The sequence below is a fragment of the Podarcis gaigeae genome (genome assembly GCF_964106915.1).
Source record: "Podarcis gaigeae genome assembly, chromosome: 1".
In the NCBI taxonomy this organism is placed as follows: domain Eukaryota; kingdom Metazoa; phylum Chordata; class Lepidosauria; order Squamata; family Lacertidae; genus Podarcis; species Podarcis gaigeae.
In genome coordinates this window covers 1-141,391 of record NC_139678.1, presented here as the reverse complement: position 1 = coordinate 141,391, position 141,391 = coordinate 1, and the positions used below count along the sequence as shown (strand labels likewise).

Genomic DNA, 141,391 nt, shown 5'->3' with positions numbered 1-141,391 from the left:
TGATGAATTCTGCATATAAGTTAAATAAGCAGGGAGACAATATACAGCCTTGTCGTACTCCTTTCCCAATTTTGAACCAATCAGTTGTTCCATATCCAGTTCTAACTGTAGCTTCTTGTCCCGCATAGAGATTTCTCAGGAGACAGATGAGGTGATCAGGCACTCCCATTTCTTTCAAAGGCTTTTGCATAGTCAATGAAGCAGAAGTTTTATTGTTCTTTGGGTGGCGGGTACTTAAGGTGTCTGGGACTAAATCTGATAAGTGGAGCAAGTTGATGAACTTGGGTAACCTCAAGATCCCTCTCCCTCTTTATGACATGTTGATGGTGTATCAGTGATGTATCAATGATGCTTCTGGAAAGGTATTATGGGAAGTGGGGGAAGGTCTTAAATGAGCGTGTAATCTATGTTGGGGTTCTTACTCCATGTGGGAACCTCCTGTGCAGCAATAAAGATCGTGGTCTACTGATCACTGTTTTGCTCCAAATTACTTGGCTGGAACTTTTTTCTTTTACTGACCACATAGAACCGCGGGGGACTTGCACCCTGGCAAGCTGGGCTGTTGAGTAGTCTCTCACCCTGTATTTTTTCCTTAACAGAGGGGAGAGAGCAGTGGCAGTTCTGAAGCAGGTTGGTTAGATTAGTACTATAGGAATAGCATTATACTACCCATTGCTCCTGCTGTAATAAAGTAACAAAAATGAACATTTTTACACAGTTATCTTGAAACCCTTGTTTATTTTTCAATAAATCCTTTGTATTCCACCACACCCCCCTCATTCTTTGCTACCTTAGGAGAGAAGTGTTCAAAGAAGAGCTCTCAGCAGGAAATAAGATGGGAGTTTGGTGCAGGACCCAGTCCAGACCCATCTCATAGCTGTGCCGTTTGAATGAAGGGGGAGGGTGGTGCAGGGGTGTTTGGGCAGTGCCAGAGCCACGCCAAGGAAAGCCGGGGTGGCAGAACATTGGGAGATAAACCAGACCTCTGCAGAGTATATTCCCAAGTGTTCGAAGTGTTTCCTTAAGAACAAACCCCGTCCTTCTTACAACAGGCCTGTAAGGTAGACCGGGAAGTTCCCCCCGATATTGCAGGAAGTTGAAGAGCAGGGCTGGGGGCTGGAGGGGGGGGGGTGAACCAGAGACGTGTCTCTTCCTTGTCCCCTGAACAAACATCTGCTGGCAGCACTGGCTGCACAGTCCCGAAGAAAGGACACGTTCACTCTCTCTCCTTTCCCGCCATTCAAATTAGTCCAAAGACAAGGTCCCTCGGAGAACCTTCCTTTTCCGGTACAGGAAACCCCTGAGCTCCGCAAAGCCCTGGCTGAGATGTTAATAAGGGTCTTAAACAAACGAAGGAAAGTTTCGAACAAGAACCGCTCAGCCCCCGAGCAAGGGAATCCCCCAAAGAGAACAAGGCAGGAACTCCCTCCCGGGCCAGGGGGCGGCCGAGCTTGGCGCGCTAGGCTTGCCAAGGGTTAAAAGGCACGGCGCCGGATTCCTAGAGCGGACAGGAAAAGAAGGCATCCCGAGCCCAAGCGAAGGGTTAAAAGGCACGGCGCCGGATTCCTAGAGCGGACAGGAAAAGAAGGCATCCCGAGCCCAAGCGAAGGGTTAAAAGGCACGGCGCCGGATTCCTAGAGAGGACAAGAGAGGAGGGCAGGCGCAGGTTCCTCGCTGGTCTCTTCCGGCTCGGGTCTCTCTCCTCCTGGGAGCCTCGGAAGGTGAGTCTTTCTTCCGCCGGCGGAGGGGGAGCCAGTCCCGGGGCCGCAGCCGGGGTGCGCGGGGGCCCCCAGGGCAGGAGGGAGGCGAGCATCTCGGCTCTTCCTCGGGGGGAAGCGGGCGTGCAAAGAACGAGAGACAAAGCACATTGAGTATTAACAGGCGGGGTAGCCAGACAGAACCATTTGGACATAAATATCTATGCAAAAAATAAAAATGAAAAGCCATGCAATCCGTAGAGAAAGACGGTCGGAAGATCGAAGGAAGGACGGATTGTTAACCCCCGGGGGTGGGACGGGGGAATCTCGCCTGGCAGCTCTCCGCCCTCACAAGACTCCCAACAATCAGTGCCGGAATGTAAATGCAGACATGTGCTATAACAGTCCCACACATCTGCAGCACGGAGGATTGAAATTCCCAACATTCCGAACTAACCACGTTCCCCAGGATTCTTTGGAAGCCATGGCTCTTTCGAGGGGTCTGATTCTGCTTTGAAGGTACATTGCAGGTGTGGCCTGGGCATGCTTTTTCCTTTCTTCTTTGAATAACTTTTTATTGAACTTTATAAACAAGGATAATAGAAGTAATGAATGATACTGTCAGAGCTGCGTCTAGGTCCCAGCTCACAGAGGACCAACGCCCGGTTGATGTAATGTACAAAAGTCTTTATGGAAGTTTAGTTTCCATTTCAAACCCCAGAGCGTGCAGCCCTACGTCTTGACTCTAGATCGGCGAAGTCCCCTCTGAATCACTACCCCTTCCGCACCAGTTTAAGATCCTAGCCCGGCTCCACCTCCTGCGCTGTTCTTTCCTCCTCTGGGTCCTTCTGCCCCCTGGGGTTTCCTCCTTCCTGGACTCTTCTGACGCTGACCCCCCTGAGTCTTGCCCTTCCTTCCGGCGGGCTTTAGGACCTGGCTCCCTATCCGGGCTACCTGCTGTGCCGCTCGCCTGTACATTTGAACTTGGCGCGCGCGCCCAGCCGGTAACCTTCCTCCTGACCGGTAACCTTCCTCCTGACCGTTTCCCCGCTCTCCGATGTGGGCGTGGTCAATCCTGACTCATCTCCTCTCGCTGGTGGTGAGAACACTGGTCCCGATTCCTGGGACTCCTCCCCCCTACTGCGCTCTGGTGGGGAAGCTGGTCCTGATTTCCAACTGCTGCTCAGGGAGTCCCCGCTGGCCCCTTCCTTCTGGGGTTTCCCCCTTGGCACCCCCCTTGCCCTGGCCATCGGCGCTCCCTTCTGTGAATCTTCCGATTCGCTGGAGAGACTCGTGGAATCCCTCTGACCACTGTCACTGCCTACACCCCCCTCGGATTCCTCCTCCTCGCTCTCCATTTGCTCCCTCTCCTGTGTCTCTGCTCCTGAACCCCTGACAGATACCAATAATTAGACCGAGTCTTCTCATGTCATTTTTATATCACAAAAATAGCAAAATACATCTGCAGGAATATCTGCAATATATGTTTCATTATGAGTGTTCAACGTAGGATTCCTTGGTTCGATTCCTTGGTTCCTGAATTGGTTTAAACAGAAGCAACATAGCATAGCCAAACTCCTAGAGAGGCAAGCTTGTGGTTGCTCTTAAGTTAACTCTCCCCCCCCCCCTTTCAGGAGGAGGTGGTTCTTTAGCTAATGTGAGCACCTTGAATGGGGCTCAGAAATGAACTCACAACCAATGCAGCAGTTTTAAAAAAGCAAGTAAATGTTTTCTCAGGTCATTGTGGGGATTAAATGAGGAGGGGTGTATGCCAAGTAGAGCTTTTTGGAGAAAAAGGTGGGATATAAATACAGTTAATAAAGAGCCCACCAGCTAGCCAACAATCTGGTCACTGCATTTTGGACCATCTTCCAAGTCCTCCTACAGCGTGGTGTAGTGGTTAAGAGTGGTGGACTCATAATCTGGTGAACTGGGTTCGCGTCTCCGCTCCTCCGAGTGAAAGGTGGGATATCAAGTCCAAACTTCTTCCTCGCGTCTCCGCTCCTCCGAGTGAAAGGTGGGATATCAAGTCCAAACTTCTTCTTCCTCCTCCTCCTCCTCCTCCTCTCCTCCTCCTCCTCCTCCTTCTTCTCCTCTTCAAGGACAGTTTCACACAGAGGGCATTGCAGTAATTCAATCTGATTCAGAGCATGGATTACAAGGGACACCTCGTCACAGTCCCAAAGGGACAGAGATGGCAAACTAGCCCAGAGCTGGAAATAGGCACTGCTAGTCCCTGAGGCCACCTGAGCCTCAAGTGACCATGCTGGATTCAGGAGTACCCCCAGACATATATGGCTGTGTGTGGGTTAAGCTTTGTCACACCAACATCATCATCATCTTCATCATCATCATTATTAATCCACCCTTCACCTTCAGTTCCCAGGGCAGATTACAACATTAAAAACCACATTAAAACCGTTTAAAACAACTTACGATCTCAGAAATAAGACGAGTCTTTCTTTACTTGCTTTTTAGCGCTGTCCCTTGGCTTCACCCCCACGTGCTTTGAACTTACCCACGTCATCCTCAGGGGATTGGCCAGGTAAGTATCTGGCCCTCAGAACAAAAAAGGGGAGACCCCACACCAGTAGTATGTTTTGAGAACATTGGAGATTCCAAGTGCTAGAAAATGAGACAGAAACAGGAAAGAAATGTGTGTTTAGCGGGGGAGGACAGGACGGGGAGCAGCTTTTGAGGGCCCCAGGTTTAGGGGACCCCCCACAGCCTAGTGTCCACAATGCACTTGGTACTCACTCGTCAGTCGCAGTTCTGACTTCATGCATTGACTGAAAGGCAGGAACCAGAAATGCCCTCAGTTGTCTGCACATTTTGTATGGCAACATTACTTCTAGGAGGGCTAAAGTTTTCCTTTTTCTTTTAGAGAAAGCTCAGAGACTGTGCTGTGGTGCAGTCCAACCCTGGTTCCTAGTAAGACTCATCCACCCTTACTCAGGGAACATTTTTCTTCTCCTGACAGTGTACCAATTTTATAACAGAACAATGCACTTGTTTTGTAGGACTTGCTAGTGCTTCTAATTGGGACAGACAGAACTTGGCAGAAGAAAAGGGATCTCCGCGAGGCTTCATGAGAGCACAAATGGATGAGCAAGACTCAGCTGACCCTGAAGCAGGAAGAGGCCATGCTATCAAAACTGGGAGCAGCGGGAGTTTTTGGGGAAACTCTATGCAGAAGGTCCTGGGTGAGGAGGACACCCTCTGCTCAGAGGTGCAGAGCCAGCAGTTCAGGCAGCTCTGTTCCCTGGAGACTGAAGGACCCCGAGAAGTTTGCAACCAATTTTACCGTCTTGATGGTCAGTGGCTGAAGCCAGAAAGGCATACAAAAGTTCAGATGCTGGACCTGGTGATCTTGGAGCAGTTCCTGGCTGTCCTTCCACTAGAGATGGAGTGCTGGGTGAGGGAATGTGGAGCAGAGACCAGTTCCCAGGCAGTGGCCCTGGCTGAAGGTTTTCTCCTGAGTCAGGCAGAGGAGAGAAAGCAGGCAGAGCAGCAGGTGAGAGAGACTTTCCTCTGGATGCTCCTAAGGGGCTCCAAACGTGAGGGAGAACATCCCTAAATCCCATCCTTTTTTGGAAAGCATCCAAGGAATGCCTCTGCCATTCCTTTTCCAGTACTTCTCCAATTTCTCTGTTTTAAATCCTTGTTGCTCTTTCAGGGAAAGGAACTGTTTGCAGAAAAGGGCTTGGATTCCTCAGAGAGGACTCTGTTGGAAACCAGAGAGAGGCTGTTGGGTAAGGATTGATGAGTTCTTTCTACATTTTGGCACATGCTATTGATTTTGAAACTAATATAATGGGTTCTTTGAATTCTTTTGAGGAAGACATTTGGGCCCAACATGGAGTCTACACATACATAAAAACTGTTCTGAAAATGCTTTTTAAAAAATACATTGAATTTTCCATAAAGCTCACCACCGTCATTTAGTGTCACATTGTATATTGCACTGAAAACACACTTAAAGCCTTTTATTTGTGGCTGTGTAGCTGAGTCCCAAGAACCCCAAGGAGAGGAGATCCATTTTTGTAGCATGAAAATGTGAAATGAGTACAAACATCCAAATGCACTCAGCAGGCAAGACTTTATGTAAGGCCCATCTGAAGTTAGAGCCGTGCTGCTTAACCTCTGAGAGAAGCATGCACCTGTGTCTTCCTACTTGCCTTCTTACTTACAGGTGACCAAATGATGCCATCAAGACATGCTCCTCCATCTTTTCATGGTGCTGGAGGGGAAGCAGCGGCTGTGGAACCAGATCAAGTAGGAGGAAGAAGCCTTGTGGGGAAAGAGGCTGAGGGGTGGGGCTGCCTGGGTGCCTCCGGGCCCAAATGAATCTCTCCCCCTCCTCTTGCTGCTGTGAAACTGCCCTTAACAAAGTCTGAACATGCCATTCCAGAAGATTTGTGTGCTGTGAATAATCAACAGCCACCTCTCCTTAACTAGGTTTCTGAGTGTTGGTAGTATTATTTACCGTATTTTTCACTCCATAGGGCGCACTGGACCATAAGGTGCACCTAGTTTTTAGGGGGGGGGAATCTTATTCCCCACCCCAGCCCCAAAGAGCAGCGGACAGGCTTCTGGAGCTGTCAGGTGAAGCCCGGGTTCTCTGTCTTGGCTTCGTTTTTAGCCGTGCACAACCTCTCCCGGCTGGAGAGGTTGCGCGCTATCTTTGCTTCGTTTTTAGTTGCGGGGCTGGGGTGGGGGAAGCCCGAGCTTCCCCCAACCCCAGCCCCCAGAACAGGTCGGGGAGCGGTGGCAAGGTTGTGCGCAGCCTTGCCTCCGCTCCCAGAGCTTGCGGGGCTAGTAGGGGAAGCCTGGGTTCCCCCCAACCCCAGGAACCACACATTCGCCCCATAAGACACACAGACATTTCCCCTTAGTTTTTAAGAGGAAAAAAGTGTGTCTTATGGAGTGAAAAATACGGTATGTTGTTGCACTTTTATTTATATATTTATTGTTGAATGCTAAGACAGGCTTCTAAGCAGTGGCCAGGAGTCCTCTAGCCAGCCACATCAGTTGCACAATGGGGCTCAGCTCCTTGTGCCCCCATGCACCCCTTGCAGTTGGCTTTAGCCCCCCCCCCCGCCAAGAACAGCGCATTGGGGAGTGGAGTGGGGATCTTTCCATATGGCAAGCTGGAATGCTTGCACAGACAGAAGGATTTGAAGTTCCACCCTATTACACAAAATTAATACCCATCATTAAAATACACAACAAAAATTCCATTAAAATGTTAAAACAAGCTCACATAATTGAAATGTGCAGCAAACCCATCCAATTAAAACAACACAGCAATTCACAGGCAGAAAATAGCAGAGCAGTGTACAGTTTATATTCTTCATGCTGTCTAAGAGGACAACCTTTTTCTTTTAGGGTCCAGTGTGCTTTGAAGATGTTGCTGTTCATTTCACAGATGAGGAATGGGTGTTGCTGAATCCTGACCAGAGAACTCTGCATAAGGAAGTCATGGAGGAGAATCGTGAGGTCATGGACTCTCTCAGTAAGACTCCCTCTTGCTTCATAATTTCTGTTTTGAAACTGAGTATTGTGACAAACCTCCAGTAATTGGATGGAGCTCAACAGCACCATCTACAGCATCAAGGATTCTAACTCCCCAATGGAGGACTATCAACTGTTTTGTCTGTGCATATTCTCCCTCCAGTTAGGCTTCGGAGCTGTTAGGAAAGTTGAAACAGCTTCTGTCAGGGTTTTTGGTTGACTCAAGAGAAAACTAACATTGGAGATGGAGAAGAGTCCATGATTGGGCCAAGCAAAATCCATCCCAGAAAAGAGTCAGGCTTTATTGACCTCAGGTTCCTATAAATATGTCAGTTAATACAAAGACACTGAACCTTGTAGTAAGACCTGGGTGTTCATCAGTATGCATATAATATCCAGCTCTACCTCTCTTTCAAATCAGAACCTTGGTCCAGTATACCTGAAGGAGTGTCTCCACCCCCATCATTCTGCCTGGACACTGTGGTCCAGTGCAGAGGGCCTTCTGGCGGTTCCTTCACTGGGAGAAGCCAAGTTACAGAGAACCAGGCGGAGGGCCTTCTCGGTAGCGGCACCTGCTCTGTGGAACACCCTCCCACCAGTTGTCAAGAGAAAAACAAGTACCAGACTTTTAGAAGACATCTGAAGGCACCCCTGTTTAGGAAAGCTTTTAATGTTGGACAGATTATTGTATTTTAATATTTTGTTGGAAGCTGTCCAGGGTGGCTGGTGAAACCCAGCCAGATGGGCAGGGTATTATTATTATTATTATTATTATTATTATTATTATTAATTATTATCAATAAATGAATAAATAAATAATTGTCTAACTCCCTTCTCTTTTCTCTCTCTCACAAGCATTGATTATCATTGTTCAATAATCTGGGGCTCAGTTTTTCCTAAGGCTCTAATCCATTTCTCTTATTGTCGCAGGTGCTGATGAATTGGAAATTAAGAATAAGAGAGATCACTGCAAAATCCACACAGTGGAGAAGCCATATAACTATATGGTGTGTGGAGAAAGCTTCAGTCAGAGCTTCCATTCCTCTTCCCATCAAAAAAATCCCATTGAGAAGAAACTCTGTCAGTGCTTGAAATGTGGAAAGAGCTTCAATTCCAAGAGGAGTCTCACTTCCCATCAAAAAACTCATAGCAGGAAAAAATCATATCAGTGCTTGGAATGTGGAAAAAGCTTCAGTCAAAGCTCCTATCTCATTTCCCATCAAAGAACTCACAGCGGGGAGAGACCATATCATTGCTTGGAATGTGGAAAGAGCTTCACCTGGAAGGCAAGTCTCACTTCCCATCAAATAATTCATACAGGGGAGAAACCATATCAGTGCTTGGAATGTGGAAAGCGCTTTAGTCGGAACTTCCATCTCACTTCCCATCAAAGAACTCACAGTGGTGAGAAACCGTATCGGTGCATTGAATGTGGAAAGAGCTTCAGTCAGAAGGGCCCACTCACTTCCCATCAAAGAACTCACAGTGGGGAGAATCCCTATCAGTGCTTTGAATGTGGAAAGAGTTTCACCTGCAAGGAAAGCCTCATTTCCCATCAAAGAATTCATACAGGGGAGAAACCATATCAATGCTTAGAATGTGGAAAGAGCTTCACTTGGAAGGTAAATCTTACTTCCCATCAAAGAATTCATACAGGGGAGAAACCGTATCAGTGTTTGGAATGTGGAAAGAGATTCACCCAGAAGGAAGGTCTCACTTCCCATCAAAGAATTCATACAGGCAAGAAACCATATCAGTGCTTAGAATGTGGCGAGAGCTTCGCCTGGAAAGTAAGTCTCACTTCCCATCAAATAATTCATACAGGGGAAAAACCATATCAATGTTTGGAATGTGGAAAGAGCTTCAGTCGGAACTCCCATCTCACATCACATGAAAGAATTCACAGAGGGGAAGAGCCATATCAGTGCTTGGAATGTGGAAAGAGCTTCATTCGGAAGGATAATCTCATTTCCCATCAAAGAATTCACAGCGGAGAGAAACCCTATCAGTGCTTGGTATGTGGAAAGAGCTTTAGTCGGAAAGAAAGTGTCACTTCCCATCAAAGAATTCATACAGGGGAGAAACCATATCAGTGTTTGGAATGTGAAAAGAGCTTCAATCAGAACACCCATCTCATTTCCCATCAAAGAATTCATACAGGGGAGAAACCATATCAGTGCTTGGAATGTGGAAAGAGCTTCAGTAAGAGGGCCCATCTCACGGCCCATCAAAGAATTCACACTGGGGAGAAACCATATCAGTGTGTTGAATGTGGAAACAGCTTCAATTCCAAGGGGACTCTCACTTCCCATCAAAGAATTCATACAGGAGAGAAACCATATCAGTGCTTGGAATGTGGAAAGAGATTCAACCAAAAGGAAAATCTCACTTCCCATCAAAGAATTCATACAGGGGAAAAACCATATCAGTGCTTGGAATGTGGAAAGAGATTCAGTCGAAATTCCCATCGCACTTCCCATCAAAAAACTCACAGCAGGGAGAAACCATATCAGTGCTTGGAATGTGGAAAGAGATTCACCTGGAAAGGAAGTCTCACTTCACATGAAAGAATTCATACAGGGGTGAAACCATTAAAATGCTTGTGATGTGGAAACAACTTCAATTCCAAGGGGAATCTCGTGGTCCATCAAAGAATTCATACAGGGGAGAAACCATATCAGTGCTTGGAATGTGGAAAGAACTTCAGTAAGAGCACCAAGCTCACGTCCCATTAAATAATTCACCGTGGGGAGAATCATAGAATTGTAGCATTGGAAGGGACCCTAAGGTTAATCTCTTGTCTTTGTCCATGGGAGTTTTCTTGGCAGGGATACTGGAGTGGCTTGCCGGTTCCTGCTCCAGGTGGATCACGTTTGGTCAAAACTCTCCACTATGACCTGTCCATCTTGGGTGGCCCTGCACGGCATAGCTCATAGCTTCTCCGAGTTATTCAAGCCCCTTCGCCACGGCAAGGCAGTGATCCATGAAGTGAGTGAGGAGGAATTAAAGAACCTTTTAAGGAGGGTGAAAGAGGAGAGCGCAAAATATGGTCTGAAGCTCAACATCAAAAAAACGAAGATCATGGCCACTGCTCCCATCACCTCCTGGCAAATAGAAGGGGAAGAAATGGAGGCAGTGAGAGATTTTACTTTCTTGGGCTCCATGATCACTGCAGATGGTGGCAGCAGTCATGAATTAAAAGACGCCTGCTCCTTGGGAGAAAGGCGATGGCAAACCTAGACAGCATCTTAAAAAGCAGAGACATCACCTTGCCAACAAAGGTCCGTATAGTTAAAGCCATGGTTTTCCCAGTAGTGATATATGGAAGTGAGAGCTGGACCATCAAGAAGGCTGATCGCCGAAGAATTGATGCTTTTGAATTCTGGTGCTGGAGGAGACTCTTGAGAGTCCCATGGACTGCAAGAAGATCAAACGCATCCATTCTTAAGGAAATTAGCCCTGAGTGCTCACTGGAAGGACAGATCGTGAAGCTTAGGCTCCAATACTTTGGCCACCTCAGGAGAAGAGAAGACTCCCTGGAAAAGACCCTGATGTTGGGAAAGATTGAGGGCACAAGGAGAAGGGGACGACAGAGGACGAGAAGGTGGGACAGTGTTCTCGAAGCAACCAACATGAGTTTGACCAAACTGCGGGAGGCAGTGGAAGACAGGAGGGCCTGGCGTGCTCTGGTCCAGGGGGTCACGAAGAGTCGGACACGACTAAACAGCAACAAGGTTAATCTAGTTCAACCTCCTGCAATGTAAGAATCTCGGCTGAAGCATCCATGACATGACCATCCAGCCTCTGCTTAAAATCCTCCAATGAAGGAGCACCCCCCACCCTCTGAGGGAGTTCATTTCACTGTTTAACAGCTTCCACCACCAGAAAGCTCTTCCTTGAGCTCTTCCTTGAGCTATTTCCACCATCTCAGCCTCCTCTTTTCGAGGCTAAACACAGCCAGTTCCCTAAACCATTCCTCACAAGGCTTGTTTTCCAGACCCTTGATCATCTTAACCACCCTCCTCTGCACATAACTGGACACAGTATTCCAGGTGTAGTTTGTCCAAGGACTAGTCTGACCTTGAACTGGACACTATACTTCAGTTGATGCAGACATTAGCCTTTTTGACTGCAGCATCACACTGCTGACTCGTGTCAAGCCAAGGATTACCCATTGTATATATGTGCAGCTGATTATTCCTGTGTTAGTGCAGAACCTTACATTTGTCCTTATTAAAATTCATTTATTGCCTTTTTATACCACCTTTTCCTCCAAGGAGTATTAAAGGTCACAGTCCATCACACTTTTGCTGCATAAGTATACTCATGTGTAGGCACCTTGTTAGCAGCTTTCAGTCCTTCAGAGTTTCTGGAAGCAGTCGTCAGCAGTTGAAGCTACACTTTGAGAAGAAACATTCACAGACACCGTAAAACTCAGTCAAGTGTTTTATTGCTTGACTGGTCATAAATGCTTCACAGTAACACTATTTACAATCATTATAGCAAGAGCTGTAACGTCATACTTAAGTCTCACTCTTTCTTTTTAGCAGTGAGATGCAGGCGGACACAGTCTATAGGCAGTCATGACACTACAGTTTGTAGGCAGCATTTGTTGGTCAGTTGTTTGCAAAAGGAAAAAAACAAAAGTTCTACTTTTATCAGCACTTCCAGCTGAAGCTGTGCATGCTCAAGAGTGCCAATCCCACTTATATACGACTGTTCTGGAATCTTTTCACTGTTTCTGGATGAATGACCCCCCCCCCAGTCATATATAAATAGAAGATATAATGGCTCGGGCTCAGGTTCAGGCACGAGTGGGTGTGGCGCAGTGGCGGCAGACAGAGGGGGTGGAGGCGAGCTTGCAATCACCTAAAAAAAGCTCACTGCCGGTGATGTTTAAATATACAATACTAAAAATACCAGTGTTTTGAATATTTAGGAAAATATCAAAGTTCTGTTTGATGTTTAAAATTTTGATTTCTTAATTTGGGGTTCACCATCCGTGTATAAGACCAACCTCAATTTTTGAGTAAGTTTTTTAAAGCAAAAAACATTGACTAACACATGGAAAAAGATGGTAACTACAAATGATGGTTTCCTTTGCAAAGTGAACAGTTGCAATTATATCTTTTTGCACTGTCAACAGTTCACATTTGAAAGCAAGACCAGAATAGAGCGTAGTTCAATCGCGGACTGTGGGTTGGCGGGAGGGGTGTCGTCGTTAATCCAGGAGAATTGCTCTTTCAGGATTCTGCCAGAGCCACAGATCTCCGGCATTGAATGTGTTGGCCTGGTGTGGGGCACCAAGGAAAGCCTGGCTGTCTGGCGGGTGTATCGACCACCTAGAGCACTGGCAGCCACCCAGTCAGGCCTGCTGGAGGTGGTGGCAGGCTGGGCCTTGGAGTTCCCTAACCTATTGGTTTTGGGGACTTCAACACCCATGCTGACACTGCCCCCTCCTCATGGGCTCTGAACTTGGTGTCTTCCACGGTGTCACTAGGTGTCAGCTTTGTTCTGGAGCTGACAGAGGCTGGGAATCAAAGCAGGAAAAGAGAAATAAGGACACTGGAATGTGAGAAGGAGGAGGGGCAGCCCAGTGGCATAGCTTCAGAAAGCAGAGAGCAGGCAGCAGCTAGCAAAGATCCAAATACCAATCTTAGCTCAGAGAGAGAAGGGGAGAGGCTGGGAATAGATAGCCCAAAAACTCAAAGGTACGAAGAGGTCAGTGAGAGGAGGGGAAAAGAGCGGAAGCGAGAGGGTTTTTCCCCCTGTTGGAAGAAGAGGAAGGGCGGAGTTTAGATTCGGCAACTGCAAACTTGGAGTCAGACACAGAGTGAAGGAGCTCCGGAGTGATTTATGTGTTTGAGCAATAAACCTGAGATAATTACTGCCGGTGTCTCGCTTCTGTGGGAGGGCCAAGCCATTACACTAGGGCTCTCCCAGTTTGTTTTGGGCCACACATGTCAAGCAGGCCACACACTGGATTTGATTTTTGGCACAGGTATAGATTAGGGTTAGGGGCAGGGTTAGAGTTATGGATAGGGGGTTAGGGTTTAGGGTGAGGGTAGGAGTTAGGGTTAAGGGTTAGGTTAGGTTAGAGGTTAGGGTAAGGGTGGGGTTAGGGTAGGGGGTTAAGGGTTTAGGGTTAGAGCAGGGTTAGGATTGGGTTAGGGTTAGAGCAGCGGGTTAAGGGTTAGGGTGCCCACCACCAGAGGGGTCATGGCTGAGGCAAGGTAGCAGAATCGTATGATTTGCTGCCTCACTCAGATTCTGGCACACCTCTCCCTTCTGTTAACCCGTTTATTATAGAAACAGGCCACCGACTGGAAAGTATGGCTAAAACATAGTTTACTCACAGTCAAGCACCTGTCCTTACCAACAACAGCAGTAAAAATAAATGCAGGTAAAATACTTGTATTTACAGTGAAAGCAGCCCCAGGCATAAGCCTGATGCTGGAGCAAGCAGATACAAGTCTTCTCCCATTGGCTGGTTGAAGAGAGAGAGAGAGAGAGAGAGAGAGAGAGAGGGAGAGAAGGAACAGAAAATACTTCTTTTCTTCTTCCCTCCCAAGAGAGGAGGTGAAATGAAATAACACAGAGCCTTCTCTACCAATTGCATTGGTCTGAGTCCACCTAACAGCAATACTGCTCTGTGATTTTAATCCCCACATTTGCTTACTGGTAAGAATATGCATTTTTAGATTTGATTTCTAAACTCCCACAATATTTACTCCATGGAGCAGTTTCGTTAGCATCCCAGCCTTCCATGGCCTAACACAGTCAAAGCTCCATGAAAGAACCTACCACACCAGCACCCACTTGGAGCTGGCTCTGAAGTCTGCCTGTTTGTGAATTGAGGCACTTGGGGTGCTCAGAGGCCTGACCCCTCCAACGGATGTAAGTTGCAGAGCTGCTGGTTTCCATTCCCCCTAAGGTACCCATCTCACACACCCCTCTGCGACGTCACTGTTTCTGCCAAGAAAGTGCCTGGTAGGTTGAGGCACAACCTCTTCAGTTCTTTGCTCTTCATCCAAACTGGCTATCAGTTGTACTTAAGGAGGCCACCCAACAGTCCCTTGCCTGAGCTAAGCCAAGCCCCCTTGCCCACCTCACCAGCTTCTTACACACATCTCAGTTCTGTTTTCCCATCATTGCCAACCGCTATGTCACTGCACTGAATGGTGCCCAAAGCAGCCTGAAACAAACACCAACTGATTATCAAAACACAGCATCCTTGGAGGTTGCTACTGCTGTTGAAAGCTCTTAACTCTGTCCCTTGATAAAAACAGGGTTATGACAGGAGGGATGCATTCCATTGTCTCTGCAGGCAGGGGCAGAGGAAGGGGGTGTGGTGGGTGGGTGTCACCCTGGGCGTCACCACTGAGGAGGGTGACAAAATGCTGGGTGGCACTCACCACGAGGCCTGCAGCATGCCCAAACCACCAGTGGTCAGGACCTCATTAGCAGGACCAGTGGTCAGGGATGATGGGCCTTGTATTCCCACAACATTGGGTGACCCAAGGTGGAGAAAGGTTGCTCTGCACTGACTGGCAACCACTCTCTATCTCACACCTGGGTTCGCTGATGTGTTTGGTGCAGAAGTTTCCCCTACGCAGGTCGCTCTCTCTTTTTTTTGGTTTTCACATTGTTCTTTTTTTTTTAAATAAATTTTTATTGAAGTTTCCACAAATTTTTAACACATCAACCAAGCACAATAACAAACAAAAAAGAAAAAAGACATTATAAAAGATATAAACAATAAACACGTATAAATTCAATTTACACTTTCTTGTGGCTTACTTTCCCGACTTCCTCATACCTTCCCTTTCTGTATTCTAATTTCTGATAAAGTTATCAGCAAATCCTTCCCTTACTTTTACCTTAATTTCAATATTATTATTTTTAAAAAATTATCCCATACCGCTATTAACCTCTTATTTTATAATCCAGCGTCATTCTAACATTCCTTAATTTTACAGTATTTCTTTAAATAGTCCTTTAATTTTCTCCAATCTTCTTCCGCCGTTTCTCTTCCCTGGTTTCGGATTCTGCTCGTCATCTCTGCCAGTCCCATATAGTCTATCACCTTCATTTGCCATTCTTCCACGGTGGGTAGGTCTTGCGTCTTCCAGTACTTTGCGATGAGTATTCTTGCTGCTGTTGTAGCATACATAAAGAATGTTCTGTCCTTCTTTAACACCAATTGGCCAACTATGCCCAGGAGGAAGGCCTCTGGTTTCTTAGGGAAAGTGTACTTAAGTACCTTCTTCAATTCATTATAGATCATTTCCCAGAAAGCCTTAATCCTTGGGCACGTCCACCAGAGGTGAAAGAATGTTCCTTCAGTTTCTTTACATTTCCAGCATTTATTATCGGGCAAATGGTAAATTTTTGCAAGCTTGACTGGGGTCATGTACCACCTATAAATCATTTTCATAATGTTCTCTCTCAGGTCATTACAGGCCGTGAATTTCATACCGGTGGTCCATAGCCTTTCCCAGTCAGCAAACAAAATATTATGACCAATGTCCTGTGCCCACTTAATCATTGCAGATTTAACAATTTCGTCTTGTGTATTCCATTCCAACAGCAAGCTATACGTTCTTGCCAAATTCTTAGTACTGGGTTCTAACAGTTCAGTCTCTAATTTTGATTTTTCCACCTGGAAGCCAATTTTCCTGTCCATTTTAAAAACTTCCGTTATTTGATAGTAATGAAGCCAGTCTCTCACTTTCCCTTTTAATTTCTCAAAACTTTGCAATTTCAATCTGTCCCCTTCTTGTTCCAAAATTTCTCCATATCTCGGCCATTTGGCCTCCATGTTAAGTTTTTTTGAGGCCTTTGCCTCCATTGGCGACAACCACCTTGGAGTTTTACTTTCCAGTAAATCTTTGTATCTAGTCCAGACATTATATAATGCTTTCCTGACAATATGATTTTTAAAACCTTTATGAGCTTTTACCTTGTCGTACCATAAATATGCATGCCACCCAAAAATATTGTTGAATCCTTCTAAGTCCAAAATGTCAGTGTTCTCAAGAAGTAGCCAATCTTTCAACCAGCAGAAAGCTGCTGATTCATAATAAAGTTTAAAGTCTGGCAGGGTAAATCCGCCCCTTTCTTTTGTATCAGTTAATATCTTAAATTTTATTCTCGGCTTCTTGCCCTGCCAGACAAATTTAGAAATATCCTTCTGCCACTTCTTGAAACAATCCATCTTGTCCAATATTTGCAATGTTTGAAACAAAAACAACATTCTAGGCAACACATTCATGTTTATAACAGCAATTCGACCCAACAAGGAAAGCTTCATATTTGACCAAATTTCTAAATCTTTTTTGACTTTAACCCAAGATTTCTCATAATTATCTTTAAATAAATTCACATTTTTTGATGTCATATTTATCCCCAAATATTTCACTTTCTTAACCACAGTTAACCCTGTCTCATTCTGAAACCTTTCTTTTTCAAATGTTGTTAAATTTTTCTCCAATACTTTCGTTTTTGATTTATTCAATTTAAATCCTGCTACCTGACCAAACTCTTGAATTAATTCTAAAACTCTTTTTGTACTAGATTCAGGCTCTTGTAATGTAAGTACCAAGTCATCTGCAAATGCTCTCAGTTTATACTGTTTCGCTCCGACCTGCACTCCTTTGACCAACTGGTCCTTCCTAATCGTATTTAACAGAACCTCCAGGACCGATATAAAAAGTAGTAGAGAGATTGGGCTCCCCTGACGTGTCCCTTTTTCTATCTTAAATTCTTCTGTAACCACGTTATTCACAATAAGTTCTGCTTTTCGTTCAGAATATTTCGCACCTATACCATTTTCAAACCCTTGGCCTACCCCCATCCCCCGGAGATTCTTCATCATAAAACTCCAATAAATATTGTCAAAGGCTTTCTCGGCGTCCACAAATATCAAGACTGCTTTAGTGTTAATGTTCACATCCAGCATTTCCAAGATATCTACTATGTTCCTTACGTTGTCTGATAAATGTCTTCTCGGGAGAAAGCCTGCCTGATCCCTATGAATCTCCTCCATCAAAACTATTTTCAGCCTTTTTGCTAAAATGTCAGCAAAAATTTTGTAATCCACATTCAATAAGGAAATAGGACGGTAGTTTTTAAGTTGAGTCTTTTCCGTCTCTGTCTTTGGTATAAGTGTGATGAATGCCTCTTTCCACGTGTCAGGTGCCTTTTTCCCCTTCATAATTTCATTGCAGACTTCCTTCAAAGGTTGTATTAACCACTCCTTCAAGACCTTGTAATATCTGGAAGTTAGTCCATCCGGTTCTGGGGATTTGCCCAATGTCATATTTTGAATGGCACCTTCTATTTCTTGCTCTGTTATTCTCTGATTCAGAATTCTTTTACTTTCCTGTGAGATCTTTCTCAGTCCATTTTTTTTCCAGAAACAGTTCCATCTCTGTATCTTTCTGAGGGCCTTGTGTATACAGTTGTCTAAAATATTTCTGGAAGCAATCCCTAATTTCTGTTGGTTTATAGATGTTCTTTCCTTCCATTTCTAAATGTGTAACCGTGTTCAATTTTTGTCTCTTCTTTATTTGCCAAGCCAGCAATTTTCCACATTTATCTGCCGATTCAAAGGTCTTTTGTCTCATTTGCTTAATTTTCCATTCTATTTCTTGGTTCGTCAACTCCATATATTGTGTCTGATATAATTTAATTTCTTTCAGAATGTCCTGTGATTTTGGTTTTGATCTTAATTTCCTTTCTCCCTCTTTTATTTTCTCCAAAATTTTTTCTTTCTTTTCATTCTGGCTTCTCTTTTTAATTGCATTCTGTTGTATCAAGAATCCTCTCATAACTGCTTTGCTTGCGTCCCAGATTATTCTTTTTTCAACACTGGTCCTCATGTTAATTTCAAAATAGTCTTTTAAAGTTTTCTGGGCCTTTTTACAGAATTCTTCATCCCTAAATAAGATGTCATTCATCCTCCATCTGAAGGTGCCAGTTGTTGTTAGATTCATCCCCATCTCTACTGCGTTATGGTCGGAACAAGTTTTTGGGCAGATTTCCACTTTTTTTTATCCTTGGTGCCATTCCTCTAGTAATCCAAATTTGGTCAATTCTAGTCCATGTCATTTTGGCTTCAGAAAAGAAGGTTCCCTCTCTTTCAAGCGCGTGTTTTATCCTCCAAATGTCAACCAAGTCCATATTGTCAGTCAATTCAAAAAATGTTTTTGGTAGTCTTCCATCTTTAGTAACTGTCTGTCTTTGAGATTTATCCATATTTGTTGATACAACTCCATTCATGTCTCCCATCAGAATTAAATTTATATCCATATGGTCCATCAAAGTCTCATGTAACTTCTTGAAAAATTCTGCTTTCCCCTCATTAGGTGCATAAATTCCCACAATCAAAAATTTCTCTCCTTGAACTTAAATTTCAATTGCCAAATATCTTCCTTGGTCGTCTTTAAAAACTAATTTTGGTTGCAATTTTTCCTTTGCATAAATCACCACTCCTCTTTTCTTTACTCTGTCTGAGGAAATAAATTCTTGACCCAGTCTTTTGTTAATAAGTAATTTCCTATGTGACCTTGTCACATGTGTCTCTTGTAAACAAATCAAGTCCAATTGCTCTTTTTTTAATATGTGAAAAACACTTTTTCTTTTTCGGGGAATGTTCAAACCGTTACAATTCCAACTTAATAGTTGCAGAGCCATGATGGGATTATTTATCTTCTCCTCCTACCGCTCCGAGTAGCTCTTCTTCTCCCGTCAGTGGTGTCCTTTTGTATAGTAGCTTGTCTTTGTCCAAACTTCCTCCTCCTGGCTGGTCTTGTCCTGATTCCGCCCCTTTGTACAGGTCCTCTTCGTGTTGCTCTAGAAACTTATCTTTCTCCTCCACAGTCTTTATTTTCCTTTTTTCCTCTTTGTACTTAAAAGATAGGCCTTGAGGGTATTCCCACCTGAAAGGTACACTGTTCTTCTTCAGTAGTACCACTAGATCTTTGTACTGACTTCTTGCATCCAAGATATGTTTCGGGATATCTTTAAAAATTTCCACGAAGGAATCTTCAATTCGTAAAGTTCTTTGGTAGTGCAAATTCAAAATTTTATCTCTCTCTTCTCTTGATCTTAATGTTACTAAACAGTCTCTTACCTTATTTTTTCTTTGTCTTGCACCCAATCTAAATGCACTCTCTATCTTGAATTCTTCCTGCTCCAACTCCTGTTTCCAAAAATCCGAAAACTCTTTTGTTAGAAAGTCCACCAGGTTGTCTCCTTCACTCTCAGGTATTGCCCGGATCCTAAGATTCCTCTCCTTCCTCTGCATTTCAATCATAGACAATGCCAAATCATGTTCTCCCAATTTCCTAATAACTGGTGGGAATTTTTCGTCAGTAGCAATTGCAATTTCCTTCGCCTCCTCAGCAATCTTTCGAGTAGTAGATGTTTCCTCTAATAGTTTTCCAATAGATTCTGTGTTAGAGTTTACTTTATTTCCTAAATCAATTATACTTTTGGTATTTAAGTCAATTTTCCCTGAGATCTCTGCAACTGTCTTCTTTGTTTCAGCAACTTGTTTACTTGTTTCTGCACCTTGCTTTTTTAACTGGTCCAAAGATTCATTAATTTTACCCAAGAGTTTCGAAAGTGCCTCTTCAGACATGACTTTTGTCTTTTCCTGTGGAGTAGCACCTGCTCCAGAAGGTCCAGATGTAGAGGCCCTTCTTTTCATAAAGGAGTCAATTTTATATTGTCTGCCAGATCTCAAGGTTTTTTCCTGTGGCTCTCCTTTGTCTTGGTCATTTGCCATAACACTATCTTATAGTCAAGGTCATTCCCACACTCCAAGTTCTCTTTTCCCAGTCATTCAGTAAGCTAAACTTGTTGCTGAAACCAACCAAGTCTCCTCCAGGGGGCGAAATATCTGTTATTGTCTATGCAGTTTTAATATGGAGGTATTCTTATTTTTAAAAGTAGTCCCACAAGCTTCTAGGTATTGCAAAAGGTCACAATATTAATCTCCACAAGATTGAAACAGAATCCACACAATTCCAGGGAAAGTGTATCTTTCCAGTCTTAAAAAAGAAAGTCTATCGTTACTTTGTTACTTCAACACTTTGCCAGTCTGCAGCCAGCTTCCCTTCTCTGGCAGCCCATTCCAGAGTCAAGATACAGCGGTATGATTTTAGTCCCTTTAGTAAAGGCAGGCAATTTAGTTCACAGTTTCTTTCTTTCCCCCCGCTCCTGCCTGCGGGGGGAAGGTCTCAGTCTCTTAAACAGTGGATCGCTTATTCAAAAAAGGAAGCTTCAAAGTTACAGCTTACCAGTCCTTTGCTTTGATCTTACTGCAGAGCGGAAAGGTAGACTTCCTTTTGATCCCTTCCCGTCTCGGTGTCCAAATTCACAAAATTTTTGTCCCGATTGGTTCTTAGATCTTTTTCCTACTCACGGGTAGTAGTTTCTTTTAATCCCAAATTAAGGGAAGAAGTCAGCGCTCTCCGTCAATGGCGACGCGGCTTCACTTCGCAGGCTGGGTACAAGCGACTCTCAGCACCGCGCCACACACCCGCTGCCGTTCCGTAGCCTTTAAAAAGGCTCCTTCGCAGCTTCGGGGGGGTGCGAAGGTGCCCACCGAGTCTCCGGCTCACAAGCTTCGTGCCTGTGATTTTTAGGGGTCCCCGCTTTGCTGTAGCTGTGGGACCCAAACCTACGAAGCAGATCTCCCTCAGGAGCTCCGAGGGAAATCTGCCATTCCACGATGGCGCTGACCGGAAGTCCGCAGGTCGCTCTCTCTGTGGTCTTTGTGGTCTTTAAGAACAGGCGACAAAGTCCATGGCCAGTCCCTTGGCAAACACACAGGGCAGAAGTGAAACCAATCATCTGAAGCAAACTTAACAATAATACAAGGCTATGGCTCTATGCACACTAACTTGAAATGAATTATGTTGAGATCAATGTGACATGGGTGAAACTATCCTGAAAAGGGCAAGTCAGCATAGAAGTCTTTTTTTTTGTTTTGTCTTTTGATGGAATGGCTGCAGGTCTGTCCTGCACATTTTTCTGGAAGCAAGTCCCAAATTTATGGATTCAGGGAAAGGCCCAAAGAAAAAATCTATGCCAATCCGGGCTATTTGCCACAGAAAGGCCTTCATTTGGCACCAGCACCCAAGCTAAACACTCTGTCAGTTTGCCTCAGATTCTAGAGAATTGTAGGCTTCAGAGATCCCCAAGGGTCATCCAGCCCACCCCCTGCAGTGAAGGAAGTACACTTTGATTGCAACTGACACTCACTCACTTGCTCATGAGCACCAGAAGCAGGTGTTGTCCCATTCCAACAAAAACCCAATCTGTTTTTGGAGATCTGCCCACACCTCCTCAGGTTGGGCAGGTGGCCATGTTTCCATTTCACTATTTCATGAAAAGTATGTGTTGCTTGATTGTAGAACAAAAAAACTCAAAGCAAAAGCACAGGCAAGTGCAGCAAAATCCTTGGCAGTGAGCATGGGTGGGGGGGGGCAGTGGGTACAGTGATATTTTCACTTGAGTTAATGCAGGACAGGATTCCAGTATGGCCAAGAAGCATAGCTCTTGCAGGGGGACCTAGCAGGGAATGGGCTAGGCTGGGGAGGGGGGCGAGCGAAGACCAGAAGCTTAACGCTGTGATGCAGCAGCGGCAAAAAAGGCGAATGCTCTTCTTGGCTGCCTCCACAGAAGTCTAGTGTGCAGATCCAGGGCCCAAATCCTGGAGAGTCAGTGTTCCAGTTCAGAGGCAAGAGCATTTATGTTGCAGGCAATTCCTCACTGGTATCTGCAAGGGGGGCTGGAGAGACCCCCACCATGCCACCTGAAGCCCTGGAGAGCAGCAGCCAGTCAGTGTAGAGGTGGTGTGGCATAGTGGTAAGAGCAGTGTTTCTCAACCTTGGGTCCAGACAACAGCTGGGAAGAAACAGTGGATCAGAATGTCGGTCTAGGGCCCGGGAGGCCGGGGTTCAAATTCCTGTCTGGCCATGAAGCTCACTGGGTGACATCTGGCCAGTCACTCACTCTCAGCCTGACCTCCCTTGCAGGGCTTTTGTGAAGACGAATGAGCAGGAGTGGCAGAGCCTAGGAAAAGGGACGGGCCGCCTGTCGTTCTCTCACTTTAGTCTGGGGGCTGATGCCGTAGCTGGTGAAGGCATACTGCCAATGCAGCAGCCCCAGGTGGGTGATCAGGAGCCGGCAGTAAGAGGTGAAGGTTGTGGTGAGGAAATGCCAGTAGAGAGCTCGGTCCAGAAACCAGATCTCAGAATGTGGGTGACAACTGGAAGAGAGAAGAGAGTCCGCACGATGAGAAGAACAGACCACCCCACCTTTCAAGGGGGCCTAGGGATGGCGAACTGGGCCTCGGTGCTTTCTACAAAGGATAAAGGCTTTTCCAAAGGAAATTCATCCTCTGAGGCCCTTCTTCGGGTGCCTCCTCCCCGAGAGGAGGGTGGCTACACAAGAACAGGCCTTTTCTGCAGTGGCTCCCTGTTTGTGGAAGGCTCTCTCCAGGGAGGCTCACCTGGCACCTTTGCGACCTATTTGTAGGCGTCAGGCGAAAATGTTCCTCTTCAACCCAGCCTTTGGCTGATTGACACCTGATATCTTTCTAAATATGTTGGGGGGGGGTGCTTGTTTTTCTTCTTATTTTTATTATGCATTTTGTGTTTTTTATATTGCAGTTTTAGGTGGTAAACCGCCCTGAGATAATAATAATAATGGGGAAAGATGAAAGCCAGGCATAGCTTGCTTCAGGAAGACTTCATCACAGGCCATGATAGAGAACAGCCTTTGTCAACCTGGTGCCCTCCAGATGTTTTGGACTATCCATCCAAAGCCCATCAGTCTCAGCCAGCACAACTGTATGGTGCGAGGAACACTAGTCCTGCCCTATTCCATGACGGGGACTCAGAGAAATAAAAGGGGCTGAAGACCTATAGGGAGTGGGGAATGGGGCAATCCGTCATCCAGGAATGGCCCTACTGCAGCTAGCGAACCTGACAAAGCTGGTAAAAGGCACTGCTAGCTCCCTGACACTTCCCATTAGCTATTGCTAACATCAGATGAATTTGCAAGTCACAAGAAATAGTTGATGCAAATGAGCCGCAGTTTCTCTCTGGCGCACATTCTTCCCCCACCTCCTTTCCTCCCCAGACTTTTCCTTCTGGTTTTCCCTTGGCAACCCTTTCCTGTTTTGTGGGGGCAGTGGGGCCTCTTGCAGTAGGACCCCCTCCTAAAGTGGCTCTCTGCTATCAGCCTAGCTTCCTTTCGGGCATGAGAATCTCCGCAGACAGTTATTTCCTCCCAGCCTAACCTGCCTGCAGGGTCGTTGTGATGACAAAATGTGGAAGAAGTTAATGACGTGCCCCATCTTGGGCTCCTCAGAGCAAAGGTGGGATATCAAGGTAATGGACAAAAATGCTCCAGGGCTACTTTTTTATTGCATTTTTATCCCACCTATTCCTTCAAGGTGGTTCTCTCCCTCTTAATTCAATCTCCACAACAGCCCTGTGAGGTAGACCAGGCTGACAGGCACTGACTGACCCCCCAGCCCATGGCCAAGTGGGGATTCGAACTCTGGTCTCCCAAGGGGCAAATTGTACAGGGAATGCATACAATGGAATTTTATGAAAGCAAAACAGTACAGTTTAATGATTTTAAAAGGTGATCAAAATCCATATAAGAGACTGTCTGTCCTCAAAGAGTACTATTTACATGGACACCCTAAAAGCTGAGTAGAGAGTCTCTCTGAACAGAAGGCTCTTGTGTACCCCAATATTATCTATAAATATAGAAAAGTCTTGGAAAACAGCTTATAATGAGTACTATTTTAGGAAGACTAAGGACAGATCGTGAAGTTGAGGCTCCAATACTTTGGCCACCTCCTGAGAAGAGACCCTGGAAAACACCCGGACGTTGGGAAAGATGGAAGGCACAAGGAGAAGAGGACGACAGAGGACGAGATGGTGGGATGGTGTTCTGGAAGCTACCAGCATGAGGGAGGCAGTGGAAGACAGGAGTGCCTGGCGTGCTCTGGTCCAGGGGGTCACAAAGAGGCGGACACGACTAAACAACAACAACAGCAAACTAGCAGCTGGAACCTTGTCAGGAGATAGTGAGGCATCTGATCAAGGCCTGTATTTTAAAATGAGCTTAAAGATTTGCAAATGTTTCATGCCAGGCAGAAAAGCAGCTGGCTAAGTACTTTGGCAGTTGTTTATCCTCCTGGACAAGGGCCACCCTGATTTATAGCAGAAGCAGGAGACAAGTTTCTCAAAGTTGTAAAAAGGGAAATACAGGCTGGGAGCAAAGGTTACACTGACCCTACATATTACAGAATACAATCAAGCTGTAAAAACACTAATTAAGAGTTGGTAAATAGTAAGATCTCTGTTTAGATAGAACTTAATACCACGAGCCATCTGTTTTAGCCATTTGTTTTGGAATGCAGGGGCAACAGGGGCAAAAGGTGATCTGGTAATTAAGGTGCCTTGTCGAGGCAAATGTAAGATATATGGCTACTTGTCTGCCATTTATGGATAGAAGGAAATATAGCTCTTTGTCTCCCATAAAAGGTAATAGGAAATGGGTGTATCTTTTATGATTGGTTCTAGCAAACAGCCAATAGGAATTTCAACCAGGCTGATTGGACAGAGGCAGCCAAAGGAGGAGCAAGGGGGCTGGGCTGAGGAAATATAAGTGCTGGCCAGAATGGCAGGAGGGCAGGCAGAGCTTTGGTAACCATATACCACTGTGCCTATCATTTATTTGTCTGACAAATAAATTATTATTTTAATTTCTCTATTGCTGTGTTCCAGCTAAGCGTTAACCACAAGCAGGGTGCTACAATAGGAGGCAGATATTACCTTGGAAGGCAAGAGCTTGCTAAGTTCAATTCCGTCTTCCCCCAGACCTCTGGGAGATTGGCAGCCGATGGAAGTTGTCGTGCAGTGGTTGTCATGCAGCGGTGAATTAATCAAGGCAGAGTCTTCTTTAGAAACAGAATGAGACTTGACTTAAGAAAATAAACTTGCTCCTAAACAGCACAGCCAAAGGGCATACACAGAGTGCTCAGAGCGGCTCCTTACAGATTAACTGCGGTCCTGGAGCCACTCTGCCTTAGTTTACACAGCAGCAGCAGCCCAATTCCACAGACTTCTCCTGCCTGAGATACCCTCAGGCCCACAGAGCACTTGGTGACTATTTCGAGGGATGTTTAAAACAGAAATTTGAATGTTGTTTTTCTCCTGTCCTTGTTTATCTCCTGTCTGGCAGGTTACTTGATTGGATTGCCTGGGGAGCCTGGCCAGTCTTTCGTAATGATAAATACTTAGTTCCTGGGATGGTCACAGGCTCACCCTATTCAAACACAGACATACCCTTAAGACAGGATTTGTGAAGGAAAAGACAATGGGGAGGCTTTTCCATTTTCCTTTGACCTTGCAGAGAAAACATTTGGTCAGTTTGGGACAGTTTGGGAATCAAAATGTTTCCGGGTCGGTCTTCCTGTGCTGATCTATGTACGTGCTTGGTTGGTGCACTTATGAACATTTAACATATATCTAAGACCTCAAAATTCCTATCACAGGGAGGAGTCCCAGCATTTGACTGCTAACAGTTAGGCTGGAGAGATTTGTGCAGGCCTTGCCAGGCCTTCTAGGCCTTCCTGCTTCTGCTGACCAGAAGCTTGGTCTCAGGACAGGGGTGTCATGGACTGTCTGGATGCAGAGAATTGGGGGGAGGCCCAAGCTGGGGAAGAAGGCTCTTTGAAGCAAAGAAAAGCCCTCAACGACTAGGACCCAAATGATTCCACCTCCCTCACGAAGAATATCTGGTGGTTCCCAGCACCCCTGAGTTTCATCTAGTCTTCACTAGGGATGTACCCTTTAGTGTGACAAGCCAAGCCCTGTGGAACTCCCTGCTACTAGACGTTTGCGGGCACACGCGCTAAACCCTGTCTGTGGTGCCTACCCCTTTCCCCAAATGATAACACAGGAGATCAGAGTATGGGTTCAAATTGGCCACAACTTGATTGAGCTTCAGAAGTGGGGAGCTTGGCACAGGCCTTGGCAGGCAACCCTCTCAGCCCGCCTGGCTGAGGATATGCAGGCAGTTGAGGCCCAGTGAGAGGGGACTGCAAAGCGCAAACTTACACAGCATGCCCTTCCACTGACCTTGTCTGGGGAGTTTGACCTACATGCCGCCGCTCTAGGGCCAGGGACTCCCGGTTTTGCCCTTCAATGGGCCCTCAAGCATGACTGCAGCCCCCCCCCCCAACTTGATGTTAGACTAAAGGCTACCTTGCCAAGGCCTAGAACCGCCACTTGAGGGCCTAAGGGGCCTCGCCGCCAAGTCCCACAACCGAGGACCAATCAAACCCCGCAATCTATCCAGCCCCAAGGGCTCATCGCAAGTCGTGGAGCCAGAAGTCATTGCCCAGTGGGGTCAGGTGCGCCCCGTCCCCCCGGAATAGGTCAACTCTATCTGCTGTGATGGTGGGATGTGGGGTAGAGAACCCACCAATTTGGCGCATGGTGATGCGCATGGCCCTGCTAATTTTACTCACTGCATAACTGAGGCGAGAGGGATTGGAAGCCCCTCTCCAGCGAAGACGGGGTAGGAGATTGGACCAGCCGATGGTCATTGATGGGTACAAGGCATGCGGGCTTTTTAGATCTGCCCTTGCAGCAAGGACAAGGGCAATGCCTTTTTGCTCCACTAGATCGTTCTCCCCCGCATGTATAATCAAGACCCTTGGAGGGCCATGGGCCACTGCGGCACTACGCAGCATGGGCATCAAGCTCCGCCAATGCATGTCCCGCTGGGCCATCCAACAAAAGCGTACCTTGGGGTGGATGTTAAGGTTATGGCCACGATTTTGAGACTGTGCATAATCCGCTGCCCAATGGACGATGCTGTGGCCTATAACCCAGATCTTCATGGTGGCCAAACCTGTAAGACAATTAAATTGCAAGTGATAAGGAGGATGAGCCGGGACGAATGTGACTTTTGTAGGCTGTTGAGCGCCAACGCCCCAGTGTCTTGATGTGTGCGGGGTCCCAACCCTGTATCGCCGCTGAAGTGGCAGCCCCGATACGAAACGAGTGCCCGGAATATTCCTGGGGACTAACACAGCAAGCAGATAAGGCTTTGCGTAAGAACAGCAAAAGAGACTTGAGCCCAGGAGTCAGCCTCTTTTCTTTTGGCCTTAGGCCCGCCGTCCATTGTTCTCCCTGGCCAAGGGCGGGTCAAAGGCCAGCTCAAGCAGGTGGGTGGCACGCGCCCAGGTGAGCCTCGCTCGGTGCCGCAAACCCTGCCCACCTGTGGTGAAGGGAGAGCAGATATTGTCAAGGAGCAGCCCTCCCTTCCTTCACAGATATTTGGAAAGCTTTGTTGGTTTGCTGAAACAGGCATCATGATTTTAACCAATGAGTATTGCTTGATATTCATTGACATTTTCATGGATCTTTTGTTGATTCTCCCTTCTTCATTTTCCCACTTGCTATATTGCTACAAAGGGACGCGGGTGGCGCTGTGGGTTAAACCACAGAGCCTAGGACTTGCCGATCAGAAGGTCAGCTTCACCTGGAAACCCTGATTCCCCTCCTCTGCTACCGTTCTACATTAAGAACACAAGAAGAGGCTGCTGGATCAGGCCCATGGCCCATGGAAGATGCCCTCAGAATACTGCTGCCCTGCGATAGAGGGGATTTGGGTTTCCAGGTGAAGCTTGGCAGAACTGAATGGAGCATTTTCCAAAACCTTGCCCCAGCCTTTTGCCTCGCAGCCATGCTCAGCTCCATGCCCCTCTGTCTATGGAGCGCAACCTTCTTCCACTTCAATCAGGCCTTATGGTTGCTTAAGAACAGAAGAAAAGGCTGTGCTGGGTCAGGCCAATGGCCCATCTAGTCCAGCCTCCTGTTCTCACAGTGACCAACCGGATGGCCATGGGAAACCAGCAAGCAGCATCCGAGCGCATGAGCCCTCCCTGCTCCTGAGGTTTCCAGCAACTGGGATTCAGAAGCAAATAGGCAGAGCAAAGCATTTCGCATGCGCAGAGGTATTTGTCTGCTTTCGCATGTGAGGAAACGCTTGTATCAGGTGGTCTGCCAGAAACAAAAGGGTTTCCTTGTGCTCAGGTCAGGAGCAAATGCAAGGAGCAGGTGTGGCAACAAGAGAGCACTCAACAAAATACCCCCCCCCCAAAAAACCCCCAGGGGTAGACTTTGGTGATATGGTGCCCTGAGCTAGGAAACAGCAGGGCTTGAGCTGACCTCTTTGAATTCCGAGGTGCCGGAAGAGAGCCCAGCTTCCATCTGCCGTAAGGTCTATTATGGGCTGGCATTGAAGTCACAGTGGCCTCTGCCAAAGCTGGCTTCTTCAAAGAACATTTACAAGCCATTCTGAGGCTACCTACCCAGAAGCTCAAAAGTGGTTACAACTTCTTCTTTTTTTACAATTATATTTTATTGTTTCAATATTTTAAAAATCATATACAGTCAAAACACAATTTTGACTTTTCTCTTAATTTTCGTCAACTTCCCACCCTGTTTTCCATGGAGTTGTTGTTTCTCTCCTGCTGCACCCCATCTTCTGTTTGTCAAATCATAACCCCAGTATTATAATCCAATTACTTACGTTGCTCATAGCTCAAATCCTCCTTACGAGTTCAGCGTACTATAATCCGAAAAAGGCCTATTTGTCCACAAAACTGCTAATTTTGCTAGTTCTGCATAGTCCATTATGTTACTTATCCCTTCTTTGGAACTTCTTTTTCCTTCCATTTCGGCGCATATAGAATCCTAGCTACTGTTGTTACATATAGAAACAACTTTAACTAATTATAACGAATAGCAGGTCACCACAACAAAAAACTGCAGTATCTAGCTCACCATTGCAATGACAAACTCTAAAAATATAACAAAAAAAATTCCTTCCAGTAGCACCTTAAAGACCAACTAAGTCAGTTCTTGGTATGAGCTTTCGTGTGCATATACACTTCTTCAGATACACTGAAACAGAAGTCACCAGGCCCTTATATATAGTGAGAAGGTGGGGAGGGGTATTACTCAGAAGGGCTATCTGCCAATCACCCATTCCCACCACCCTTCTGAGAAAAACCCCTCCCCACCTTCTCACTATATATAAGGGCCTGGTGACTTCTGTTTCAGTGTATCTGAAGAAGTGTGCATGCACACAAAAGCTCATACCAAGAACTGACTTAGTTGGTCTTTAAGGTGCTACTGGAAGGAATTTTTTTTGTTTTGACTATGGCAGACCAACACGGCTATCTATCTGTATCTAAAAATATAATTGAGACAAGACAATTTAAGAAACAGAATTATGAAATTGGGGGAAAACTTAAAGAATTTTTTTAAAAAAAACTCTTCCAAAAATCCCTTTAAAAGAATCAAGTCTTTTTTTTAAAAAAGTCCTTAAAAGTCCTTAAAAAGTATTTAAAAGAATCCTATTCAAAAAATTAAAAAATTGTACAGTAGCCCCTTAGAGGTAGGTAGTTGGTCTACCTAGCTGAATCTGGGGGGAAACAAGAGAGAAGAACGCAGGAACAAGTGAAAGAAGCTTTCTCCCGACAGCCAGAACATGGAAAGGCCTCCCCAAAATCTTTAGTTTGGAATGTATAATTGGCTTTATTGTTTGTATTATGATGTGGCAAGATTTGATTTGATTTGTTATCATTGGAATGTTACTACTGGAGAATTAATTTTTAAAATATTCAATCCATTAAGAAGTTCTTAGTTCATCTTCAGTGAAGGTTTGCCGGATCATAAATCAGCAAATAGAATGTAAATAGAAAAAGAGAGGAGCAAGAGGTCTCCTTTCCACTGACATCATCATTCCATCATGTTGTCATAGTGCTGTGACCTCATGTCTCCAGGGGCTTGGGGGCCCTTAGCAACGCTGGTACACAGCGACCTCCATAGAGAGTGAGTGTGTTTTCTTTTCCTCCCCCAAGTCAGTGTGGTATGTTTAGTTTTAATTTGGCATTTGTGTTCCCCTTTAATAAGAATAAGAATAAGAATGAGATTTTTTTATTTGTATCCTGCCCTCCCCGGCTGAGGCCGGGCTCAGAGCGCCTAACATTATAAAAAAAAACCCAGGAAGGACCTTTTAGGCATTATTTTGTTCCAAAGCCAGAACCATTCAGCTCTTTCAGGGGCTGGCCAGGGTAAAATGTAGAAATTGGAGACAGAGGCCTGTTCAGAGCTATTTGTGGTGGTATCATTACAACCCATGGAATTCCTTACTAATTAAACGTCTCCCTGATTTCACAAGAGGAATAACCATGCTCTATATAGCTCATGTCTGGGAAAAGGTGGCATTTTCCCAAGGTCTTACCATGAGGGTGCAATAAATGAGAATTGGCCCCTAACAGCTTGCTTGGTTCCCTCCCCTGTACGTTTTAGGCTCACGTTCCCTTTTTCTCTGGGATGCGGTGCAGGCTGTGATTTGGGCTGACTTCCCAGAGAGCCATCACTGTTGAATGGTTTCTTTAAATGTCAAGTTTCATTATTGTTTCACAAGTTGTGTATGTCTTTAAGGGCCAGGGCAAATAACGAGACCCAGTCTTAATTAAGCTGTGTCAGCAATTGGGCATAGTATATAAAGAGCAGCACCTAGCTCTCTCATCACCCGGGGGATGGGTTGGTGGTTGGGTCATGTTTGTTGTTATCTTTAGTGTAAAAGGTGTTTTTGTTTTTGTTATTAAAACCTTGTTAAAGTTATTTTGAGTTCCTTGTTATGCATGGTCTCCCCAGCAAGTTCTCTGCTGTGCTACTAAACTGCAAATAGCCAACGATCACATGAGCGGTGTGAGTTGTTCAACCGCATTCTAAATGACACACAGCATTACCAAACCAATAAACAGAATATCCAGTCAATCTTCAGTACCTAGAAAAGAACTTCAGGGATAGGACCAGAAGCATTAGCCTCATCCTTAGGATCAGAAGCTGAGGCTCCCACAGATGAGTTGTTGTTTTCAACACAACCAAAGGTATGGCGTTTCACTCCTGCATCTGCTGGAGAACTGTCGTCGTCCCCCCCCTTTTCCAACTAACTGAAAGTACCACCTGGGAATATACACAGAAGCCCAAATGATGATTTGGAGGTGGAACAGGTACTGCTCGCAGTGAAGGAGGTGAGGAGAGGTGACCCCATCTAGGCCCAAATCACCCCAGGCCTCAATAATCAGCCCAGGCCTCAAAACTGTCCAAAATTCCCTTTCTCTCTTTTAAAAATCCAAAACAGCTTTTCTCTGCTCTTCTCTGCTTTCTCACAAGATGCTGTTGCATAGGCAAAATGTTATTCTTTTATCAGTACCAGAAGGCTTCAAAAAGGTAATGAATAGGCTCTGTCAGAGCAAGCCTGGGAACTGACTCTTATCTCATTCGGTTGCAACACATCTTGGACACGCTGAACGCAAGGCTTCTCAACCCCCTTGGCTTCTCAGCCCCTTTCCTGGGAAGGGCGCCAAGAGTCCAAAAGAGTCCCGAGACAGGAGCTTTCTGTTCATGCTCAGGAAAACTCATGAGGCAGGACTCCTGAGGAGGGGGACAAGGGGGAGGGAACTGAAGGGGAATATATGCTCTGTGCAAATGGCTGTGAACTTGTGCTTGTTTGTGAATCTATCACACTAGCTCCTTCTACCAGCCCAGATGGTAGAAATAAAGCTTTTTCTCTGAAATTATCCCTTGAGTGCCTGTTTGACTCCCCTTTCCCTCTCCCGGTTGCAATGCTCTTCCCACCCGAGGGCAAAGCCTGAAAAGGCTACAGGAGTTGTGGCGTCCTCAGGCACAGAGGTTTTCCAGGTAGCTAGTCCCAGGGTCCACTTCTGCAGGCAGCGCGCCTCCACCCGCACACAAGACAAGCCGCCTGCAAAGTGGCACAGCAATGGGAGATCCTTCCAGCAAGGTTTCAGGGCAGACCTTCAGCCAGACCTAGTCTGTCCTGGGATCCACCCATAAGAAGAAAACTAAAACAAAACAAAACTGTTCACACAAAAGGCAGGCCTTACATCCAGGCTTTTACTGACCGTACATTAAAAGACCTTTTCACAAGAGACATTGAAGATAATAAAACACAGCACCCAGAATTAGGAAAAGATAACCAGGCTGGAATAGTAGATCATGTCAGATCATTTTCCTCCACAAATTTTACAATATTCCTCCGCGGAATCCACTTCCTCCCCCCTTGGATCTACATGAGCTTGCTATTTCCAGGTCTGTCAAATATTTGGTCATCCTTCTCACTCTGAGTAAAAAGACTTCCTCATTTCAGTGTTTACAAATAAAAATACAACACCAAATATTTTGAATCATGACGGAAACCAGCCGTCACAAATGGTGCACAGCATAGAAAAAAGACACAGAGAGACAGCAGTATTTTCAGGGTGGAGGGCAGCTCATCCGAACTTCTCTCCTGTCCGGTTATTTTATTATCCTTTGTCTCTCAGCCTGCATGGCCGTCTGCCAATGTCTCACGTTACATCGCCCGGTCATGGCTTTACAACACCCATCACCATATAAGGTAATTAACTCCATATAAGGTCAATACATTCAATACACTGCAAGGCACAGACATGCCGGTCACCGAGGTCAGCAGGCACCATGCAGCATTTACAAGCCTCTGCCATGGCTTTATGACTCCCACAGAATCATTCCCAAATTCTGCCAGTATCCAGGATAATATTTCCCAGTTGCCAAATTTCCAGCAATCAAAACTGGAATATTTCTTATCCAGAGATTCTATTTATTTAAAAAAAATATTTTTATTGATTTTTCTGTGTATACTACTTCTAACAATATATCTTTAACAATTTTTCATATTTCGACCCTCCTCCCCTGGACTTCCCTCGTACTCACATTTTGTTTTATTTCCCTATTGTTCACCTTGCGTATTTGATGTTTCCCCAAAATTTCCTCAATACATATAGTCTTATTTTTTGTTGTATACAGTTGTGATTGTTCACTCAAACCTTGCCAATGAGTCCATTTCTTTATGTTGCCTCTTCACATATGTTGTAAATGGTTCCCATTCTCTTTTAAAGTCTTTGTTGTCCTTTTCATGTAATTTTTCTGTTAGTTTTGCCAGTTCTGCATATTCCATAAGTTTCCCTTGCCATTGTTCTTTCGTTAGTATTTCTTCTGTCTTCCACGTTTGTGCTAATAAAATTCTTGCCACTGTTGTTGCATACATAAATAATTTCCAATTTTCTTTTTTTACATCTTGGTCTAAAATTCCTAGAAGGAATACTTCTGGTTTCTTAACAAAAGTCTTTTTAAACAGTTTTTTCAATTCATTATATATCATTCCCCAATAATTCCTTTTTTTTTCCATCTTGCAGGATGGCTTTTTTTCTAAAACGAAGGAAGAAAAACAGAATCTACCCCTCATATGAGGACGAGGCCCCTGCCCTACTGCCGGCATTGGCAAAGCCTACACCATCAGCGGCAGAGGGCAGGAGGAAAAATCAAGTTGCACCCAAAAACAAGATCTACCCCTCATATGAGGACGAGGCCCCTGCCCTACTGCCGGCATTGGCAAAGCCTACACCATCAGCGGCAGAGGGCAGGAGGAAAAATCAAGTTGCACCCAAAAACAAGATCTACCCCTCATATGAGGACGAGGCCCCTGCCCTACTGCCGGCATTGGCAAAGCCTACACCATCAGCGGCAGAGGCCAGACCAGCAGAAGCCAGACCCCTAGTCTTGCCAGGGCTGGTGAAGCCCCAGACCAGCAAGCAAGACCCAAGCCAGCAGCATCCCTCAAAAAAGAAGAGCCTCGAGGACTCTGGGCCAGCGTTCCCAGGTGAGTAGGCAGAACCAGATCCCTCTTGGGTTCCCCTTGGCCTTAGACTTGGTGTTTACCTCTACGGATGTTGGTGATCTGACACTAACTAAAAGCGAAACAAAAGAAGTGCCATGGTCAGATCACTTCCTGGTGCAACTGGACTTCTCTGCGACCCTTCCCCTCTGCAGGGAGGTGGGACCGATTCAGATGGTCCGCCTCCGCTACTTAATGGATCCAACTGGTTTCCAGAGAGTGGTAGGGGATGTTTTATCGCAAGTTGATGGCCTTTCAGCTGATTCCCTGGTGGCCCGTTGGAATGCGGAGTTAACCAGGGCTATTGACTGTCTGGCTCCAAAGCGCCCTCTCCGATTGCATGGAGCCTGGACAGCCCCGTGGTTTTCCCTGGAGCTGAGGGCGAATTGTTGAGATGGCTAGAGCGCCGGTGGCGGAAAACTCACTCTGAATCAGACCAGACACGGGTTAGAGCTCAACGTTGAGCCTACCAAGTGGCGATGGCAACGGCGAAGAGGGCCTTCTTCGCCGCCTCCATTGCATCTGCAGAAAACAGCAGCAGGAGACTTTTTCAGGTGGTTCGCAATCTATCGGAGCCACCTGCACCACCGGGGCCTGGTAGGGACCCCAAGATCTTCTGCAATGCTTTTGCAAAGTTTTTTGCAGATAAAGTCGCTCAGATTCAGAAGGAGGTAGACTCCACTGTGGGAGCAGGGCCAGGGCGGGAGAGTGCTAGAGTTCTGTCTAGTCCTATTACATGGGATCAATTCCAATCTGTTACCTCTGAGGATGCGGACAGGCTGCTTGGACAAGTGAAACCAACCACCTGTCTCCTTGATCCTTGCCCATCCTGGCTGATAAAAGCGAGACGGGAAGGGCTGGGCTATGGGCTCTGCGGGGTGGTGAATGCTTCTCTCTGTGAGGGAGCCTTCCCAGACCTGCTGAAAGAGGCGGTCATTAAACCGCTACTTAAAAAAACATCTTTAGACCCAGCCAATTTGGCCAACTATCGCCCAGTCTCAAATTTACCATTCTTGGGCAAGGTGATTGAGCGCGTGGTTGCTGAACAACTCCAAGCACTCCTGGAGGATGCAGACCATTTGGATCCCTTCCAATCGGGATTCAGGCCTCACCATGGGACTGAAACTGCCTTGGTCGCGCTGGTTGATGATCTCCGGCGGGCTAGGGACTAAGGTGAGAGCTGTTTCCTAGTTCTGCTGGATCTCTCAGCGGCCTTTGACACCATCAACCATAACATCCTTCTGGACCGTCTAGAGGGGCTGGAAGCTGGGGGCACTGTTATACAGTGGTTCCACTCCTTTCTCCTGGGCCGTGTCCAGAAAGTGGTGTTGGGGGGTGAGTGTTCAGACCCCTGGGCTCTCACTTGTGGGATGCCTCAGGGTTCCGTACTCTTCCCCATGCTTTTTAATATCTATATGAAGCTGCTGGGAGAGATTATCAGGGGGTTTGGGCTGGGTGTTCATCAGTATACAGATGCCAGGAAAAAATGGTCCTCTTCAATCAGGCCATTGGCTGATTAACCTCCTACACCCTTTCAACTCAAAAAAAATTCCTTCCAGTAGCACCTTAGTTGGTCTTTAAGGTGCTACTGGAAGGATTTTTTTTTTTTTTTTGACTATGGCAGACCAACACGGCTACCTATCTGTAACTGGAACCCTTTCAACTGTGTTTGTTGGAAGGAGAGGAGTTATTGGTTTGCTTTGGTTCTTGTTTTTATTCTGTATTTTGTGCTTTTTAACTTGCATTTTTATGTTGTGAACTGCCCTGAGATCTACACGTGAAGGGCAGTATACAAATTTTTAAAATATAATATTCTTAATTCCTTCACTTGACTCAGGACCGCTGTGCAGGCCCTGAAACTACCGTATTTTTCACCCTATTGGACGCACCGGCCCATAGGACGCACCTAGTTTTTTGGGGGGGAAATCAAGGGGAAAAAATTTATTTCCCCCCCAGGTTTACGCAGCCATCCCCAAGATAGAAGAGGGAGACGGAGCGCTCTGTTTCCCTCTTCTGCCTTCAGGGACAGCCTCTCTAGCCTCCACCCCACTGTCCCCCGAGCTTGTGGGGCTGGCGATGGGGAGAAGCAAGCTTGCTTTTCCCCACCGCCAGCCTCCAGACCAGGTCGAGGAATAGCGGGATGGCGGCGCTTCGCCTCCCCGCTGTCCCCCAAGCTTGTGTGGCTGCCCGATATCTGCACGAATCGGGATGCAGGCTGCTATCCACAAGCCTGGAGAGCGAGAGGGGTCCGTACGCACCGACCCCTCTCGCTCTCCAGGCTTCAGCGGAAGCCTGCATTCGCCCCATAGGACGCACACACATTTCCCCTCCATTTTTGGAGGGGGAAAAGTGCGTCCTATAGGGCGAAAAATATGGTACCGATTGGGCGTGTTGGATACCTCGGCGATTTTGAGGTTTTGGGGTTGCAAAGCTGCTGGGATATGCTGTCAAGTCCAGAAAGCTTTTTCAAAGACATTCGTCTTCTGGCAAGGTAAGAAGGTGAAAAGGACTGGCAGGTGAGGCATGAAGAGCAAGGCCTGCTTTCTGGGGAAATGGGGATAAACTTCTTATTTATTTCAGAAAATGTACCATATTGTTCACTCTATAAGACGCACTTTCCCCCTCCTAAAAAGTAAGGGGAAATGTGTGTGCGTCTTATGGAGCGAATGCAGGCGGGAGGCTCTGCTCAGCGTTCAAGTAACCTGGTGGTGGTTGTTGTTGTGCAGGAACGCTGAGCCAGCTTCAGGCTTGTGAATCCTTTGTCTCTTACTCTTATGTTTCAGGACCTTGTTCACCTCCTCGACAGAACAGTACAAGAGGATTGCCCGATTGGCACGGGAATATATGTGCTGTCAAAACAATAAGAAGAGAGACCTAGCGCGCAAGTTACTGCAGACTGCAATCATACAGGTATTCTGTTAATGGATGGACAAGTCTTCACCTTTGGAAGGCTAAGATTTTTCTTAAAATTACATTTTTATATGTACTATTGGAAACACCTTAAAGCTGGTATAATTAAAACCATGACATTATATGCTTATGAAATGCGTGATATTTGTTGTCTGATAAGGGGGGGGGGGGCAGCTCTATGCCTTCCATGGGTCACATCAAGCCTGGGGCTCAAAACAAGGCACCAGCTTAAATCTTCTCAGGTGAATATCAGGCTTGAGTCCATGAATGTTGCTCGACTTTATCTGGTGTCACTTAGGCTCTGCTGCCTGAGACCACCTGCGCTGCTGCCGCTGTAAGCCTCTACGACCTGCTCTAGTACTATAGTACCTGCTCTATAGTACCCAGAGTCAAGAAGTGTGGGATTATACTCCCCCCACCCTTTTTTGCTTCCAGGCTGCCAACAAGTGATGGCAGGGCATCAAAAAGAAAAGAGCAAACAAACCTGTGCACATTTAGAAGCGCTCTTTTGCAAGAACTGTCTCAATGGTGAATATCTGTCAAGTGTGTTGCATTCCAACAGGGTCATCCTAGTTTGTTCATCTAAAATTGGTTAATAGAGTGTAGGCTAAAGCAGATTTTAAATTAATGCTGCTTGCAACATGCCGTGCGTGCACAAAAACGTTGTGTCCAATGCAATGGTTAATGTCATCCTGAATTAGTGAGGTTATTTATCCATCAGGATCCTTCATCATCTGTTGTCTGAGTCAGACACTCGGGTATCCTGTTAGAATGCTTCATTTGCTCCCACTAATTGAGCATTCTAATGGGTGGGTGGGTGGATTTTGAATTTCTTCTGCCTTTCCTGGGACCTCTCCTGCCAGCAAGTGTTATTTCTACTGGTGGGTGTGTAGAGATTCTCCTGCTTCATTGTTAGTAGTTTGCTGAGGACACTGGCACTGGGCAAGGAATAGGGCTGGAAATCTCTTTTATCTGAAGGTTGTTGGGGATTCTTTTGGGGTTTGGTCACCTTGCTTCTTCCACAACTTGTCTTGAAACGGGAGTGTTTTGAATCGCTATTGAGCATTCGTCATTGGAGCAGGACAACGTTAGTGTTGGGAGTAGAGGAGCTTCAAGGCTTGAAAGGGTTCTGTAGAGGCGGCTGTTGCCCAGGAGGGGCGCAAGGCACATGGTTTCTCTGCCAGGCAAGGTGCAAAGCCCTTCTTTCCCACCCTGTGAAACATAAATGTGCAGAGTTTTTAAAAAACTGGGCAATACCCGCCCGCCCATAACTCCTGAGCCTCCCCCGATCCATCAAAACAAAGGGGGAAGGGGGCAGGAGATTTGTACCACCGGACGTCCCCGGTTCCCCTTTGGCAGTGGCGATGGCAGAGGCATTCAGCAGCCCGGAGCCAGCCTGGTAGCACAGTTGGCTCTGGCTGGCTTCAGGAGCTGCTCGCTGCTGTGGTACCCGCCATTTTTCCTCTCCAGAAGTAACTGCCCTACAGGCAGAGGGGTCCGGACAACAGGAATAATAATAATAATAATAATAATAATAATAATAATAATAATAATTATTATTATTATTATTATTATTATTATTATTATTATTATGGCCCGCCCATCTGGCTGGGCTTCCCCAGCCACTCTGGGTGGCTTCCAACAAAATATTAAAATACAGTAATGCATCAAACATTAAAAGCTACCCTAAACAGGGCTGCCTTCAGATCTTCTAAAAGTCCAGTAGTTGTTCATCTCTTTGACATCTGATGAGAGAGCATTCCACAGGACAGGTGCCACCACCGAGAAGGCCCTCTGCCTGGTTCCCTGTAACTTGGCTTCTCGCAGTGAGGGAACCGCCAGAAGGCCCTCGGAGCTGGACCTCAGTGTCTGGGCTGAACGATGGGGGTAGAGACACTGGTTTACTGGGCCTTTGAGACCATTTACCGGTAGGACTTGAAAGGTCAGCACCAACACTTCGAATTGTACTTGGAAACGTACTGGGAGCCAATGTAGATCTTTCAAGACTGGTGTTATGTAGTCTCGGTGGCTGCCCCCAGTCACCAGTCTAGCTGCCGCATTCTGGATTAGTTGTAGTTTCTGGGTCACCTTCAAAAGTAGCCCACATAGAGCGCATTTCAGCAGTCCAAGCAGGAGATAACCAGAGCATGCACCACTCTGGCGAGACAGTCCGCGGGCAGGGAGGGTCTCAGCCTGTGTACCAGATGGAGCTGGGAGACAGCTGCCCTGGACACAGAAGCCTTGCCGGCAAAACTTATCCTTTCCCAAACTCCATTCAGGAGACTCTGGGAGGGGCTGCTGCCAGCTGAGCTGTGCGTGTGAGCAGAAGTTTTGGGGGACTGGGCCCTAGGTCACATGACTGAGCTGAATAGGGTTTGGAATAGATGGACTGGGTTTCGGACTGCGCAGGAAGTGATGCAAAGTCAGCTTATCATAGCAAACGAGCTCAAATATGATAGCATGGTGGCGAAAATGGAAAGTTATGCTGAACCATAGAGATGGAAGGGATCTCCTGTGATGAAGGAATCACAAGTAAAGAATCCCTGACAGGTGGCTATCCAACCTCTGCCTAAAAACCTTCAGCGAAGGAGAGAATGCTGAGAAATGCTGTAAGATTTAAATTAAAACCATTTGAACAAATTAAAGATAAGTGAATTGGTTTCAATATCACCAAATTAATGAATTATTTAAGATTGACAAGAAAAAAGGTTTTGCAATAGAATAAACCAAATTGGAAATGCAGTTATTAGATACTGTAATGGGTGTGAGGGGTTACTTGTGCGTAACCTTACTTCAGTTCAGTTATTTTGCTTGCCCAACCATGCTTAGGGTCGGAGCTCGCCCTCCGTGACCTGTTAGTCACTTGCAGAACCCGAGAGTGGGCGTATCTTGAATCTCTTCCAGCATAGAAGCTGTTTGACCCCAAGTCTCCACCTATGTTCTCTGCGCGGAACGCGTCTGCGCAAGTAAGGGGAAGGCAGGGGTGTCCCAGCGCTCTCTCCACTAGATTCGGGGGATGGGTCTTGGAGCCCTGTCACCAATTCCTCCATCTCCCTCTCTGCTCTATGGGTGTTACGCTGAAATCCTTCCCCCCTGCATGTCCCCTCTCCGGCATCGCTCGGGAGCCCTGCCTCCGTTTCTTGCTCTGATGGCAATTCCCTGACATCCACCTCCTCCCCAGGACCCCCTTCACCCCCGGCCTGACCCTGTGACGGGACCTTGTCCCCTTCTTCAGCCGACGATGCCGGGAACCCCCGAAAGGAGCTGCTGTCGTCGTCAGTGGACTCAAACCCTGCTTCCCACCTGCTCCAATTTCTCACGGGCGGGACTTCCCAATCTGACTCCTCCTCTCCTGACGATTCTCCTCCTTCCTCCTGGGAAGCCGGAAAACCCACGAAATCCTCCTCCTCCTCATCGGTGGTGGCAAATTGCTCCTCCCAGAATCTCTCAAGGGGTTTGGGCTTCTTCGGATACCTGTTGTGGAACTCTTCCACCAGATATCCATCATCTATTTCCCCTGCAGGCACCCACGTGTTTTCTGACTCGGGTTCCCCCTCCCAAGCCACTAGGTATTCCACCTGCCGCCCTCGCCAGCGCGAATCCAGGATCTCCATTACCTCGTGGTGGTGTTCCCTCTCTTCCATTAGTGGGTGGGTGAGCCCTTCCCCTCCTGCCTCCCGGACCCTCCGCTCCCCTCTGTACGGTGAGAGCAGCGACCTATGAAATACCGGGTGGATCTTCATGATGTCTGGCAACTTGAGCCGGAACGCCACCGGGTTCACTTGGTGGGTCACCTCAAATGGTCCCAGCCGTTTTGGCCTCAGTTTCTTACACCCGCCCTTGAAGGGTAAGCCTTGTGTGGATAACCACACCCGGTCCCCCACCCTAATGGTCTCCCCTTCCCAGCGACGTTTGTCTGCTTGTCTCTTGTACACTTCCTTGGCCCTATCCAGGTTCATCTTAAGCTGCTGGTGCAGAGCTTCCATTTCTTCCACAAACTGCTCTGCAGCGGGCACGCTCCACCCTTCCTCCCCTCTCCCAGGAAAAGCCCTGGGGTGCAACCCATAATTAGCCATGAACGGGCTCATCCCCGTGGACACATGCTCAGCGTTGTTATACGCAAACTCCGCTAGTGCTAGCTTCTCTACCCAATCGTTCTGTCTCTTGTTGACGTAGCAGCGTAGATATTGCTGTAAAATGCTGTTCGCCCTCTCTGCTTGCCCGTTGGTCTCCGGGTGTCTCGCCGTCGAGAATCCCACTTCCACCTGCAATAAGCTCATGAGTTTCCTCCAGAACCTCGAGGTAAATTGTTTTCCCCGGTCGGAGATAACCCTCGAAGGAGCCCCATGCAACCTGAAGATGTGATTCACAAACAACCGGACAGTTTCCTCGACCGTTACTGCATGTGAGCACGCTATAAAATGGCACATTTTGGTTAGCGGATCTACTACTACCATGACTGCTGTCTTCCCTCTAGATTTGGGTAGATCGGTCATGAAATCGATCGACACCACCTCCCAGGGTCTTCCCGGTGTGGGTAAGAGCTCCAATAACCCCGCTGGGGCCGCCCTCTCTCCCTTGGCCCGTTGGCAGCGGTCACACCCCCGTACATACTCTCGTACATCTTCCCTCACCCTTGGCCACCAGAATTGCCTCGTAACCAGTAACATGGTTTTGTGTTGCCCAAAGTGCCCCGCTGTTGGGTTGTCATGAAGCTGTCCGAGAACCCTTTCTCGCAGGGCTTCCCCGGGCACATACATTGCTCCCCTGTAATACAGCAGTCCTTCCCTCTCCTCAAAGCCTCCCTGATCTCCCCCAGTTCCCCTGAGTTCCCTGATTCTGGTTTGGGCGAATTCGTCCTGGTGAATCAGCTCGGTTAGTTCTCGTTTCCCAACCAACGCTCCCCTGCAAACCCATCGTTCCTCAGGGAACACATGTCGAGCTTCCGGCGGTCCTTCTCCTTCCGTATACTCGGGCTTCCGTGACAGCGCGTCTGCCCTCACATTCTCTTCCCCCGGCACGTACTTGATCTCAAAGTTGAATTTGGAGAACTCCTGTGCCCATCAAATCTGTCTCTGGTTGAGCACTCGAGCTGTTCTCCAATATTCCAGGTTCTTATGATCCGTGCAAACCTGAATCTTGTGCTGTGCCCCTATTAGGATATGTCTCCACTGTTGAAACGCTGCATAAATAGCTAACAGTTCGCGATCATACACCGTGTAGTTATGCTCCAATTTGTTCAGTTTCCGTGAGAAGAAGGTGCACGGCCTCCAGGTGTGTTGGCTCCGTCCCGGCTGTAGCAACACTACTCCAATAGCTCTGTCTGATGCGTCGGTCTCCAGCCTCACCGGCTTCTGCAGATCCACGTGCAGGAGCTGTTCCTCCGAGGCGAACGCCTTCTTTAGTTTTTCGAAGGACCTTTGGGCACTTTCCGTCCAGACGAACTTCTTCTTGCTACTGAGACAATCTGTGATGGGTGCGGTCAAGTGGGCGAAGTTCTTGATGAACTTCCGGTAGAAGTTGCTGAACCCGAGGAACCTTTGCACATCCTTCCGGGTCTTAGGGGCCTTCCATTCCAGCACTGCCTGCACCTTGCCAGGGTCCATGGCAAGTCCTTTGGCCGACAACTTGTATCCCAGGAATTCCACCTCACTGGCGTGAAATTGGCACTTTTCCAGCTTGACCCACAATTGGTGCTCTAGTAGCCTCTTCAGCACTTCCCTGACGTCCTGGACATGCTGCTTTTCATTGTCCGAATAGATCAGTACGTCGTCCAGAAATGCTACACAGTTTTTGTACAGCAGGGGTCCCAGCACATGGTGCATGAAGCTTTGAAAACAGGTTGAGCCCGATTGTAATCTAAATGGCATGACTAGGTACCTCTTGAGTAGGTCCTGCGCCCCCGCAGCTGGCTCCGCTGCCCCGGCGCCTCCAGTCTGGCTCATGTTTCTACTGCTTGCGCACAAATAACAGCAGGGACTCTCGGATTGCTGTAATGGGTGTGAGGGGTTACTTGTGCGTAACCTTACTTCAGTTCAGTTATTTTGCTTGCCCAACCATGCTTAGGGTCGGAGCTCACCCTCCGTGACCTGTTAGTGACTTGCAGAACCCGAGAGTGGGCGTCTCTTGAATCTCTTCCAGCATAGAAGCTGTTTGACCCCGAGTCTCCGCCTATGTTCTCTGCGCGGAACGCGTCTGCGCAAGTAAGGGGAAGGCAGGGGCGTCCCAGCGCTCTCTCCACTAGATTCAGGGGAAGGGTCTTGGAGCCCTGTCACCAATTCCTCCATCTCCCTCTCTGCTCTATGGGTATTACGCTGAAATCCTTCCCCCCTGCTCGTCCCCTCTCCGGCATCGCTTGGGAGCCCTGCCTCCGTTTCTTGCTCTGATGGCAATTCCTTGACAGATACTAATGTTAAGAATATGTCTAAAATGTATAGTTTGTTACTGGAGTGGCACACAAAAGATGAGCAAATAAAGTCGGTTATGATTGATTGGGCACAAGATGTGGGTCATAATATAATGATGGAGGACTGGGAGAGACTATGAAAGAAAGGGGTTAAGTTTACTGCATGTACAATGTTAAGGGAAAATATTATGAAAATGATGTATAGATGGTACTTAACCCCAGTGAAACTGGCTAAGATTTACCATAATTGTGACAATTTATGCTGGAAATGTAAAGAAAAGGAAGGTACCTTCTATCATATGTAGTGGATTTGTTCCAAGGTAAAGGACTTCTGGGGAAAATATTATAATGAACTAAATAAAATGATGAAATATACATTTATGAAGAAACCAGAGGCCTTTTTCCTTGGGATAACAGGTTCTGAATTGTCCCAAAAAGATGTAAAAGCATTTTTGTATGCCACAACTGCTGCACGGATTTTACTAGCCAAAAAATGGAAAACACAAGAGCTACCAATGGTAGAAGAATGGCAGATGAAGATGATGGAGTTTATGGAGCTGGCTGATCTCACCGGGAGAATCCGCGACCAGAAAGAAGAGGAATACCAAGAAGAAATTGGAAGAAATTTAAAGACTATTTGAATAAATATTGTAATATTAAAGATATGTAATCACTTGAAAGAACTAATTAGGCCTAGGATTAAATTAGGATTAAATAAATAATAAAGAAAATGTACGATAAGAAAAGGTAGGAAATTTGATCATGACCGGAATATTGTTATGTGAAATAATGATATTGGAAACTTTAATTACAAGGAAATTCAGGTGGAAGAGATAAGAGGAAGTCAAGTAATATGTTTATGAAGATGGATTTTAATTAACTAATTAAGTTTTAGTGTATGTGGTAGTATATGGGATGTGGGAAGTATTTTATGTTCTTCATTTTTTCTTTTTTTTCTCCCTCCCCCTTTAGTATTGTCTATTCTCTTTTTTGTTATGTTATGCTTTTGTATGAAAATTAATAAACATTATTGTGAAAGAAAAGAGAGAAATGCTGTAAAATAACAGCAAAATCAGGAATAATTCTTACAAAATCCTAATCCTAATATATTATATAATATATACTAATCCTAGCATATTACAGTGGTACCTTTGTTTAAGAACAGCTTAGTTTATGAACAACTTGGATTAAGAACACTGCAAGTAGGTGTTTTGGTTTGTGAACTTTGCCTTGGAAGCAGAACATGTTCCGCTTCCTATTGAGTGTGTTCCATTTGTAAATTTCCCTGCTGCTTTGGGAAAGCACACATTACTTTAAGAACGCTTTGGTTTAAGAACTGACTTCCAGAACGGATTAAGTTTGTAAACCAAGGTACCACTGTATATAAATCCTGGCCTGACACAAACAAAATGTTTCCCTCAAAGCTTACTGAGTCCGCTGCTGGTGAATATTTGGGTCTTTGAGGGCAAGGAGGGTTGGGGGGGGGGCTTGCTATATAACGTTACACTACAGCTCCCCAAATCCCTGACCATTAGCCTATGATGTAAGTCATGGGCCCCGCCTGCTCCTTCAAATATCACTGGCTTGTTCCTTTCTATGTATAGGGTGTCCGCGACTGGACCTGACGGTCAGGGGTCCCTTTACCTTTACCTTTTTACATTCTGCATGGACAGGTGGCATAGCAACATGTGCAAATGGCTTTCTGTTGAGTCTGTCAGCTGTTGAGTCCTGAGCACCCACACAACACAGAGGTGATATTTGGAGCTTTTGTTTTTGCTATTTTTTATTTTTAAAATTGCATTTTTGTTTGTGTGGCTTTTTCATTTTTTTTGACCGTGACTTGTTCTTTGTTTTATGGGACTGACTTGTGACTGCAGTTTGTGACTTCATTTTTGTGACTGCATGGAACCCTGTTTAGCTACTGGTTGATTGTGTGACTGCAGAAATAGATAAAAGCTCCCACATTCAAACAATGACTATCCTCAGTGCACGTAAGGAAAAAAATATTAATTTTTATAATCTATAATACTGTCTTATTCGTTTTATAGTACAGTACATTGATTATTGCCTTCATTTTATGGATCAATGGTCTTGTGAGAGAGTAGTTTCATGCTAAATTGCTGTTTTAGGGCTTGTTTTTCACCATCTGGAATGGATTAATCCATTTCCATTACTTTCTATGGGAAAGCACACCATGGTTTAAGGACACTTTGGTTTAAGAATGGTCTTCTGGAATGGATTCAGTTCTTAAACCAAGGTACCACTGTTAGGAAGCAGAGGCCTCACAACTTAGTCTTCAAACTTATTTTCACCTGCACAACTGGCAGGTGTCCCCCATCTTACATTTGTGCAACTGCTTCTTCCTGCCTAAGTGCAGAACCTTACATGTGCCTCTATTGAAATTCATTGTGTTAGCTTGCTCCCAGTTCTCCAATCTGTTTGGGTCATCTTGAATCCCAATTCTGTCTTCTGTGGCATTAGCTACCCCTGCCAGTTTGGTGTCAACTGAAGATTGGATGAGCACCCCCTCCCTCCCTCCCTCCCTCCCTCCCTCCCTCCCTCCCTCCAGGTCATCTGCCCATATATTCTCCCTCACCCACCCCACCCCCCTTTGGTGGATCTTTGGCTGCGTTGCCACAAAACCAACACCTACTTCCATCAGGAGAATCCCCCTCTGGGCCTGTTCCGAGGGTCGGCGTTCCACCTTTACTCCGGATCCAGCTTCCAAAGCTACTGCTACAGGACGGTTTCCAGTTGCAAAAGGGCTTGAGGTTGTCATTGAAGTCACAGCTGGCTAGGATGCCTGGAACAGAGAAGCAGGGCCGTCTTTACCTGGGGGTGCAAGGGGTGCAGGGCACCCAGGCACCAAATTCTGGGGGGTGCCAGCCCGCTGAAGCCGCCTAAGCTCTTAACTTGCTATGAAATAATAAATAATTTTGATCAAGCTAGAAAAACAAAACACGTATATACCTAGCTCTTACTGAAATGCATACCTACTGTTTCACTAAAGGACTTTCGACCTTGAGCACACATTTACCAAAGACGCGTCACGCCAGTGGTGGCGCTCGTCATTCACAATGGCAGTGCTTGTCAGACTCAACAACAGCGCTTGTCATTCTCAACGGCGCTGTGCACGCGAAATTACCGTAACTCTTACATCAAAGATTACGTTACGCATTGTATTGAGCTGCTACGTGGCAGCGGGGTGAGTCAGCGGCACCTTTGACATGACTGATTTTCTCCTAAGCAGGTGCCTTAACAATACTTATAAGTTTAAGTGTGGTGGTGTTGCATACTTAAGTATAAGCGTATTGTAAAGAAATGAGCAAATAAAAAAGTTTGTTTCTTTTCCCTCCCTTCTTTCATAAACAAGGCATAAGCATGGTGTCTGACATTGTAGCACATGAAGGTATAGCAGGTACCCACTCCAGCGTTAATAAGGATCAGGCAGACGCAGCAATGGAGAAAAGAAGGTGAAGTTTATTGCCAAGCAATAAGGACCCAGTTGGAATCACTTCCAAAGAACTGGGACCCCGATTGACAGAAATCCAGAGGTCTTTATACCTGAGCAAATCACAGCAAATCATAGATCATGAGACAACCATGAGGCAGTCACGAATCGCCAGCAAAAATTAACCAATTAGCGAGCTTCTTGCCATGCTTCCAGCTCCTGGTCAAGCACAGAGTTCTACTTCTGCTTTCTGTTGCCTGCAGTGACGCTCTATCTAACCTCTCCCCTAGTTATGACAGGACAGGGAGTTTTGGAGTTTTTGTGGTTTGCTCTTCCTGTTCTGTGGATTAATTTAGCCTGTATTTGAGGGGATTTTGTACCAGTATCTCTGATTCATGTCTTCCCCTTGTCCAGGGTACACGGATGTTTCTAGGGGAAAGGTCGGCTTCTAATTTGCTGTTCCAAGCATTTTGCAGTTAGCTAAGGCACAGCTTCCTTTGATTCAAAATGGATTATAAAAATACTGTAAGCCCTGATTATGTGTGAGCATATATGAATATATTGATTACTGATAACTGATTATATGAATAGCATAAGGGTAGCCCTTCTTTCCTTGCCTCAATCCCCCCTTTTCAAGCTCAGAGAGAAGATTCATCTGACCCCTGAGCTTGAACACCACTCTGGACATCAGAATAAACCACTGTTTCCTGCAAGGGGACCTGTTCCTGCACCGGAACTGGTTCCCGATGCATTCCCTCGTAACCATCGTCTTCCTGGTCTTCCTCTGGCTCCTCTGGCACTGGGGGCAGAGCTCGATATATTGCCAGAATCTGGGGGTCAGTGAGATGCTTAATATTGCGGGCTATCATTCCCCTAAGCAAGGACAGGCAGCAAGGGATTACAGAAAGAAGCAACAGAAAAATAAATCCTCCTATGGCTAAGGCAGTCAGAAGGCTATGCACCCACCCCTCTCCTGGGATCCACGACCACATCTTCTCCCAGGGATTCTGAGTGGGTGTGTTGTCAACTGCCAGAGACTGCAGTTTTTGCAGTTCGTCCTCAATTGTCTTGTTAAGGTAATGGAATTTAACCTTGCAGTGACCTTTTGGGACAATTTTGCAAAAACTGCCCGAACGTGCAAGGAGGTAGTCCAGAACTAATCTATGGGTCATCGTCAATTGGTTCAAATCCTCAACCTCTGCCTGCAGGGAGCGCAAGACACGGGTGGTGGCATTGATAGTTTTCTCCAGCCTGCATGTAAGAGCAAACAGCGCCACTCTATTTTGCTCAGAAACTACTCCTGGGTAAATGCCCATTGAAAGGAATCCTATAAACCCTTCCCCAACGCTCCCCACAGAATTTGACAGAAAAATTTCATATTCACAGTGCTCGCCTAGGGCTGCCCTTTTCCGTCTGCTTCCAAGGTGGGGTACCTGGTGATTGACCTCCACCGCAACCGGAAAGGTAATTGCGCCCACACCAACACACTGGAAATTTCCTGGGTCGAAATTTGTTGCCAATCCATCATATAGAAACCAAAGGTTAGGATCTTTAATCATCCAGCCAGAACAAATGGACCCTTGTCCAGTGAAATTAGCTGAATACTGAGGAAAGTATGGGTACAAATCTGAAGAGGTAGTATTGCCCTGGTAGGAGGCATTGTAGGAACCCCAAAGCCAAAATTTATCAGTGCATTGGGTATAGTTTCCCAGCCATCCTTTGTCAATGTGGTACTTAACTTGGGGCCAATACTTCCATTTGGAATTCCATACTCCCGTGGAATGACAACAAAAACATAGGCCTTTTGTGGTTCTGGTGTATCGGATGTATCGGTAGGGGGTGTCATTCATTTCAGAAGGTGGGGCTGCAAAGAGGCCACTCTGATTGTAAAGCAGGCCTGCCAAAACAACATCAGGATCCTTGATTAATCCTGGTATATGGGACATGTCTGCTACCTTCCTTGGGTGTTCATAATACAGTGGTGCCCCGCAAGACGAACGCCTCACAAGACGAAAAACCCGCTAGACGAAAGGGTTTTCCGTTTTGGAGGCGCTTCGCAAAACGAATTTCCCTATGGGCTTGCTTCGCAAGAAGAAAGCCCATAGGGAAATCTCCGGGGACCTCTTTTAAATGCTAGCGGTGGGGAGCAAAGCCTTTCCCCCCCCTCCGGCCTTCAGAAGAGGTCCAGGAAGGCCGGCGGGGGCCGAAAGGCTTTGCTCCCCACCGCCAGCATTTTAAAAGCAGTCCGGGATAGCAGGGAAGCGCTTCCCGCTATCCCGGATGGCTTTTGAAGGCAGGCGGCGGGGGGGGGGGGAGCAAAGACTTTTGCCCCCCACCGGCCTTCAGAAGAGGTCCTGGACCTCTTCTGAAGGCGGGCGGGGGGCAAAAGTCTTTGCTCCCCCCTGCCTGCCTTCCGGGAGAGCGGAGAAATGCAGCGCTGCGTTTCTCCGCTCTCCCGGGAAGGCAGGCAGGGGGGACAAAGACTTTTGCCCCCCGCCCACCTTCAGAAGAGGTCCAGGACCTCTTCTGAAGGCCGGTGGGGGGCAAAAGTCTTTGTCCCCCCTGCCTGCCTTCCCGGGGGCTTTTAAATCGCCCCGGGACAGCGGATAATTCCTCCACTGTCCCGGGGCGATTTTAAAATGCTGGCGGGCAGCAGCGCTGCCGCCCGCCAGCATTTTAAGATCACCCCAGACAGCGGAGAAGTCCTCCGCTGTCCCGGGGTTTTTAAAATGCTGGTGGGCGGCAGCGAAGGCTTCGCGGGCAGCAGCGCTGCCGCCCGCCAGCATTTTAAGATCACCCCAGACAGCGGAGACTTCTCCGCTCCCGGGGCGATTTTAAAATGCTGGTGGGCGGCAGCGAAGGCTTCGCGGGCAGCAGCGCTGCCGCCCGCCAGCATTTTAAGATCACCCCAGACAGCGGAGACTTCTCCGCTCCCGGGGCGATTTTAAAATGCTGGTGGGCGGCAGCGAAGGCTTCGCTGCCACTGGCCAGCATTTTAAGAGAAGTCTCCACTGTCCCGGGAAGGCGGGGGGGGAGCAAAGACTTTCGCCCCCCACCGGCCTTCAGAAGAGGTCGGGGGACAGACTGTCCCCGGACCTGGTCTGAAGGCGGTTTCCATAGGAACGCATTAATTGATTTTTAATGCATTCCTATGGGAAACCGTGCTTCGCAAGACGAAAAACTCGCAAGACGAAAAGACTTGCGGAACGAATTAATTTCGTCTTGCGAGGCACCACTGTATAAGGTAGCATTCTCCCCATATATTTGGAACATGTGTTCAGCATGCTTTATAAAGGCATTACCCACTACCATTGTGCCTCTCTGGAGCCACAAGCACATCAAGATCAACAGAAGATTCATTCTCATTTTCCCCCTGTAGGCCTTCAGGGTTGAACCTTATCAGTTCTGGCTCTGGGTTGGTGTCACTACTGTGATCCTTCTTGTATATGCAGAATAGAATGATCAGGACCAGAAGGAGTGAAGTTGCAACAATTATATAAGGTAGCAGGTACCAGAACATACCTTTAGGCGAGATTAGCCTCCCACTCGGCCACACCCAGTGGACTTATTAGTGGCCCCCGGGTTCTGGTCGGGCTGGTGGGGTCAACTCACACTGGAATCACTTTGCTTTTTTAATTAGAAGCCAGAGATCTAACAACCAGAGTCAGGTATAAAAGATACACACAGAGAATGAAGAAAGCTTCAGGCTAGGAATGTGGGCTTGTTTTGACTCCCAGGACAGAAGGCAACTCACAGTATCTCCACTCAAAACCCCAACAGTTCTTCATTTCAGCTGTATATCGTATTTTTCACTCTATAAGACGCACCAGACCATAAGACGCACCTAGTTTTTGGAGGAAGAAAACAAGAAAAAATATATTCTGAATCCCAGAGGCCAGAACAGCAAGAGGGATCTGGCTTCTGGGATAGCCGCCCATGGCCTCTCCCGAGCAGCAGAATGAAGGCTCCCCCTGCCCGGAAGAGGCTGCGCATGGCTAAGCTGCCCTCTGTCTGTTCGCCCACCTCCCACAAAAGCCAGCCAAGAGCCACGCGCTCTTTAAAGGGAGCATGGCTCTTGCGGGCTTTTCTACAATGTTGGAGAAGGACAGCCCGTCAGTGATGAAGGCTGCCCTGCGGAGGCTTTGTGGGGCTAAGCCAGAAGCTAGAACAGCGAGAGGGAGCACTGCGTAGCCTGGGATAGCCGTGCAGCCTGCATTCACTCCATAACACACACACACACATTTCCCCTACTTTTTAGGAGGGAAAAGGTGCGTCTTATGGAGTAAAACATACGGTAATTTAGGGCAGGAGGAATTTTGGATTAAAGCAGGGGACTGTAAAAGTGGCACTTTGATACCAGGGGCTTTGAATGGATGTATGGACAGCACCGCCCCCCCCCCAAGGAATTTCTGCCTGGACTCTCCTTCTGTCTTCGCTACATTTCTCCAATCTGAAAACAGCTGCAGCAAATCTTTCTTTTCTCCATCATCAGGTCTAGCCAAATCCCACTCGTGACATTGGAGCAAAACCATGTGCAGCTGGCCCTGGACTGAAGCTGTTAATGGTGACAGTGCTTAAAAGCAATAGGGGAGGGAAGGTGGGGAGGAAGCAGCCCCCCCAACCTCCTGCCTTAGCAGAGAAAAATTGGGGAGGGGGCAATTTGGAGCAAAGAAACTGTAAGCATGGGAAGGGTAAATCACTGCACCTCTCCCCTTCCTCTACTTTAAAGCCCCTCCCCTGCAAAAGAGCATTTTTTTTGGCTGCTGTTTTATAAAAAGGTGTAAACTGTTACTGGTTTCAGAACTCACAGGGTTAAGGAGTTCTGGATGACGTCTCTCCATTCCTGAGGCGTGACTGAGGGAGTGGCCTGATTCCACTGCCGGTTTGTCTCTGTCTTTCGAAGGGGAAGCAGCCATGAACGCTAGCAGCCCAGGGAGAGTCTGAAGAGTTCTGTTTATTGTTTTACTGCTGTAATAAAGACTGACATATAAACACACTAATGACTGGGTGTGTTTCATCTTCTAAACACCGAGGAGCAACAGCCCGCTGTGTTTACTCTGCATTCGTGGCGAACGGTGAATCAGAGCAACGAAGAGGCGCAGCTAGAGGGAAACGTGCCAGACTCCAGTTTGATTAAGCTACGGCTAATTGGGGTCGTAAACCAATTAGCTACGCCACGCCCAATAGGTTATGGGTCGCTGATTACTGCTTTGAAGCTGTTGCGACATCGTGCCGGTGTGTTTGAAGTCAGCTGAGAAGACGCTGGGGCCAGCTGGAGTCCTGCCTGACGCTGAGAGGCAGAGGAGCTCGCTGGGGGAATCGCATCTCCAAGAGACAGGTGCCGGAAAGCTGCTGCTACGTGAGTACGCTGGGCATCGGGGGAGAGATGGCGCAGTCCCAAAAGCATGGCTTTGAGCTTAAGCTGCCATGTGAGAAGCTGATGTGCGAAAGCTGGTTGCAGTGGAGCTTTCACACGGAATTTTTCCTCGTCGGGAAAAACCTTTGGGAAGCAGTCCAGCCCCCACAGAAGGCGGCTGGGGCAGTTTTAAAGGCTGCAGAGCTGAGTGAAGCTGAGAAGCGTGTGCTTGCTTTTCTGGCAGAGAATGTGAGTGCTGATCTGATGCATGTTATCCTGGATGCTAAAAGGCCTGAGGCTGCTTGGCTGGCACTCCGTGAGGCTTGTGAAGCGGGAGTGGGAAGCAAGGGCCAAGACGTGGCCACATCCGAAGGGGAGAGGCAAGATGGCGCTGGGCACATTCTTGAGAGCCGACACACAGCTGAGGGGAGCTGTGAGCCCCCAGAGGGGGACGAAGGGACTATTGCTGGCAGCTGTATGAATGCTGCACCGTACCTGTGTGAGGAGCCAGGACAGAGGCCAAGCGTTGGGAGCCCTTTTCCCACCAGAGGGGGTGCAGGAAAACGTCCTGGGAGCCCTGAAAGCAGTGGGGGGGCAGTGAGCAGTGTAATCTCAGAAACGGCTTGTTTTCCAAAGGCAGCCAAGAGTTGTTTTCGTCGTGAGCCGGGGCCTGGGAAGCTGCGGAGAGTTAGACGCTTCAAGGCCAGCCACCTGCACAAAGTGCAGATAAGGCCCACAGAGCTGTGTGGGAACGCAGAGACAAGTCCGGTCTCCAAGGCAACGGAGGCAGTTGCATCTACGGAAGCTGCCAAGGTACTGAGCAAGTCTTCCTGCAAGGGGGAGTTGGTTGGCGTGACAACCAGAGAGAACAGCTGCAGAAGCCCCAAGGGAGGGGGCAGCGAGACGTTTGTTGCTATGGCGATGTTGAAGGACAGCTCTAAGAGAGACAATGAAATGAGTTTTGTAATAGACTCTGGAGCTAACCGGAATCTTATACCAGAGACCCCTGCTGTCGAGATGTGGAATTGCAGGGCTGTTCCTGCTGGGAAAACTGTTCAGTTTGCTAATGGGGAAAAGAAACCTGTGTCTAACGTTGCAAATGTTTATCTTTCTGTTTTGCAGGGGCAGTTGGAAGCTTACGTGGTCCCTGGAATGAAATGCTGTATTTTATCTGTTCCTTATTTGTTGCAGAAGGGGTATCGGGTTTGCTTTGAAAACAATGTTTGTACAATCTCCAAAGGAGGGAAGCAACTGGTCAGTGTTGCAAAGGGGCAGAACGATCTCTTTGTTCTTAAAACGCCTCTGAGGGGTGAGGGGAATGCTGAGAGGGCACAAGCTATGCGTGCTACAGTTCCCGCTCATGTTTCATGTGCGTGTGCATGGCACAAGAAGACAGCACATAGTTCTCTTGAAGAAATCCAGATGTTACCGGAGTGCACCAAGGGTTGTAAAATACGGGAATGTGGAAAATCCCTAAATTGTAGGGCTTGCAGAAGGGCAAAGGTAAAAGGGTGCAGTTACCCCAGGGTGGACAGGGTAACCACAAAACCTTTTGAGCTTGTGCACATAGATCTGTTTGGTCCCATGGCAAAGCCAAGTCTGGGAGGAGCCAGGTTTCTGCTGACAATTTCAGATGATTATACGCAGAATTCCTGGGCCCATGTTGTCAAATGCAAGGAAGATGCAGCGCAACTGATTAAAAATTGGGTTGCGGAGGTGGAACTAAGGTTCTCCACCAAGGTGCAGGCAGTCAATAGTGACCGAGGTGCACAGTTTACTGGGTCTGCTCTGCAGACGTTCTTTCACCAGAAAGGGATACATCACAAGGTGACTTCTCCTCAAGAGAGGGGGGTGGCAGAGCTCAAGAGTGAAGCTCTGGTCAAGGCTACACAGGTTTTGCTGTCAGACTCTGGTTTGCCTCCAAGCTTTTGGGGGGAAGCAGTTCGGGCTGTGAACTTCACGATGAATAGGTCCTACAATTCAGTGGTAGGTGACACCCCGTTTTTCATGCTTCACGGAAGGAAACCTCAGATTCATTTCTTCTGTGCGTTTGGGTCACCGGCCTCGGTGCCAGTGCCAAAGGCACTACAAAAGCCAGGTGGACCCAAGTTCCAGAAAATGATTTTCTGTGGATATGAGCCAGCCACTAAGGGATGGAGATTCGCATATCCAGAAGGTGATCAGACCAAGCTTCTGGTCAGTAAACATGCTGAGTTTTATGAGCAGGATGGTTGGTCAAAGAGTCTCAGAATGTCTGTCTGATTCAGAGGGGGAAGATTCCGAGGAAGGAGAGCCAGAGGCTGAACCTGTTGAGGACCAGGTCGCTGACCAGGGTCAAAAACAGGATTGGGCGTCTCCACAGGTTGTTAAAAGAGAGCCCAAAAGTGAGCCTTCGTCTCCTGTTAGCAAAGTACAAAAGGTCCGAAGACGCGTTAAGTCAGAGGGGGAGGATAGTGATGGTGAGGACACACCTGCTGACCACAGTGAGTCAGAGGAAGTACCTGAGTTTGTGCCCAGGCGGTCCAGTCGCGCCACGAAGGGAATTCCACCTGAGAGGTTTCAGGCCACTAATGCGTGGGTTGGTTTCGCACAGTGTGAACCTGGGAGTTGTGAGGAGGTTCCACGGTTGCCTGACAAGAACGTCAGGAAGGTGCGTAAGGCATTGAAAAAGGGACTGATCCCACAGAGGTCTGTAAAGGTAAACACCCAGGTCACCTCAGGACTGGATAGAAGAGGGGGTGTTACCGGTTTCAGAACTCACAGGGTTAAGGAGTTCTGGATGACGTCTCTCCATTCCTGAGGCGTGACTGAGGGAGTGGCCTGATTCCACTGCCAGTTTGTCTCTGTCTTTCGAAGGGGAAGCAGCCATGAACGCTAGCAGCCCAGGGAGAGTCTGAAGAGTTCTGTTTATTGTTTTACTGCTGTAATAAAGACTGACATATAAACACACTAATGACTGGGTGTGTTTCATCTTCTAAACACCGAGGAGCAACAGCCCGCTGTGTTTACTCTGCATTCGTGGCGAACGGTGAATCAGAGCAACGAAGAGGCGCAGCTAGAGGGAAACGTGCCAGGCTCCAGTTTGATTAAGCTACGGCTAATTGGGGTCGTAAACCAATTAACTACGCCACGCCCAATATAAACAACTATTTATATTTATACCCCACCTTATGTGACTGTGCAGTTTGCCTCCAAGGATTTAACAAGCCATTGGAGAAGGGATTGTTCATATGACTCCGTCACACATTATGACATCAAACGTTTGTCTTCAAGATGTCACAAGAGACTATGCTAAATGTGAGGAGAGCTGAATCTCTTTCACATAGGGGACCATTAGCCACGAATATTTGCTCTCTGCAACCGTATGCAGACTGCTAACTAGCAGAATGAAAAATGTACATTGCCAGCTATCCGTATAGAAGCATCTGTGGTTATTTATTTATTAACAATATTGACATAGCCATCCAACTTGATCCTCCAAGGAAGGATACAATGCACAAAAGAAGCAGAACATACAATGCCATAAAAAAGAGAAAGAAACACAACTCTTTTGTGCCCAGGAGTCTAAAGCTGCCTGTTCAAGCAAGAAGTCAAGAAGCAGAAATAATAGAACAGGCAGCAGGATTTGACATAATGGGTAACTTGGCTGTTGACTCGGCGGGAGGGATGGAAATGTCCTCTTTCCAAAGTACATCCAGGGTCTGCCTTGGACTTAAGTTGTCAGCCAGGCCAAAAGCCAGCACTGGCTTCTCTTCTTCCCCCAGAGAAGTGGGGAGAAGAAGAGGATCTGCATACCAGCCCTCGCTGGAATAGGATGATTCCTGCTCCTTGACATGGACAGTGGATAAGTGCATTTTATGTTTGGCAGGAGGATAGTTAACTCAGGATGTGGGAGACAGAATAACTTACCCTTTGATAAAACAAAAAAATTCCTTCCAGTAGCACCTTAAAGACCAACTAAGTCAGTTCTTGGTATGAGCTTTTGTGTGCATGCACACTTCTTCAGATACACTTCTGTGCATATCAGTGTGCATGCACACAGAAGCCAATAACCAATACCAATAACAAACTTAACAACCTCCCCTTTTTTTTTGCAAACTCATGCAAGCAGCAGAACTCTTTGCACCCGGAAACATGGAACTGGAAACATGAAGCTTCCGTCGATCGCACACCATACATTCAGAGCACATTTTCTCCCTTATTTATTCAATTTATATCCCTCCCAGGGGTTGTGCTTATTGTTATATTGGAAAAAATTAATACCGATCTCAGGGCGGTTCACAACATAAAAATACCAGCTAAAAACACAAAATACATAATAAAAACAAGAAAAGAACAAACCAATAACCCTCCACAACACGTTTAAAAGGGTGTCAAATGTCGATAATAAAAAATATTTAAAATATTATATCCCTCCCTCTCAAATGACCCTTTCCCCCCAAGAATCCTGTGAAAGGTAGTTTGTTAAGGGTGTTGGGAGTTGTAGTTCTGGTAAACCACCGTTCCCTGAATTTTCTTTTTTTTTGGGGGGGGGTGCTTCAAATGCACAATACCTACACATCTCTCCACTCTTCTCCTTCCAAGATGTGGCTCTGAGGTTGAGGCAGGGGCTGGCAAAGAGTTGAGTGACAGGAGTCCAGCAAACAGGTGAGCCCTTCTGCATGCCAGGCAACTCCAGGCTGGAATTTCTGTCTGGGGCAGAGGCGGTAGAGGTGAAGGGTCAAAGGGCACCTGGGCACCTGGACAGGGCATCCCTTCTCAGGTGTCTCCTGCAGGGTATTGCATAACACCGGAGGGAGAGAGAAAGCCTGAAAGGCTCCAGAGGTTTGGAACAGGTTTTTTTTCCACTGCAGGTTTGGCTAAAAGAAGGCGTGTGCTCTTAAAGGCAGGCGGCAACACCATGGAGACAGTGACTGCTCTGCCCCGAGTTCAGATCAGCCGGAGCTTCGGTTGCTGCTGCCATCCTTGGGGGAGAGGACGCCCTGGACTGCTTGACAGCCGCCAAGTTTGATGGGGGGAGACCTTCTGAAGGACCACCGCCACCTCCTCAACCAGGGAAAGGAGGATGAGCTGGTAAGAGGCAGGGGAAAATTGAGCTTTCTGGCTCCCCAAATCAGCTGCGTCTTCAGGAACCTCAGGAATTCCTTCCTGCTCTTGGCTCCAGAAGAAGGCTTGCTCCCCCTGGCCAAGGCTGGCTCACTGGGAAAGCACCCCTGAGCGCACAACCGAGGGGCTGGGTCTGGGGCTGGGGGTGGGACAGGAGGACATTGGACGGCTTGCTTTTTTCTCCCTGTGCATTTCAAGGCTTTGGCAGGAATCCACAGGTGGATGTGTCCTCTTTAAAAAGGATGGATTCAGGCCAGGCTGGTGCCTGCTGAGAATGAAAAGGGGGACTGCAGCAAAAGGTTGCAGCATACAGTGCTTCCAGGTGGGCTGAGCAGGAAGCAGGTCCTCAGCTCCAGGGGGTTCTGGATGAAATGCAGAACTGTAAGGTCCATTTTGATCTGGGCCCTGCCTGGGTCACCTTCCTGGGATCTATACCAGGAGGCGTGTGTTGGTTTTCCTAGACCTCTCAGTAGCTTTCAGTACCATTCAGCACAGTGTCCTTCTGGGTATGGAGTGGGGTTTGGGGAGACTCAGCATTGCAGTGGTCCCACTCCTTCCTTGCAGGGAGGGCGCAGAAGGAGGTTCTGCGCGACACCTCCTCTGCCCTGAAGGTCTTGTCTTGGCTTCCTCACTCCGTTCTTTAAGAGCTACCACAGAGACTGTGCTGGGGTGTTGGTGACAGGGCACACGCTGCATGAGACATCCAGCTCAGGTTAGACCAGTGTTTCCCAACCTTGTGCCTCCAGATGTTTTTGGCCTACAACTCCCATCATCCCTGACCACTGGTCTTGCTAGCTAGGGATGATGGGAGTTGTAGGCCAAAAACATCTGGAGGCACAAGGTTGGGAAACACTGGGTTAGACGGACACCTGTCAGGGATGCTTCAGCTGAGATTCCTGCACTGCAGGGGGTTGGACTCGATGATCCCTGGGGGTCCCTTCCGATGCTACAGTTCTGCGATTCTTCCTGCCTCGGCTGTGGTAGACAGGAGACCATCTTGGGCAACTTCTTAACCTCAGTGCTGGACTGGATGAGGGAGAATGAATTTAATCTTGATCCAGAGAAGATGCAGGAGCCTTAGGCAGATTGTCTGGCCGACTCTAATTTTGGACAAATGTTTCTTGGGGGTTTGGGTAAACGCCTTTGATGGGTAGCATTGAATCACAGAATTGTAGAGTTGTGGGTCCTCTAGTCTGACTCCCCGCAACTCAGAAATGCCAGCTAAAGAATCCCAGACAGTGGGCATCCAACATCTGCTTCAAACTCCCCAGTGAAGGAGAGTCCACCTCCTGGTTACCTTACCTGGGAGTAAGGGCCACTGTACACAATGGGGCTTCCCTCGGTGCAGAAACGTGCAAGATTGCATGTTGAGGACACCATCTGCGCCCAAGGCTTTTGCCATGGTTGCTCATGCTGTGGCTGCTTCTTGACTAGACTACTAGTAATGCATGTCATGTGGGGCTGTCCTTGGATGCATTCTGGAAACTTTAGCTGGTCCAGAAGTGCCAGCACTATTTTTGTCTGGTGCCAGGAGCTGGGAGCAGGTGGGTCTCATCCTTCATGGACACCACGGATTGGCACTTTCTGGGCTAAATTCCAGACGCGGCTGCTGATCAAAGCCAGCTGTTACTGCCTGAGCCTGGGATCCTCTAGGGCAGTGTTTCCCAACCTTGGGCCTCCAGCTGTTTTCAGACTACAATTCCCATCATCCCTGACCACTGGTCTTGCTAGCTAGGGATGATGGGAGTTGTAGTCCAAAAACAGCTGGAGGCCCAAGGTTGGGAAACACTGCTCTAGGGAGCTCCAGGTCCACTAGGTGACCACCACCAGGTCCACCACTGTGAGTTGAGGGCACCAGAGAAGGTCTTCCTCAGCCACTTCCAGCCTCTGTGGTGCGGCCTTTTGGGGTGCAGAAGACCAGTGAATGCAGTGCATCTTACGGAATGAGATATAAACACCATAACATCCAAGATGAATCATCAGCATATTATATAGGAGTGAGTCTTGGGGAAAGGAAAAGCAAGGAACAGGATATGCAAATAGCTGATGATGATCCGACATAACTCTTAGAGGAACGGTATGTAACTTAACTTAGAACTGTACCCCCGCAGCCAAAGGCCTTGCCCGCATTTCTGCTTCTTACAGTCTGAATGGAAAAACACGTCTGCCCTCCAGACAGAGATTCAGAGCTGCTCCTGTCATGAGCCAGAGTTTCCTGACCAATGTTTTCTTCAGTTCCACAGCTTCTGGGGTGATCAGCTTCACCATTTTGACAGCTCCCCCCAGTTCCCCAAACTGAGCTCAGTAACACCCCATTGAGATGGGAAATGCTCTGTAAGTTTAACTACAGTAGTGAAATCGTAGAATTGGAAGGGGTCCCAAGGGCCATCTAGTCCAGCCCCCTGCCATGCATGAACCATACCTTTAAAAAGACCCTGGCAGATGCCCACCCAGCCTCTGCCTCAAAACCTCCAAGGGAGGAGACTGAAGCACATTCGGAGGAGTCGCTTCCGCCGTCGGATGGCTCTTACCGCCAGTGCTGAGTCAGAATCTCATTTCTTGCAGCTTGAATCCACTGGTTCAGGTAGATTCTGAACCAGCAGAAAACAAGCTTGCTCCATCTTCCCTGTGAGGGACAGAGAGAAACACATGTTTTCCACCCTCCTGCCCAGTGAAAGGACTGGAGACATCTTTCCCACACATCCTGGAGGTGGGGAAAGGGCTCTGTCCGCACCTTCATTTTTCAGGAGTCATCCGAAGGCCTTGGCTGCTCTCTCACCTGGGAGCACCACCCGGTGCCTTGATGGCCATGCCAGGGCTGTGCCACGCAGGCCGGCTGTTCCTCTGGGACAGCGGCACCACTTCTGGCTTCCTCCACCAGGCTTTCCTGCGCCTTGCCTGCATGCTGCATCGGCGCTTCTGAGATCAGTTGCTTTTTGAAATGGGCTCATTCCCCCCCCTCCAGCTGGAGGAATCTGTCCTGCAGCCCCAGACAGTGGAAGCTAAGTGTGGAGGGAAGAGCTCACCTACAAAACAATCCCCACCACTTGGCTCTTGGGTGGAATCTACACACATATAAAAACACTGTGAAAATGCTTTTTTAAAAAAAGTTTTGAAAAATATATTGAATTTCACATAGCTCACCATCACATAGCTGCACTTTGCAACACACTTAAACGTTTTACAGTGGTATCCTGGTTTTCAAACGTCTCCGTTGACGAACATTTCGGTTTTTGAACGCTATAAACCCGGAAGTAGATGCTTCTGTTTTTGAACGCTCCTTGGAAGTCGAACATGCCGCGCGACTTCCACTGAGCACAAGATCCTGAGGTGGTCAGCTATTGAGTTTTGGGTTTCCAAATGTTTCAGAACTCAAACGGTCTTCTGGAACAGATTACGTTCAAAAACCGAGGTACCACTGTATTTGCAGGCGTATAGCTGAGTCCTTACTTTGATTCATCTGGGAGCCCTTTTTGCCGCCTTTAAATGTGTTACAAAAAATGTTGCAAATACAAGCCAACCCATTGCTCTTAAACAACTAGCAATGCAGTCCAGTTTTCTTTAGGTTCTTACTTGTTGGTTCAGTCCAGAACTATTCTGTTTGGTCCCAGTAAGAGAGCGAGACAGACAGTGGCAAGTCCCTTCCCTAACCTGCTGGCAGCTTCTGAGACAGACCCAGACTCTCAGGGATGAGTTATCCATTAACACTAGACTCCATCTTAACAAAGACTCCGCCTTCTCCCCACTCCCAGCTTTAGCTTCTGCTCCTGTTCTCTGCAAAAATCACTTGCTTTTTCCTGTAGGACTAACTGCAGTCGTTCGTCAACAGGTTTACCATACCCATCGAGTCAATCACCCATCTCCTACCCTCCACCCCACCCCACCCTCCCACTATATATAAGGGTCTGGTGACTTCTGTTTCACTGTATCTGAAGAAGTGTGCATGCACACAAAAGCTTAGAACAAATTTAGTTGGTCCCTAAGGTGCTACTGGACAATTTTTAAAAATTTTAAATTTATTTTGTCTGCAAACAAAGCCATTCTGCAAATGCAAGCCTCCACACAAGGTTTTGTGCACATTAAGAATAGCTTTTGCAGAGAAGCCTTATCCCCTGAAACATGTGTCTTTGCTGGAATAAAATAGCCATTTCATTTTTTAAAGTGGAGAGGGCTGAACCCGGAGGTGCTCCACCGCCAGGGCAGGCTATTGCAAGAGATAAAGATCCTGCCACAGCGGCAGGCGAAAGCTGTCAGCAAAATGCAACCATACCAGCCTAGCTTGCTCCTGGCCTTTAACGGGAGCTTGGTATGCAGGAACCAGGAAGGGGTTTATTTTAGCAGCTCGAGGTAAGCATTTAATCACCTGCTGGTATCTGAAGGCAGAGTAATGTTGTTAAGTTGTGGGCAAACATATCAGACGACACAGCGATTCTTCAAACAGCTCTTGTTTATTCAGAGACCAGAACAGAACTGAACTGAAGAGCTCAGTCAGCCTGCTTATATAGAGCTCCAGAACAACGTAACTGTAGCAACAGATAAAACTATCCAATCACTGAACGTCACTTTCGATCCTTCATTTGCATAACTATCTACTGTATCCCCCTGCTGGCCCAGGGTGAGAACTTCAGTACATAACACCCCTCCCCACCCAGACAAGGCGTTAGTTACAATCGTAATGGTTTCCTTATATATAGCACTACACGTTAGGCACAAAAGCATATCAGTTACATTTCACATACTTAGACCAACAGTGATACATATCCAACAACATAGTCCTTTAAATAAGGTGGGCGCTTGGAAACTCTGCCAGCCCGCCGGGGACTGGTAGCCAAGTCCAGGGGGCCACCCAATTCTTGCTGAGGCTGTGGTGTGACCCTAGGTCCCCTGGATCCGCTGCTGTGGGTGGAACCTCCGCAAGTGGAGTTGGCAGAATGTCAGGCACGGCAGTGGTCTGAGGTAAGTCTGGCAGACCCTCTGAAGTGGCTTCGTTCAGCTCCACGCTGGCAGTTTGTGAGAGAGGTGTAGGTGGAGCCTCGCCATCTATAAGTGTCTGTTCCGGAGCCACGAGCGCAGTTGGGGGCACCACGGTAGTGTCCAAGTCCCCAACCCTGCACCTAAGCTGGTCTATGTGCCGGCGCCACAAGCGTCCATCTTCGAGTGCCACCTTGTATGAGCAAGGTCCAGTGACTCCCACTACTGTGGCTCCCAAGGAATGTTCCCCACAAAGTTCCGGGCAAAGACCTGTTTTCCTGGAACAAATGACTGTGGCACGTTGGCACAGCCTGGGGGTTTGGCCTCGGCAAAGTCTGGGTGCAGCTTGTCGAGCGGGGACCTGAGGTGGCGGCCCATAAGCAGTTCAGCAGGACTCCGCCCTGTGGCCGCATAAAGGGTGATGTGTTGTACAAACAAGTATTCGGCGACCCGCTCGTGCCAGTCTCCCAGGCACGCCCATGCCTCTTTTGCCGAGTGGACCATTCTCTCTGCTTGCCCGTTGCTGGATGGATGAAATGGTGCCGTTAGGGCATGGCGGATGCCCAGTCCCAAAAGATACCGCTCAAAAGTGCCTGACATGAACTGTGGTCTGTTGTCAGAGACAAGGACATCAGGACACCCATTCGTCACAAAGAGGCATCGCAGCAACCGGATGATGGCCTTGGTAGTGGTGGAGGGCATCAGGGCCACCTCCAGCCATTTGGAATAGGCGTCCACCACTACCATAAAGGTCCGGCCGTGAAAGGGGCCGGCTAGATCGATGTGCACCCTCGACCAGGGTGTCTTGGGCGTCTCCCAGGTTTATCCCTTAGTTGCTGGTGGCGCAGGCCTTGATTCTTGGCACGCTTGACAGGCATAAACCCAGGCAGTGATGGCATCGTCCATGTTAGGCCACCAGACGTAACACCGAGCCAACGCCTTCATTTTGACGTTTCCTGGGTGGCCAACGTGCAGAGCCTCCAGGACACGTTTACGGAGTCTTTGGGGAATCACAATGCGGTCTCCCCACAGCAGACAGCCGCGATGAGCCAAGAGTTCATGTTGTCTGGTTGTGAACGGCTGGAACTCCAATGCAAAAGGCCCTTGTGGCCACCCCCTCCACACCCAGTTGAGCACACGGTTGATGGTGCAATCCTGGGCAGATGCGGAGGCCACAGTGGCAGCCGATACAGGTGCTGCCGGAAGATCCTCAATCAGGAGGAGCGATGAAGCAGGAGCTGGGTCTTCCACAAACGTTGGAAGAGGGCAATGGCTGAGGGCGTTGGCATGGCCCATCGATTTCCCCGGGCGTAGTGGTAGGCAGCCAGGAAAACAGTCCATCGCAGCATGCGTGGCGGGAGGACCGGTGGAGTTGGACGATCACCGGCGAGGAGGCCAAGGAGTGGCTTGTGGTCAGTGATGAGGTCAAAAGTCCTGCCGTAGAGATATCAATAGAACCTCTTCACTCCAGCCACAAGTGCCAGTGCCTCCTTGTCAAGCTGGCTGTAATTCCGTTCAGTCAGAGATAGCGTCCTGGACAAGTAGGCGAGCGGTGCTTCTCTTCTGTCTGGAAAACTGTGACTAAGGACAGTGCCGATGCCAAAAGGTGAGGCGTCACAGGCAAGGACCAGCGGCCTGGCTTCACTGTACTGTACTCTGCCGTCTCCCGATGACCCCAGGACCAAGGTGTCTTCATGCTGAGGAGTCAGTGAAGAGGCTCAGCCACCGTGGCTTTGTGGGGCAGGAACATGTTATAAAAGTTCAGCAGTCCCAGGAACGCCTGCAACTCCGTCTTGTTCTTTGGGATGGAGGCCTGCTGGATAGTGCGGATCTTGGATGTGGTCAGGTGAAGGCCGGAGGCATCGATAAGATAGCCCAGGAACTCCACCTGTGGAACGGCAATCTGGCACTTCTCCCTCTTTACCTTGAGCCCGGCCTCCTGGAACCTGGTCAGCCCGGCACGGAGGGGACGAGGAGACACAGGGGGCAGAGGCTGGGCACAGGGGCTGGGACTGGGGAGCCAACAGGCCTGGGAAGCAGGAGGGGGCCTTGGGGGGGCCTTTGGCAGTGGCTGCATGGGCTGGGCAGGAAACAATAAAATAATAATAATAATAATAATAATAATGATAATGTCATTTATATGCTGCCCATCCGACTGGGTTGCTGCGGCCGGGAAGCACATGGCTTCGCGCCTCCAGTTATTTTTAAACCAGTTTTTAAAATTGGATTCATCTACAGCCCTAAACCCAGAGGTCCCAGGGCGGTTCGCAGAATAAAATCAAAATAGAAAACCATAAAATACACCATCAAAATAGAAAACGACCTCCCAGTAACAACCTCTCCCCCCAAAAACCAACACATTTTAAAAGGGCTTTCCCTGATTTCTTTTTCTTCCTTCCCTATTTTTAATGTTTGAAGTTTTCTTCTGTTTAATATGCTGTTGGGAGCTGCCCACATTAGCTGGGGAAACCAGCTGATGGGTGGGTTATAAATATATTATTATTATTATTATTACTACTACTACTACCACCACCACTACTACAGTATTATTACTACAGTATTATTATTATTATTGCAGTATGAATATTATTACAGTATCATCATGTTATGGTTTCTAAGGGGTTGCTCGTGCGCAAGCAGGCAACTATTTCCCTGGCTGGGTGCAAACACCTGGCTGGGTTGCCAAAGTAAATTTTGTCTGTCCGGACGCCACTTGCCCGTGGCTGACTCAGTCGCTGGTAGAATCTATGAGTGGGCGTTTCTTGAACTTCTTCCAGCAAAGAAGCTCTTTGACGCCTAGTCTCTCCTACCCTCTCTGCACGAATGCCTTCTGCGCAAGGAGGGCGTGGGCAACAGAGGACCCCTACTCTCCCCGCTGGTCCCAGGCAAGGAGTAATGGGAGCGCCTCGCCGCTTCCCCCATCTGCCCCCCTTCTCCACTGGTGCTACACTGATTCTCTTCCCCAGAAGATGGGCTGCTTCTCCCGATCCCTGGATGCTCTCTGGAATCCCTCTGGAGCCCGCTCTCTCCCTCCGGCACTGATGGCAGTTCCCTGACACATCATCATCATCATTACTATTCCCCTCTTTTTTTGCAGAAGGGGGATTTTTGGTGCCACTGTAAACGCAAAGATAGCATGAAATATAGAAAGCATAACTGGAAACAAATTCAAAATCAGCCAAACGCCTAGTCAGACACCATGAAGGAATTCATTGCCTATGTGTGGAACCCTCTTCAGATCTGAATAGGGCAGATTATCCTACACTGGTTTTCATATGATTGCAGCTAATTGTTGTGCCAGTTATTGTCCTTAAGTTCGAATTTCCACTCCTGGTGGACTGTTGACTCGTTTTATTTGTCCCTGTTTTGAGTTTGGGTGGCACCAGGAATGCAAACGCAGGCATCTCTGCAACGGTTTCTCTGTTTTAATAGTCTCAAACCCCCCCCCCCATTTTTACACCCCTTTGAGACTTCTGTCAGTGTAAGCGGGAGAGAAATATTAGCAAATAAATAAATGCTGCTTTGGGGACAGTCAGAAGCGGCCAAAGGCATCCCTTCTGCATTTACAAGACATCTGTATTGGGAGGTTTTTAATGACTGATGTTTTAAATTTTTTTTAATCTTTTGTTGGAAGCCCCCCAGAGTGGGGTAGAAATACATGGGCGGGATAGAAACAACAACAACAACAACAATTTATCATTATTATTAGAAATAATATATTATTAGAAATAATATGTTGTTATTATTATTAGAAATAATATGTTGTTATTATTATTAGAAATAATATGTTGTTATTATTATTAGAAATAATGTGTTGTTGTTATTATTAGAAATAATATGTTGTTATTATTATTAGAAATAATATATCATCATCGTCATCATCATCATCACCACAGTGGTACCTTGGTTTGCATATGTTTTGGATTACAAACACATCAAACCCAGAAGTGCATGTCCCGGTTTGCAACCTTTTTTTGAATTACGAACAATTTTTTTTTGGAGGCCCCATTGGCGAAAGTGCGCCTTGAGTCACAACCCGTTTTGGTTTACGGACAGACCTCCGGAACGGATTATGGTTGTAAACCAAGGTACTAGTGTATTATTATCCCAGGGGCAGCAGGAGGAGTTTGGTTCCTCAGGTTCAGGGCGTATTTCCCTTTAACGCTTCCACCCTGAATGACCTGCTGTGTGTGATCTTCTGATGAAGGGAGGCATACAAATGTAATAAATAATAATAATAATGATAGGAATAAGTGCATTTTCTTTGAAATCCTATTGTTTTGATGGATGTAATTTCCAAGGAAGCCTGTTAAGACGGACACCTTATTTTAAATTTTCCCAGTTTGGGATTCATTTACAATTTGCGTGTGAAATTCAGAAGGGAGAAGGAAGGAGGGGGGGGGGGGGAAACCTTTGTAAAGGATTGTAAAGGAGTGTCTTTCTCCACATAAACTGGTTTCAGTAGGAGTGACACACCTCCCCACCAAAAAACCCCAAATACATTCTCTGAAAGAGGACCTTTATTATTATTATTATTTATTAAATTTGTATGTCACCCTCCATCTGTAGATCTCAGGTCAGTCCACAGCATAAAAATACAGGATGAAAAGACAAAATGCAAATAAAAACCAATTTGCCCAACAGCTTCATGTGCTCATTGGCATTCACCGCTAGATCCACATTTAAAATAGTTTCTGCAATTGGAACGGAATAGAGAGAGGCTTTTTCTTGCCATTTCCACAAAAGCAGAGGCCAGGTGACTGGTGTGCCTGCTCTTGAGGTGCCAAGGGTGGATCAGGGCCCTTCCGGCTACTCTCCTTTCTCTGTGGTCGGGGCTTCTCCTCACTCCTGCTTGATTTGCGCCAAAGTGCATGGCTCTGAGCACTTTCCCGCTTGTCCTGTGCTTTCAAGACACATGTCTGAGCGGGTTCCTCCCCCCCCCCAAATAAATTTTTTATGGTGTTTCCAAAACTTCTCAGATTAACTTCAAATTAGATAGCAACTTTGTTTCCCAGACTGACTTCCTGCAGAGTTTTTATTCAAACCCTTATCTATTACGAAAACCGTCTAATACCATTATTTCCTCATCATTTCTTCCGGTGAGCAGTTTTGCCTTTGGCCCACCGCTTTGCCCCAGAAAGCTCACTCTTTAGCAATAAATCGGAAGGGGCTTGACTGGTATTATGTGCAGGGTTGGATTGAGGTTTAATGCGGCCCTCCGCTCCTGAAGCTAATGGGGCCCTTTCTATGTCCAGCTGTCCTTTGTCCACAACAAATGGTCGCTGTTTTTTGTGTTGAATATATGCTAGATGGTAATTGATGGACCTCATAGGTATCTCAAGCCATTTGCGCATGTTTCCATGCAACCAGTCCATGCAGAATGTAGGCACCCTATATATAGAAAGGAGCAAACGAGGGATATTTGAGGGTGCAGGCTAACAGGCGGGGGCCATGACTTACATCAGTGGCGGCCAACTCCCTAGAGACTGCGATCTACTCACAGAGTTAAAAACTGGCCGTGATCTACCCCCTTTTGGGGGTTCAGGTCAAAGTAGTTGAGTTTTTTCAGGGAGGAGGTAAAATGTTGAGCTTTTTTTAGGGGAGCCACAGTTGTTCTGCTTCTTTGGGGGGAGCCAATGATCTACCAGTAATCTACCGCAGACATCCAGTGATCTACTGGTAGATCACGATCTACCTGTTGGACATGCCTGACTTACATCATAGGAGCCTACACAGCACAAAACATGGTTGCCGCATGTAGGTTTTATTTTATTTGTTTTTTATCTTCTATTTTGGAAATGTACATCCATTTTTGGGGGGCCCCAAAGAGAGTGGGGCCCTGAGCTATAGCTTGTTTAGCTTATATGTAAATCTGGCACTGATTATGCAAGAGGAAGAAACACTTCTCTCGGTCCATTTCCTCCATCTGCTGCTCTGATGATGCAGGGACATTGATACTGATATACACCAATCTTTTCCCCCCAGGATATATTTGGCTACAAGACTAAAGGGTGCCGGAGGGCCCTGTGCCTTGCTGGGTATGTCCTGTCCTGCGGAGTCCTCCTCCTCCTCTTCTACTGGAAGCCTGAGTGGGACGTGTGGGCCAACTGCGTGCCCTGCGACTTGGAAGAGGCCGTCATCGTGCTCTTGCGGACAACGGTGGGTGGCCTTTGCATCTCCCAAGCAGCTTCCCCAAGTTCTCATCCCCAGAGGTTACAGCCAGGCAGGGCATTGCGGAGATTCCTGTAGGCTGTCTCCCACATCTCACTGGGCAGTAACCCGGGAATTAGTTAACCTGTGGAACTCACTCCCAAAGGAGGCAGTGGCGACCAACAATTCAGAGGGCTTTAAAAGAGGACGGGATAAACTTAGGGAGGTATTATTTCTTTCTTTGGCGATCCCTCGAAGCCAAGGAAGATTGTCTTCCATGAACACAGTTTTAACCATGAGTCCATAAGTGACTATGGAGGCCAATTCTGGATCCACACGTCCTTCCACAGAGGGGACATTGGTCTCTGGGCATGAGTTGATCCTGGTGAGGGTTTGCCAAGCGTGCCTTCCTCTTAGCACATTTCTCCCTTGCGTTCTGAGTTCAAGTGTCTTCAAAGCCCATGACTCCTTTGGCAAAGGCTGTTCTCCACTTGGAGTGCATGTTGAAGAATCATTGCTTCAACACTGGTGATCTTTGCTTCTTCCAGTATGCTGATATTAGTTCCCCTCTCTTCCCAAGTGATGTGTATAAAATGAGTAATCCGAGAATTTGCTCAGACCACCACATCACAGAGGTGCTAGATGTGTTATCAATAGTGTTATAAGAAAAACCTGCTCCTTTTCCCTTATGGGGTATCCAAGAGTCTGTCAAGAGTCCTTAAGTGGTTTCCCTTTTGGTGGGAGAAAATAACAGAGGCCAAGCAGAGAATATTGAGAAGCAAAGCAGCTAGGAAGCCTGATCTTTATTGAACTGTTGCAACAGGGTCCTCACTCCCCACATGCAGGAGGGAGGAGGAACCCAGAACAAAGGTGTTTCTCCCTTGTGTCCTGAGTTCGAGTGTCTTCAAACCCCATGACACCTTTGGTCAAGGCTGTTCTCCAACTGGAGCGCTCACAGGCCAGTGTTTCCCAACTGTTGGTGTTTATACTACTTTTTTTTGCATTTTAATAATTTTATTAAGTACAAATTAGAAAACATATATATTTACGACAAAAGAAAATACAAAGAAAAAAGAAAATACATATAACAAAGGAAAAAAATTAGAGAATACCTTGCCTTGTTTCATATTTACAGTTATTTATACCTCTATAAAATGCTGTTCACAATAAAGGAGTGAAATGAAAGATAAGATATCAGAAAAAAGAAAAAAAGAAAAAGGAAAAAATAAAGAAGTAAAAGAAAAGAATCATAGGTGAAAAATTTTAAAAGTAGGTAAGTATTCACTATACATAGCCGTTTCCCATCTATATTTCTCCAATAAAGAAAACAATGCCCGACCTGAAGATTTTGGAGCAAATTATTCAGTAGAGGAAACACAGCCCAGAATAACTAAGGAGATAGTACAAGAATACTTGGCTAGTCTAGATGTATTCAAGTCTCCAGGGCCAGATGAACTGCATCCAAGAGTATTAAAAGAACTGGCAGATGTGATCTCAGAACCACTGGCAGTCATCTTTGAGAATTCCTGGAGAACAGGCGAAGTCCCGGCAGACTGGAGGAGGGCAAATGTTGTCCCTATTTTCAAAAAGGGGAAAAGAGAGGACCCAAATAATTACCGCCCAGTCAGTCTGACATCAATACCAGGGAAGATACTGGAGCAGATCATTAAGCAAACAGTCTGTGAGCACCTAGAAAGGAATGCTGTGATCACCAATAGTCAGCATGGATTTCTGAAAAATAAGTCATGTCAGACTAACCTGATCTCGTTTTTTGACAGAATTACAAGCCTGGTAGATGAAGGGAACGCAGTGGATGTAGCCTACTTTGATTTCAGCAAGGCATTTGACAAGGTGCCCCATGATATTCTTGTAAAGAAGCTGGTAAAATGCGGCCTTGACTTTGCTACCACTCAGTGGATTTGTAACTGGCTGACTGACTGAACCCAAAGGGTGCTCATCAATGGTTCCTCTTCATCCTGGAGAAGAGTGACTAGTGGGGTGCCACAGGGTTCTGTCTTGGGCCCGGTCTTATTCAACATCTTTATCAAGGACTTGGATGATGGACTCAAGGGCATCCTGATCAAATTTGCAGATGACACCAACCTGGGAGGGGTGGCTAACACCCCAGAGGACAGGATCACACTTCAAAACGACCTTGATAGATTAGAGAACTGGGCCAAAACAAACAAGATGAATTTTAACAGGGAGAAATGTAAAGTATTGCACTTGGGCAAAAAAAATGAGAGGCACAAATACAAGATGGGTGACACCTGGCTTGAGAGCAGTACATGTGAAAAGGATCTAGGAGTCTTGGTTGACCACAAACTTGACATGAGCCAACAGTGTGATGCGGCAGCTAAAAAGGCCAATGCAATTCTGGGCTGCATCAATAGGAGTATAGCATCTAGATCAAGGGAAGTAATAGTGCCACTGTATTCTGCTCTGGTCAGACCTCACCTGGAGTACTGTGTCCAGTTCTGGGCACCACAGTTCAAGAAGGACACTGACAAACTGGAACGTGTCCAGAGGAGGGCAGCCAAAATGGTCAAAGGCCTGGAAACGATGCCTTATGAGGAACGGCTAAGGGAGCTGGGCATGTTTAGCTTGGAGAAGAGGAGGTTAAGGGGTGATATGATAGCCATGTTCAAATATATAAAAGGATGTCACATAGAGGAGGGAGAAAGGTTGTTTTCTGCTGCTCCAGAGAAGTGGACACGGAGCAATGGATCCAAACGACAAGAAAGAAGATTCCACCTAAACATTAGGAAGAACTTCCTGACAGTAAGAGCTGTTCGACAGTGGAATTTGCTGCCAAGGAGTGTGGTGGAGTCTCCTTCTTTGGAGGTCTTTAAGCAGAGGCTTGACAACCATATGTCAGGAGTGCTCTGATGGTGTTTCCTGCTTGGCAGGGGGTTGGACTCGATGGCCCTTGTGGTCTCTATGATTCTATGATTTATATTCAATTGTATAATTTCATCTTGTCCTTATCAACCTTAAAAAGTGTTGTTTTTTAAAAAGACTTCCACCGTTTGCCTCACACATTTTTTATAATCCGTTCATCAGATCCTCTGTTCTTCATATTTTCCCATTGGATTTCCTTAATGTCTCACTTTGTATTTTTTTATATTACGCACAAGATTATTCTAAACACAACCAGATTTTTGCAGTCGAGGCCTGGTTTTGTAAGTAATCATTTAAGAACTCCCATTGCTTCATAACCATATTTTTGGATTTTCTCCTTATTATATCCGTCAGTTTTGCCAGTTCTAGGTACTCGCAAAGTTTCCCCAACTATTCTCTTTTTGTTGGGATGCTGTCTTCTTTCCAATAGCTAGCAATCAAAATTCCTGCCGCTGTTGTCGTGTATAGAAATAAGTTAGTTTTATCTTTTGGGATATCTTTATCTAAAATTCCTAACAGATATGCCTCTGCCTTTTTTGTGTGTGATGTCCTTATCAATTTTTTTATTTCGTCGTGGATCATGTCCCAAAAGGTTTTATTCTTTGGGCAAGTCCACCACATGTGGTATAATGTACCTTTTGTTCTGTTACATTTCCAACATTTGTCGTTGTTCCTTTTATTTATTTTTGACAATCTGTCAGGGGTTAGGTACCATCTATGGTGAATTTTTCTGAAATTCTCCCTTAATAAATCACACGCAGTAAAATTTATGTTTTTCTCCCAGAAAGTTTTCCATCTTTCCAGATCTATCTCATATCCCAAATCGTGCTCCCATTTTAACATGTTTTTCCCTTTCGTCTCTTGTTCTAAGGTGGTTTTCATTAATAATCTAATAATCTATACATTTTTGCAAGTATTTTTTGATGGCTTTGCAATATTTCCTTTTCTAATTTTGAAGTTTTCTTTTCTTTTTAAAAAAATTTTATTAAGTTGTTAGCATACAAAATTTTTAAATTACTCCTCACAGAGCTTCTTGTAAACCTACAAACGTCATCTGATCATCACAAATACTTTTCAAATACTCCATAAATTTACTCCAGTCTTCGGTGAACCTCTGGTCCTGCCGGTTTCGGATCCTTCCTGTTAGCTTATCCAATTCTGCATAGTCCATTAATTTCATCCTCCATTCTTCCAGCATTGGTAATTCTTCTTGCTTCCATTTTTGGGCTAATAATATTCTTGCTGCTGTTACCGCATATAAAAAAAGCTTACAATCCTTTCTATTTATATAATTTCCAACAAAGCTCAAAAGAAATGCTTCTGGTTTCTTTGTAAATGTATATTTCAACATTTTTTTTCAACTCACTATATATCATCTCCCAGAAACATTTCACCTTTTTGCATTTCCACCACATATGATAAAATGATCCTTCTTTTTCTTTGCATTTCCAACATTTATTACTAACTTTATACATTTTTGCTAACTTAACTGGTGTAATATACCATCTATACATCATTTTCATCACATTTTCTTTTAATTCATTACATGCAGTAAATCTTAAACCTTCTTTCCATAGTTTTACCCAATCACTTAACTGTATATTGTACCCAAAATCTTTTGCCCAATGAATCATAACTAATTTAACCTCCTCATCTTTTAAGTGCCATTCGAACAGTAATTTATACATTTTAGACAGAATTCTAAAATCATTATTGAAACCTCGATTCTTTTTCACAAAAACCTTTTTCTTTAACATCTTGTTTAAACATTTCATTAATCTGATAATAATGTAACCAATCATTAACATATTCTTTCACTTCCTCATATGGTTTCAGTTTCCATTTTCCTCCCTCTCTAATTATTAATTTCTCATATTGTCAGGGGTTATCCACTTCCCACTCATATTGACCTTTTTTACACTCATTGCTTCTAATGGGGATAACCAATGTGGTATTTTTTGTTCCAATAGGTTTTTATAAAGGTAAAAGTTAAAGGTACCCCTGCCCGTACGGGCCAGTCTTGACAGACTCTGGGGTTGTGCGCCCATCTCACTCAAGAGGCCAGGGGCCAGCGCTGTCTGGAGACACTTCCGGGTCACGTGGCCAGCGTGACATCGCTGCTCTGGCGAGCCAGAGCCGCACACGGAAACGCCGTTTACCTTCCCGCTGGTAAGCGGTCCCTATTTATCTACTTGCACCCGGAGGTGCTTTCGAACTGCTAGGTTGGCAGGCGCTGGGACCGAAGCAGCGGGAGCGCACCCCGCCGCGGGGATTCGAACCGCCGACCTTTCGATCGGCAAGTCCTAGGCGCTGAGGCTTTAACCCACAGCGCCACCTGCGTCCCACAATAGGTTTTTATACCTATCCGAAATTTCTATAAGATATCTTCGAAATATGTGATTTCCAAATCCTTTATGGACTTTTTTCTTATCATACCATAAATATGCATGCCAGCCAAATCTGTTATCATAACCTTCCAAATCCAACAATTCTATATTTTCTAATTTTATCCATTCCTTCAACCAACAGAGGCACGATGCTTCGTAATACAATTTCAAGTTCGGCAGGGCGAAGCCTCCTCTTTCTTTAGCATCTGTTAATAACTTAAATTGTATTCTCGGCTTCTTACCCTGCCAGATATATCTTGAAATTACCATATCTTCTGCCACTCTTTTAATATTGTTGCCCCCTTGATTATTGGAACTGTCTGAAACAGGAATAACATCTTTGGCAGCACATTCATCTTTATCGCTGAAATCCTTCCCCAAAATGATAACTTCAACCTTCCCCATACCTCTAGATCTCTTTTAACACTATTCCACATTGGTGTATAATTATTTTGAAATAAATCAATATTCTTGGGAGTTAACCAAATTCCTAAATATTTAACTTTTTTATAAATTTTTTTTTATTCATTTTACAATACAAAAATATAAAAACACATAACACAATTTTTCACAAATACATTTTTGGAGTTCCCTCAGCTCTTCTGCAAATCCTCCGTTTTAGTCCTTCTTCCGCATTTCTTAATCTAATATTGCCTTTTATTGAAAACCTTCTCCCTCTTATTCCCTTTTTTACAATATTTCTAATATTATTTTCACAGAGCCTCTTGCAAACCTAAAAACGTTAATTGTTCATCGCAAATACTTTTCAAATAGTCTACAAATTTACTCCAATCTTCAGTGAATCTGTGGTTTCGTAGGTCTCGGATCCTTCCTGTTAATTTATAAAGTTCTGCGTATTCCATTAACTTCATTCTCCATTCTTCCATCGACAGTAATTCTTCTTGTTTCTATTTTTGGGCTAGCAGTATTCTTGCCGCTGTTACTGCGTATAAAAAAAGCTTATAATCTTTTCTGTTTATTTCATTTCCTACCACTCCTAACAATATGCCTCTGGTTTCTTAACAAATGTATATTTCAACATTTTTTTCAATTTGTTATATATCATTTCCCAGAAGCCTTTCACCTTCTTACATTCCCTCCACATATGATAAAAAGTCCCTTTTCTTTACATTTCCAACATTTATTACACACTTTATACATTTTTGGTAACTTCACTGGTGTTATATACCATCTATATACCATTTTCATAACATTTTCTTTTAACGCAGTACAGGCCGTAAATTTTAACCTTTCATTCCATAGTTTTATCCATTCACATAACTGTATATTATATCCAAAATCTCTAGCCCAATGAATCATAACCGATTTAATTTCTTCATCTTTGGTATACCATTCCAGCAGCAATTTATACATCTTAGATAAAATTTTAAAGTCATTATTCAATATCTCTATTTGAAATTTCGATTCTTTTTCAACATAACCTTTTTCTTTTAGTTCTTTTTTTAAACATTTCATTAACCTGATAATAATGCAACCAATCATTAACATATTCTTTAACTTCCTCGTAGGGTTTCAATTTCCATTTACCTCCTTCTTTAACAATCAAATTCCCATATGTTACCCAATTCCCCCTCATATTGATCTTTACACTCATCACCTCTAATGGAGACAACCAGTGTGGTATCCTTGGTTCTAATAGGTTTTTATACCTATCCCAAACTTCTATAAGAGATCTTCTGAAGATGTGGTTTTCAAAGCCTTTGTGAACTTTTTTCTTATCACACCATAAATATGCGTGCCAACCAAATCTGTTATCAAACCCTTCCAAGTCTAACAATTCTCCATTTCTAATCTCATCCACTCCTTCAACCAACAGAGGCATGATGCTTCATAATACAATTTCAGGTCTGGTAGGGCGAAGCCTCCTCTTTCTTTCACATCTGTTAACAACTTAAACTGTATTCTTGGCTTCTTACCTTGCCAGATATACCTTGAAATTGTTCTTTGCCATTCTTTAAATATTACTGCCCCTTTGATTATCAGGATTGTCTGAAATAAAAATAGCATCTTTGGTAACACGCTCATCTTTATCGTATCATCATTTTAATCGTAGATATTCTTCCTCCTAATGATAATTTTAGTTTTTCCCATTTATCCATACTTCATTTAATTTCTTTCCATTTTTTGATATAATTATCCTTAAATAAATTTGTATTTTTATTTGTAATACACATCCCTAAGTAGTTCACTTTATTTTCTATTTTTAGTCCTGTTGTTTCCTCTAATTCCTTTTTCCCTTTCTAGCCTATATTATTTGTTATCAATTTCGATTTATCTTTGTTCAATTTGAATCCTGCTACTTCGCCAAATTCTTTCATTCTTTCTAATGCTTTTTTATACCGTATTTTTCGCTCTATAAAACGCACCAGACCATAAGACGCACCTAGTTTTTGGAGGAGGAAAACAAGGAAAAAAATATTCTGAATCTCAGAAGCCAGAACAAGAGGGATTGCTGCGCAGTGAAAGCAGCGATCCCTCTTGCTGTTCTGGCTTCTGGGATAGCTTCGCAGCCTGCATTCGCTCCATAAGATGCACACACATTTCCCCTTACTTTTTAGGAGGGAAAAAGTGAGTCTTATAGAGCTAAAAATATGGTACTTTCTTTTGGTGTTTCAGTTGTAATAATCACATCGTCTGCAAATGCTCTTACTTTGTAACACTGTGTACCAAGACATATGCCCTTTATTTTTTCGTCCTTTCGCAGAACTATTAATAGGGTGGCGTGCTCTGGTCCATGGGGTCACAAAGAGTCGGACACGACTAAACGACTAAACAACAACAACAACAATATTGTTATAAATAGGAGTGGGGATAAAGGACATCCTTGTTGTGTATGTTGGTTTCTGCTTCCTTCACTGAGCAGCGAAATGCTTGTCACAAGACAATGTTTACATTCCACAGTCAAGTGCTGTTGGGTTTTCTCACGGGAAAGGAGACTGGATGTGACGTACACTGGTTTCCTGTTTTTCACTGTTCTTTGCAGTTCAGTGTGATTCTCTCCGTGCTTTAGAGGAGAGAGGATGCCTTTCTCTGCTCCGGCAGAGGGAAGATGTTTTTTCTGTAAATTACCAGCTTTGAAGTGTAAATAAAGTAATATAGAGCATGTTGGCACGTACTTTTCATCATTCCGCTGTGCACTGGACACTGCTTATCTCCAACATTTGGTTCCGGGCCCAGAAAAACGCAGTTGTCAGGGGTTCAGAAGGAGAGACACAGGAGGGGGAGCAAATGGAGAGTGAGGAGGAGGAGTACGAGGGGGGCGCAGGCAGTGACAGTGGCCAGAGTTATTCCACAAGCCTCTCTAGCGAATCGGAGGACTCACAGAAGGGAGCGCCGGTGGCCAGAGCAAGGGAGATTCCAAGGGAGAAACCTCAAGAGGGAGGGGCCAGCGGGGAGTCTCTGAACAGCAGCTGGAGATCAGGGCCAGCGTCTCCACCAGAGCGCAGTGGGGAGGGGGAGTCCCAGGAGTCGGGACCAGTGTCCTCACCACCAGAGGGAGGAGAGGAGTCAGGTTTGGCAACACCCACATCAGGAAGCGGGGAAACGGTCAGAAGGAAAGTCACCGGCTGGGCGCGCGCGCCAAGTTCAAATGTACAGGAGCGCGGCACAGCGGGGAGCCCGGGAAGGGAGCCAGGTCCTAAAGCCCGCCGGAGGGAGGGGCAAGACTCAGGAGGCTCCGCGTCAGAGGAGTCCAGGAAGGAGGGAACCCCAGAGGGCAGAAGGACCCAACGCAGGAAAGAGCAGCGCAAGAGGTGGAGCCAGGCTAGAATCTTAAACTGGTGTGGGTGGAGCAGTGAGTCAGAGGGGACTTAGCCGGTCTAGCGTTAAGACGTGGGCCTGCGCGCCCAGAGCTTGGAAATGGAAACTAAACTTCAATAAAGACTTTTGTATATAATATCCACTGGGCGTTGGTCCTCTGTGAGCTGGGACCTAGCGGCAGTCCTGACAGCAGTGTTTTGAGAATGGACTCCAGAAGTCGGGCTCCTGGCAAAGGAACAAAGGAGCAAAGAATTGGAGTGCCGGCAAAGGATCGGAATGCAGAGGGCCGGATCGGACGATATCTCTGCGCGTCAAGATGATTTGATGAGGTATGTGCTACAGCTCCGGGCAGCCTGCCAGCTTCTAATTAATGGCTTTATGGCTGGACTTTGAACTTTTATAGCCGGTTTTGCCGTGGCACAGGCAAAAGGCTAGAAGGATAAATTTTTCCTATGCTGGGGGAAATCGAAAGTAAAGCAGCTGCAGCAGTGTCGCAGCATGAATTTAAGACAGCAGAGAGAACTTTCACTTTTGAACTTGCCTTTGGAATGCGGTTTGAAGCAGCTGCAGATAAGCAAAGCAGTTAAGCAGAAAGGCACAGGTTCACAAAGCAGAGGCTGTTTTTGAATTTGCTTTTGGATTGAAGCAGCTGTACACAGACACAGCTTGTATGAAGCAGCCTGATTTAAAGCAGCAGAGATGACGCAGAAGGCTAATGCCAAAGTCATGATGGCTAGCTGCAGAAGGCTGGATGAGGCAAGTGGGGAATTTGATGCCAATCAGCCACATGCTCAGCTCAGAGTAGCCTGTGATACTGCCATGATTCAGAATGAAGCAGACCGCCAGGGTGATAGCTGCATGGGCAAGGGGGAGACTTCACAGACGTCATCCCATAGTGCAGTGGAACCACCAGATGGCGCCAAAGCTTTGAGGGCAGTGAAATGCTACACGTGTGGACGTCTAGGCCATATGAAGAGGGAATGCAGATATCCCAGGGCCAAGACAGAGCAGCGCAGCGAAAGCTCATCGCGTGGAAAAGGCCGAGGCAAAGGCAAAGGTCCGGTGTCCAGGACAACGCAGCACAAGGCAATGGTCTCACGCTTCACTCCAAAGGTTGCAGAGGTCCAGAAGACATCTAGATCTTTCTTCGTTGTTGATTCAGCGGCGACCCACCACATGTGCAACGATAAGCGACTGTTCGTGTCTTTTACACCGCAGGAAGGTGCGATTCACCAGGCGGATGACCACACCATCCCCAGTAAAGGCTACGGAACTGTTGTTCTTCACAGTTTGGACTTATCGATACAGGATGTGCTTTATGTGCCAGATGCCAAGCATAATCTGCTCAGCGTTGGACAGCTGAATGAGCGGAAAATTGACGTTTCCTTTAAGAACAAAAGGTGCATCATCACAAAGAAAAATGATTATGTATTGCATGCTGAATATGTTGATCGTTTGTATGTTTTGTATTTTGATGATGTTGTGCAGGATGACACTTGTTGCATTGCAGGTTCTAACAAAAGTTTGCATGCAGAATGTATTCACGATTTTCATCGAAAATTTGGTCATTTGCATTTTGAGGCAGTATCTAAAATGCCTGCCTTGGTTGAAGGTATGACTATTAAACCCTGCAGGTACCACATGAAGTGCAAGGCATGCGCAGCAAACAAGGTAAAAATGGCTGCGAAAGGTAAGGTGTCTAGTAGGCAAGCTACAGAACCATACCAGGTTGTTCATGCTGATTTGGTTGGACCACTAGCGCCTTCTTTGGGTGGAAACAGGTACTTCATGGTTCTCATTGAAGCATTTTCCAGGTATATTTATGTGTACAATCTCAAGCAGAAATCAGAGGCTTTTCCAAGGTTCAAGGAATTCTGTGCTTGGTTGGAAAATGTGCATGGTAAGAAGATAAAAATTCTTTTCACTGATCGCGGGGGAGAATTCACTTCTCAGCAGTTTGAAGCTTTTCTGACTGAGAAAGGAATTCAACACGATTTGTCTAGTCCTCGCTCGCCATGGCAGAATGGACTTGCGGAACGAGCAAATCAGACATTGCTTCAAGGGTTAAAAACCTTGCTGCATGATGCCAATCTTCCAGAGAGTTATTGGGCCGAAGCTCTCTCATGTTTCACTTACAGTTGTAATCGCAGGTTATCTTCAGCGATTGGTTGTACCCCCTATGAGAAGATGTTTGGCAAGAAGCCATACATCAAACACATGAAAATTTTTGGTTCTGACATGTGGGTTCACTCACCACAAAACTCCAAGTTAGACAAGCGTGGATTGCATGGTATCTTTCTAGGTTATCAGAAAGGGTCTTACAGAATAATGATGACTGACTCTAAGGCAATTAAGCTCACAAGAAGTGTTGAGTACAATGCCAAGTGGGGGGAGAATGTGGGAATTTTCCAATGTTATCCTGATGACAGTGATGAGACTGAGGATAATCAAAAGCAACCACAACAACACACACCCACTGATGAAGGTTCTGATTCTGAGTCTGAAACTGAATCGGGTGATTCAGAGGATTTCAAGAGTGCGAAAGCCTCTATGCGACCCTCTGAAAGCTCTGATCAAGAATTGGAGGAACCATTGTTCACAATAGGTCACTTTTCTCCTAAGAAGGAAGAGGAGAGTATTGAAGACTTAAGACTAATTCGGAGGTCACAGAGAGCAACAAAAGGCAGACCTCCAAAGAGATTTGCTGATGAGTTTGCTAAGATAGCAGTAACAGCTGTTAAAAGCTCCAAGAAGGTGTTTGAACCTTCAAGTTTCCAAGAAATCCAGGATTTGGATTCAAAGGAAGCTGAGCCATGGTTAAATGCCATGAAGGCTGAGCTTGATTCCTTGGAAAGGAACAAAACATGGGACCTTGTTCCAGTAGTTCCAGGAATGAAACTGCTTGGAAGCAAATGGGTCTTCAAAGCGAAGACAGATCAAAATGGCAAGATAGTCAGACACAAAGCCAGATTGGTAGCCAGAGGTTTTGCACAGGTACCAGGTGAAGACTATCACGAGACCTACTCACCCACCGTGAGGTATGAGAGCATTAGGCTTATGCTCAAGCTAGCTGCAGAAGAGAATCTACACATTAGTCACCATGATGTGAATACAGCTTTTCTGTACGGATCTCTAGATGAATCACTTTATATGCTTCCACCTGATGGCGTACAGGTAAAACAGGGATTTGTTTGTGCTCTGAAGAAGTCCCTTTATGGTCTCAAACAAAGTGCACGGTGTTGGCACACAAAACTCACTGAAGTATTGTTTTCTCTAGGTTTTAAGCAAGGGAAAGCTGATCCATGCGTATTTGTCAAAGAGGAGGGGCAAAAGAAACTGTATTGTTTGTTTTATGTTGATGATCTTTTATTCTTTTGGAAGGATATCACAATGTACAATAATGCCCTAGCTCAATTGAAAGAGCACTTTGACATGAAAGATCTTGGTGAGGTAAACAACTACCTATCTCTGGAAATAGAGAGAGATCAAGATGGTAACATTCTAGTACACCAGTCACGTAAAATTGCTGATGTGTTAAGTAAACTAAACCTGATGGATGCTAACCCTGTAGACACACCGATGACAACAGGTTATCAGGTAGATGACACTGAAGAAGCATTTTCTGACACTACACTGTACAGAAGTGTGCTAGGCAAGCTAAACTTCATTGCCAGATGTTCAAGACCTGACATTGCTGTTAGCTGTAATTTGCTAAGCAGACAAGTCAACAATCCTACTGTTAAGGATTGGAAAGCTCTGAAACGCATAGCGCGGTATTTGAAAGGCACTATGCATTACAGACTGAGATTTAACAATCAGAAGTCTGGTGGTCTTGAGATATTTGCAGATGCAAGTTTTGGAAGTGACACTACAGACAGGAAAAGTACGTCTGGAGTTTGCTATAAGTACAATCAGGGTCTATTTGATTGGTCATGCAAGAAGCAAACAACAGTTAGCTTAAGTACTTGTGAAGCTGAACTGAATGCACTGTCTTATTCACTTAAGGATTGTGAATGGTTGTTACAATTGTGCAAAGACATGAAAATTCCTGTCAAATGTCCAATCCAGGTTTACCAGGACAACAAAGCATGTTTGGCTTTGCTGAATTCTGAAGGTTGTAAGCAAAGCACGAAGCACTTGCAATTAAAGTTGCAACATGCTAGGGAACGTATTCAAAAGGGACTCGTAACGGTGTCCTATATGCCAGGTAATGAAATTCCTGCTGATGTATTGTCCAAGATTGTATCAAGGGATCAACACTGTACCTATGTGCAGAAGTTGGGTTTGTACTGATATTGTACGAACACGCTGCCCAGTGATGTTCACAGAAAGGGGGAGGATGTTGGTTTCTGCTTCCTTCACTGAGCAGCGAAATGCTTGTCACAAGACAATGTTTACATTCCACAGTCAAGTGCTGTTGGGTTTTCTCACGGGAAAGGAGACTGGATGTGACGTACACTGGTTTCCTGTTTTTCACTGTTCTTTGCAGTTCAGTGTGATTCTCTCCGTGCTTTAGAGGAGAGAGGATGCCTTTCTCTGCTCCGGCAGAGGGAAGATGTTTTTTCTGTAAATTACCAGCTTTGAAGTGTAAATAAAGTAATATAGAGCATGTTGGCACGTACTTTTCATCATTCCGCTGTGCACTGGACACTGCTTATCTCCAACAGTGTTCCTCTCTCGATGTCGAATTCTTCGGTAATTTTGTTGTTTAGGATTAATTTGGCTCTTTGTTTTTTTGTAAATTGCTCGAATTCTATTCATAATTCTTCCCTAAATTTAAACTTTTGCAGGTTTTAATCATAAATTTCCAAGAGACACTGTCAAATGCCTTTTCAGCATCTACCAAAAGCATTGAAATTTCTTTACTTGGATAGTAAAGGCTTTTGCATAGTCAATGAAGCAGAAGTAGATGTCTTTCTGGAACTCTCTAGGTTTCTCCATAATCCAACACATGTTTGCAATTTGGTCTCTGGTTCCTCTGCCCCTACGAAATCCAGCTTGCACTTCTGGGAGTTCTCGGTCCACATACTGCTTGAACATTCCTTGCAGAATTTTAAGCATAACCTTGCTAGCATGTGAAATGAGTGCAATTGTGCGGTAGTTGGAGCATTCTTTGGCACTGCCCTTCTTTGATATTGGGATGTAGACTGATCTTCTCCAATATTCTGGCCATTGTTGAGTTTTCCAAACGTGCTGGCATATTGAGTGTAGCACCTTAACAGCATCATCTTTTAAAATTTTAAATAGTTCAGCTGGAATACCATCACTTCCACTGGCATTGTTATTTGCAGTGCTTTCTAAGGCCCATTTGACTTCACTCTCCAGGATGTCTGGCTCAAGGTCAGCAACCACACTACCTGGGGTGTACGAGACATCCATATCTTTCTGGTATAATTCCTCTGTGTATTCTTGCCACCTCTTCTTGATGTCTTCTGCTTCTGTTAGGTCCTTACCACTTTTGTCCTTTATTATAGTAATCTTTGTACAAAATGTTCCTTTCATTTCTCCAATTTTCTTGAACAGATCTCTGGTTCTTCCCATTCTATTGTTTTCCTCTATTTCTTTGCATTGCTCGTTTAAGAAGGCCTTCTTGTCTCTCCTTGCTATTTTTTGGAAATCTGCATTCAATTTCCTGTATCTTTCACTATCTCCCTCGCATTTTGCTTGCCTTCTCTCTCCAGCTATTTGTAAGGCCTCGTTGGACAGCCACTTTGCTTTCTTGCATTTCCTTTTCATTGGGATGGTTTTCGTTGCTGCCTCCTGTATAATGTTACGAGCCTCCATCCATAGTTTTTCAGGCACTCTGTCCAGCAAATCTAAATCCTTAAACCTGTTCCTCACTTCCACTGTGTATTCATAAGGGATTTGATTTAGATTATATCTTACCGGCCCAGTGCTTTTTCCTACTTTCTTCAGTTTAAGCTTGAATTTTGCTATAAGAAGCTGATGATCTGAGCCACAGTCAGCTCCAGGTCTTGGTTTTGCTGACTGTATAGAGCTTCTCCATCTTTGGCCGCAGAGAATATAATCAATTTGATTTCGATGCTGCTCATCTGGTGATGTCCATATGTAGAGTCGTCTCTTGTGTTGTTGGAAAAGTGTGTTTGTGATGACCAGCTTGTTCTCTTGACAGAACTCTATTAGCCTTTGCCCTGCTTCATTTTGATCTCCAAGGCCAAACTTGCCAGTTGTTCCTTTTATCTCTTGATTCCCTTCTTTAGCATTCCAATCCCCTATAATGAGAAGAACATCCTTCTTTGGTGTCACTTCTATAAGGTGTTGTAAGTCTTCATAGAATTGGCCAATTTCTGTTTCTTCAGCACCAGTAGTTGGTGCATAAATTTGGATTACTGTGATGTTAAAAGGTCTGCTTTGGATTCGTATCAAGATCATTCTATCATTTTTTAGATTGCATCCCAGTACAGCTTTCGCCACTCTTTTATTGACTATGAGGGCCACTCCATTTCTTTTACGGGTTTCTTGCCCACAGTAGTAGATATGATAGTCATCCGAACTGAATTCGCCCATTCCCGTCCATTTTAGTTCACTGATGCCCAGGATGTCAATATTTATTCTTGCCATCTCATTTTTGACCACATCCAACTTACCCAGGTTCATGGTTCTTACATTCCAGGTTCCTATGCGATATTTTTCTTTACAGCATTGGACTTTCCTTTTGCTTCCAGGCATATTTGCAACTGAGCGTCCTTTCGGCTTTGACCCAGTCGCTTCATCAGCTCTGAATCTACTTGTACTTGTCCTCCGCTCTTCCTCAGTAGCATGTTGGACGCCTTCCAACCTGAGGGGTTCATCTTCCAGCGTCATAACTTTTATGTGCCTGTTGTCTTTGTCCACAGAGTTTTCTTGGCAGGGATACTGGAGTGGCTTGCTGGTTCCTGCTCCAGGTGGATCACGTTTGGTCAAAACTCTCCACTATGACCTATTCATTTTGGGTGCCCTGCTTGGCATAGTTCATAGCTTCTCTATGTTATTCAAGCCCCTTCGCCACGGCAAGGCAGTGATCCATGAAGGGGGTTGTATTACATACCCTCACATATAAGCTTTACTCGCTTCCCAAATCATTTTTTATCCGTATCCTGATTTTCATTTATTTCATAGAATTCTTTCAATAGTTCCTTAGCCCTTTTAATCATCTCTCCATACCTCCTCGTTCATTCTCCACCTTCCCTTAGTATGATTTTGAAAATTCATATATACCTGTCAGGGGATACTGGATTGTGATCTGATATTGATCTATTCAGTATTTCTGCTTTTTCTAAACTCAACATCAACTTTTTTGATAGCCATATTGCCTCGATTTGTCCCCCAGATTTTTTCACCTCTGAGTAGTGGGTTATGTCTTATCACTTGGATTTTTTGTTCTCCAGGCATCATATAAATTAAAATTCTCAATTAAGTGGAAAAAGGAGAGTGGTAATCTACCTGAACTCGACATTTTGTCTCTTTGCATTCTGTCCATTTCTGTTGATGCCACCCCATTAAAATCTCCCATGATTACTATATTTTCGTCCACATAATCCCATAATCTCTCTTCCAGTTTTCTAAAAAAATCATATATTTTTTACTATTCGGAGCATATATTCCCACCACTATGATTTCCCCTTCTTTTGTTTGTATTTCTACTCCAAGTACTCTACCTTCATCATCTTGGAATAACATTTGAGATTTCAACATTCTATTTACATAGATGACCACTCCCCTCTTTCTTTCTGTTCCAGATGCTATATATTCCTGTCCTAGTCTCGTATTTTTTAACACCCTTACATGTGTTTTGGATATATGTACTACTTTTTAAAGCTTTGCCTTGAGAATGCTAAAGTGCGGCCCTCAGCCTGGAAAGAGCAGGGAAGACGTTGAGTGTGGGAAAAGCCCTAAGGCTTGTATGAATAGCTGCATTATTTGTCCTGCTTTAACCGGATTGTGAATTACCAACAGGATTCACACTGTGTTTTCCCTCCCCTAGGATGAGTTTAAGAAATATACCAGGAAGAAGGTGATCCACCTGGATTTGCAGAGTGTCTTGGACAGTGAAAAGCTGGACCACCTCCTTTTCCGTGCTGACCAGGATTCTGTCATCAGCAGGGCCATCATGAAGCCTAGAATGACGGTGAGCTTTTCTCGGCACAAACCAGCAAATGAGTGATGGGCACGAAAAAGAGGCTTCTTTCCATCCCCACCTTCCCTGCCCCTTCCTTTCTAGATCAGAAGAATTTGTTTTCTTCTTCTTTGATAATCCCTCGTAGCCCAATAAGATTGTCTTCCATAAACACGGTTTTAATAGTGAGTCCGTAAGTGACTGTGGAGGCCAATTCTGGATCCACACGTCCTTCCACAGTGGGGACATAGGTTCCGGGTGGGAGTTGATCAGAGTGTGGATTTGCCTTCCTCTTAGCACATTTCTCCCTTGCATCCTGAGTTTGAGAGTCTTCAAAGCCCATGACACCTTTAGTCAAGGCTGTTCTCCAATTGGAGCGCGACGGGCAAGTGTTTCCCAATTGTTGGTGTTTATACCACATTTTTAAAGCTTTGCCTTGAGATCTTTAAACCTCTTGTTGACCACTGTCAGGGGTTCAGAAGGAGAGACACAGGAGGGGGAGCAAATGGAGAGTGAGGAGGAGGAGTACGAGGGGGGCGCAGGCAGTGACAGTGGCCAGAGTTATTCCACAAGCCTCTCTAGCGAATCGGAGGACTCACAGAAGGGAGCGCCGGTGGCCAGAGCAAGGGGGGCTCCAGGGGGGAAGCCCCAGGAGGAAGGGGCCAGCGGGGAGTCCCTGAGCAGCAGTTGGAAATCAGGACCAGCTTCTCCACCAGAGCGCAGTGGGGAGGGGGAGTCCCAGGAGTCGGGACCAGTGTCCTCACCACCAGCGGGAGGAGAGGAGTCAGGTTTGGCAACGCCCACATCAGGAAGCGGGGAAACGGTCAGAAGGAAAGTCACCGGCTGGGCGCGCGCGCCAAGTTCAAATGTACAGGAGCGCGGCACAGCAGGGAGCCCGGAAAGGGAGCCAGGTCCTAAAGCCCGCCGGAGGGAGGGGCAAGACTCAGGAGGCTCAGCGTCAGAGGAATCCAGGAAGGAGGGAACCCCAGAGGGCAGAAGGACCCAGCGAAGGAAAGAACAGCGTAGGAGGTGGAGCCAGGCTAGAATCTTAATCTGGTGTGGGTGGAGCAGTGAGTCAGAGGGGACTTAGCCGGTCTAGCGTCGAGACGTGGGTCTGCGCGCCCAGAGCTTTGAAATGGAAACTAAACTTCAATAAAGACTTTTGTACATTATATCCACCGGGCGTTGGTCCTCTGTGAGCTGGGATCTAGAGGCAGACCTGACAACCACCAACATTACACTTTCCATTTTTAAGTTCGGAATGGAGTAGTTGCTTTGGAAGACGATAATGAGCCATCCACAAACAATACCTGTCCAATGATGTTTATGTTGAAGAATCATTGCTTTGACACTGGTGATCTTTGCTTCTTCCAGTACACTGTCATTTGCTCACCTGTCTTCCCAAGTGATGTGTAAAATTGTATACTGTGTCTCGCAGAGGCTAGAGATGCCAAGTGGTCCTCTGGACCCCAAAAGGATTTTCTGAAAATTCTTCCCTGGGGCAAATTTCCTGACTTCTAGGTCTCCAAGTATCGGGATCTCAGTTCGACCGAGCCTTTGAGATCACCTCTTACGTGTTTAATGACCTGAGCCTTTGATAAGGCTCCAGGCACATTCTTCAATTAGCAGAGTTCCCAGCAGGGAAGGAGGAGACCATATGAGCTACATGTTAAGGAGTTTTATTTCTAAACTACGCACAACAGAAAAGACATCCTCTCTCTATGAAAGCAGAGAGCAACTGAAACAAAGGAACAAAGGAAACAGGAAACCACTAATGTCACATCCCGTCTCTAGACTTCCAACAGCCTGGACTGTCTGTGGAATGTAAGCACAGTCCTGTGAGTTGCAGCAGCTGCACAGTCAGAAACAGAAACTAACACCAAGCCCTTGTCGGGCCAAGGTCACTCTCAGAGCACACCGGACTTTGACAAAAATGACAAGCTTGCACAGTGGGGCAAGGGCACCATCCTCGCCCCCTGCCGACACGGCAGAGTTATCTGGGGCACAGCAGAGAGGTCCATACCTGCTTATGGGCTGGGATGCTTCAATGGGCAAACGGGGCACATTCAGAGCCATTGAGCATCGTTGGAGCCGCTTGGGAACTGCATGGGAGGATCAGGAACACCCCCCCCCCCAAAAAAACCACCTCCCTGTTTACCTGGGGAAGGTGGGGGGAACTACTACTACTACTACTACTAATAATAATAATAATTCATTTGTACCCTGCCCATCTGGCTGGGCTTCTCCAGCCACTCTGGGCAGCTTCCAGCAAGGATTAAAAATACATCAAAATGTCACACATTAGAAACTTCCCTGAACAGGGCTGCCTTCAGATGTCTTTAAAAGTTCCTGCTTCTTTTTTACTTAATTACAATGGTAACTAAGTAAATGCTGTTCTTCTACTCCTGATTTAAACAACCCTCCTTCACAACTACCACCCCCTCTCACTCTTCACTCCATCCTCCATCACTCTTTTCTGAAGAGGCCAAAAACCATATTGGTTGCGAGTCCTGGAAGACCATCTCCCTCCCTTGCAGGCCTTTTCCCACCTAGCCCAGTGAGATGGATAGAAGGAGAGACTCCATCTACAAAAGCTGAGACTGCTGAACAGACTCTTTGGCTTAGGATAATTTTTTTGGGTAGGGGGGTTACTGTAAGGTTTTGTATATTTATTTTAGATCTTGTTGTGATTTATGTGGTTATTCAATTTGGTTGTGTATTCTACTGTTTTATTGTTTACGACTGCTTTGCTATTTATTACATTTGTGTGATGACTTTCACCCAAAGATCTCAAAGGCTGGGTGGTCATCTGTTAGGAATTCCTTTGCTGAATATCCTGCAGGGGGTTGGAGAAGATGACTCTCGCCATCCAGTCCCATGCAACAATTCAAGCATTGAAGCTACAGCTTTTTAATTTTTAATTTTGGATTCAGTAAAGTAAACCAAAGAAATATTCATAAAGACAGCATAGGGTGGAACATTATCGTAAAACTTATCATTCCGAAACATTATGAAAAATACCCAAAATGTCACAAGAAATCTGATGATTTATATGATTTATATGTATTTGCACATATTAATTTATATCATTTCACAATAAGTTAATTTAATCATTGTTCCCATTTGCCCCCCCCCATCCATTCATTTTATAGATGCTTCTAGATAAATAACCATAACCGTAGCCATGCATTGTTCTAACAGGTGAGATACATCCATGTACAAAAAATCCGTTATGTCTGGGACCTCACGGAAAAGCAGTTCCTGAGAGTCGGGTGAGTTTTTAACTTGACTCTTTTTTAACTTGGAGACTCTGAGGGGTCGGAGGGGCCCTGGCTGAAATGCCCTCTCACCTTTCTGCCTTGTCTCCTTCTAGGTCGCTGGAGGACTCCAACACTTGCTACGAAATCTATCACAAATTTGGAGACGGGCTGACGAGGAAGGAGAAGGCGCTCAGGTGTGGTCCATGGGGCAGAGCTGCTCCTCATCTAGTCCAACCTGCTGCAAAAATTTAATCCCTCTTTCTTTTTGTAATACATTTTTATTACATTCTACAATTCAATATTCAACATATTTATCATATAAAAGGAAACAGAACAAAACAAAACTCTCCCCACCCTGAGACTTCCCTCAACTTCCCCTTCTGGTTCTTTAACAATTTGCTACTTCTGCTTAAACTTTCCCTTATTTCCTCTCTTTTAGTTGAATGCTCTTACATTCTTATCATTTTCATACCAAATTTTCTTCCAGTTACTTCTTACATTTAATTAATTTCCGTATTGTCATTTCTTGAACTTTACTCTTGCTTTCTTAATTGTCAGTGTTTTACTCAAACCCTGCTAGTGAGTCCATTTCTTTACAACATTTCTGTAAATACAGCACAAATGATTCCCAGTCTTTTTAAAAATCTCTGTTGTCTTTGTCTCTGAGGCTTCCCGTGAGTTTTGCCGTTTCTGCATATTCCATAATTTTAACTTGCCATTCTTCTTTCATTGGTATCTTGTCTTGTCTTGTCTTGTCTTCCCTTCCCTTCCCTTCCCTTCCCTTCCCTCCCCTCCCCTCCCCTTCCCTTCCTTTCCCTCCCTCTTCCCCTTTCTCTTTCTCTTTCTCATTCCCTTTCTCTTTCTCCTTCCCTTTCCCTTTCCCTTTCTATTGCTTCTTAAATATGTCTCCATGCCTCTGGCACTATCCAGCAGGGAAGGAGCTTAGGAGATAATTTTCTGTGGGGGACCAACAACTTGGATGGCTGTAAAAGAGGATTAGACAAATTCATGAAGAGAGGACTATTGATGGGCTCCCAGCCAGGACGGCTCTGCCCTGCCTCCACAGATAGAAGCAGCAATGTTCCTGAATCCCAGTTGCTGGAAACCTCAGGAGGGAGAGAGTTGCTCTTGTGTTCGAATCCTGCTTTGGTTGGTTTCCCTTTGGTGCATCTGGTCAGCCCCTGTGAGAACAGGATGCTGGACTAGATGGGCCCCTGGCCTGATCCAGCAGAGTTCTTCATATGTTCTTGAGACTGGACAGAAGGAGCAAGACGCCAAATCCCTGCCTTGCCCTGTAGGTCTGGGCTGTTTGTTCCTCAGGTCTTAAGGGGGTCTCCTCCATCTCTCCTGTCTTTCTCAGGAAGTTGGTTTGTGGCCCCAACGCCATTGAAATCGAAGTCCGTCCTATCTGGAAATTGCTCTTTAAAGAGGTAACGAGGGTCCCTTTATTTTGGTTATTTGTTAAAGTTATATACCTCTGAAGATCGCAGGGAAAGAGGCAACAGCCATCGCAGTGGCAGGGTGGATGGGTGGCGAAGCTCTGCTGAGGGTCCTGGAGAGACCTATTTATTTGTTGCACCTTTTCCTCTGAGGAGCTCATGGTGGTGCGCATTGCTCTTGGGCCCCCACAACAACCCTGTGAGGTAGGCTAGGCAGCGACTGGTCCCCAAGGTCACGCCCAGTGAGGAGCATCATCATTTATTATTTCTACCTGCTCATTTGGCTGGGTTTCCCCAGCTACTCTGGGAGGCTTCCAACAAAAGATGAAAATTACAGTGGTGCCCCACAAGACGAATGCCTCGCAAGACGGAAAACCCGCTAGACGAAAGGGTTTTCCGTTTTGGAGGCGCTTCGCAAAATGAGTTTCCCTATGGGGTTGCTTCGCAAGACGAAAAAATCTTGCGTCCCCCCCCACGGGGTTTTTCCGCTTTTTCCGCCCTTTTCCTAAGCCGCTAAGCCGCTTATCAGCTGTTCCGCTGATAAGGCGCTTAACAGCTGATCGCTGGAAGCCGCTTGACAGCTGTAGCGCTAATCCGCTAAGCTGTCAATGGGCTTGCTTCGCAAGACGAAAAAACCGCTAGGCGAAGAGAATCGCGGAACGGATTCTTTTCGTCTAGCGAGGCACCACTGTACATTAAAACATCAGGCATTAAAAACCTCCCTAAACAGGGCTGCCTTCAGATGTCTTCTAAAAGTCCGATAGTTGTTGATTTTCTTACATCTGATGGAAGGCATTCCACAGGGTAGGTGCCACCACCGAGAAGGCCCTCTGCCTGGTTCCCTGTAACCGCTTCTCGCAGGGAGGGAGCCGCCAGAAGGCCCTCAGAGCTGGATCTGTGTCTGGGGCATAGCTGTCAACTTTCCCCTTTTCTTGCAAGGAATCCTATTCGGAATAAGGGAACTTCCCTTAAAAAATGGGAAACATTGACAGCTATGGTCTGGGCAGAACGATGGGGGTGGAGATGCTCCTTCAGGAATACTGGGCCGAGGCCGTTTAGCAGGGATTCGAACCTTGGTGTCTCCTAGGTCCTAGTCCAGCACTCTAACCCCTGCACCACACTGCCTCTCTAGTTGGCAAGAGGCCCAGCATGGAGTCCTGGGATGCTCGTCGGTCAGAGATAGGCAGACAGGCAGACTGACGTTCTCTGGCCCGTGTTCCCTCTACAGATCCTGAACCCTTTTTACATCTTCCAAGCCTTCACGCTGAGCCTCTGGCTGTTCCAGGGATACATTGAGTACTCTGTTGCCATCATCATCCTGTCCGTCATCTCTATCGCCCTCACGGTGTACGACCTCCGACAGGTGAGTCTGCCGCTCAGGGCTTCTCCATGGCCAAATGCTCTTTTTGTACTTTTTTTTTTTTTTGATCCAGAGATTTCCCAGCAAAAACCTGCTCTTTAAAGCCAAATTGGAGCAAACAACAGTCTGCAGAAAACCCCAATGGCCATTTGCTTCAGTTTCAAAGAGTGAGTTTTCACAGGAAAAGCTCTGGGGCAAAAAAAGGGGGGCACTCGGACACAGAACTTGAAAGCCTGGAACTCAGGACAAGAGATCCCTGCTGCCTTTAATCTGTCAGATTTGTATAGAGCTTTAATTCTAAGCAAAGGATGTTTGGGGATGGGAGTGCCTTAAGCCTCCCGGTCCTCTCTCACGCCGCAGGGCACCACCCTCTCAGAGGCACCTCTTCCACTCAGCCTTTGGTTTATTTGGCCAGCTTTTCTGCCTGGCTTTTCCCATCCTCCTGACCCCCTTAGCCATATTGTGTCAGGGCTGATGGAAGTTGCGTGAGAGAAAGTGGAAAGAGAAAAGTTTCCCTCTCTCTCTCCTAATGCTAGAATGCATGGGAATGTTGGAAGATTCAGCACATGTTTTTTTAAAAATAAAAAAATCCTGCTTCACACGGCACATGGTTGAATTGTGGAACTCCCTGCCACAAGGTTTCCCACAGTCCCCTGCTTGGCCCCTGTGAGAACAGGATGCTGGACTAGATGGGCCCCCTTTAGCCTGGTCCAGCAGGCTCTCCTTTTGCATGTGATTGAATTTTACCCACTAAAGAGGAGCAGGCTGGAAGCCCCCCCCCCCGGGACCAGCCTTCCCTGCTCAGACATGCTCAGTGCCTAAGTCTCTTCTTTCTGCAGCAATCGATCAAGTTGCACAACCTGGTGAAGGAGCACAACAAGGTGGAAGTCATGGCCTGGACCAAGAATGAAGGTGTGTGTGTTTGTGTTTGTGTTGCGGTCCTGAGACAGCTGCCTTCTTCTCCTGCCCCACAGCCTCCCCTTCCTCTCCTGGCACTATCCTGCTTCCCCATCTCCCCACACTGGGCAGCCTCAAGGCCTTCAAAGGAAGGGTTCCCAAACTCTTCTGGGCCACCCACGGCCGGATTTACGGATAAGCTAAACAAGCTGTAGCTTCGGGCCCCACTCTCTTGGGGCCCCCCGAAAAATGTAAAGGGGAAAAAAACAGATGTACATTTCCAAAATCTAAGATAAAAAACAAATACAGTGGTACCTCTGGTTCCAAACGGGATCTGTTCTGGAGGCCCATTTGCAACATGAAAAGAGCGCAACCTGAAGTGCCGTATCTGCGCAGGTGCGCGGTGCAATTTGGCGTTTGTGCGCATGCGCGAAGCACGATACAGTGCTTCTGTGCATGCGCAAGTGGCGAAACCCAGAAGGAACCCTTTCCAGTACTTCCGGGTCGCCGTGGGACGTAACCTGAAAGAATGTAACATGAAGCAAACGTAACATGAGGTATGACTGTACAGTGGTCCCTCGGTTTCTGAACTTAATATGTTCCAGAAGTCCGTTCTTAAACCAAAACTGTTCTTAAACCAAGACGGGCTTTCCCGAATGAGGCCTCCCACTGCCGGTGCCCTTCCACCATTCGGATTCCGTTCTTAAACTGAGGTAAAGTTTGCAAACTCGGACAATACTTCCAGTTTTGCAGAGTTCGTAAACCGAATCGCTTGTAAACAGGACTTTTCTTAAACTGAAGTACCACTGTAAAATAAACCCTACATACAGCAACAGTGTTTTGTGTTGTATAGGCTCCTATTTATTATGTGCAAATGGCTTTAGATACCTATTAGGTCCATAAATTAATATATGGCACATATTCAACATAAAAAAGAGCGACAATTTGTTGTTGACAAAGTACAGCTGGAAATATACAGGGCCCCATTACCTTCAGTAGCTCAGGACCTCATCATAAATCTGGCCCTGGGGCCACCGTCACCTCCTTGGTTCCATTAAATCCAAAAAGAGATTGCAAAACTGGGCCCAAACCAGGAAATCAACAACAACAACAACGACACCCTGTCTTTTCCCCTGAAATGAATTTCAATAGGGACAAGCATAAGGTTCTATCCAGACTTTTAGGCAGAGCTCAGCTCTTCAAAGCTCTGTGCCAGAGTGGTTGCTGTTGTTGTTTGTTCCAGCACTTTTCCTAGGAAACCTGCTGTCAGAGCTGCCCCTAGGTCCCAGCTCACAGAGGACCAACGCCAGGCTGTCGTTATGTACAAAAGTCTTTATTGAAGTTCAGTTTCCATTTCAAAGCCGCAGCGCGCAGCTCTACGTCTTAAACCCTAGACCGGCGAAGCTCCGTCTGAATCTCCTCCCCTCTGACACCAGTTTAAGATCCTAGCCCTGCTCCACCTCTTCCTCTCCTCTCTCCTCCTCTGGGTCCTCCTGCCCGCTGGGGCATTCACCATTCTGGACTCTTCTGACGCTGAGTCGCCTGACTCCTCCCCCTGCCTCCTGCGGGCTTTAGGGCCCGGTTCCCAATCCTCGTTCTCTGCTGTCCCGCGCTCCTGTACATTTGAACTTGGCTCTCGCGCCAACCCCGTGATCCTCCTCCTGACCGTTACACTGCTTCTATCACTGCTTCCTTCCTCCTGGAAGCTGGCTGGACGTGACCTCCCCTCCGTTGCCTGACTCTCCGATGTAGGCGTGGTCAACCCTGACTCATCTTCTCTCCCTGGTGGTGAATACGCCGGCCCCGATACCTGGGACTCCTCCCCTCCACTACGCTCTGGTGGGGAAGCTGGTCCTGATCTCCAACTGCTGCTCTGGGAGTCCCTGCTGGCCCCTTGCTTCTGGAGTGTCCCCCTTGGGGCCCCCCTTGCCTTGGCCACCGGCGCCCCCTTCTGTGAATCTTCCGATTCGCTGGAGAGGCTCATGGAATCTCTCGGGCTACTGTCATCTTCTCCTACGCTGCCCTCGGATTGCTCCCCCTCGCTCTCCATCTCCTCCCTTCCCTGTGCTCCCGCTCTTGAGTCCCTGACACCTGCGCTTTAACAGAGCCCCTTTTCCTGCAGGGAGCTGCAAGATGGAATCCTGCCAGCTGGTCCCAGGAGATGTCCTTCTCTTGGAAAGCCAGAAGTTTTCTCTGCCCTGCGATGCCATCCTCATAGAAGGGAGCTGCGTGGTCAACGAGGGGATGCTCACAGGTACACAGAACTGTCCTGGCCTCCCTTGGCCCTCCTGCCCGCTCTGCTTTCTTTCTCACGCAGATGAAGGGATTTGGAGGGAGGCAGCCTGAAAGGTGAATTTAAAAGGGGGGCAGGTAAATTAAACTGTGGAACTCTCTCCAGCAAGAGACAGTGATTTGGCTGCCAAATAGAATGGCTTTAAAACATAATGGCGCAAACTCATGGCGGAGGAGAGGGCTGTCAGTGGTCCTACTCTGCCCCCACAGTCCGAGGCAGCGAAGCTTCTGGATCTCAGTTGCCAGAGGAAAGAGGGTGATTGTGCGCAGATCCTTCTTGCCCGTTTCCCATTTGAGACCTTCGGGTGTAGGGCAGTGTAGAAATAAAAAATAAAAATAAACATTTGGATGCCCCCTGTGAGAACAGGATGCTGAGCTGGATGGGGATATTTTCACCCCCTCCCATTGCAAGAATCTCCTGATGTTTTCAGAAAGGGGGGGGACTGCTCTTCACTTCTTCCACTCCTGCCTGACTCTGTGGAAGTCTCTGTGTTATCTATGTAGTGATTAGATGGCTGAGTGAGAGCTGTAACACTCATGCAAGCCAGTAGTCTTAGTTTGTAGCAGCTATTAGAATAAAAGAAGTTATGCTTCACAGCTTTCTTCCATGTTGTTCACACTCTGCTGAGTTTGGTGCTCACAATGGACAGTTGTGGGTCCAGAGCACTTAGACCTGCTTTCCAGGAGTGCAAGGTCTCTGGAAGTGCTCCAGTTCGCCTAGTCCAGTTGGGACAGATCCAGATATGGAACCCAGTCATTGGCATCAGCTCAAAGGCTTACTGACACTTCTTACCTTCTTATGTAACATATTTTTCGCTCTATAGGATGCACCTGACCATAGGACGCACCTTGTTTTAGAGGGGGAGAACAAGAAAAAAAAATTCTCCCCCTCTCTGCGCAGCACCCCTTCAGTGAAGCAGCAGGAGAAACGGAGGCCCTTCCATTTCTCCTCCCGCTTAGCTGAAGGGGCGCTGTGCAGCTCTCCCTCTCCCACATTGCCTTCACCTTCGGTGATGGCAACCCGAAGCCTCTGGAGCACAGCGGGAGTTCCTTCTGGAAGCTTCAGGCAGCTATCTTTGAAGCCTGGAGAGCGAGAGGGGTCGGTGCGCCCCTCTCGCTCTCCAGGCTTCAGCGAAAGCAACGCAAAGCCTCCGGAGCACGGCAGGAGTGCTCCCACTGCGCTTTGGAGGCTTTGCATTGCTATCGCTGAAGCCAAGGAGCCTGCATTCGCTCCATAAGACGCACACACATTTCCCCTTAATTTTTGGAGGGGGAAATGTGCGTCTTATAGAGCAAAAATACGGTGCAGCCTTTTCGGCCGAGGGGAGCACAACATTCATGGGCACCATCTCCTTGGCAGCTCCTTCCGCTCTCTGCAGTGCCACCTCAGCGTGTGCCATTTCAATGAACGCTCTTCCCTTACCTGACCCCACCTTGGTTTTCTTCCCCTTGTATCTCATTGCCGTTTGTAAGCTCCTTGGGGCAGAGCCTCCCCTGAAGCGCTGTGCACTTTGATGGTTCTGTGCAAAGTAATTTCCACCATTGGTAATAATCCATGCACACTGATTCAAGCTGCAAGAAATGTAGTTTTGCATAGACATTAGGAGGAACATATTCTGGTTCTTCAAGATCCTGTTTGATGGCGGAACGGTCTCCTTCGGGAGATGGTGGACTCTCCTTCCTTGGAGGTTTCTAAGCAGAGGTTGGGTGGCCCTCTGTCTTGGATGCTCTAGCTGAGATTCCAGCCTTGCCGGGGGTTGGTCAAGATGACTCTGGGGGTCCCTTCCAACTCCACGATGCCATGATTCTGTGGTGATGTCCACTGAGCGGGTGGGATTTGGGCTGTGTTTGCAGGCGAAAGCGTTCCTGTGATGAAGACCCCCTTGCCCCAAACGGACAACACCAAGTCCTGGAAAGTTCACAGCGTGGAAGACTACCGCCGACACGTCCTCTTCTGCGGCACAGAGGTCATCCAGACCAAGCGAGTGGGAAAAGGCCCTGTCAGAGCCGTTGTGCTGCAGACAGGTGAGTCAAGCAGCTGTTGTGTAAAAAAACCTGCTGCCTTTCCCTTATGGGGTATGCAGGAGACCCTATAGAGTCCTTTGTAGGTTCTCCATCTGATGGAGAAAATAACAGAGGCCAAGCAGAGAATATTGAGAAGCAAAGCAGCTAGTAAGGCCTGCAACAGGGTCCCCACTTACCCCACGCAGGAGGGAGGAGGAACCCAGAAGAATGGTGTGCCCTTATATAGACTTTTGAAATTTCCCACCCTGTAGCCCAAGACCATCCCCCAAAACATCATACATGCATCATAGAAAGAGATGGTCCGCAGCAGAAACTGGAGTGTGTTGCTTCTCTCCTATCTGCCAGGATACCTGATCCTGCCTTATCTGATTGCCTTTTCTGGGTAGCCTGGCCATTCCTTGGAGATGGTAAATCCTTAGTTTCTGAATCTCTTACGCATATTGAGAGTGTGCTCAGCTTCACAGATACTTGCCAGACTGTATTTACAGCGAGGTGTAAGCAGCCCCTACAATTGGAAAGCTTTCCCCATTTCCTTCCTCCTTGCAAACACCGTACTGTTTCAGACACTATAGTTACGCATGTGTGTTTGCCTTGTACATTTATGAACATTTATTTTTATACATACCATATTTTTCACTCTATAAGACACACCCAACCATAAGGCGCACCTAGTTTTTAGAGGAGGAAAACAAGAAAAAAAATATTCTGAATCAAATGTTGAAGAGGCTTTGTGCGGCAATCCCTGGAGCCAGAACAGCAAGAGGGATTGCTGTGTGTGTGTGTGTGTGTGTGTGTGTGTGTGTGTGTGTGAGTGATGAAACCCTTAGTGCAGGGGGGGGGTGGAGAGGAGAGAAAAATCAAAACTATTTTTGCTATTAGGACTCTTGCCTGTTGGTCCCTGGAAAGGTCATGGCCTCCCTTTTCCCTTCTTTCATGCCCTCCTTCTGCCCCCCCCCCCCCGGTTTCTTTCTCATGCAGATGAAGGGATTTAGAGGGAGGCGGTTTTGCAGGTGACAGGGGTGTGGTGGGGGGGGGTTGGAAAGTTAAACTATGGAACTTTTCCTGAAGTGAAGCGTGACTCTCCTTTCTTGAAAGTTGATGGCGCATTTGATGAATGCGTGCAAAATCCTAAATTGAGCTTGACTCACCTGGTGCCAAGAGGAAGCGCTTTGCTTTCGAAAACTAACAATAGCATACAGGGAGGCTGGAGAATGTAGACCTGCAGGTTGTGTCAAAGAGCCTCTTTTCCAGGCATGATTTTGGTGCCCCGAAAAGGGTAACTGTGTCTTGGGCAGCTCAGTGATAAGCGAAACCTTTATAATCAGGAGTATTCAATCTGCTCTGTGGAGCAGGAAGGGGGTTCACTGGCTTCCAGGAATGAGAGAGGTCCCTTTCCACAACCTTGTTTTGGCCTTTCCACCCCCATCGTTCTGCCTGAACACTGAGGTCCAGCGCCAAGGGCCTTCTGGCGGTTCCCTCCCTGCGAGAAGTGAGGTTACAGGGAACCAGGCAGAGGGCCTTCTTGGTGGTGGCACCCCCCCCCCCCCGTGGAACGCCCTCCCTTCAGAGGTCAAGGAGATAAAAAATTACACAACTTTTAGAAGACATCTGAAGGCAGCCCTGTATTGGGAGGTTATTAATTTTTGATGTTTTTATTATATTTTTATATATGCTGTATGTTGCCCAGGGTGGTTGGGGAAACCCAGCCAGGTAGGCGGGGTATGTATAAATAAATAAATAATTTATTATTATTATTATTGTCAGGACTGCCGCTAGGTCCCAGCTCACAGAGGACCAACGCCCAGTGGATATTATATACAAAAGTCTTTATTGAAGTTTAGTTTCCATTTCCAAGCTCTGGGCGCGCAGGCCCACGTCTTAACGCTAGACCGGCTAAGTCCCCTCTGACTCACTGCTCCACCCACACCAGTTTAAGATTCTAGCCCGGCTCCACCTCTTGCGCTGCTCTTTCCTGCGTTGGGTCCTTCTGCCCTCTGGGGTTCCCTCCTTCCTGGACTCCTCTGACGCGGAGCCTCCTGAGTCTTGCCCCTCCCTCCGGCGGGCTTTAGGACCTGGCTCCCTTCCCGGGCTCCCCGCTGTGCCGCGCTCCTGTACATTTGAACTTGGCGCGCGCGCCCAGCCGGTGACTTTCCTTCTGACCGTTTCCCCGCTTCCTGATGTGGGTGTTGCCAAACCTGACTCCTCTCCTCCCTCTGGTGGTGAGGACACTGGTCCCGACTCCTGGGACTCCCCCTCCCCACTGCGCTCTGGTGGAGACGCTGGCCCTGATCTCCAGCTGCTGTTCAGGGACTCCCCGCTGGCCCCTCCCTCTTGAGGTTTCTCCCTTGGAATCTCCCTTGCTCTGGCCACCGGCGCTCCCTTCTGTGAGTCCTCCGATTCGCTAGAGAGGCTTGTGGAATAACTCTGGCCACTGTCACTGCCTGCGCCCCCCTCGTACTCCTCCTCCTCACTCTCCATTTGCTCCCCCTCCTGTGTCTCTCCTTCTGAACCCCTGACATCCATCCCCCCCTCGAAGCACCCCCTTCCCCCCTCCCCCTCTTCCGGTGCGGGTTCCGGGTGCTCCATTGTTGTAGGGGTGAGTCCAGGATACAGCTCGTCCCCTGAGGCTTGCAACCATCGAGATAAGTCCGGGAAGTCCCCCATGGGCTCGTCGACGACGACCTCCTCCGCTTCCATCTCCTGCGCGGTGTGCTCGAAATCTGCGCTCGACCCCAAATCACCCAAGAGCCCTCCTCCCCCTGTTGCTTGATGGGGGTCCACCTCCCAGGACCCCTTCGGCATGTCTCTGCGCCAGCCCACTTCGGGTTGGTCCTCCCACCAATAAGATCCCCCCGTGCCAAAACCTGAAAGTGATCCCTCCGGAGAGCTGCCTCCCGGAGCCGAGTCCTCAGCTGACGAGAAACCCCGGAAAGTGCTGGCCGAGAGTGTGGGTGTGAACAAACAATCCTCGAAAAAGCCCGCCGGCATAGGCTTGTGCGGGAAAAGTGTGTGGAATTCTTCCTTGAGCAACTGCTCTTCCACTGCGTAATCCGGCACCCACCTGTTGGCGCTGGCCGGGGTGTCCTCTGTGGCGAGAAGATATTCAATCCCGTCCTCCCCCCACCTTGAGTCTAAAATCTCAGTGGCTTCATTAAGTGGCTCCCCTTTCGGCGACCCCCCTTTTTTGGGCGCTTCTCTGAGCGGGTCTGGCGCCTTCCCCGGTGCTTGAAACCTGTGGGGCTCTCTGTAGGGCGTGAGCACTGATCTATGAAAGACCGGGTGCATTCTGGAACCCTCCGGGAGTGTCAACCGGAAGGCCACTGGGTTGATCTGCGCCTCTACTTGGTAAGGCCCTAGCTGCTTGTGCCCTAGTTTCTTCTTGGCTAACGATCTGGCTGGAACTGCTTGTGCTGCCAACCAGACCCAGTCTCCCACCTGGATGTCCTCCCCAACCCCCCTGTGTCGATCTGCCTGCACTTTGTAAGCCTGTTTTGCCAACTCTAACTGCCTCCTGAGCTGCTCGTGGATCTCCTGCAACTCCGCTGCCACTTCCTCTGCTCCCTGTGGCTCCCCCTCCCGCACTGTGTCCAGACCCGGGAAGGTTCTGGGATGCCTCCCGTAGTTGGCGAAAAATGGGGTCACCCCCGTGGACCCGTGCTTCGTGTTGTTGTAGGCAAACTCGGCCAACGGTAGATAGTCCACCCAGGTCGATGGCTGCTGGTTCGCGTAGCATCTCAGGTACTGCTGCATGATGGCGTTGACCCTTTCCGCCTGCCCGTTAGTTTGCGGGTGTCTCGCCGACGCCAGGCTGACCTTGACGTTCAGGAATCCCATCAGCTTTTGCCAGAAGTTGGAGATGAACTGGCGCCCCCGGTCGGACAAAATAGACCGTGGTAGGCCGTGCACCTTGAACACGTGGTCTATGAACATCTTAGCAGTCTGCTCGGCCGTGGCCACCTTCGCGCACGGAATGAAGTGGGCCATCTTGGTGAACAGGTCCACTACCACGAGCACTGCCGTCTTGCCCCTTGAGCTGGGTAGATCTGTGACAAAGTCCAGGGCCACCCTCTCCCACGGTACGAACGGTGTCTGTAGCGGTTCCAACAGGCCCGCCGGCGGCTGGTGCACAGGCTTAGCCCTTTGGCAGGTGTCGCACCTATTGACATAGTCCGCGACATCCCCCCGCATCTTAGGCCACCAAAAGTCTCTGGCTACTAAGTCCACCGTCTTCTCCTTGCCGAAGTGCCCCGCGCTGGGCGCGTCGTGCAGCTGTTGCAGGACCTTCGCGCGGAGGCTGTCTCCTGGTACGTAGAGGACTCCCTTGCGTAGGAGCAGGCCGTCGCGCACTTGGAATTCGTCGCCCCTCGCCTTGCCACTGCACACCTCCTCCATCTTGGCTCGGGCGAACGAGTCCGTTTGCAGCGCGCGGCGCACCGCGTCCAGGTCCACCGTGGCTGACGCGCATGCCCACGCCTGTGGTGTGAAAATGTGCTTGGCCGCCGCCGGTGCCTCTGCCTCCAGATACTGCGGTTTTCTGGACAGCGCGTCCGCCAAGACGTTGCTGTTTCCTGGGATGTACTCAATTCTGAAGTCGAAATCTGCAAAGAACTCCGCCCAGCGGATGTGTCGCTGGTTCAGGAACCTCGCCGTGCGCCAGTACTCCAAGTTCTTATGGTCTGTGCGGACCTGCACCGTGTGCTTGGCTCCGACGAGGAAGTGCCGCCACGCCTTGAAGGCTGCATGTATGGCCAGCAACTCCCTGTCCCAAATGGTGTAGTTCTGCTCCGCTTTGCTGAGTTTTCTGGAGTAGAAAGCGCACGGCTTCCAGTCCCCCTGGTGGTCTTGCTGCAACAGAACGGCTCCCACGGCCCTGTCTGAGGCGTCCGTCTCCACTCTCATGGGCCTGCTGGGATTTACGTGCAGTAGGTTCTCCTCGGAAGCGAAGAGCTGCTTGAGCTTCTGAAAGGACTGCTCTGCCTGCTCCGTCCAGATGAACCTCTTCTTCTTGGAACTGAGGGTGTCGGTGATGGCCGCTGTCTGCATGGCGAAACCCTTGATGAACTTGCGATAAAAGTTGGCAAAACCGACAAACCTCTGTACTTCCTTCCTATTGCGTGGGCTCTTCCAATCCAGTACTGCACGTACCTTGGCACCGTCCATAGCCAGTCCCTTGTCGGACAGTTTGTAGCCCAAGAAATCCACCTCCGTCTTGTCGAACTGGCACTTCTCCAGCTTGGCGTACAGCCTGTGCTCCCGCAGCCTCTGCAGAACTTTCCTAACATCTCTCTCGTGAGCCTCCGGCGATTCCGAGAAGATTAGGATGTCATCCAGGAAGCAGACGCACTTCTTGTAGAGGAGACCCGCCAAGACATGATGCATGAAGGCTTGAAAGCAGTGAGAACCATTTTTTAATCCAAAAGGCATAACTCTGTATTCATAAGTGCCCAGCGGCGTAAACATGGTTGTTTTCCACTCGTCGCCTTCCCCTACGCGAATGAGATTGTACGCTCCGCGCAGATCCAACTTGGTAAAGATGCGACCCTTCCTCACCGTCGCCAGCAGGTCATCGATCTTGGGCATAGGGAAGGCTGAGGGCTTGGTCTTGAGGTTCAAGAAGCGGAAATCAACGACCAGCCTCTTTTGGGGCGTGTCCCGCTTCTTTACAAAGAACACTGGACTGCCTCCTGCCGCCTTGGACTCCCGGATGAATCCCCGCTTCAGGTTGTGATCTATGAACTCCCTGAGCTCTTGCAATTCATCCTCAGACATGGAGTACAGTTTCCCCGTCGGGAGCGTCGCCCCGGGCAGGAGGTCGATCTTGCAGTCGTAGGGTCTGTGGGGTGGCAGCTTATCCGCCTCTTTCTCGCAGAAGACCTCCAAAAACTCCTTGTATTTGTTAGGCACCGCTTGCAACATGCCCAAGTTCAGCTGTGGTCCATCCTCGTACCCCTCATCTTCCAAGTCCGCCAGGATGCAGTGTTCTGCGCAGTAAGAGGAGCCGAAGGTCAGTTGCCGCTGGTACCAAGCTAATGCTGGGCTGTGCCTATCCAGCCAACTCATTCCCAACACTATGGGCGTGTCTGACAGGCGGGTGACGTTGAAGCTGATGACCTCACGGTGGTTTCCAATGCGCATCACCATTGGCGGCGTCTGCTGTAGCACTTGCCCTCCCAGTAGCTCCCTGCCGTCCACTGTGACGACTTTCAGAGGTACCGCCGCTGGCAGAAGGGCTATGCCATGTTGCTGGAGGAACTGCATGTCTATAAAATCTGCATTGCTCCCCGAGTCGATGGTGATGGGAATTTCCACAAGTAGCCCATTGGGGAGCTGAAGGGATGCGGTGAGCTGCACTACTGGTTTGGGTGGGAGGGGGTCGGTGGGCTGTAAGATCCCTGGGGATTGCTTCACTGACTTGTCTGGCTGGTCCCCAGAGACGCCATCTCCAGCCAGACAGTGGAGTTTTCCTGCTGCGACTCCCTCTGCTGAATTGCGTCTGTTACTGTCGCTGCGGCTGCAGTATGCTTGTGAAACCGCTGGGGACACTCTTTTGCCATATGCTGAGCACTGTCGCAGATGTAGCACTTCCTGGTTCCTCTAGGAGGCTTCATCTTGACTGCTCCCGGAGTTAGGGCTCCGACTGTGGAGTGAGCCTTAGCACCACCTATCTCCATCGGCTCCTCTCCCCCTCCCAGCGGAGGCATGGATCGAGCGCGCGCCGCCTCCTTGGGGAAGGGAGGCAGTCCTCTCGCTGGCGTGCGTCCCAAATGCCCTTCCTCCCTGCCCCAAGGGCGTCCTTCCAACCGAACCCCAATGGAGAGTGCCCGTTCCACCACTTCCTTGGTGGTTTGGGGTCTTCCCCCCCTTGCGATCTCGTCTTTCACAGCTCCGCTCAACCCCTCCCAGAACAGGTCTCTGACGGCAGGCGATTCTTTCTCCCAGGCTAGTACATTCACCAATCCGAAAAAACGTGAATGATATTGCCTCACAGTGGCTTTACCTTGTCTTAGTCCGTGAATCTCCCTCCTAGCGATATCCACATCAATCTCAGATAAAAAACACGCATCCATCACTTTAATGAAGGCAGTCGCATTTTGGAGGGCTGGATCCTTGTCTCTCCATAGATTGCGCAGCCACGATTTTGCCTCCCCCCGTAAATGCGAAATAATAAATCCCACTCTCTCTTCCTCATTTTTAAAGTCTTTGTCAAGCAGCTGCAATGCATAAATCACATCTGCTCTGAAGTTAGGATACTCCTGCAGGTCCCCATTGAAGTGAGATACCAGGCTCCCTCCTCTGTTTCCCAGCCCAATCCCTTCTGGTCTGGTGGCGGGTAGCCTCTGTGTACTTAGCACTTCTAACCTGGTTCGCAGATCCTGGCAGGCAGCAGCTGCTTCCTGTTCTTTCTTTCTGGAAGCCGCAATTTCTGCAGTCAACTGCGTCACTGCGTTTTGCAAACTCGCTATCCTCTCTTCGGTAGTCATTTCCCTGTTTTTCGTGAGCTCGCGAAGCACCAATCTTCACCCCTCGCTGCTTTCCCGCACTCCACGAGGTTGCAAAATTGGTGAAAATGGAGAGGGGACTTACTGTCAGGACTGCCGCTAGGTCCCAGCTCACAGAGGACCAACGCCCAGTGGATATTATATACAAAAGTCTTTATTGAAGTTTAGTTTCCATTTCCAAGCTCTGGGCGCGCAGGCCCACGTCTTAACGCTAGACCGGCTAAGTCCCCTCTGACTCACTGCTCCACCCACACCAGTTTAAGATTCTAGCCCGGCTCCACCTCTTGCGCTGCTCTTTCCTGCGTTGGGTCCTTCTGCCCTCTGGGGTTCCCTCCTTCCTGGACTCCTCTGACGCGGAGCCTCCTGAGTCTTGCCCCTCCCTCCGGCGGGCTTTAGGACCTGGCTCCCTTCCCGGGCTCCCCGCTGTGCCGCGCTCCTGTACATTTGAACTTGGCGCGCGCGCCCAGCCGGTGACTTTCCTTCTGACCGTTTCCCCGCTTCCTGATGTGGGTGTTGCCAAACCTGACTCCTCTCCTCCCTCTGGTGGTGAGGACACTGGTCCCGACTCCTGGGACTCCCCCTCCCCACTGTGCTCTGGTGGAGACGCTGGCCCTGATCTCCAGCTGCTGTTCAGGGACTCCCCGCTGGCCCCTCCCTCTTGAGGTTTCTCCCTTGGAATCTCCCTTGCTCTGGCCACCGGCGCTCCCTTCTGTGAGTCCTCCGATTCGCTAGAGAGGCTTGTGGAATAACTCTGGCCACTGTCACTGCCTGCGCCCCCCTCGTACTCCTCCTCCTCACTCTCCATTTGCTCCCCCTCCTGTGTCTCTCCTTCTGAACCCCTGACAATTATTATTATTATTATTATTATTATTATTATTATTGTAGGAGATGCATGTCTGGCCCCCCACAGCCCACTTTATGGGCTCTCCCCACCTGCCTCCCTATGGCTGGTTATCATGCAAGAGGATTAGCACTTTCTTCCAATATTTGGAGAGGGATGCGGGTGGCACTGTGGATTAAACTACAGAGCTTAGGACTTGCCGATCAGAAGGTCGGCGGTTTGAATCCCCGTGACGGGGTGAGCTCCCGTTGCTCAGTCCCTGCTCCTGCCAACCTAGCAGTTCAAAGGCACGTCAAAGTGCAAGTAGATAAATAGGTGCCACTCTGGCGGGAAGGTAAACGGCATTTACGTGCGCTGCTCTGGTTTGCCAGAAGCGGATTAGTCATGCTGGCTACATGACCCAGAGGCTGTCTGCAGACAAACGCCTTAGGAACGGCTAAGGGAGCTGGGCATGTTTAGCCTGGAGAGGAGGAGGTTAAGGGGTGATATGATAGCCATGTTCAAATATATAAAAGGATGTCACATAGAGGAGGGAGAAAGGTTGTTTTCTGCTGCTCCAGAGAAGCGGACATGGAGCAATGGATCCAAACTACAAGAAAGAAGATTCCACCTAAACATTAGGAAGAACTTCCTGACAGTAAGAGCTGTTCGACAGTGGAATTTGCTGCCAAGGAGTGTGGTGGAGTCTCCTTCTTTGGAGGTCTTTAAGCAGAGGCTTGACAACCATATGTCAGGAGTGCTCTGATGGTGTTTCCTGCTTGGCAAGGGGTTGGACTCAATGGCCCTTGTGGTCTCTTCCAACTCTATGATTCTGTGATTCTGTGATTCTATGTGATTCTGCCAGCTCCCTCGGCCTGTAAAGCGAGATGAGCGCCGCAACCCCAGAGTCGGCCATGACTGGACCTAATGGTCAGGGGTCCCTTTACCTTTACCTTACCAATATCTGGAAGGAGGAACAAACCTTCTTTCTGCTGCTCCAGAGAATAGAAGCTGAACCAAAGGATTTAGGCTGCAAGAAAGGGGGTCCCGGCTCAACCACAGAAAGAACGTTTGGAGGGTGAGAGCTGTTCCAGAATGGAAGAGTCTCCCTTGGAAGGTGGTGGCCTCTCCTTCCTTGGAGGTTTGAAGCAGAGCTTGGGTGGCCGTCTCTCAGGGATTCTTTAGCCGAGGTTCCCGCATTGCAGGGGGCTGGACTAAAGGGCCCTCGGGGTCCCTCCCCACTCTATGGTTCTATTGCTGGGAAAGTGTGCCTGCCCTCTGGGTTCCTTCCAAGTCATTGTGCTTAGAGCTAGTTTTATATGAGGCTGTTTCTGGGACCGCAGGCACATGTCATCTTACACACTCCAAAGCCATAAGAAATCCAGTCATAGACACCTTTATTAGAATCACTGAACTGCAGAGGGTCGTCTGGTCCTAGCCCCTGACAGATGGCCAGCTGCGTTTGGGCTCCGTGGAGCTTCCTCCCAAGTAAGCACGCAGAGGATCACAGACTAAATCCAAGCGCAAGAAGAATGGAATGTGGGGCTCTTACCTTGGATGCCAGGTTCTCCAGGAAGCCAAAGGATAAGGTGTGGGGGAAACTCTTTGGGCCGAGTCTGTGTCCTGCATTCGAGTTTTGCCCATGACATGTTTTGCTGCAGGTTTCAACACCGCCAAGGGAGACCTGGTGAGGTCCATCCTTTACCCGAAGCCCCTGAACTTCCGCCTCTACCGAGAGGCCTTCTGCTTCATTGTGGGCCTGGCTCTCATTGGCATCCTGGGGGTGGTCTACACCATCGGGGTGTTTGTGAGCCGCAAGGTGAGTCTCGGAGAGACAGCACGGTCTAGTGGTTAGAGTGCTGGGCTAGGATCCAAATCCCCATTGGGCCGTGACGCCCACTGGTTGGAACCTTCTCTCTGCCTCCTTGAGTACCCTGGAGGAAAAGGTGGGGTGTGAATGCAATAAATTAATAGATGGGGCTGGGAGGGGGGCTTGGATCGAGCCCCTTAATGCAGAGGTACATGGCCGACAATGCTGACCACATCTGTCCGGTGTGTTTGTGCCCTCCCAGCAACCCACCTCGGACACGGTGACCATGGCGCTCCTCCTCATGACGGCCGCGGTCCCTCCGGCCATTCCGGCCGCCTTGACCACCGGCATCGTCTACGCCCAGAGGAGGCTGAAGAAGAAGAAGATCTTCTGCATCAGCCCTCAGAGGATCAACATTTGTGGGCAGATCAACCTGGTGTGCTTCGACAAGGTGCCGTCTCTGGGGAATTCCCTTGGGGTTTCAAAGTCCAAATTGGCCAGACTTTGTCATAAAACGGGAGAGTTGGAAGGGATCCTAAGGACCATCTGCCTCAATCCCTGACGGAGGGACACCCCAAGTCTGCTTGAAAGCCCCCAAGGAAGGAGAGACCATCAGCTTCCTCATCTCAACTTGCAATCTCTTTCCTTGTAGTTTGAATCCTTTGTTTCCAGTAGCACCTTAAAGACCAACTAAGTTAGTTCTTGGTATGAGCTTTCATGTGCATGCACACGAAAGCTCATACCAAGAACTAACTTAGTTGGTCTTTAATGGCAGACCAACACGGCTACCTATCTGTAATTTGAATCCTTTGGTTCTGGTAATGCGGTAATTTGGGTTTCAGGCGCTGCTTTTGCCAATGCAAAATGCCGACGGCCAATGCAAAGATCCCAGGTTCAATCTCTCCCCCCCCCCCCTCCCAGGGCTGGGATAGACTCTCTGCCTCAGCCCTAAAGAGCTACAGATGCCAGTCAGGAGATACAGTCCTGAGCTAGATGGAGTCCCTGTCTGACTCAGCAGAAGGAAATTCCCAAACCAGGATGTGGGGTGGGGGGGTTGAGCTGAAGTGGGAGCTGGGCAGCCCCTTTCAAATGCGGCCCCCAGCAAGGCTCTCTCCCCTCCCCATTTGCAGCACAAGAATAACCCTTGCCTTCGTTACAGGATGGTAGTAATGACTGAGATAATAATAATAATAATAATAATAATAATAATAATAATAATAATAATAATAATAATAATAATATATATTGTACCCCGTCCATCTGGTTGGGTTTCCTCAGCCACTCTGGGTGGCTTCCACAAAGACCGAAAATACACTAAGATGTCACACATTAAAAACTTCCCTGAACAGGGCTGCCTTAAGATGTCTTATGAATGTCAGGTAGTTGTTTATCTCTTTGACATTTGGTGGGAGGGCGTTCCACAGGGTAGGTGCTACTACCGAGAAGGCCCTCTGCCTGGTTCCTTGTAGCTTTGCTTCTCGCAATGAGGGAACCGCCAGAAGGCCCTCGGAGCTGGACCTCAGCATCCGGGCAGAACGATGAGGGTGGAGACGCTCCTTCAGGTATACTGGGCCGAGGCCGTTTAGGGCTTTAAAGGTCAGCACCAACACTTTGAATTATGCTCGGAAACATATTGGGAGTCAGTGTAGGTCTTACAAGACCGGTGCTATGTGGTCTCATTGGCCACTCCCAGTCACTAGTCCAGCTGCCGCATTCTGGATTAGTTGTAGTTTCTGGGTCACCTTCAAAGGTAGCCCCACGTGGAGCGCATTGCAGTAGTCCAAGTGGGAGATAACCAGAGCATGCACCACTCTGGCGAGACAGACTGCGGGCAGGGAGGGTCTTAGCCACTGTACCAGGTGGAGCTGATAGACAGCTGCCCTGGATACAGAATTGACCTACACCTCCATGGACAACTGTGAGTCCAAAATGACTCCCAGGCTGCGCACCTGGTCCTTCAGGGGCACAGTTGCCCCATTCAGGGGTAACTGCCTTGAGGCCTTTGGAAACCCCCAGAGGCACCCTGTGGGTGCCAAGGATGCTTCACGTCTCCAGCGCTTTCATTCCTGGGACGTTTCTAGTCCTTAGGAAGTCTTTCATCAATGCTCAGCGGCACCCAGGGACTGGGCTTCCTCTGGGCAAGGAAGAAGGAAGCTCTGCGCCCCACGGAGAGCTTCCCGGTTCCCCCAGGGGCCTTCCTGTCTCTCTCTGCCCCCCTCCCCGCTTTGTGGGTCCATCCCTCGCCTTCACCCACCTACAAGGAGATCTGTGCCTGAGCTGCCCTGCGACACTTGAGCTGAGCATCGGGGCCTCTGCCTTCTGACCAGGGATGCCCTGTGTCTGTTTCCCCCCACCTAGACTGGCACGCTGACAGAGGATGGCCTGGATCTGTGGGGCGCCGTCCCCTGCGAAAAGAGGAGGTAAGCCGCCTGGAATGGTAGCGTTGCATAGGGAAGTTGTGGTTGTGGTTGTTGTATCCCAGCGATCATCTAGTCCAACTCCCCGGGGTGGCCGGAAAATTCCTTTTAAGTAAACCTGAATACGGAGAGATTAATGAAGAAGCGCTGCCCAGCCAAGGGGGTTGCAAAGCCTCAGGCACAAGGTGCGGGCTCTGCTTGGCTCCAGCCCCAGAAGGGTGTGTGGTTTGCTGCTGCCCAGCTTCCTGCTGCCAAGGAGAGGCTTCGGGGAAATCTAGCTTTTGGGGATGGCAGAAGATTCATTTCAGAAGTCTTTCACTTCTTAAATACAGTACAGAAGATTAAGGTGCCAACGGCCCATCTAGTCCAGCAGCACAATAACCTTTCTTTGAGTGCAGTTCCTTCCTTCCTTCCTTCCTTCCTTCCTTCCTTCCTTCCTTCCTTCCTTCCTTCCTTCCTTCCTTCCTTCCTTCCTTCCTTCCCCCTCCCTCCCTCCCTCCCTCCCTCCCTCCCTGCTCCTCCTTCCTCTTCTCCTTCTCCTTCTCCTTCTCCTTCTTCTCCTCCTTCCTCCTCCTCCTCCTCCTCCTCCTCCTCTTCTTCTTCTTCTTCTTCTTCTTCTTCTTCTTCTTCTTCTTCTTCTTCTTCTTCTTCTTCTTCTCCTTCTCCTCCTCCTCCTTCCTCTTCTTCTTCTTCCTCCTCCTCCATCATTCCTTCCTCTCCTCCTCTTCCTCCTCTTCCTCCTCCTCCTTCCTCCTCCTTCCTCTCCTTCCTCCTCCTCCTCCTGCTCCTCCTTCTTCCTCTTCTCCTCTTCCTCCTATGCCCCCTTGCCTCAGCGCCTGGGGGGGCGAAGAGACCACCTGCACTGCCCTAAATCTTGTTCTGAAGGAGCCACTGTGGGTTTGGCCTCTGGAATGAAAGGATTAAGGAGGTTATGTTGACAGCTTCAAACAAGGGCCGATTGTTTGTGTAGTAAAGACGGGTGCGGAGGGGGTGAGCAATGACTAAAAGGCGGATTTAGGTGCTCCAAGAGCCTTCCTCCTAACTTACTTCCCCCTAACTTGGAGGAGCAGGTGGGGATCATTCCCTGGAAGCCAGAAGGATGCAGGACCTCCTTCTTCCTGGGAGACCAGCGAGAAAGAGAGAGATGGAAAGGTTTCTGGTCAGGTAGCACAGCTGGAGGCAGGAACGCTTCAGCATACTGGTTGCTGGAAACTGCAGGAGGGGAAAGGATTCTTGGGATTGACTAGATGACCCTTGGGGCCGCTTCCACAAAAACAAGAAAATCAAGAAAAAATTACAATACTTCAAAACATACTTCAAAACGTTAAAATGCTGAAACAACAAGAACATCAGCATTTCTGAGCCTCTGATTCAGGGAAATCTCTCCATTGGGGAAAGCAGACATTTTGGATCCTTCCTTGACCTGTGGGAGGACTAAACTTCATTTTTACTGCTCCCTTTTCCTCGCCCCTGACCTCCAGTCTTATCTTATCATAAACCACTTTGAGGGTTTGTTGTTCTTGTTTTTTGCAATAAAACAATGTACAAATTTTATGAAACAAATCAATTAACAAATGGATTGGATTATCCCCAGATTGGGCAATCTGCATTTTCAAGGGGGATACCAGCGGGAGGGCGGACAAGGCTTTCAAAGAGCTGCAACTGTGCAGTAAACTCTGCTGTGGGGCAGCCCTTCACCTTAGACCCAAAGACGGGCTTCTGCTTCCCCCTGGCAGCCTTGCTGCTCCAGACAACCCTTTCAGACTCCTCCTGTCCACTTGGACTGCAGATCCTGGAGCCAAGGCCACACCTGCCATGTTTTGGGAGAGAGTTTTTTTTATTATTATTTTTGATACACCGAGAAGAAAGCAAAGAAGAAAAACAGAAACACAAATGAAAATGAACACAATATTATTTACAAAACAATGAAGCAAAAATTGGTCTTTGAACTATAGACCCGACCTGCCATCTGTTCCTTACTTCAATTATATCTTGCTTGTTACCAATACACACTTTTATCATAATTTGACTAATTCTTAACTTATCTTAAATCTGGTGTCTTTCTTAAAGCTACTACTGAAATTACTCGAACGCTGCAACAGAATTTAAACTATTGTAATTATTTTTCAAATGCACTTTAAAGACCTCCCATTTTGGTTTATTCTTTATTTTTCTGATAAACTATCTAACTCTGCATATTCTGTCAATTTTTTAATCCATTAACGAATAGAGGGGATTTTATCACTCTTCCATTTTGCAGCAATAATAACTCTTGCTGCAACTGTAGCATATAAAAAGATACCCTTCGGGGCTTTTGCGGGATATCCAAATCTGTAATTCCCAGCAGATAAGCTTCTGGTTTTCTGTTAAAAGAGATCTTTAACCTTTTTTGTAATTCTGAATGGATGCTCTCTCCAAATACCTGGATTTTCTTACATAGCCATCACATGTGATAGAGAGTACCTGATTTGCCTGGGAGAGAGTTTTGAAGGCGCCCCTTGGCTAGAGCGGCTAATTGGCACCCAGGACTCTTTCTCCCTCTGGCAAGAGGGAACCTGGGGCTTATTCTCTGCTTTCCCTCCCAGCTTCCAGGCTGTGCACAGTTTCTCCAGCGGCTGCCCGCTGCCGTGGGGACCCATCTGCAGAGTCATGGCCACCTGCCACTCCCTGCTGGTCTTGGACAGGAAGATCCAAGGGGATCCACTGGACGTCAAGATGTTTGAGGGCACCAACTGGGTGAGTTGACTTTCACGCTCAGCGCTGCCGAGCAGGAAAGAGCTCGGAAGGCAGGGAGGCACAGGCAGGGCATAATAATAATAATAATAATAATAATAATAATAATAATAATAATAATAATTTTTGTTTAGTCATTTAGTCGTTCTGACTCTTTGTGACCCCCTGGACCAGAGCATACCAGGCCCTCCTGTCTTCCACTGCCTCCCACAGTTTGGTCAAACTCATGCTGGTAGCTTTGAGAACACTGTCCAACCATCTTGTCCTCTGTTGTCCCCTTCTCCTTGTGCCCTCCATCTTTCCCAACATCAGGGTCTTTTCCAGGAGTCTTCTCATCTCATGAGGTGGCCAAAGTATTGCAATCTCAGCTTCAGGATCTGTCCTTCCAGTGAGCCCTCAAGGGAGAGACGTGCTAAGAGGAAAGCACTCTTGGCAAATCCACACCATGATCAACTCCCATCCAGAAACCTATGTCTACCCTGTGGAAGGACGTGGGGATCCAGAATTGGCCTCCACAGTCACTTACGGACTCATTGTTAAAACCAGGTTTATGGAAGACAATCTTACTTGGCTACAAGGGATCGCCAAAGAAGAGGAAGCTTGCAGAGGCATCTGAATGGCCACTGTGATACAGGATGATGGCTCAGGGGGGCTTTTGGCTCTTATCCTCCGACAGTCACCCAGGAGGGACAGCTTCCAGGAGGAAGAGTTGGCTGCAGTGACTGGAAACTTCTCAGAATCTGCAGCCCTTGTTTATCCTGGGTTTCCCCCAGGGTCTCCGGTTTGCTAGCCTAGCAATGTGTGGGGAATGCACAAGTCGCCCCGTGTTTGGCTGCTCCTCCTGGTCCACTTCCTGCTTCCATGCCTTGCTGAAATCAAGGCCACCCTCACTGGGGGCCTGCCAGGACCCTGGGACTGTGTGACTGAGCGATGGAGGGAGGCCCTGGGAACCAAAGTGGGTTCAAGACTGCTGAGTGGAGTGTGTTTGCAAACACACTCCACTCAGCAGAGCGGTTGTGGTTATGGTTTGCGGTGCAAAGCCCGTGGCTTCCTCAGAAAGGAGTCTAGGGCATGCCAAAGCTCCTCTGCCGTTGCCTGAATGCACAGGGACACAGCGGCTGCTCCATTGTCAGAGGAATTTTGGCATAAACATTGCATCACCCTCCACCTTGATTTTTGAGACTGCCCTTCCCGGCTCTTGACCCTTGCAGTCACGCGGTTGGCACCGGGGTCCCACTCTGCAGCACGTTCACGGTGCTGAAGGCCTTGTCCTCATGCCACCTCCAGCAGGGAGGACCAGATGGCCAGGCTAAACATCTCCAGCCCCCTCAAGGATTCCCTCCCCACTTAAAACGTGGTTACAAAGCACAGATCCACATGGATCCTCAGGATTTTTGCATTGGGCTACCCCAAACTCACTGTCAGATCACATGTCTGTGGCCACAGCATGAATCACAAAAATTATACATCTGCTGTTTCATTTAGAATATTTTTTTTCTTGTTTTCCTCCTCTAAAAACTATGTGCGTGTTATGGTCAGGTGCGTGTTATAGAGCGAAAAATACGGTAGCTTCCAGACCCTTCACCATCTTTGCCACTCTCTAATCTGGTCCTTGAGACTCTCCCAGTCGCAATGTGTGTTCTCCTCCTTCCTTCTTACAGAAAATGGAGGAGTCCAGCTCGGACGGGAGCAAAGGCAGTCTGCAAGTGAGCTGCACCATTGTGAAGCCAGACAGCAACGCCGCCCAGGTAAGTGCCGCACCTTCTCCTGAGCGGCCCTTGCCCTGGCGGAGCATCCTGCCACTCTTGTCCTGGGGGAGCAAGCAAGGCAGGGGGTGGCTGGCATCACAGCATCCACTCAGTGAAAGAGCTTCTGGGGCAAAGGAGCCTTGTAGCTTCATTTGCGCATCTGCTACTCTGGGCTTCTTTGGGACAGATGCAAAGGGAAGGTTTTTGCTGGAAGATTCAGGACAGACGAAAGAAAGTTGGTAGCACATAGTTAAACGATGGGACTCCCTCCCACAGGAGGCAGCAATGGCCGGCAGCTTGAATGCCTGTAAAAGAGGATAAGACCGATTTAGGGAGGAGGAGAAGGCTATCGATTCTGCTGTGCCTCCACAACTGGAAGCAGTGATGCTTCTGAATCCCCGTTGCTGGAAACCACAGAAGGGGAGATTTGCTCTTGTATTCGAATCCTAATTTCTGGTTTCCCATTGGGGCATCTGGTTGACCACTGTGAGAACAGGATTCTGGGCTTGATGGGCCATTGGCTCTTCCTCTGCTCTTAAGAAATACATAAAAGCCAGCAGGGATCTTCTGTTGCCATTCTGACTTGGGAGGCATGTGAGGAGGCAGTTTAGAGACAGGCAAGCCCAGGGATCAGGACCAAGCCAGAAAGAACTTTGTGTGGATAATTTTAAACAAGGAAAAGTTAAATGCATGACTGCAGGGGGAACAGTGGGCCAGCAGCAGCTGCTGGCGGTTGTTTTCTTTTAGGGCAGACTGAGAGCCATGCACCTTCGCATCCTGGCACCGCAGTGCTCAGTCAGTTGCCCCAAAGCCCGCAAGGCAGACATGAGCACCATCTCTCTCTCCCAGCCATTGGTGTTCAGAGGCAGGTGATGGTGAGGACTGAATGGTGAGGACTGTCCTTCCCTGGCAGGTCCCAGGAGTGGACTGCAACCTTTTAAAATTCAGTATGAAAACAAATTACAGATAGAGGAAGAGGGTGAGTCCTGGCAAAGAACAGAGAAGGTGTCAGGTGCACCTCGGGGGGGGGTGTTCCACATTTTGGGGGCTGCTACAGAGAAGGCCCCTTCCAGGTTTTCGGCACCCCAAACTTCGGTGGTGGCAGGACTAACCAAGAGGCTCCCCTCTGCCAATCTTCACACCCAAGGGGATCTCTAGGGAAGGAGGTGGTCTCTGCTTCCCGGACTTGGGCCCTAAGTCATTTGCGGCTTTAAAGATGTGTGGGTGTGCTTGAAATGGAGCCTGATCATTAATACAGTAATACAGTCATACCTCGGGTTGAAGTAGCTTCAGGATAAGTATTTTCGGGTTGCGCGCTGCGGCGACCCGGAAGTAATGGAGCACGTTACTTCTGGGTTTCGCCACTCGTGCATGCGTAGATGGTCAAAATGACATCATGCACATGCGCAGAAGCGTCAAATTGCGACCCGCGCGGACGTGGGTTGCGTTCGCTTCTGAATGCGAACGGGGCTCTGGAACAGATCCCGTTCACATCCAGAGGTACCCCTGTACCTCCGTGAATGTGCGCCTTGTCTAGCGTCCATTCTGGCAAATGTCCACAACAAACCCAGAAGTACCAAAACGGTTTATTTCCGGGTTTGCCACTCACACATGTGCAGAAGCGCAGACGTGGTGCTTTGCCCTGCGTCCGTTTCGGCTAGTGTCTGGAGCTCCGGAACGGATCCTGGTCACAAAACAAGGTACGACTGTATGCGGCTGTTTTAAAATGGGGCTTGTGTGAGTTCTAAAGGCAAATCTGAGCACTGCATTTTGAGTCGGTTGATGTTTCCAAGCCATCTTCAAGGGCAGACTTGAGTAATGGCACATTACCGTAATCTAATCTGCTCCTTCCTGGACTGGAGAACTCGGGACACACAAGACCTCTGTCTTTTCAGGATTCACTTTCAGTTTGTTGGCCCGCACCCAGCCCATCGCTGCCTCCAAACACCTCTCTAGCATCTCAGCCCCCTCTCCCAATTCAGATAGGTCAGAGAGACAGGGCGGGGTGTCGTCTGCGTATCAACAACTTCCTCCCAACCTCCCAGCAGCTCCATAAAGAGGTTCAAGAGTGGGGCACGAGATGGATCCTTACAGGGCACCACAGGACAACTCCCATGGGACCAGCCTCCCCAGACTACTTTTTGGACAGGGCTCTAGAGGCAGAAGCAAAACCGCTGATGTACAGTCTGCCCAGCCCTCTTGAGATGCTCTAGAAGGATGCGGTGGTCCATGGGGCTGAAAGCCACTGCAAGATCAATAAAAATGCAGCTTCTCTACATCTTCAAGATGCAGTAATATTTCTTTATTTATTGTTTCATTAGTAAAAATTACAGTGTAGAAAAACCTCAAAGCGGTTAATAAAAAAGATAAAGAAATTATCGTCAAAAATAATGTACAGGAGGCATTTAAAGTTAAAGCCACAGGAAAGCAGATTAAGCAGATTAAAACTCATGCAAACTTTCTAAGTGTCTGGGTGCAGATCTGAGCAGTTTTGTCCCTAAAGCGCCTGGCAAAGTTTCTACTACCATCAGGGACTCTGGCGGGGCCAGAGCAACGCTCTCTTGGCCAGACGACCCAAACCCGTTGACCGATGGGAAAAGCTCTGCCGGACGGCCACTTGGGGAGGCAGAGAAGTCAGCTCTTCGCCGCTGCCGCATGTTCGGGTGTGGTAGTGCAGCCTCCCACATGTGCAGTCAGGTTAAAGCGGATATTTCCTCCCCCTGCGCGGTCACTAGAGAGCCAAGGCAGCCTACATTCTTCACAGTGACGGCGGGAGCATTCAAGCGCAGACCATACAGGCTACCTCTGATCCCCGAGGGCCTCGGGGGGTCATCTAGTCCAACCCCCTGCAATGCAGGAATGTCAACTCAAGCAGATGCTCTCTGTTTTTCAGTCTATTGTTACTTTAACTTCTTGAAAGCTTGGAATTATTGTTGTTAACTTCACTTACTGATAATTTTGCTGCCTTCTTTGTAAATAGCTCTGAGGGGGGTTCTTTTTACATCAAGTGGCGTATAAATTTTATCAGGGTGGATTTGATTTAAATCAAATCGATTTAAATCACAATTTTAAATCACTAGTCAGTAAGCCATGATTTAAATCATTTTTTTACAGAAGACTCATTATTGCCGGTATAATCTTAATATTTACAACCAGATGAAGTTTTCATTTTTGGAATAATAAATTTTCAGAGTAGTTGTCAGGGGCTCAGGAGCAGAGGCACAGGGGAGAGAGGAAATGGAGAGCGAAGGGGAAGAATTGGAGGGCAGCGTAGGGGAGTATGACAGTGGCCCGAGAGATTCCATGAGCTTCTCCAGCGAATCAGAAGATTCCCAGAAGGGGGCGCCGATGGCCAGGGCAAGGGGGGTCCCAGGGGGGACGCACCAGAAGCAAGGGGCCAGCGGAGACTCCCAAAGCAGCAGCGAGAGATCAGGGCCAGCTCCCCCACCGGAGCGAAGTGGGGGGGGGGAAGAGTCCCATGCATCAGGGCCAGCGTCTCCTCCGGTGGGGAGAGAAGATGAGTCAGGGCTGACCACGCCTCTGTTGGAGAGTGAGGGAACGGAGGGGAGGTCAGGCCCAGCTAGCCCCCCCCCTGAAGGGGGAAGCAGTGACAGGAGCAGTGTAACGGTCAGGAGGAAGGTTGCCGGCTGGGCGCACGCGCCAAGTTCAAATGTACAGGCGCGCGGGACAGCAGAAAACCCGGATTGGGAACCAGGTCCTAAAGCCCGTCGGAGGCAGGGGAAAGACTCAGGGGAGTCAGCATCAGAAGAGTCCAGAAAGGACAAGACCCCAGCAGACAGGCGGACCCAGAGGAGGAAAGAGCAGAGGAAGAGGTGGAGCAGGGCTAGAGTCTTAAACTGGTGTCTAGGGGGAGGAGATTCAGACGGAGCTTCAGCGGTCTAGAGATCAGGACGTAGGGCTGCGCGCCGCGGCTTTGAAATCGAAACTGAACTTCAATAAAGACTTTTGTATATAATAAGAACTGGCGTTGGTCCTTTGTGAGCTGGGACCTAGGGCAGCTCTGACAGTAGTTTTTACAGTTATATCAAAAATTACTGATTTAGTTATACTATTAGAAATACATAGACAGATAATTATGCAGAGACAGTGGAACCTCGGTTGTCGGACGCTTTGGAAACCAAACAATTCGGAACCCGAAGGCCAACAACCTGGAAGGGAATGCTTCCATTTTCGAATGTGCCTCAGAAGTCAAACGGCTTCCAAGGCGCGTTTCTCCATTTTAAAAAAGGAATTTGCAAACTGGCAATTACGCCTCAGTTGTTGAACATTTCGGAAGTCAGTCTTCCAGAACGGATTACGTTCGACAACCAAGGTTCCACTTTCAAGAAAGAGAACAGGGAGTCCGTTCCACTGTCAAATGGCGCTTACGGTCAGAACGTTCTTCTGGTCTTTAATCTGATTCTCCTTCCTTGCAATGCGAATCCATTGGTTCAGGTCCTACAGTTTGGACCAGCAGAAAACAAGCTGCCTCCCTCTTCCATGGGGCAGGCCTTACGATACTGGAAGATAACTCTCATGTCACCTTGCAGTCTCTTGTTTTTGAGGCAAAACATACCCAGCTCCTTCAAGCGTTCCTTCTGAGTCTTGGTTTCCACACCCTTGATCATCCTGGGCGCCCACCTCTGCACCCCATCCAGCTTGTCAAATTTCTAGCCCTCGTCGTGCCTCCTTGTTCAGCCCCTACGTAGATGCCTTGGGTGTCATGGTGCTGAATAGAAGCCACCCACTTGCGGGGAGACCTCCCACTAAGAGCCTTCTGTTCCCGCCACTCCCAGGCCCCCTTGGAAGGCATCGCGATCCTGCACCAGTTTCCCTTCTCCTCCTCTCTGCTGAGGATGTCTGTCATCACGCAAGAGATTGGGAATGATGTCTATGACCTCTACATGAAGGGAGCCCCAGAGACGGTGGCCGGCTTTTGCAAAACCAACACCGGTAAGGCCCCAAGATCCATGTCCCTGTAAGGTAAAAAAGGTAAAGGACCCCTGGACGGTTAAGTCCAGTCAAAGGCGACTGTGGGGTTACAGCACTCATCACGCTTTCAGGCTGAGAGAGGTGGCGTTTTTCCACAATAAGTATCCCAACAAACCCCTGTGTTGCAAAAGAGAACATCAACAATGTTTAGGCAACATGATGACCATATGCATACGTAATAGACAATCTTTATAGAATTCCTTCAAACAATAACAAGTTCAAAATGAAATCTTAGACTCAAAGTCTCTGAAAGTCTTTAAATGAAGAGAGGTACCAAACTTTGTACAATGAAAGATAAGCTGTGAAGAGCTGGGTCAGACTTTAGGGGGAGCCGTTTTAAACATCCATCTCTGAGGGCCTTCTGGCGGTTCCCTCCCTGCGAGAAGCGAGGTTGCAGGGAACCAGGCACAGGGCCTTCTCGGTAGTGGCACCCGCCCTGTGGAAGGCCCTCGCATCAGATGTCAAGGAAATAAACAACTACCTGACATTTAGAAGACATCTTAAGGCAGCCCTGTTTAGGGAATTTTTTAAAGGTTTGATGTTTTATTGTGCTTTTAACATTTTGTGGGAGCCACCCAGAGTGGCTGGGGAAACCCAGCCAGATGGGCGGAGTATAAATAATAAATTATTATTAAATCATTATTATTTTAAACAAGCAGATCCTTGGTTAGCCCCTCTGCTGCTCTTTGACTGGCGCCTCTCTTCTCTCCCCCTCCGCCCGGCAGTCCCAAAGAACTTCCACAGGGAGCTGAAGTGCTTCACGTCTCAAGGCTTCCGCGTCATTGCGCTGGCTCACAAGGAGCTCCGTCTGAACAGGGGCGTCAACCTGGACAACTTGGAAAGGTGAGGCTGGCTGAGGTTGGGCCCCCGGGGCTGATGCTGGCCTGACTCCACCAGGCATGGGCTCAATTTATATCATTCATTATCAAGAGCGCAGTCATCTCCCTTCCGTGTCAGGGGTCATCACCACTTACCTTTCTGCCGTGATTTCCAGGCAGGGTCTGCAGTTTAAGGCTCAGGGTCTGCACGCCCCCCCCACACCTTGCCTCCTGCTCTGGAGCCCCACAAAAACCTGCATTTTGAAGGTCAGTTGGCACAAACAGCAATCTGCAGAAAACCCAAATTGACATTTGCACCGACTGGACTTTATAGAGCCAATTTTTGCAGGGAAAACTCCAGGGGGTGGGGGGGGGACCCCATCAGCCCTCAGACACAGAACTTTTAAGCATGGAAAGAGCAGGGCCAAAAGGTAAGTGTTGTAGGAATTCTAAGGTCTTATATATATAAATCATATGTTCATAAATTTACAGGGCAGACACATACATAAGTATATAAACTACGTGTCTAAAATAGAACAGGAGAGAAATCCTGAAGCCATTTTGACTCTTCCAAATGGACCTCAAATGTTTCTCTGCAAGGAGGAAGGAAATGGGAAAGCCTCCCCACTGCCTCTTTGCTCACAAATCCTGTCTTATGGGCGTATCTGTATATGAGTAGGGTGAGCCTGTGACCTGGAGTCAGGAACTGAGCAGGGCTGTCTTACCCACAGGCACTAGGGGTGCTGCGATCTCAGGGGCACCAGGCTGAGAATCCGGGGCCTGAGAGTTGGGTCTGGGGAAGAGCCCATCCGTCAGTTGGAGCGCTGTGGTGGGCTCTTCTGCTGCGGGTGGCTCTGCGCTGCGAGTTCGGGGGCGACTGAGCCAGTGAGACGCTGAGGCGGTTGGCAGTATTTTTCTTATAACATAAGTGTGGATGAGCCTCACTGGCAGCCAGAGGCATAGTGGGGGGCGGCTTCATAGAGGACTCTCTGTGGGGCCGGCCACCTAAAGCTGTGCTCCAGAGCAGCCCCCCAGGCCTCTCTGGGTCCAGCAGCTCCTCTGGGCCCCTTCAGAAGCCCCTCACTCTCCCCTCTTGCCACCCAGAGACAAGCTGGAGTCCGGCCTGACATTCTTGGGTCTCCTGGTCATGGAGAATCGGCTGAAGATGGAGACCCAGGCTGTCCTGGAAGAACTCAGCTCTGCTCGCATCCGCAGCGTCATGGTCACAGGTAGGTAGGTTGCGGGGGGGGGGAGCCTCTTGGTTGTGTTTGTGTGTTTGTGAAGGGTTTGCAAAGGGTTCTCCCTCACTGGGGTTTCCCAAAAGCTTTAACGGGGGGGGGGGGGGAGAGAGATCAGGCCTTTATTGATGCAAACATACGTGGGGCTCAGTCTCTCTAAAAATCATAGGCAGGGGTGGGGGCAGGCTGGAAGTGCAATGTAGTTGACAGATTTCCCAAGAAACGAAGCTTTTCTTCTCCTTTTGTGATCATATACTGGCATTTGCAAACCTTTGGCTAAATGCATGCAGCGTTTGAGCTATCGAGTCCGATTCTCCCAACAGATTAAGCCATTCTGGATGGTATCGAATAGAAACAAGATGGTGGTCCAAAAGGGGGGTTCGGTTCAAGTGTTTTCGGCCACCTGCAGACTGCCAGTATTTTGTGGGATGCTGGTGTGCACATTTTAAGCAGAGGAAAGTTCTCTCTTGGCCCAGAGCCACAAAGAAACACACTTTTCTTCCTGTTTGGAAAGTGACTGCGAAATGCATTGAAAAATGTGAGGTGAATGTGTAGCACCCTGCTTGTGGTTAACGCTTAGCTGGAATGAAATATTCAACGCAGCAATAGAGAAATTAAAATAGTAATTTATTTGTCAGACAAATAAATGAGAGGCACAGTGGTATATGGTTACCAAGCTCTGGCCTAGCCTCTTGCCATTCTGGCCAGCACTTATATTTCCTTAATCCAGCCCCCTTGCTCCTCCTGTGGCTGCCTCTATCCAATCAGCCTGGTTGAAATTCCTATTGGCTGTTTGCTAGAACCAATCACAAAAGATACACCCATTTCCTTTTGTCCTTTTATGGGACACAAAGAGCTATATATTCTTATATCTATAAATGACAAATAAGTAGTAATATATCTTACATGTGTCTCAACAAGGAATCTTAATTACCAGCTCACCTCTTGCCCTCCTTGCCCTATTGCCTTCCAAAACAGATGGTTAATCTTAACTTTTTATCTTCAAGGATCTTGAGTTCACATCATCATTGAAAGATCTCCTTCATTTGGAGGTCTCTAAACAAAAGGCCTGACAACCATATATCAGGAGTGCTCGTTGGCGTCTCCTGTCTGGCAGGAGGCTGGGCTCATTTGCCCCTCTGGTCTCCTATTGCAATATGACTCTATGAAATAAGAATTTAACATTTCTTTCTTTCTAGATCCTTTGCATAATTACATTTAAGCTAATATATTTCATACATTATCATAGGTAGCCTTTTAAAAGAATAAACCTTCTCAAAGTGAAAAGGAACAGTTTACAGCCTCAAAATAAAAGAGGGGAAAAAAGCCTCTTCTTCTGTTTACACTCCCCTTCCAGCCAGTTGCTTTCTTTTCCATTTGCTCTTGGCCTTTTTAACCTTAGGAAGAAGATATGGCTCATTTTACTATTTACCAACCCTTAATTTGTAGGGTCAGTGTAACCTTGGCTCTCAGCCTGTAATTCCCTTTTTACGACTTTGAGAATTGTTTTCTGCTATAAATCAGGGGGCCCCCTTGTCCAGGAGAATAAACATTGCCAAGGTTCTCTAGGCAGCTGGTCTTCTGCCTGGCATGAAACATTTGAAAATCTTTAAGCTCATTTTAAAATAAAAGCCCTGATCAAACATATAAGCTTTGATAAAAAAATGCAGGCTTATGATTAGATGCCTCAAATGGATGATGAATGGTGAGACGTGTCAACACCCTATCAGCAAATCAGGATGAGAGAAGTCCCAGCGGCCTTTGGGCTTTCAATAGGAGACCTTCAGTTAGTTACTGGCAATGGGAGGGGAGAGGATTGCTGCTTTTCAATACATAGAAGCCCAAAGTCCCTTTGGGTGTGCAGAAGGGCAGGTGTGGTTTTGGAGATCCTGGGGGCAAATGAGCCCCACAAACAGCCTCACAGATCTTCTTCCTTCCCCTTGCTTCCAGGTGACAATCTTCAGACAGCCATCACAGTCGCCAGGACCTGTGGGATGTTCTCCATCGGCACCAGAGTGATCCTGGTAGAAGCCAGGGAGGCAGAGGGCTCCAACCGGGCATCCGTTACCTGGCAGCTGATAGAGGAGGTGCCCAAGACAGATGAAACCACGGTAAGGCAGGAGCTCCAGAGCTCTTTGCATAGGTTCAATCTGGGTGGAATGGATGTGCCCCCAAGCTTCTGACGCCGTTTGGCTGAGATGCTTCTAATTGCGCAATTTCTGAAATAAGTCACCGGGGCGTAATTCCTGACTTCCAGACTCCCGACATCTCCATTGACGTCTCTGATGCTAGTGGGAAAGAGAGCGACTTCCACTTCGCCTTGAATGGCGACACCTATCACGTCCTCATGAAACACTTCGGCAGCCTCTTGCCAAAGGTACACTGTGGGGAAGGCGGTGGGTGGTCCCTAGGGCTGGTGGGGGTAGGGAATGAGGAATGGCCCCCCCATTGAGACCAGGATGCATCCTTAAGGGTGCTTCCTTGGAACCAGCCTGCAATGCAAGACTTTCTTTGGGCAGAAGGGGCCTCCAGGTGTGTGTCTTGTGAAGCAATAAACGTCCTGCGCTTTCAGGGTGGGCTTGTACTGGACCGTCTTGATCTTCTGTCCACGGTGCAAATGTTCTTTGGTGCTCCCAGATTTCTCCCGCGTCATTGACTCCTCTGCATGGCCTCCCTGGACTCCTCCAGGACACTGTTTCATAGAATTGTAGCTTTGCTGAACAGGAGGGATCCCCTCAGCGCCATCTAGTCCAGCCCTCTGCAGTGCTAAAGAATCCCAGATAGATGGCCATCCTGTGGGAATGTTCAGGGATGCAGGAGAGGATATATTGTTTGATTATAGGCTTTCCAACTTGTGTTAACAAGTTCCACAATTTAGCAGAGTAACATTCCCCCTTTTAAACTCACAGCAGATGCGTTTGCTCAGGCTCGCTAAAGCCTCTGTAATAACTGTTCTGGTATTTCCCCCTTATTCCCTCATAACAGATAAGACACGACATAGCTTTCTATAAAAGTATAAAAAGAACATTCTGTTCACAATCAGATCGCGGAAGGCAGACTTGTCTTAGAAAAGTAACATACACCTGGAAACTATCTCATAAGGAGACAGTCCCTCTGGAAGCCAAGAGAGCATCTTTGGTTAAGCAGATGTTGCTTCTTCGATGCATGTAGTCAAAGAGAAAGAGATGGCTGCCCTGCCCTGTGCATTTGTCGTTACCTGCACAGGTGAGGTCATGCCCACCTCTAGTCACATGCAGAGGAAGTCTGTCCCAGCCCAGAAGGAAACAGGAAGTTGACCTGCTGGCTGGACAAACATTCCTCCCCATGTGTAAACATGTTCACTCTAGGAATGTTGTACTTGACTGCTCTTGTTTTTCACATCCCACAGATCCAACCTCTGTTTAAAAGCATTCAATGAAGGAGACGCCACTAGATGAGGCTTAGAGTCCCTTCAAACTCTACAATTCTATAATTCTGTGTTTATTTGGTGGGGTTTTTTCCCCTATCCACAGATTCTTCTGAACGCAACAGTGTTTGCCAGGATGTCTCCAGCACAGAAGTCCAGCCTTGTGGAAGAGTTTCAGAAGCTAGAGTAGGTTCCTTGCTTGCCATCGTGATTCTGGGAGCGGAGCTCAGGGGAGAGGGAGAAGGACCTTTTCGCCGTCACAGTAATGTTTAAGCTATTCCTTGAATATAATTCATTCTTGATTTACCTTTTGCATCGAATACCCTCATACCCTCCCTGTCATTTTTGCCATTTGCAGATATTCTCATAGTTTAACTTGCCATTCTGATTTTGTAGGTATAGTTTCATTTTTCCAATACGTTGCAATAAAAATTCTGGCTGTGGACGTTGCATACATAAAGAGAGATCTTACTTCTTTTTTGATTTCAGTTGACATTATCCCTAATAAGAAGGCTTCTGATCGTTTTGTGAATGGGATTTTTAACATCTTTTTTTAAAAAAAACAAAACCAAAACCTGAACTTTTAAACTATGTTCCCTCCTGTCTCCTAGCTACTACGTGGGAATGTGTGGTGACGGAGCCAACGACTGCGGGGTAGGTAATTAGATTAAATAAATAAATAAATAAGCAAGCAAGCAAGCTTGTGACCCACCCGGATCCCTTTCCCCACGGATGTGGCGGGTCCTAAGTGAAAACCAAAAGGCAATTCCTGTTCCTACAATACTTTTGATTCCATCTGAGATTGAAAGGGGGCGGATGCTGATACTCTTTCAGGCCTTGAAGATGGCTCACGCCGGGATCTCCCTCTCGGAGCAAGAGGCTTCTGTCGCGTCTCCCTTCACCTCCCAAATCCCGAACATCGAGTGTGTGCCGGAACTGATCAGGTGGGTTTTGCCTCCTTCGCTTCCGTGGCTTTGTTCCCGCCAGGCCAAACCTCTCCGGAGGCGCCTTGTGGGACCCAGTGTGGCTTTTCTCCGTTGCCTCCTTCCTCCTGTTGTAATGATAATAATAATAATAATAATAATAATAATAATAATAATAATAATAATAATAATATATTTATACCCTGCTCTCCCCGGCCAGAGCCAGGCTCAGGGCGGCTAACACCAGTAAAATTACAGTAAAAACGTAATGGGGGGGGGGGGACACAATTTAAAATACAGGTTAAAATGTGATTTAAAATGCAGCCTCATTTTAAAATAGCCCATAAATCAAAGCTGTAAGGGGAGGGAAACATAAGGGTCAGACTGAGTCCAATCCAAAGGCCAGGCAGAACATCTCTGTCTCGCAGGCCCTGCGGAAAGATGTCAAGTCCTGCAGGGTCCTAGTCTCTTGTGACAGAGCGTTCCACCAAGTTGGGGCCAGTACTGAAAAGGCCCTGGCCCTAGTTGAGACCAATCTAACCACCTTGCAACTTGGGACCTCCAAGGTGTTGTCATTTGTGGACCTTAAGGTCCTCCACGGGGCATACCAGGAGAGGCGGTCCTGTAGGTACGTGGGTTCTAGGCTGCATAGGGCTTGAAAGGTCAAAACCAGCACCTTAAACCTGACCCTATACTCCACCGGGAGCCAGTGCAGTTGGTATAGCACTGGGTGAATGTGATCCCGCAGCGAGTACCCCGTAAGGAGTCTCTCCGCAGCATTCTGCACCCACTGGAGTTTGTGGGACAGTTTCAAGGACAGCCCCGTGTAGAGTGAGTTACAGTAGTCAAGCCTGGTCCCCCACTTTTTAGCATAATTATTAAAGGAACAAACCTAGTCTTATACATGGAAAGGTACGATATATTGACAAGCAATGCGGTTAGTAAGCCTGATCTTTATTCAAATAACTGTTGAAACACAGTCCCCACTCACCCCACGCAGGAGGGAGGAGGAACCCAGAACAATGGTGTGCAAGCCCTTATATAGACTTTTGAAATTGCCGACCCTGTGGCCCAAGACCATCCCCCCAAAACATCACCCCACGCAGGAGGCGGTCTCCAGCAGAAATCCTGCCTGCCAGGATACCTGATAATGGCCACTGACTGCATTACCTGGGCAGCCTGGCCATTCTTTTGTGATGGTCAATATTTTTGTTTCCTGAATCCCGGTCACAGGTTCACCCTATTCATACACAAACACGCCCTTCAGACAGGATTTGTAAGCGAAAAGGCAATGGGATGGCTTTCCCCATTTGCCTCCTTTACTGTAGAGGAATATTTGAGGTCATTGGGAGAATCAAAATGGCTTCAGGATTGCTCTCCCATACTGTTTCAGACACATGGTTCATATATTTAGATATGTATGCATTTATGAATATTTATTCTGTACTTGAGACCTTAAAATTCTTATAACACTTCCTTCTGTCCTGCCGCCACTGGCACTGCTGCCCCAGCCTCCATGTTGCAGCAAGTACCCACTGGGACTGGCACACTCCTGGTACTTGCCCTGGCATGCCTAGCCACTTGCTGAGTCTTTCAGCCTCGAGTTGTCCTTCTGCACTTGAGCTGCCTCTTTTTCTTCCCCAGGGAAGGTCGTGCGGCCCTCGTGGCCTCCTTCTCGGTGATTAAATACCTGACCGTGTACGCGATGGGCCAGTTCATTGGCACTGCTCTGCTGTTTTGGGTACGTACATATGTAAATATTGACAGGTGTAGATGTCAGGAGTTTGTCCTACACTTGAGTAGGATGCTGGCAAAGACACATGCCCGACTGGCATGTTCTCTCCCTCCTGGTTGATCGTTCGGGAGCTTCAAAAGCTTTCTTCAGCCCGAACATCACAGCGGCCGATGCCAACAGACACCAGCACACTTAGGGATCCACAGAGTCTTCGCAGCTTGCTTAACAGACCTCAGCAACTCAGCATTTTGGCTAATCTACTTTATTTACATCTAAACACACACGGAGCACTGCAACATGGCTCCCCCTCTCTCTAGCATCAGACAGCAAAGAGAGAAAGAACAAAGGACAATAGTCCCACTTCACGGATGTCAGGACTGCCGCTAGGTCCCAGCTCACAGAGGACCAACGCCCAGTGGATATTATATACAAAAGTCTTTATTGAAGTTTAGTTTCCATTTCCAAGCTCTGGGCGCGCAGGCCCACGTCTTAACGCTAGACCGGCTAAGTCCCCTCTGACTCACTGCTCCACCCACACCAGTTTAAGATTCTAGCCCGGCTCCACCTCTTGCGCTGCTCTTTCCTGCGTTGGGTCCTTCTGCCCTCTGGGGTTCCCTCCTTCCTGGACTCCTCTGACGCGGAGCCTCCTGAGTCTTGCCCCTCCCTCCGGCGGGCTTTAGGACCTGGCTCCCTTCCCGGGCTCCCCGCTGTGCCGCGCTCCTGTACATTTGAACTTGGCGCGCGCGCCCAGCCGGTGACTTTCCTTCTGACCGTTTCCCCGCTTCCTGATGTGGGTGTTGCCAAACCTGACTCCTCTCCTCCCTCTGGTGGTGAGGACACTGGTCCCGACTCCTGGGACTCCCCCTCCCCACTGCGCTCTGGTGGAGACGCTGGCCCTGATCTCCAGCTGCTGTTCAGGGACTCCCCGCTGGCCCCTCCCTCTTGAGGTTTCTCCCTTGGAATCTCCCTTGCTCTGGCCACCGGCGCTCCCTTCTGTGAGTCCTCCGATTCGCTAGAGAGGCTTGTGGAATAACTCTGGCCACTGTCACTGCCTGCGCCCCCCTCGTACTCCTCCTCCTCACTCTCCATTTGCTCCCCCTCCTGTGTCTCTCCTTCTGAACCCCTGACAACGGAACACAGTAAGACAAACATCCTGTCTCCATCACTTCCCACTCTGTGGAGTCGAAACATACACCGTCATGTGAAAGACAAAAATCCCATGACTGCAATCATGGAGCAGGAATTCTAACAGTAAATTCAGCCAAAGGCCAAATGGTGGGTGACTGACAGCTTGTGCCCCTAAACTGTACTTCTAACTTGGAGGTAGACAATGGCTTCAGTTGAAGAGAGTCCTTTATTTATTTTTATTACTATAATTAATTAATATACTAATACTCCTTACCCACAGAGAGCTGCATTTCTGAGTGAGGGATTTGAACCCTGGTCTCTCCCAAAGTCACAGCCAGATACTTGATCCACAGTGGTTCTCGTCTTTATAAAAAGCCTCCATCTAAAGTGTTGGCTATTTGGAGTATGGACTCAAAAATAACTTAAACAAGGTTTTAATAAGAAAAACAAAAACTAAATACATCAACAAACCAGACCCAACCACCAACCCCTCCCCCAGGGTAATGGGAGAGGAGCTAGGTGCTGCTCCTTATATACTAGACCCAATTGCTGACACAGCCTAATCAACACAACTCAGCAGCACCTGCTATGTTTCACAGCTGTAAAGCTAGGTCTCATTATTTTGCTCTGGCCCCTTAAAGACATACACAACTGGTGGAACAATGATGAACCTTTACATTTAAAGAAACCATTCAACATAAAGGAGCAATGTGTTTGTTGCCTGGGATCCTGTAAGGCAGGGAAGTTATTTTGCTACAATGGAGCGTGGACCCGTGTGCGAATCCAGTCCCAGCAAGACATCTTTGGGTGCCTTTGCAAAGCCCCCTAGACTCTCCCACTCGGTCTGAGACAATCTGGGTAACAATCTGTCCACAAGCGGCAGGACTGAGAGTCCTCCGTGAACTCATTCTCTCTCTCTCTCTCTCTCTCTCTCTCTGCCCCACTTTTAGCAAATACAGATCGTTGGGAATATGCAGTACCTCGTTCAAGATGTCGGCATCACACTAGTCGTGTGCCTAACAAGTAAGCAGATCACTGTGTTATGGGGTTGTGTATTTAGCAGGCGAGTTCCCTCAGGGGGTTGGGTTTGGGGCTGCTGCAACAAGGAAGGTACACAGTCAGATGTGAAACACGCAGAAGCTGAAAGAGATCATTTCCGGGGTGCGTACTCTCATGTGCTATCTCTGCCGCTTTCTTATGGCACCTGGCAGCATAGATTTGATCTAAGGTGGGAAGAGTGCACCCAATAATTCTCTCTGCAGTCTTTACAACCCTGGATAGCATTGTTTTTTCCCTGGCCGTGCAGCTCCCAAACCACACGCACAGACCATAAGTTAGTACGCTCTCCACAGTGCAATGGTAGAATGCCACCAACAGGTCCTTGGAGAGATTGTTTTTCCGGAGGATTCTCAGAAAATATAACCTCTGCTGTGCTCTCTTCACCAGGTCTTTGCTGTTCTCTCCCCAGGTTAGGTTGTCTCTCAACTCCATTCCCAGAAATCGAAACACTGAGACTTGTTCCACGCACTTCCCCTCAATAATAAGTGGCTGAATATTCAATTTACATTTCCTAAAGTCCACAATGATCTCTTTTGTTTTCTTTAAGTTAAGCAGTAAGTTGTTTTTCCTGCACCACTCCCCCAACTGCTCAACTTCCTTCCTATAGGCCGTCTCCCCCTCTCCAGTAGTAACATGACCCGGAAGCTGTACGCCAACTCCCTCAGCCAGTAAAGCGAGATGAGCGCCGCAACCCCAGAGTTGTTTGAGACTGGACCTAATGGTCAGGGGTCCCTTTACCTTTACCTAACCTGAATGAGCAGCGCTCAAGTTCAAATTCTGGCCAGCCTTGGGAGGGAGAAGGGCAGCCTCCAAGCCTGCCTCTCTCTGAGCTCAGATTTGGTAAGTGACTGGGCCTGCTTCACCTTCCTGAGAACTCGCCCTGGAGCAAACATTTTGCTTTCCGCAAAGCCTCCTGTTCTTCTTGGCTGACTCCTCCAGGCCAGCTCTCCTTCCTCACCTCCACCCCCCTTACCTCTACAATGCTTCTTCTGCGCCTGGTCCTGATGCTGGCGGCCTGTGGGGCGGAAGAGGGCGCTCACTTGAGCAATTTGTCTTTAAGAACATGAGAAGCTGCTGGATCAGGCCCATGGCCCCTCCAGTCCAGCATCCTGTTCTCTCTGTGGGCAGCCAGAAGCCCCGACGGGAATCCTGCAAGCTGAACCTGAGCACAAGAGCAGCTCTCTCCTCCTGTGGGTTCCAGCAACGGGGATTTGGAAGCGATGCTGCTTCTGTCTGTGGAGGCTGAGCACAGCCATCTGGGCTGGTCCCCATCAATAGCTCTCTCCCCTTCCCTGAACGGTTCTCATCCTTCTTCAAAGCCATCCAAGTTGGGGGCCGTTGATTCCTCCTGTGGGAGGGAGTTCCACAGATGAAGGAGGACTTCCTTCTATTCGTCCTGAATCTTCCCATGTGTGTTGGATGTCCACCAGTTCTAGTGTTAGGAGAGAGGATTGATACAATTTAAAGCATCCAACTGCCTGAGGCAAAGGATCCGGTGCAGACCGAGACTCCTCTGGTTCCAAGTCCGAGCCCAAGTCCCAGGCCATCACAGCTTTGGCTTTTGAAGATCTGCCATAGCTTTGGCAGGATGTCAGATCCTTAACCACTGAGTGTGGGATGAGAAAGATAAGTTGGAGACCTGCCCAGGGCTATGGCAGCAGTGGCAGAGGAAGAGGGTGTGGTGGGGCCGGTGCGCCCTGGGTGTCATCCCTGAGGGGGGTGACATCATCACACCACCCCTGGGCATTGCCCCCCGGGACGCTCGATGCTCACCATGGGTGCCCCCCAGGGATGCTCACCGCAGGCGGCTAGCTCTGCCCCCATGTGCACAGCATGTGCGCCGGCCGGAGCAGCTAGCTCCGCCTCTGTATGGCGGGATGCCAGACCTTTTGTTAGACTTTGACAGACAGGATGGTGAGTGACGCAGGGAAACATGCAACCCTTGTGAGCAGAGAAGAGAAGATAGGGAGCAAAAAAGTGGAAGAAGAGAGCCATATTTGTTGGATTACAACAGGGAGAATGAAGAAACAGAGGGGAAACAAACATCTCACACAGAAATTTACAGGACATAAACTCTTCTTGCAGAAATAAAATTTATTAAATATGCAGTTGTAATAAGAACTCTGCACCCTGAAATCCAGCACATGGGAAGTCACCCAACGTTGTTTAATTTGGTATTTGAATAATTGGCTATTTAATTGTATTGTAATTTGGTACTGTATTGGGATAATGTGGCTCTTTTGGATCATTGTAATTTAAAATGAATAATAAAGAATTATTCTATAGTGTTAGGAGAGAGGGAAGGGCAACCTTTCTAAACTCTTCGCTTTCTCCATGCCGTGTCTTCCTCCCCACAGTGAGCCTGACCCACGCCTACCCCAAGCTGGCCCCCTACCGACCCCCCGGGCGGCTCCTCTCCCCGCCGCTCCTGCTCTCCATCATCCTCAACGTCCTCTTCACCCTCACCATCCAGGTCTTCGCCTTCCTGTATGTGAAGCAGCAGCCCTGGTACTCTTTCCTGCGCAGCCACAGGTGAGGCCCCCATCCAAAGAGCGCACCTTCCAGGGAGAGGCTTAGAGGTGGGCTGGGGTGGGTGGCCAGGGGGTGCCGTTTCCCTCTTGCTGGTGTCTAAGGGTAGAGGCTCCCCTTATTCCCAGAGGCAGCAGTGGGAAGGTGGGGGCGGAATCTCCCTTGGAGCTCACCCAGGCCGCCTCTGCTCACGGAGGATACCCCCGATTTTCTCACGGGGAAGTCATACGAGATCCTCTCTCGGTGGAGCCTTCTTTCTGATCTGTTTGTGGGGAGGTTAGATGCCTCATCCTTTTGAGCTGCAAAGTATCTCCTTAAAAGAAAGAATTGGCAGGTGGTGCTGGGTGCCAAAGGGGCAACTGGGTTTAGTGAGCAGGAAGAACCTGTGACGGGGGCAGTTCAGACTCTGAGGCTGGAGCAGAGGAGTGGGTTCAAGAGGCTGCTGCAGAACCCAGAGAGGCTGTGATATGTGATATGTGATCCATGAGAGGCAGTCAAGTACAGCATTCATTCTAATGCTAGAGAAGACATGCGAGGGAATGTTTGGTCCAGCTAGTTGAAACTTCCTGTTCCTCCTGGCTGGAGCATGTGTCTAAAGGTGGGCTTGACTAAACCTGTCCAGGTAACAAAAGGACAAGTCACGCAGCACACCTCTCTCTTTTTGATTCCCTTCTTCATTTGACAAGCTAGGACTGCTCTGCTAGCTTCTCAGCTAGCATAAGCACTGGGATTATTCCCCCATATGGGGTAGATCAACATGTACATATTTGTAAATAAATCTGCCTTCAGGAATCCAACTGTGAACTGATGTGAGTAAACTTTTTCATCATCTTTGAATAAGATTGTGGCATCTTTATTCTTTTAAGAGGGATTCTAGGGAACTTACCAGGAACGTACAATTCAATCTGAAACAGACTGAATTGTATAATAGTGAGAGGCTCACACGAGCCTGCAACCAGCTATCTGCTGTGCGTGTAAGAAGGGGAATTTAAACTCTGCTACATAAAGGAACTTGCTAGCGCAAGTTAGGAAGGATATTAATAAACAATATATCCTCTCCTGCCACCCTGAACATTCCCACAAGCTCCCCTTCCCCTGTTCTCCCAGAATAAGGAGGAAAGCAGAACAGAGATCAGAGGTGCTCAGACGCAGTTTGAGACGGCTTGGGAAACATCCGGGAGAGGAGGAGCCTTAGATGGAAGGCAGGGACCTTCAGCCTGGCAACGGTTCCATGGGGCCAAGACCTGATGGGAAGGGTTGCTGAGACCACTAGGCCGAGTTGCCTGCCATTTCCTTGAATGAAGAGTTAACTTGGCCAGCATCTGCCTCTGCCTCTTCATTCTGACCTGCATCTGACCAGGACAACGAGGCAGAGGAAGTAACTCTTGGTGGTGTGTGTGTGTGTCTTCCTTCCAGGGGGTGCCCTACTGCAGACCACCCTGTGTCCCTAGGCAACGGGACGGCTAGCAACGCCACGGCCCCGGAGCACTCCGTCCTGAGCTATGAGGACACCACTCTCTGGCCACTGGTCACCATCAACTGCATCATCGCAGCCTTTGTCTTCTCCAAGGGGAAGCCCTTCCGGAAGCCCATCTACACCAATTGTGAGTTCACAGGGTGGGGGCAGCAGACCCTTATGTCCTTTTCTGCCTTTTCGGTTCATGATGACTTCTGCCCCACCCAGCCCAGCAGAGCACCGAGACCCCAGAACCAGCCTTGTCAGGGGTCTGGTTCTGGGCACAGCCCAGGTAGTGTTTTCCTGCAGTGCTCAGAGAGCTTTCCATGCATTGTCTCTTTGCTCCTTATCACACCCTGTGGAAGGAAGGAAGGAAGGAAGGAAGGAAGGAAGGAAGGAAGGAAGGAAGGAAGGAGCCCATTGTGGTGGCAGCAGGAGCAGCCCCAGTGACCAGTCGCCCTTCCTGAGATCCAGGGGCACATGGGAACCTGCTTGTTGCCTCCCATCTCCCATTGCTCTTCCTGATCCTAGAGGCCCCCCGATTCCTGGGCTTCATTGGGGGCTCCTCCTCTTCTTGATTCCCCAGATATCTTCTCTGGCCTGCTGTGTGTCCAGCTCGGAGTTTCCCTTTTCCTTTTCTTCGCTGACCTGGACGCCGTCTACAGAGGAATGGAGGTGAGTCGGAAGTGCCTAGCGGAGGTGAACTCGGAGCTCCCCTCAGCACAAGGATATGGGCAGCCGGCACCAGATTGGAGCGCCATGGTCTGCGCTTGGGGCAAAACACAGAGCCCTGGGCCGGGCTCCAGAGGTGTGGGGTGCGGAAGGAGGGGGCAGGTGCCAGGCAGGCTGACCTGAAGGCGCAGCGGAAGCTTAACCAGCTTGCAACCTCTTTCCTCACAGTTTCTCTGCACCCCAACCATCTGGAGGGTGTATGTGCTGCTGATGCTGCTGGTGGCCTTCTTCGTCTCGTTCTTCATGGAGGTGAGCAGGCGAGCGTGATTTCAGGAAGCTGGGCCAAGTCTGGCTGCTGGCCCATCTAGTCCAACGCTGTCTACACGGACTGGCAGCAGCTGTCCACGGTTTCAGGCAGGGGTCTCTCAGTCCCAGCGGGGATTGAACCTGAGAGCTTCTGCTTGCAAGGCTGACGCTCAGCCTCTGAGCTACGGCTTTTCATTTCCCCAGGAACTGGCTCAGAGTTTTCCCTTCCAGCAGAGCGCTCCTTCCTCCTGGTGCTTGTGGGAACCTGCTGGTGGTGGTTCAGGGGATGTGGAGGGGATTTGGGGGGGGTAAAGAGGGTCAGGAAAACGGTCCCTGAGGCTCAGCATCCTCCTCCTGCTGCTGATGATGATGATTAAAATTGATATACTGCCTTCATCTGAAAATCACAGGGCAGTTTACAACATACAAATACAAAATGAAGACACAAAATCCTAATCCTAATAATAACCCCAATAACTCCCCTACCCCAAACACATTTTAAAGGGCATAGAATGTTGTTCATCCCAACGCCTGGTTGAAGAGGACCCTTTTCGCCTGGTGCCTGAATATATGTAATGGAGGTGCCAGATGAACTTGCCTGGGGAGAGCATTCCACAAGTGGGGAGCCACCACAGAAAAGGCCCTGTTCTCATGGGGCCACCCCTCTTGCAGAGCAGGCACACAACAACGGGCCTCAGAAGATGATCTTAGGATCTGGGTCTCTTCACGTGGGGAATATTCTAGTCCTGAGCCATTTTAGGCTTTAGAGGTCAAAAGCAGCTACCACTCAGTGGATTTGTAACTGGCTGACTGACCGAACCCAAAGGGTGCTCATCAATGGTTCCTCTTCATCCTGGAGAAGAGTGACTAGTGGGGTGCCACAGGGTTCTGTCTTGGGCCCGGTCTTATTCAACATCTTTATCAAGGACTTGGATGATGGACTCAAGGGCATCCTGATCAAATTTGCAGATGACACCAACCTGGGAGGGGTGGCTAACACCCCAGAGGACAGGATCACACTTCAAAACGACCTTGACAGATTAGAGAACTGGGCCAAAGCAAACAAGATGAATTTTAACAGGGAGAAATGTAAAGTATTGCACTTGGGCAAAAAAAATGGGAGGCACAAATACAAGATGGGTGACACCTGGCTTGAGAGCAGTACATGTGAAAAGGATCTATGAGTCTTGGTTGACCACAAACTTGACATGAGCCAACAGTATGATGCGGCAGCTAAAAAAGCCAATGCAATTCTGGGCTGCATCAATAGGAGTATAGCATCTAGATCAAGGGAAGTAATAGTGCCACTGTATTCTGCTCTGGTCAGACCTCACCTGGAGTACTGTGTCCAGTTCTGGGCACCACAGTTCAAGAAGGACACTGACAAACTGGAACCATGTCCAGAGGAGGGCAACCAAAATGGTCAAAGGCCTGGAAACGATGCCTTATGAGGAATGGCTAAGGGAGCTGGGCATGTTTAGCCTGGAGAAGAGGAGGTTAAGGTGTGATATGATAGCCATGTTCAAATATATAAGAGGATGTCACATAGAGGAGGGAGAAAGGTTGTTTTCTGCTGCTCCAGAGAAGTGGACACGGAGCAATGGATCCAAACTACAAGAAAGAAGATTCCACCTAAACATTAGGAAGAACTTCCTGACAGTAAGAGCTGATCGACAGTGGAATTTGCTGCCAAGGAGTGTGGTGGAGTCTCCTTCTTTGGAGGTCTTTTTTTTTTTTTTTTAAAAAAAGATATTTATTGAAGTTTCAAAAATTATATAAAAACAAAACAATAATACAAACAAAACACAAACAAAGAACAAGTATAATTTCAATCCCTTATTTTCTTATAACTTACTTCCCCGACCTCCTCATACCTCCCCTTTCTGTATTCCAGTTTCTAATTATTAGTTCAGTAAATCCTCTCCCTTAATTTTCATTTAATTTTTAGCCTTTCTTTTCTTCTTACTTAATCATTACAGCTGAAAACCACATAATTTCTAAACCAACGTCATTCTAACATTCATTAATTTTGCAATGTTTCCTAAGATAATCCTTAAATTTCTTCCAATCTTCTTCTGCCGTCTCTCTTCCCTGGTCTCGGATTCTGCCAGTCATTTCTGCCAGTCCCATATAGTCTATCACCTTCATCTGCCATTCTTCCAAGGTGGGTAGATCTTGTGTCTTCCAATACTTTGCGATGAGTATTCTTGCTGCTGTTGTAGCATACATAAAGAATGTTCTGTCCTTTGGCACCAAATGGCTGACCATACCCAGGAGAAAGGCCTCTGGTTTCTTCAGGAAGGTATATTTAAATACCTTTTTCATTTCATTATATATCATTTCCCAGAAAGCCTTAATCTTTGGGCATGTCCACCAAAGGTGGAAGAATGTACCTTCAGTCTCTTTACATTTCCAGCATTTATTATCAGACAAGTGGTAAATTTTTGCAAGCTTGACTGGGGTCATGTACCACCTATAAATCATTTTCATAATATTCTCTCTTAGGGCATTACATGCCGTAAATTTCATACCGGTGGTCCACAACTTTTCCCAGTCAGCAAACATAATGTTATGACCAATATCTTGTGCCCACTTGATCATGCTTGATCAGTCCTGACAATGGCTGATTTAACCGTTTCATCCTGCGTATTCCATTTCAACAGCAAGTTATACATTCTTGACAAATTCTTAGTTTTGGGTTCTAACAATTCTGTTTCCAATTTTGATTTTTCCACCTGGAAGCCAATCTTCCTGTCTAACTTATAAGCCTCCATTATTTGATAATAATGAAGCCAGTCTCGCACTTTATCTTTTAATTTCTCAAAACTCTGCAATTTCAATTTATCCCCTTCTTGTTCCAAAATTTCCCAATATTTCGGCCATTTAGACTCCATATTGAGTCTTTTCACAGCCTTTGCCTCCATTGGCGACAACCACCTTGGGGTTTTGTTTTCCAGCAAGTCTTTATATTTAATCCAAACATTATACAATGCTTTCCTGACAATATGATTTTTAAAAGCTTTATGAGCTTTAACCTTGTCATACCATAAATATGCATGCCACCCAGAAACATTGTTAAAACCTTCTAAATCCAAAATGTCTGTGTTCTCAAGAAGCAGCCAATCTTTCAACCAGCAGAAAGCTGCTGATTCATAGTAAAGTTTAAAGTCTGGCAAGGCAAATCCCCCCCCTTTCCTTTGCATCAGTTAAAATCTTAAATTTTATTCTGGGTTTCTTGCCCTGCCAGACAAATTTAGAAATATCTTTCTGCCACTTCTTGAAACAGTCCATCTTGTCCACAATTTGCAATGTTTGAAACAAAAACAACATTCTAGGCAATACATTCATCTTTATAGCTGCAATTCGACCAGACAAGGAAAGCTTCAAATTTGACCAGATTTCTAAGCCTTTTTTCACTTCTGTCCAACCAGCGGCGTAGCGTGGGTTGTCAGCACCCAGGGCAAGGCAAGTAATTTGCGCCCCCTAACCCGGGGCAAGGCAAGTAACTTGCGCCCCCTACCCCCTAACCATGGTCATTAATACTGACGGCTCTACTCTGGGGCAAACTCCGTGGTGACTACTGCCCTCCGTGGTGTTGTTTTTGCAATTAAAGGACCCCTGCCTCAAATAAAGCATCTTGGGGATTGGGGACTGGGATTTGCCAAGGGAGCTGGGAATTGCAGTTCAGTGGCGGGACAGGGGGAGAGGGTCCCTTCCGCGTCTGCGTGCCGCGGGCCCCTTTGCGCCAAGACGCGCGTCTTTGGGCATCGCGGCGCAGCCTTCTCGGTCTCCCTCCCCGGCCCGGCTAGCCCCGATGCGGCTTCTTTCTGGCGCGGGGAGGGGGCTTCTTTCTGGCGCGGGGAGGGGGCGCCTCTGGGGCCAGTGCGTCGGCCGGCCTCCGGCGCGGGTGGGTGGGCCCCGTCGGGGCGGGTGGGCGGTCTTGGCGCGCAGGCACTAGAGCGCAGGTGGCTCCGGCTGGGCGCTTCATTCACCGCCGGTGGCGCATTTGGCGGGCTGCGCGCGTCCAGACAGCGACCCGAGCCTGGGCGGCGTGGCGCTTGGTGCCGGAGCCTCCGCCCGCAGCGCCGTCGGGAGACCCGGCCGGAAGGAGCCTCGAGCCGGCTGTCGGACGCGGCTGAAGCAGCCAGGGCGGCATGGCAGGCAGCGGCTCCTCGGCGACTCCACAGGCAGCGAGCGCGCGCCCCCCAGAAGTTGCGCCCGGTGCGGCCGGCCCCCCTTGCACCCCCCACGCTACGCCACTGTGTCCAACACTTCTCATAGTTATCTTTAAATAAATTCACATTTTTAGCTGTCATGTTAATCCCCAAATATTTCACTTTCTTAACCACAGTTAGACCTGTCTCATTCTGAAACCTCTCTTTTTCAATAGCTGTTAAATTTTTCTCTAATACCTTAGTTTTTGACTTATTCAGTTTAAATCCTGCTACTTGACCAAACTCTTGAATTAATTCTAAAACCCTTTTAGTACTAGATTCTGGCTCTTGTAATGTAAGTATCAGATCATCTGCAAATGCTCTCAGTTTGTACTGTTTAACTCCGACCTGTACCCCTTTAACCAGCTGATCCCTTCTGTCAGGACTGCCGCTAGGTCCCAGCTCACAGAGGACCAACGCCCAGTGGATGTTATATACAAAAGTCTTTATTAAGGTTTAGTTTCCATTTCCAAGCTCTGGGCGCGCAGACCCACGTCTTGACGCTAGACCGGCTAAGTCCCCTCTGACTCACTGCTCCACCCACACCAGTTTAAGATTCTAGCCCGGCTCCACCTCTTGCGCTGCTCTTTCCTGCGCTGGGTCCTTCTGCCCTCTGGGGTTCCCTCCTTCCTGGACTCCTCTGACGCTGAGCCTCCTGAGTCTTGCCCCTCCCTCCGGCGGGCTTTAGGACCTGGCTCCCTTCCCGGGCTCCCCGCTGTGCCGCGCTCCTGTACATTTGAACTTGGCGCGCGCGCCCAGCCGGTGACTTTCCTTCTGACCGTTTCCCCGCTTCCTGATGTGGGTGTTGCCAAACCTGACTCCTCTCCTCCCTCTGGTGGTGAGGACACTGGTCCCGACTCCTGGGACTCCCCCTCCCCACTGCGCTCTGGTGGAGATGCTGGTCCTGATCTCCAGCTGCTGCTCAGGGACTCCCCGCTGGCCCCTTCCTCCTGGGGCTTCCCCCCTGGACGCCCCTTCGCTCTGGCCACCGGCGCTCCCTTCTGTGAGTCCTCCGATTCGCTAGAGAGGCTTGTGGAATAACTCTGGCCACTGTCACTGCCTGCGCCCCCCTCGTACTCCTCCTCCTCACTCTCCATTTGCTCCCCCTCCTGTGTCTCTCCTTCTGAACCCCTGACATCCATCCCCCCCTCGAAGCCCCCCCTTCCCCCTCCCCCTCTTCAGGTGCGGGTTCCGGGTGCTCTAGAGTTGTCGGGGTGAGTTCAGGATACAGTTCGTCCCCCGAGGCGTGCAGCCATCGTGAGAAGTCCGGAAAGTCCTCCATGGGCTCGTCGACTGCGATTCCCTCCGCTTCCATCTCCTGGACGGTGTGTTCGAAATCTGTGGCCGCCCCCAAATCACTCACGACCCCTTCTCCCCCTGTCGCCTGAGGTGCCGCCACTTCGCAGGGTCCCTCCGGCACGTCTCTGCGCCATCCCACTTCGGGTTGGTCCTCCCACCAATAAGATCCCCCCGTGCCAAAACCTGAGAGTGATCCCTCTGGGGAGCTGCCTCCCGGAGCCGAGTCCTCCGCTGACGAGAAACCCCAGAAAGTGCTGGCCGAGAGTGTGGGTGTGAACAGACAATCATCGAAAAAGCCCGCCGGCATAGGCTTGTGCGGGAAAAGTGTATGGAATTCTTCCTTGAGCAACTGCTCCTCCAATGCGTAATCCGGCACCCACCTGTTGGCGCTGGCCGGGGTGTCCTCTGTGGCGAGAAGATATTCAATCCCGTCCTCCCCCCACCTTGAGTCTAAAATCTCAGTGGCTTCGTTGAGTGGCCCCCTCCTCGGCGACCCCCCCTTTTTGGGCGCTTCCCTGAGCGGGTCTGGCGCTGTCCCTGGTGCCTGAAACCTGTGGGGCTCTTTGTAGGGTGTGAGCACTGATCTATGAAAGACCGGGTGCATTCTGGACCCCTCCGGGAGTGTTAAATGGAAGGCCACTGGGTTGATCTGCGCCTCTACTTGGTAAGGCCCTAGCTGCTTGTGCCCGAGCTTCTTCTTGGCCAACGATCTGGCCGGAACTGCCTGGGCTGCTAACCGGACCCAGTCTCCTACCCGGATATCTTCCCCAACCCTCCTGTGTCGGTCTGCCTGCACTTTGTAAGCCTGTTTCGCCATCTCTAACTGCCTCCTGAGCTGCTCGTGGATCTCCTGCAACTCCGCTGCCACGGCCTCTGCTCCCTGCGGCTCCCCCACCCTCACTTTCTCCAAACCCGGGAAGGTTCTGGGATGCCGCCCATTGTTGGCGAAAAACGGTGTCACCCCCGTGGACACGTGTTTCGTGTTGTTGTAGGCGAACTCGGCTAGCGGTAGGTAGTCCACCCAGGTCGAGGGCTGCTGGTTCGCGTAGCATCTCAGGTACTGCTGCATGATGGCATTGACTCTCTCCGCCTGTCCGTTAGTCTGCGGGTGTCGCGCCGACGCCAGGCTGACCTTGACGTTCAGGAAACCCATCAGCTTTTGCCAGAAGTTGGATATGAACTGGCGCCCCCTGTCGGACAGGATGGACCGTGGTAGGCCGTGCACCTTGAACACGTGGTCTATAAACAGCTTGGCGGTCTGCTCGGCTGTGGCCACCTTCGCGCAAGGAATGAAGTGGGCCATCTTGGTGAACAAGTCTACTACCACGAGTACTGCCGTCTTGCCTCTTGAGCTGGGCAGATCCGTGACAAAGTCCAGGGCCACCCTCTCCCACGGTTCGAACGGTGTCTGTAGCGGTTCCAACAGGCCCGCCGGCGGCTGGTGTACTGGTTTGGCCCTTTGGCAGGTGTCGCACCTCTTGACGTATTCCGCGACATCCCCCCGCATCTTGGGCCACCAAAAGTCTCTGGCTACTAGGTCCACCGTCTTCTCCTTGCCGAAGTGTCCCGCGCTGGGCGCGTCATGCAGCTGTTGCAGGACCCTCGCGCGGAGGTTGTCTCCCGGCACGTAGAGGGCTCCTTTGCGGATGAGCAGGCCGTCGCGTATTTGGAAGTCGTCGTCCCTCGCCGTGCCGCTATGCACCTCCTCCATCTTGGCTCGCGCGAAG

At 48.0% G+C, this 141,391-nt stretch overlaps 2 protein-coding genes across 8 annotated transcripts; both read left to right on the top strand.

The window, feature by feature from the left end:
* Positions 1–1,400: 1,400 nt before the first annotated feature.
* Positions 1,401–11,469, top strand: LOC310841800 (uncharacterized protein). 7 transcript variants are annotated; one of them, XR_014562747.1, is made up of 8 exons: positions 1,401–2,216; positions 4,176–4,242; positions 4,718–5,211; positions 5,374–5,449; positions 5,890–5,972; positions 7,086–7,212; positions 8,142–9,999; positions 10,946–11,469. XR_014562747.1 is itself a non-coding variant. In XM_083733293.1 (7 exons), exons 3-7 carry the CDS (start codon positions 4,786–4,788, stop codon positions 9,815–9,817), a joined length of 2,388 nt encoding a protein of 795 aa, XP_083589419.1. In that variant the 5' UTR covers positions 1,402–1,721; positions 4,176–4,242; positions 4,718–4,785; the 3' UTR covers positions 9,818–11,469. The 7 variants fall into 7 exon arrangements, 4 of the variants coding, with proteins under 4 accessions (XP_083589419.1, XP_083589418.1, XP_083589420.1 ...); XR_014562748.1 differs by having other exon boundaries at positions 1,402–1,721; XM_083733293.1 differs by having other exon boundaries at positions 1,402–1,721; positions 8,142–11,469.
* A 45,559-nt stretch (positions 11,470–57,028) lies between these two features.
* Positions 57,029–134,416, top strand: LOC310841274 (putative cation-transporting ATPase 13A5). Its single transcript, XM_083731848.1, has 29 exons — positions 57,029–57,251; positions 68,241–68,414; positions 85,458–85,601; positions 88,791–88,861; positions 88,963–89,043; positions 90,210–90,279; positions 91,517–91,651; positions 92,488–92,560; positions 94,668–94,799; positions 96,692–96,862; positions 106,843–107,000; positions 107,254–107,442; positions 109,350–109,411; positions 111,994–112,144; positions 113,803–113,889; positions 118,686–118,842; positions 119,607–119,724; positions 120,804–120,928; positions 122,888–123,048; positions 123,195–123,314; positions 124,450–124,529; positions 124,955–124,997; positions 125,178–125,287; positions 126,911–127,007; positions 129,080–129,152; positions 131,546–131,720; positions 133,134–133,321; positions 133,760–133,848; positions 134,074–134,416. Exons 1-29 carry the CDS (start codon positions 57,189–57,191, stop codon positions 134,170–134,172), a joined length of 3,396 nt encoding a protein of 1,131 aa, XP_083587974.1. The 5' UTR covers positions 57,029–57,188; the 3' UTR covers positions 134,173–134,416.
* The last annotated feature ends 6,975 nt before the right edge of the window (positions 134,417–141,391 follow it).

Coding starts and splice junctions, on each gene's coding strand:
- LOC310841800 (XM_083733293.1), top strand. CDS start 4,786: ATGAGAGCACAAATGGATGAGCAAGACTCAGCTGACCCTGAAGCAGGA. Junction 5,212..5,373: donor GAAAGCAGGCAGAGCAGCAG/GTGAGAGAGACT, acceptor TTGCTCTTTCAG/GGAAAGGAACTGTTTGCAGA. Junction 5,973..7,085: donor CGGCTGTGGAACCAGATCAA/GTAGGAGGAAGA, acceptor TTTTTCTTTTAG/GGTCCAGTGTGCTTTGAAGA.
- LOC310841274 (XM_083731848.1), top strand. CDS start 57,189: ATGGGGGGAGACCTTCTGAAGGACCACCGCCACCTCCTCAACCAGGGA. Junction 107,001..107,253: donor GGGTGTTTGTGAGCCGCAAG/GTGAGTCTCGGA, acceptor GTGCCCTCCCAG/CAACCCACCTCGGACACGGT. Junction 129,153..131,545: donor ACTAGTCGTGTGCCTAACAA/GTAAGCAGATCA, acceptor TCCTCCCCACAG/TGAGCCTGACCCACGCCTAC.